Source organism: Serinus canaria, chromosome 6 (assembly GCF_022539315.1).
Source record: "Serinus canaria isolate serCan28SL12 chromosome 6, serCan2020, whole genome shotgun sequence".
NCBI classification, from domain to species: Eukaryota; Metazoa; Chordata; class Aves; order Passeriformes; family Fringillidae; genus Serinus; species Serinus canaria.
In genome coordinates, this window is record NC_066320.1 from 30383347 (window position 1) to 30527525 (window position 144179).

The window sequence follows — 144179 nt, forward strand, 5'->3', positions numbered from 1 at the left end:
GTCCTTTGATTCATCATTTTTGTCAGTAGTTGTAAACAACTTTTATTGCAACAGCAAATGAACTAGTATGTCTATGAGAGAGCACTGAACACTAAATATAAAACAATTTATAATTACTTTTCAGTAATTAAAACTTTCTTCTGTCCTTCCACAAAGGTTGAAGGGTGAAAATACCTAGGAATTGTTCCCTGGGCTATAACAGGAGTCAGTCCAAATTCCATTAGCTCTGCTTCAGACCCATACTTTCATTCTGTGAAATGAATGGAATAATTTCCCAAGAAGATGGCACTGATCCAGGAAGATTAATTCTGGAATTATATATGAATAAAGGTATCTTTAAATTATAAAATTATCGTTAAAATTATACCCCAATAAGGCTGGTGATCATTTCTTAATACATTTCTATACTGAAAAAGTTCTATAGTGTCAATGAATGTTTACACCAGCTCTGATCCTAAAAATATTAAGAAAAAAACTCTGCTACATGAAATGCAAGGAAACACTTGGAACATGGATTTATTTGATTTATTAATTAAATTAGGTACATTTAGGAGTTTCAGTGTTAAGGAATGTGTTATTGCTATTGCTGTACTAGGAATAGCAGTTCTGCTCAGAGAGGGATGCTGATAATCTGAAAAGAAATGATCCAAAATCTCTGCAGACGTGTCTGGAGCAGCAAGAGGAAGCAGAGCACCTACAAGTTCAGTTCCTGAGAGGAGGAGGCAACTCAGACAGCTGAACTGGTGTGGGGAGGACTGAGAGTGAGCAAGGGTAAAGGCTGCATGCAGCACACCAGGCAGGAGTCTCTGGGAGTGTTTTTCTCCATTACTCAGAACAGTAGGATTTGAAAGCATTTGAAAGCATTTTTCCATTAAAAATAAGAAAAAATACACAAAATGACAACAGTGAGGCCCAGCTTTCAAGTCTGCATATAAGCATCAGTGCTGGGTTTTGAGACTTGAGGTCCTTAAGACCTCCCATTTTATTTTCAAACAGCATGCCCCCTGCCAAGAAGTTCCATTTTTTCCCTCTTTAAATAAGCAGCTAGGGTAATGGCGTGATGAACAAGTTTCATTTCTTTCTGTTCAGCTTTTTCCATCTTTAATACAGCCTCCAGCAGGCCAGATGGCACCAATGCAATTGCTAGTAAGTCAATACATCTGGCTGCATTCCTGAAATGACAAATCTGATGGATAGAGCCCCAGCTGCTATACAAAGCCTCTTTTCAGAACGCTCTCCCTGGTACTTGTCTGCTTTAAGCAAAACCTAATGTGTGAAAACAAAATAAAATTGAGCTCTTTCAGCACCCCGCGCTAACGTTTCATTTGCAGTGTTTTTATTAAGGCTGCCCTGCTCCTGTACCTCGGCCCTGCTCTGCCCAGAACTCACTTCTTGGCACAAGACAGCCTCTGTTCCTCCTCTGGAGCTGCCAGCAGTTCAAAGCAGGTTACAATAAACACTCTGGGCTTTGCTCATTAGGAGCAGCAAGGTTGTTTAGGAAATTGTCCCCGAAGAGAAAACAATCTGAGAAAAGCAGAAATCGAGCAAATGTTTCTTTCAGCCTCAATAATGTCTCCTTGGGCAAGCTGGGGTTGGAAATAGGTGTGACCTCCTGGCATCAGCAGAGCAGGAGCTGTCAGCGAGGCACCGAGCTGGTGCTGCTGCAATCCCAGCCATGCAAGGTGCAGGGACTCGCCCAGGATCCCTGGGTTACTCACAAATCTGCAGAAAAACCCCTGGGGGAGCTGTTCAGACCGGCAGGAGGGGGTGTGTTGCTCTGATTATTTAAGTTTTTCTAAGCCTTCTGATGTTTATATTCTCATAACAAACTTTCTCACACTCTTTCCGTAAATAACTCACTGTTTTGCCTTCTTTTATGGAAGAAGAGAAATTTGATGGGCTGTTGGTTTGTCCAGTGTCATTGGAGAGGTGGCACTGTCACCCTCCAATCCACTGTCACTTTTGGAAATCTATTAGTATTAAAGTCAGAAATTAAAAATTCTCTTTTTACCTTGAGAAAACTGGGTGTCCATGTCGTGTTATTTCATGTCCTACAGCAACAGGTGTGTAGCAGAAAATCTGCAACAAGAGCAAGCCAGGGGTTACCCATCTCCAGAAAACTGCAGCCACTGCACCCATCAGGTGCTCACCACCTCTTAGACAGCACTAGACCTCATCTTATTTTAGAGGTATGACTTGGGAAAGCAACCAGCACTGGATAAAAAACAAAAACCCAATTTATCCAGTTTTACCCAATTTATTTATCTTTGCAACTCCACCAAAGAACTGCTCTTTCCCCATAGCTGTATTTCTCAAAAATACTATATTAAAAAATAAAATTTAAAACATACTTATTATTAATTTAAAATAACATTCATATATATTTATATATTATTTGAATATGTATTTATATATTACATAAAGATATATTTAGTATATTAAAATATTTTAAATATATTTCACCTCTCTCTGTGAGGTGTGATGCTCATAATTTGTGTTTATTTGTCACTGACAGACTTGTGGAAAAGGAGAATTTATTTCTGTGGTAACTGCAGTCCCTGCCATGATAAATATCAAACAACTGACCATTTTAAGTCATGTTACTTACACAAGAAGTGGCTCAGTCCTTGAAACACCCTTAAAAAAAACTACTTTGTCTCTTGGCTATACCTGCTGAAGGCACTGAGATGGGAGTAACAAACCTATAAAGAATACTCAGGGAGTAACAAATCCATAAAGAAACCCAGATACAGAAATCAAGACACTCATTTTATAACCACTCCCTGCAGTAGGTGACAGGGAGTGAGTGAAATGCTGTGTCCAGTGGGTGCAAGATCCATCAGCCCATCACAAATACCAGCCAAGATTTTGGGTCTGAGCACCCCCATGGTGAACATTTCTGCCTGCAACCTGAGCTGAAGAGTCTCAGCCCAGAACATTAAGAGTGCAACAGGCAAGAAATGTCTGATTTATTGGGTACAGTCTTTCATTGGGCATGGAAACAAAAATGACGACAGCGAAGCTCTCCCCACGTCTGTGCTCTGCAGCAGGGCTTGGATTCCCTCAGAACTCAGGGTTTTCTTCTTAAAGGGGCAAAGCAGCTCAGGGGGAGCATTTCAGAGGCACCTCCTGCAGCTCAGAGCTCATCCCTGTGCTCAGGGGCAGATCCCCTCCAAGACCCCTGCCCTGTTCTTCTTAAGGCTTTTAGGATTCATTCCTGTCTCAGCTATACCCCATAAGGAGAATTAAGTTGCTTGCAGAGGGGCCTTTTGCATAGCTCAGTAATATCAAAGTTTAACCTCTATTTAAGCTGATTTCATTGTTTTAACTTTATTTTTTTATGAAACAATGAAATCAAAGTTATTTAAGCTGCAGCAGGACTCAGGGTGTACAGCTCAGGTGAGGACCCATCTGTCCATTCCTCTGTACCACAGCATCCTTGGCCTGTTTCTCATGTCTGTTTGGGGAGGAAAGGAGAGGAGTTGTGGTTTTTTTAGTCTCTTGCTAGATGATGTGGGTCACCCTAAAAATCAGATTCACATTTTTTACATTTTTCAGTGAGCAGTGAAAATAAAATCCTCGGCCTTATCAGTAATTTATGTGTAAATAATTTCAGCATTATTTTAAAAACAGCACTGAAAAAAAAAAAAAAAACTTCACATACCTCAAATATCAGCAGTCAGCCATAAAAAAAAAAAAAAAAAAAAAAGAACTTTTTCCTCACCATATAAATTAGAATGCAAATATCTGTACACAAACTTACACATGGAAAAACCCAGCCAATGGATTATTAAAAGTTATCACTAAATTTATGATACAAAACTGAGTCTTTACAGCATTGGTGAAGACATTGAGATTTCAGACCTGAGGGTTCAGATACTGAGCTACTATTATTTCAAATATCACCAAACTTCAGAGAGATCTGCAGAATTATTCTCTAAACATTTTACCCAGGAGTTAAAGAAACCTAAACCTGACAGCTATCATTATAGGGAGTGTTTAGAAGAGGAAAATTGAGAACAAGGGGTTCCAGGATTGGGAGAGAGTGAAGGACCCTATTCTCCACAGCTTTCCATCATGTTTCCCTCTCTGTCTTACTGTTTGCAGTTCTCACTTCTTAACCATTATTTCACCTCTCAATCTGCTGCAGCCTTTAATTATTTGACTTTTAGATTCCTTTAATCTCTCCAGTTTGCTTGTCTAGCTGTCCTTTGACAAGATACTATATGTGGGTGAATATTTTCTATTTTCTCCATTCGTTTTTATCAAATGACACATTTTAAATTGCCTCATTTTTCCATGCAATTTTTGCCTGGGAGTGTAATTGCTGCAAGGACTTCAATCATGTAACATTAGAACATTCTGAAATAGCAGTAATGATCTAAAAATAGAGAACGCTTTTGAAACAGCTTTCAGTTAGGGAGAATCCAAATTATTCTAATTTGGAAATGCATTTAAGCAAATTTGGATATGCTGTGCAGCCAGTGATTTTTCAGCACTTTCATTTTGCACAGCCACATTCCACGCTGATCACCTGAAATCAAAACTTCCCTGGCCTTGTCACCCTCCCTAACTTGCTCAGTGAAACAGCACTGAGAAATTGCCCTGTTTTTGAATATTTATCCTCTGAGTCATGTTCTGAAGCCTGGAACACAGTGATTGAGGGGGAGTCTGCACACATTAAGTCACCTTTCAGGATTTGGCCAGGGAGAAAAGGAGAACACACTGCTATGTTTGGAAAGACCCTGGGGAGAGAAGGGGAATCAAAGAAACCACTTTGAATGTGCTGATAGCAAGATGAGCATGAAAATCTGTGTTTTACAGGCACTTATGTCCCATTGGAGCTCTTTCTATATTTTAAATCTGCCCTTAGATATTCAGGTGATAGGAACTGTGGAAAACAGATGGTACCCAGCCCTGGGGGTACTAATTACTAGAAAAATTAGAATAGTTGAAAATGACATAATCCAAGTGAGCAGGGATTGTATGTTAAAGCTTGTGCATTATACAAAATAATAAACAATACACTTGTCTGCTGGTTGAGTGACTGGACAGAGGCCCTGGAGGTGCTGACTGCTCTCTCCAGATTTGACACAGGGCCTGATGAACTTTTCCAGTCTTTTCCCACTCCTGAGAGTGGTGCAGCCCCAGCCTCCACCAGAACTTCCAGCCATTACTGCAACATTATTGTTAATAGAAGAGAAATAAGTCCCAGCCACATTAGCAATGCAAACATATCTGAACTTTGGCTGGTTGTATTGGATCTGATGCCATTATGGAGAAAGCCAGTGATCCCACTGTAATCTATTCCTAGGAAATTTAATTAGGCAGTTGGAGGTGGGCACTGCTGCTCCATGATTAGCACATCACAGGGATTCACCATCATTAGCAAAGGTAATGACTGTTTATCTCATCCCTCAGGACCTTCTACCAGCTCTGAGAGCTTCATTTTCTAGTCTGGGTGGAGTCAGGAAGGTCTGGGAAAGGCTGTGGCACTTGGAGATTGCTCCTTGGGTGCTCAGTGAGGAGAGGCTCAGGCATAACTGGCATGGTTTTGAGCTGGAGTCTGACCCACAAGGTTTTATTCAACCCAAGAAATGATGCTGCAATCACAGTTTGGGTCCTTGCCTGCTTGGGTTGATTTTCTTAAAGCACTGGGTGCCTTTATCCCTGTTTTTCAGCAAATAACACAGGGCTGATTATCAGTTTTGTGGGATTCTGAGGGGTTTTTGTGCAGCAAAATGCAGTGGGTGGGAGAGTCCTATCTCTGGCTCTCACTGCAGCTCCTCAGATGCAGAATAAACGTCCTGGACTCAGATGTCCTCCTCCATGGAAAGAGCCCCTTGGCACCTGATACCCTGGTGTATCTGTGTAAGAGATATCATGCTATCAGAACAAACAGCCCATTGTTTTGGGTTCACAAGAAGTGATAGGGATTAAATCATTCACCAAAGACTGTGCTTCTGGGAAAAAATTACAAAAAAAAAAAAAAAAAGTAGCATATATGAACATAATAACCATGTGTCCCACCATTTTGGGTTTTGTTTCAAGAGAAAACAGAAAATTGGAGATCATATCTGAGCAAGAGCAACCTGTGGCCATTATAAACAGAGGTGCTTTTCAAGGTCCATTAAGCACTAATCATACCTGAGGTTAAGGGGAGAAGGGGGAACCACGGCTCTGAGGTTGTTTGAAGGGAACATTTCAGACCACTAAGAAATTTAAGACAGAGACAGGTCAGGCTGAGTTCTGTTTAATTTAAAAGATACTCATCTCAAGCGTTAGTCAGAGGTCTCGGGATACTGGATGTCTGTCTTGTTACAGTGCTCAAGGAAAAAGTGAGCAGAAAGAATTCCAGGAGAAGAAAGAATAATACAGTCCTGATTCAGGCCTGGTTTCCTCCCTTTCCCCCAGAAAAACACAGTTTAGGAGCCAGCTCTAGAATTATTCTCACAAATTTTCAAGTTGCTTGTCTAAAACACAGATTTTAAACACCTTTATCCTCCCCTAACTTGCTGCACTGTGAAACATCCTTCTGGGCAAGTTCAGCTGCTCTGCAGGAATGGTTTTCTCTCAGTGCTTCAGCATTTGCTCCTCTCACCAGGCAGTGACTGTCTGAAAACTGCACCCCTGCCCACACACTGCTGGGACCCAGGCAGGCACCAGGCACAGGCTCCTATCAGATAAATCAGAAAAATCAGATAAACCAGGAAAATCAGAGAAATCAGGTAAATCAGAGAAATCAGAGAAATCCCTCTGCTGCCAAACAGAAGCACTGCTTCCCACTGCAAATGGTCTTTCCAACCACTGTGCACAGTTTGTAGTTACTAAAATCTGAAATGCAAGCACAGCCATGAAGTTCTTTCAGCTGGAGAGGGACTTTTGACAAGGGTGTGTGTGTAGGACAAGGTGGGATGGCTTTAAGCTGCCTGAGGGCAGGGTTGGGTGGGATATTGGGAAGGAATTCTTCCCTGGAAGGGTGGCAGGCCCTGGCACAGGTGCCCAGAGCAGCTCTGGCTGCTCCTGGATCCCTGGCAGTGCCCAAGGCCAGGCTGGACAGGGCTTGGAGCACCCTGGGACAGTGGGAAGTGTGGTGGCAATAAGATGATTTTGAAGATCCCTTCCAACCCAAAATACTCCCTGATTTTATGATTCTGACTAAACCCTTTTCTGACCCAGAGGTGGGCCAATAGAGAGGTGTTTTAAAACCTTCTATTCCATTTTCATTCTCGTGGGAAGGGTGAGGCAATACAGATGTTCTAATTCATGCCATCACAATCAGAAGCTAATTATTTCATAATTACAATACATTAGAAGCTTTTCTTGGCCTATCAGCTTTTGCCACACCATGCTGTAAATGCCTTTAAGCCAATCATCTAAAATTACCCCTTGTGGGTCCTACTCCAATGCATCATTCAAAATTCTAGTTCTCCAAAATATCTAGTCTTTTATGCCAAGCCACCCTTTGAGACTTGTTTCTAGCTCCATTTCTCTCTCCCCAGTGTCTGCCCCACTCCATGGCATTTCTAAGTCAGCACTGCTCATCTCAGGGTTTGCACACAGATGCACTCACTGTGTGAGCCTCCTGTCAGGCTTGGAGAACTTTCTACAAATTCTTTTCCCACAGAGATGGGCAATGAATATTTTAAGCTGAGCCTAATGGTGAGGATCTGGTGATTGAACCCCAGCTCTGGCAGCCTGCTCTGAGCACAGCTGGATTATCTGGGAGCCAGCAGCCACCCAAGGCACTCATCTCCCTTCCAACCTCAACCCATCCCAACCACTGGATCCATCCCCAGTTTGGATAAGGGACCAGGGCACTCCCTTGGAGGACCTGAGCCAAACCCACTCAGCTCCAGCCCAGCCCAGCCTGGCTCTGCACCCCCTCCCCAAATTCCCTGCAAGGGCCACCCCAGGCCAAGGCAATGCCAGACCCTGCTCCACTGGCTGGGCAAACAACCCCAACACAAGGTCAGGCACCAAAACAGCCCCTCTGAAAGAGAAGGAGGTTTCTGTAGCACATTATCGAGTAATGTAAACAGCAGTGACACCAGAGACAGCAGAAGTTTGCAGCTGGATTATAAACTTTCTTCCATCCCCCATGCCTAGGAATAAGTCATCCAAACAAGCCCTGGCAGTTTTGACTGCTCAAGAAACTTTATGGCTGAGAGCTGCACAGATGATTTACTGCCACGTCCCCCTTTCCCCCTCAAGCTTGCACTAAACTAGAACTTCACAATTGTTTAATGGGGGACAGCACACCCACCTTCTTCTTTGCTTTTTTTCATTTTCCTTCTCATGAGGGAACTTGTTTTACAGTTCTTGTGAAAGAATCTGTGACGTCTGGTTACAACGTGGAGCTGTAAATCCAAGTCTTAAACACAGTGCTTGTCTTTTTGGTTTTGGGTTTTTTTTGGTTTTTTTTTTGTTGTTCTTCTTTTGTTTTTTGGTGGTTTTGGGGGGCTTTTGGCAGGTTCTTTTTGGTTTTAAGGGTTTTTTTTTCTATTTTGTGCTCAGCAGTAGCACACTTGTTTTAGTGAGCCAGCTGTCTAGGTATGAGAGCACACAACTGGGGAGGGAGAGGAGATAAGACAAAGCTCCTGCTGCATCCCTGTGATGGATGCTGCTCTAGCAAAGCCCAGAGCTGCTGCTTAAAGCTGTTTATAAACTTCAGACCAGCTCATTTGTGCTTGTGAAAGAGCCTGGAAAATGAAGCCCCAGGCCCAGCCCTGATGCACAGGGGCACTGCAGAGCAGGTACCATTTTAACCACATTGCCTTCACCAGTCTGACATTTAATGATGGAAATACTACAAGAGTCTTCACTTAGTCCATGAAAATTAATGCATGAAAAGTAATTGGTTTTGTTCTAACTCGAGTACAACACAACATCCAAGGCAATGCAACCACCACTTTTATAGGAACAGGTGTTTCTCTGAATAAAATGCTTCAAATTCAGCACAAAATATTTCATCTCGGGTTCTGAAAAATCTCAATTCTCCTTTCTCCAGTTTCAGGTTTTTTCCTCTCCCTTCTGCTCTTCCTTTCTCTCTCCAGAAAGGATGAAGCAGTATCAGGTACTAGAAATACAAGGGAGTCCAACTGTTTTATTTCACTAAGACTTTTTGGTTAGAAAAAATTCCAAGCATTAAGACATTATTAGCCACAATAAAAGTGGGATTGAAACATGATTGAAATCACGTTTTCCCAAGGAAAACATGACTGAATGCTTTACCTCCAATTTGGAGTAATTTTAAAAGTTAAGTATTTCATGTGCAGATTTTTCAGTAAGATATAATCTCTCAAATAATCACAGAACAATCAAAAAATAATCAAGCTGATTATTTTATTCAATGAAATTTTCATTCATCTCTAAATAGCACTGAGGTCTTGGGGGAATAACTTGTTTATTTTTTCATTCATTGTGACCAATGCTTGACTACACCATGAGTTTTGCTGTTGGTACTAATAATTTATGTTTCAGAAACAATGGGGCTGACCTCTTCTGTTAAGAGCCATCAATGAAACAACAGTGTTTATTTATTTAAAAGGAAAACAGCCTGGTCTCTAACTTGCTTTGCTCAAGATGGAGCAAGATATCAGCACTGATCCACAAACTGCATTTGATATTAAAAACCTCAGAATTACAATTTAAATCTAAACCAAGGTTTAGATTTTATTCAGAGAAAGAGAAAAACTCCTTAATATTTTTCTGTTAAAGAGCTTTTCCAAGATCATCTTTTAAACCAAGTTTTTAGCACCTTGCAAATAGGACTCCAATGGCATTTATATTTATATATAAATATATTTACCTGTCACTCTGACCCAAATCCCAAATGACTTTTCAGTTTCCCCATTTAAGATTGAGTCCCTGTGAAATTTAAAGGAACTCTAAAATGAGGCTGATACTGGTGTCTGTATATGGTTTTGTCTTAGTGGGATTTTTTTTTTTAAAAAAAGAAGGGAAGGGGACAAGGTTTTAGTTTTTTGGTTTTTTTTTTTTTTTGCATTCAGTCATTTTTTATAATCTTTTCTTTGATGCCTTGGAACTATATTCAGCAGAAAATGAAAAGTCATTTGGCAAAACCCAGTAGAGGCTGAGAGTGCCCACAGAGCTTTGGAGAGCAGGGGGATGTTCAGATCAAAATTCACTATCTCAAATAAAGAACACCTCTAGTAAGTAACAGAGCAGTGGACTGCCCCTCTGTCCCAGATGAGCCATTAGAGGGGACAGGGACACACATGTGAGGTTAGATCCACACCCACATCAGGATTTTAGCTGCAATACCATTGTCCATAAACAGGAGAGGGTAGCAAATATGGATTATGCTGCTTTCTGCAAATTCAGAATCCTTAAACACTGTATTGTGCTCTTATGTCCTCCCTACTCCCCATAAAAATATAAATATAAATAATGCACATACACATCAGATCTGGACTATCCAGGCAGCCTCCCAGGGCAGCCACGTGTATTTAAAATTTCTACATTAATGGATTAATCATGAGCTAAAATAAAATCTAGGACTTTTCACATAGACTTATTATTATTTAAAAAGAAAAATAATTTGCAAAGAGATCAGAATTAGATAGATGTAAGGATTAGATTTACATTAGAATTAGATCAGAATTAGATTAGATGTAAGGACCCAGGGACACTGTCACTTTTGGAAATGCTAAGGAGAGGAGAAACATTTCAGGCTGGGAAAACACTGCCTGCCTCTTAGGAAGGGAAAACGTTAAAGTAAACAAGATTCTCTCATTTCAGAAGTATTTGAACAATGGTTAGTTTCAGTTTAGCTGCTGAACTTTCCAGAGCCTGGGTGTGCTCTCAGCACAAGGTGTACCAGCCCTGGAAAACCATCCATCAAGCTGGAACGGCTCTGCATCTGCTGCTGGAGCTTTCTGACTCTGGCTGCACACTTTGAGACCAGAAAGTGCCAGAGCTCTGGTTTTAGCCTGGATCTGCACCTTTTAAAGCCCAGCACAATTTCCTGCCCCCCAGCACCACCATCCCCCTCACCTTTCACAGCACACACTCCACTTCTGCTCACCACTGCCCCAAAAAACGCTGCACACACACTTCTGGCTCCCAAGGAAAACAGCAGGGAGTGGGTGTACTTCCTTCAGATTGCTTTGTGCTCAAAGATAAGCCAAGCACAAAACAAAGAGCACATTATGAGCAACTGGAATAGCTGCTCCTGCGGTTTCCAGTGCTTCAGTAAGTTTAGAGTGAAGTGGATATTAAGGACAAACAGACACTTTCTTGATTGCCAGCCCTGGCATGGCTTTTTTCCCTGGGTGAATCAGGAGAGGACAGAGCTGGCTGATAATGCTGAGTTGGTGGTGGTGTCAGCGAGGGGAAGGTCAGAGATGCTGTGGTGCACATCTGCTGGGGCAAATACCACCTAGGAGAGGGACAGAGAGGTAAATTTACCCAGGTTTGTTACTTTTCAGTCCATATCAGAGCTCCACAAAGCCTCCCAAGAGCCTGGCTCGCTGGGGTGGAGTATCCTGGGTGAGGTGTGCTAGGCAGGACGAGCTCCAAGTGGAACTTACCTATGTTGCATAAAATCTTTCATCACAGAGGGATCTAGCAAGCTTTTCTCCAAGAAATCCTCTCCCACTTTTGATATTTGCAAAAAGCTTCTGGTACTTGGCAAGTTGAGCTTCTTTGAGTTAGGAAAAAGACCTTTTATTTGTCTCATCAAATTCTTTTTGGTTTGTGTTGATATGAAATTGTTAAAAATCTCCATTTCCCTTCTCCAGCCTGCCAAAATAGCAATTAACCGCAAAAGGTGGCTGATTAAATTCTCAAAGCAACACAGAGCTTGGAATGATTTTAGCTCTAAGTGATAGTCTCTGCAAGTGAAACCATTTGTTTTACATTCTCTTATCTGGAATGTACTACCTAAAAGCAGCTTGTAACACACAGAGATTAACAGCAGTGGCTTAGAAAAGAGCTCTGAAGGCTGCCTTCAAACCTTGGCCCTTTTTTTTAAAGGAAGAAGAAAGTACCACAGAGAAGTTCTAGAACTGAACTTTACTATGAAGTAGTGTAGAATAACTTGCCACATAATTGCTGAATAACTAAAGCAGGGCAGAAAATCAGGGTAGTTTGCTTTTAGGGGTGTTTGTAAGTATTACAGTGAATATACCAGCCCTAACAGGGAGGGTAAGGGTTCCCCACATTGGTTTTTCCCCCAGTATAAAATTTGGACAGTGCTGGGATTGCCCCTCTGAAGGACCTGGCTGCTTTAAGAAGGCAAGAATACACCAGAATTAATTAACCTGTGGAGAGATTCTGCCAAAGCTGTCCCCAAGTCAGTGCTGGCACTGCACATGATGCAGTGTTTTCCTAGTGACAACAGCAAATCCAGAAATGACAGATGGAGAGACTTCTGAAATTACTACAGAAATACTTCCCCTGGAGCATCATCAAGCCAGAAATACCTCCAGAGTTTTAGGGTAACACCAGGTACAAGAAATTACATGGAAGTCACAAAAGTCCTTCATTGGCCATTGTTTTTTTTTTGAAATATCCCATCTATTAGCAGGCTCAAGATATGAAAAATTAACAGTCATGTGGTCCAGAGCAACTGGGCTGCCCTGAGTTTAAACAGAATGTGGGAAAGGGTGGAAGCCTTCAAATGGGCTCTCATATTTACATCATGTGTTACCATAATCCAAACCAGTGCAGAAACATCAATCATGTGTTTTGGGTTTTTTTCTATTTTTTTAAGTGGTAGTTCAGAAATGCAAACCACTAAAAGGAGCAAAGTAGGGGAGAATACAAAAGTGGTCAAATATTTTGGTTATATGTCCTATGATTGCACATATTACATTTGATATCTAAGTAATTAAGATAATTAAGCATCAGATAATCCACACAGGCTCTGCTTTGGCCATTTTACAGGGATAACATTGTCACAAGGATGATTGAGAACAACTGGCATGGTCTAATATGTGGCTCTTTAGAGCCTGCCAATACCCCAAAGTGGGGAAAAGACCCACAAATGCATATTTAAAATTAATGGCATAGGAAATCTAAAATGACATGCATTTAACTGCTTAAGAAGGAACAACATTTCTAATAACCTCTGTCTGAAAGGTCTGCGAGGCTGAGACAAAACCTGACTTTGAGAAGCAAGGTACCACAGAGAAAACAGGAAGGAAAGTACTGGGAGTGGAAGGAAACCACTTTTTCCTAACTGCAAAACCTGGTTTGTGTCCAAACATTCATCATGGGCAATCTAGGAAGACTTTCTTGCCACCACACTCCAGCTCTCCTAGAAAGCCAAAAATCACCAACATGATAAAAGATGTTGGATCTATCATTCTTAGCAGGAAATCCTAAAGAAAATAACTTTATTATAAAGCACTTAAATATTTAAAGCTACAGTACTGGGATTGTTAAGGAGTTGGGTTTGCATTAATAAGAATTTCTTTGAGAATTGAGAAATTCTTTGAGAATTTGCTGGAAAATCTGGATTAGAGAGAGGATGTGGAAGAAAATTCTGCTTGACAAACATAAGCCACACTTGAAACCAGCTCAGAAAAATGTCCAAAATTTACCTTGAAAGCCAATGGATGGCTGACTGTCACAGAACAAGGCTGAGAGCTGTTGGCTGGCTTGCTGAATGCAGCTCATTCCAACTCTTGGTGTATTCATGCAGGACAAACATCAGCCTTGGCTCCTGAATCCCTGCTCTGAGCCTTCCCAGTTCCCCCTGGAGGGACAGACAGAGCCCCACCGACCGCAGGACACACGGACAAGTTCCAGTCTGTCCCCTTGATGCCTTAAGGAGCTGGAACAGAGGCTAGATGGAGTTCAGAGGAATAAAGTGAATATTTAATGAAGTGCCTTCATAGGCAGTCCTGGTTCTGCCCAGATGGCTCCAAGATGGAAGCAAAAGAGCTTGGTCACAAGGTCTCACATTTTTATAAGCTTTATTCCATTTAGATATATATATATATATATATAAACTGCCCAATTAATAGCCTCAAATTAAAGTTTCATCCTCTTTGTTTGCCTGCCTCCCCTCCTCCTTTCAGTTGTTTGTGCTTTGGGCCTGAAGTTTGAAGAGGTTGGCCTTGAGTCTCCAGCTGGAACAGGATTGTTTTGTCTTCAGCAGCCTGTGAAAAGATCCCAGAACACTTCATATAAAGCTATAGCTGCACACCAAAACAGAGCAGAAAACCCTAAAACCTGAGCTATCACCCTGAGCAGCCTGGTCAGAGCTGGCAGAGGTTTTTGAAGGCACAGCCCATGTGCACATCTCCTGGGCAGAAAAGATTCTTTGTTCAAAGCTCACTGCCTCTTCTTCCCCTCTCCAATTATCTGCACCCAGCTCTAACTTATGGGGTGTGTGCTCTTTGCACATTTCCTCTGCTTAGAGAAAAAAGGAACCAACTCCCCCCCCCCCCCAAAAAAAACCTCCCACACCCAACAAAACCACCACTTTTTTGGCCAAAAGCCAGGTCTTACATGAAAAATGAGATTTGTATTAAAACCAGCAGTTGGGTACCTGGATTCCTGTTTGCTAGTGTCCTGTGATGCACAGAGCAGCCATGAGCTGGGCTACATTTGGGGTGCAATATTGTCTAATTTCACAGGACAAAGGCTGAATGTACCCTCTGTGCCTTGGTACAGGAGGGGTCATTTTGCTATTATTTATTTCAAGTCCCAGTGTAGCAGAGAAATGGGGAAAAGCAGAAGCAAGGACTAAACTCTCAGTCTGGAAGGGGAGGTTTCAAGCAGGATCAGCCCAGGAGAGACTTTCAGAAAGCATTAAGGAATGATCAAAGCATGGAACTTCCTCAGGACTTGGTTTGTTAACGTTACCACGGGTTGGTGAATGTGAGGTATGAAAAACAAACAGATCCTTTAGCCATGTGGACAGATTCCAGGAAAAATCACCCAGACTGAGCCTCTGCACATGGCAGAGACCTCACAGCTCCACATTGCTGCTTCTCCCTTGTGGACAGCTCCAGTTTGCATAAGAAAATATTCATCTCTATAACCCCCTCCTTCATCATCATTCCAAAAGTTTGATGGCTTTATGTGAGTGTGGTGGCATCCCTCATTTTAACTGCCTCAACAGCAAGAATCAGACTTTTGGACATGGAAAACAGAAAGTTTTTAGGCTTTAGAAGCTTAAAGGAAAGGGACTTTGGGGAAAAGCCTCTGGGAATGGGATGTAGGTAGACAGTGGTGGTGGTTGCTGTACCTAAACCTCAGCAGGTTCTCCTGTCTCTTCTCAGGTGCCCTTCCCTGGAAGCCTGCAGGAGTCCTCAGCCCCAGGCTCAGTTTTCCAAGGAGTGATGAGGACAGGAGAGGAGAGACAATTACAACTCCTTTGTGGAAGAATTTCAAGAATTTAAGGCAAATATTCATCAGAAACAAGGCAGAGAGCTTATTTCTCCTCAACCGTTTGGAAGAGGGAATGAGAAAGGTCCCAAACACTTCTGAGGTCTCAACAGTTCCTGAAATTTCCAGAAAAATGAAAAAGAAAGAAGAAAAAGGACCTGAAAAATGCAGGTTTCAAAAATAGCTGACATACTTTTCTCTTTTCCTTTAGTAAGCACAAGCCACAGGAGCAAGTTGAAACCCTGCCTTTTCTCTGCCCAATTATTCAAGTGAGGCAAAAAATTTTCTCCCTCCAAGGTGAATAAACTTCAGCCATAAGTAAAGTCCTGCTTAAATATTGACACAGACCAGTATATTCTCCACTAGCCAGTGTTTTGTTAGCAATTAAAGTATTAGATAACAAGGCACATGTACACAGCTGGATGGAGAAACCTCAAATTTCTGAACAGCGTCCCAGTTTCAAGAGTCGGCATGGAGTCCAAATGACCTTTATCTTGCCAGTGTTAACAAATTTAGATTAAGTACACAGATACCAAATTCCTTGCATGATTTATCGACTGTGTAATGCTAATTTTTGCACCCACACCATTTGTGCAGGCTCATTTTACTCAGTGCTGTATGAAGTATCACGTCGAGCACGTGGCGGTGCCGAAGATGAATGGGGAGGTCGGGTTTTTTTCTTGGACTGTTTCCCCCACTAAAATAACCTGTGAGCACCCTGATAACTGGAAAATCACAGAGCACACCTTGCAGGTCAGGTGGGCAGAGGAGTCACCAAGATGCTGCAGAGCAAGGCCCCTGCTCTGAGTGGGATGGAGCAAGGACCTGCTTGGATGCTGCCTGGAGGCTGAGGCCAAGGTCCTTCTGTGTTCTCAGGAGAGAGGAAGAGAGATGACAGATGGAAACAGCAACTTTCATTCTGTAAATCAGAAAGGAATGAGAAGGCTGACAGTGGAAACACAGATCTGTCCTGCTTCATTTAAAGCAATGCAAAGTACCAAATGACTGGCTTTGACATGTAGGTAAAAGTGAAACTCAGAATATTGCTCTACTCCCCAAGGTTTAAAGCTCTTGTTGGAAGCCTTGTTAGGACATCAAATTCCAAAACAAATGTGTCTATTTTCAGATGTCCACCAGTAGTACTTCAATTAAATCTGTGTTTGTCTATGTATATCTACATCTTTCTATTCCATGTTCTGAAATCATCACATTTTCATTTGTAGGTCAAGTTTGGCTATTGGGATGTAGGAACATCAACCTTCCTCCAAAAATAAAACCAATTTTAAAGGTTTCACACCCTCCACACATGATCATCCCAACATCACTGTTCACTGCCCACCACTTGCACCAGCACAGCATTTTGCAGGGGTCTACTAGAAATTGCATTGGTGAAGTCATAAAACTGATAAAACTGAAAGCAGAATTGTGGGTGCAGTTATTGTGCAGACCTGTGACTGTAGAGCAGGGTTCTCAAAGAGCCCTTGCTGTGGCTGGGTGATCTCACACCACTCATTGCAGAGGGAACTCTCTGCCTGCTGATCTGATTCCTCACCAAGGCATGGAACAGCTCCTTGTATTTCAGAATAATTCATTATTGACCCTCTCAGCCCCACAGCATTTGACACTCCATACCACTCCAGCTCTGTTCCATGGGGTATTACTCTTAAGGAACAGCAGAGCAGCCCTGTAGTTAAAAGTGGAATATTTATCCATACTCACATTGATAAGGAGAGGCAGTTGCAAATAACACTTCAATCCTGGTAAAAGTAAGGCTTTTAAGCATGGTGCTTTAGTAGCTGTGTCTTTTAGGCTGGAACATGCTGTGTCTCTGACTCTCCTTCCTATGAAAACTCAGAATAATTATTTTTAAAATTAACCAAACACAGGTCTGTATAAAAAGAAATCATTGAGGTATACAATTCCCTGAATACAGCTGTGAGGTCAGGAGGTCAGACCCATGCTGTGTACCGACAGCAAAAGGTTAGAGTGGATTTTTAAATCCATTATGCTCAAGAGTATGTTCAAAATAGTGAAGAAAAGGTTTGCTTCTTACTTGATAGCCTCACAGCACATGAAAATCCTGAACACTAAACATGGATTTATATTAGAAGACAGCTTCTTTCTTTATGACAGAGTTATTTTGTAATCAAATGCCACAACCAGATACCACAAGAACAACTTAATGATGTAGGAACACAGAGCTGGCACAAAATAAAGTACAGCTCACAACCTCAGGCTGTGTAAACTGATGCAACTTCCTTGCTTATCCATTTATACCCTTTTATTCATTTACTTTGGTAATTCAGAAACCCAATTTAAGATTTAATATGATCTCAGGAAAGAATCCATAACCCTCAAACATCTGCAGTGATAGTCAACTGATCAATACAATGATGGCATTCACATGAATTTCAGCAGAGCACAATTGAGGGCCTGTGCTGAGCTCTGGGATATGTGTGATAAAATATTTTGGTTTAAATCACTCTCCTCTGAAAGCCAAACCTAATCTAGCAGCTCAGGATTCTGGCTTCTCCAGAAGGATAAAGGAAAGCAGACTTACCAGGCTGCAGTTGGGAATCTCAGCTTTCTGCCTCCTGACAGTCAGTTATTCTAAAAACTCAAGTTTATCTGTCGGGTTTTGTGCTTATTTAGGAGCTGAATGAACAACCTGATTTCTCAAATGAATGTTAGAGACAATCAAGTGTTTGACAGGTTTCACTTCCTTGACTGCAGAGACTCCATGGACAGATTACAACCTGGATTTGGATGCTCTCCTTAGGAAAACCACTGCAGGAATATTTTCTTGTATTTCTTGATACCCATCTTTCACCAGCTGTCCATGGAGCTGCTGGAGCCATTTTCTGTGACACTGATCCACCCCTGTCCCCCCAGATTTATTTTTCAGCCCCTTGTTGAGCCCCACTCACCCTATGTGGGACAGCCTGGGGACAAACCCTGAGCACAGCTTGCACAGCAGCACACAAACATCACCTAAAAAGACAGAAACTTTCACCAGGGGCAGCAGAAACCCTGCTGTAGGGCCACAAGTGCCCTTTTCCACTCCCATACCACCACTTGAGATCTGCCCCTCTTTTGGCACCCCATGCTGATTTCAGGATTGGTGTGAGCACCCTCTGGATGAAATGCAACCTTCAGCAAAAGGCAGGAACAAATAAATTTTCTATGCTTTTTCTTTTTCCTCCCAGAATTATTCTCCTGCTATGCTTACAAGGCAAAACTGGCAGCATTATTCCCTTCCTCATTGCCACTGTTGTGATCTGACAGAAGTGCTGCACTCTCTTTTTTCTCCTTTCTTTTTGAAGTGTTGGGCAAATATCCGTAATACAAAAGTGGCAAATACAAAATTCAATTTCTGCTGATGCGAATTATTTTAAAGGTTGCTTTTATACATGGTCAGGGATGGCAGGACTGCAATGCTCTTGGTGTGTGAGGTCCAAAGTAGGAAGAGAAAGTGAATTCACTTCAAAACCCAAGCAAAGACTCATGGAATATTTTGGCAACTGTTCACCAGGTCTAGTCTGCATCACATTTTTAATCCGTGTCCATTTCTCATTGCCAAACCAGTGAGACAATCCTGCTGTCTGCAGTGCTGTCCAGAAAGGACAACATCTTTATAATGCAAAATTTGGAAGGGGATTAAAAAACAAGAACCCCTCCAGAATTAGCTGCCAATGGTTAGAATTGATTTGTTTATATTTGTTTTCTCCTCCTTGGGACGTGTTTGGCTTGAGCACTGTCTGCATCAGCAAGGTGGCCCCAGTCAGGTAACCCAGACCCATCCTGCTGATGTAAAATTAGTTTTGTGTGAAATTCATGATGATGTAAAATTAGTTTTGTGTTAAATTCATTCAAGTAATAATGCTGAGAAAGAATAAGCAAAATATGGAAATGGAGCACACTTAACTCCAGCAAATAATTTACAGCATGATCAGGAGTGACTGAGAGTTAACAGGAGATAATAACTGCCCTTCTGCACCAAAGCATGCTTGCTCCCTCTCCTCATCCTCATGGTTTTGATTACCTTAGGATAAACAGATTGTTCAGTAGGAGATAAACTAAGGACAACACCTTCGAGTTGGGAGTCTGGTTTATATCCTTAACCAGTGAGTTTGGCAACTACACTTTGTTATTTATGTCCCCTGATCCCAGTTTGCATGCCAGGTTATAAAAAATCCCACCCAAAAAAACACATCTCAAAAAGCTTGTCAGTGCTGTGGTGGCAGCAGACATGGTTAAATGACTTTGGATGCCTCTTTAAACCCCCAAAGTCCTCCCTGGAGTTCCTTAATGCTGCTGGCAGAGCAGGGTTCTTCATCCACTGGATCCTCTCAGACTTCTGAGGTTGCTGACATTCTCACTGCATTCTGTGCCAAGTTTGTGTTACTATATCTGTAACTTTAAAAAAAAAATGGTTTTAGGCATCCAGATATCCTGCTGGTCATATGTGCAATTTGGAAGTAAACATCCAATGAGAATAGTTTCTCTAAAGGCAGCTCCAGTAAGTCTGCATTAATTTAGGGGTACTTTGCATGTACCTCCTAGATCCTCAATGTCAAAACTACATTTTTTTATACATCCATTTTCATCTTTATCTAAAACAAAATACAAATTGAAGAGACAGTATTTTCTGATGCAAACAAGAAGCTGCTGGGCTGTGTGTGGAGATTACTTCTACCCCAAGAAGGCAATTACTCCAGGCACTTAATTCCACCCTTATCAATTAACTCCTTTGATGGAAGGAATTTTATCTAGTGGAAACTGCACAGAGATCTGGTCTGAAAACTTCCAGCATTTTGCCAGTGAACTCATTGCAGGGACATTACTGTGCATATCCAAGGTCTCCAACTATTTAAAACTGAACAACTCCTCCAACCAAGTATAAATAAAACACAACAAAAACTGTCCAGAAAGTTCACAAATGACATTGAAGGAGTAACCTCTCCATTGAACAACTCACCCAAAATCTTTTTTTACCACACATTCTTCTTTAAGTCTAATTAGGGGATCTGAGAAGAAACCAAATTTCTCTTCCAGAGCAAGTCATTGCTCAGACATGCCAGTAATGACAAGGATGCTGTGGTAGTACATGGAGCTCATCAAAACCCTTGATAAAATTGGAAAAAAAAAGGAAAACCAGGAGGTTTTTGTGCTCTGTCTGCAAAGCTCAGATGTGCCAGCAGCAGATGATATTGGTCAGAGAAGGCTGAGCACGAGTGGGTTCTTTTCATTGCCTGCCAAAGCAGAGCAGCCTTGGAATGTTCCTGTAGGAAGGGGAAGAATTAGAAGTGTCTCTCTGACTCCTGCTGCTCCAGCTGCTTCTCAGACTTTTGACTTCAAACTACAATCCAGCTGCTGGTATTTTCATTCCAATTAAGTTCTGAGTGTTTTTTAAACAAAATATTTTCATAGACCGACTATTAAACGATTTCATCATGATCTGATTTCAAACAACAAATGCTTACTGAGCTGCAGAGACCGAGTCTGAGAGATGAAGAAACGTGTTTTTGGAGATTATAAAAATGCTAAAAGGATTTAACTTGGCAAGCAGAGGCCTGAGAGCTCAATTTGACTCAAGGGATGCCAAAGTATTGAGGGCTGTGGTAAACAGTAACCCAGACCTCCTCCATAAGCTGTCCATTAATGAGGGGCCTGAGGGACACATTATAAAATTAACAATTGGAAAATTCAAAACAAATCCAAGATCCAGCTGAGAGTGTGCAATGTCCAGGTTATATGGTCAATGCAGTAGCTGTCTTTAGAAGATCATCTTGCAGAGAACTTAGAAGTGAGGTTTTTTGTTCTAAAATAAAAGTGAAATGAATTTTTTAGGAGGCAAAGTATTAACCAGCAACACCGTGAGATGAGAGCTGCTTGCTGCTGAAGCCAGTAGGGCTGATGTGGGTCTGGCACACCTGTCTTGGGGGTGCCAGGATGGGGGTCCCTTTTGGGGGAAAAACAAATGAGGGAGAGCAGATATTCCCCCATCAGATGCTTCTTCCCCTGGCGCAGCTCTGCTGGGTGGTTCTGCAACAAGAAGCAGAAAAGGTGTTCAGAGAGAGAAGAAAAATCTTACAAGCAATGATCCTGTCAAGGAGTTGGATTTGGAGATGAAGGGCCTTTCTCCAAAGCCTCCCAGGAGCCCTTCTGGAGACAGCAAACTGCTCTGGGCATGGAGCACCAGGAGCAGCAGCTGTTGGACTCCATGGTCCAAGACTCTGGTCCAGAATTGGATCTCAACCAGCAAACCAGCTGGCACAAGGTGAGCACTCACCATCTCACAGGGTCACTGCAGGATTCCAGAGAGTCCAACACTTCTCCATCAGTTATGGGGAAAACACCACAGTCTGGATTCTGGAGCCATTCCATCCCCAGGAGAACTCTGCTGGTTTTCTCCAGTGTGCTTGAAGTCGAGCACTGCCCCCTCCTCACCTCTCTAAGAACAGCCTAAAGTGGGGATTGAGAGATGGAGAAACCCTCTCCACCCCTTCACCCTGAAACCACAAGGAGCTCAATCACATGGCTCCTAGCTAAAGGCTGCTTTTGATGGCAGCAAATGTCCTTGGCCTCTGCTGAGAGAGACCCTTGTTCCTTTTTTAATGGTGTGGCTGGAGTACTGCCTCCACAGCAGAATCAGAGAAGTAGCTCAGATAAAGAGGAGCTGGTAAGGAAAAATAAATATACAAAAATGGGAACTGGCCTTTGTTGACTATCAAACACAGAAGTAGGTGCCAGAAACACCAACAGATTTATGAAGTGACCTAACATATAGATCAAGTAGAAGGACAAAAACTTATTTTTTTTTAAAAAAATGTTTGCTTCTTGCTGTGGAAGTTGATTCTCTTTTTTTCCCCCATTGTCAGAAAACTGTCAGGATTTTCTGCACTGTGTAAAGAAGTTCTTGGGACATTGCAGCTTCCCAAGTGTGTAGGAATATATTCTTTTCTTTTTTGCAAGAATCAGCCCAATATGAGAACTGCATAGAAGCACAGGCACCAATACTTCAGTCTTTCTCTTTTATATTGTATGAATAATATATTATATTATTTATAATATATTATATTCTTTATAATTATATTATATTATATTATATGAAGAGCATATAGTAATTTACATGTTTATAGTGGTAGCACTCATAACAAAAATAATGGCACTTGTTAATGTGTGCAAGCTCAAGGAATACCAAGAATTTCTCCTCAAAAGATATACAGTGGATGGAAGAATAAAAAATTTACCTTTTTTTGTTTCATTTCCTGTACATCACAGCTGCTTTGAAGAAAAAGGATAGCTACAAAGAACAAATAAATAAATGAATGAGTGAAATCAAGCTGCTTCTGGTTGGTGGTAGTTTCCTGGAAGTCAGCTGATGGACTAAGGCTGTACAGAGCAGCACAGTGGAAACCAAGAACTCCAGAGCTGATTAAGAAAGGGTTTACAAATCCAGCAGGCAGCTCTGTCGTGTTTGCATGGTATCTTTGTTGTTAATTAATGAAGTGGGAATGTTCCCCCTGAAAAGAAGCATGCTGTTCATGTCTGCTGTGCCTCCCAGAGCAAAAGCAGACACTGGGACTGCAGGAACCACTCAGATTTAGTGACTTACCACTCAGTCATCTGATGCTCCTTTTACCCCCACTTCTACCCCAGGGCTGAAAGTAAACCCCTACAAGCTTCTTTTCCCCTTGGCCCTTTTCTTAAAAAAAAAAATCCATTTAGAACCTTTGAGGGAATATTTTGAGAGGCTGAAAACACCCAGGACAAACCTGGAAAAACCTGGGAAAACCTGGGAAAACCTGGGAAAACCTGGGAAAACAAGCATCTTTCCTTTGTTTTCACTCCAGGCCTCTCAAAGCCCCAGCTCTAATGATGTCTGAAAAGGATTTTGTGAGCAGAATCTGGAAGCTTCAGGCCAGCTGATTGATTGTGTTTAATTGCCTTTTGGTTTCATCAACCCAGAGCCATAAATCTGCTGCGTGTCAAACAGAGGGAGTCAATCAATGGGGCAGGGGCTGTCTAGTCAGGTTACAAAGAAATCTCAATACAAATACAATTTTTTTTCTTTTTTTACAAGAAATCTCAATCTCAAATACAAAATACGGGTGTTTGAGGATGTGTGGTTTTTAAATTACTGATGTGGTGGGTACCTTGATGAGGGCAGGGTGTGCTGGGGGCTCCAGCAGCACAGGCAACAAATGTGGCACCAGGAAAAGCAAGGGGCTGCTGCCTCTTCCCTGCTCATCTGCCTGCAGGGAGGGAAACAAAGCCAAAGGAAAACCACAGCAGATTCCTCCTCCTGTTTTATTGCCCAGAATGGAGGGAGCTCAGCACACAGGCAGAGGAAGGGGTGACAGCATTCCAGGCTGCATCCAAGGGACATCCCTCATGTCTAGGGCTGTGCAAAAGAGGCCAGGCATCAAACCCTGGGGGGATCTCAAAGCTTGCTGGAACCATCCTGAACCTGTTGTTTCCCAAATATTAAACCAGATGAGGATCCAGAGTAATTGTCAACAATTGAAGCAAAAAGTCAAATGAGGGGCAAAGAAGCACTGCCAGACACTAAGGGAAAAAACCCAATTCCTCCACTACTTTTAACTCACAATAATAACACTTTTCCTCTTTTTACCATTTTACCCTGGTTAGTAACATTTTTATTGACCCTCTCAGAACCCTGTCATGAATATGTTCATTATGTGATCAATTATAGAGCATTAGCCTCCTGATTTAAAAACCTGCAAACAGGTTTTTTAATTTCTTTTCAGAATTTCTTGTACAGGCCTAGTGTGCATACATAATTAGAAATATAGTATTTTTAGTAAAAATTATGACCAAAGAGCTACTTAACTCTAAAGAACAAATCAACAGATTATGTTTTATTGACCAGTTGATAAATAAATATTACAACTCCACTGACATGACTGAAGTCTTGGATTACATCAACTGAAGAAGCCCCACCATTTGTTATAGCAGCTGTCAGGGAACAGCTGGAAATTTTAAGGGAGAGAGAAAATACCAATTTGAAAAAATATATAGGCAAAATTTTATTACTTACAATTCCCAGCAGAAACCCAAATGTTTGGGGTTTTTTTCTCTCAATTCTCTGACCTGAAAAATGCAAACACTTTTTAAAAAGAAACTAACTGAAAATAGCTGAAATAGACTCAAGAAAATTGGTAAGAATGGGAAGTATTCATGAAAGAAAAAGCTTCAGCTCTGTCACTGCAGGCCAGGATTTCCTCAAGAGGTTTTGTGGTGGTGGAAAACTATTCTCAAGGGCTTTTGGCACCCAGGGTTTGGCACAGGACCCTTGAAACTCTGGGCCCACGTGAGAGATAAAGCCCAATTCCCCCAGCAGTGTCACACCTGCTCCTCTGGACACCCAAAGCCTCCCCCCCATGGCAGACCCCTCACTTACTGAATTTGGAATTCAGCAGGCAATTTGTGCACCTCTGTGCCAAGAAACCTTTGGAATTAGAAGTCCTGCATGCTGCTGAGAAACCCTCAAATAAATTAAGAGTTGTGCCAGGGAAACACATCTAGAGAAAATATTGCACCTTGGCTACCTCCTCTCAGGTGTCTTGAAAACAGTTTTGTGGATTTTTTCCCCCCATGAATTGTGTTTTCCATTGGTTCCATGGATTTCCAGCAGGGACACCAGGGCTGTTTGCTGGCCTCTTTCTCCACCCTCTCAGGCAATTCAGAGATGCCCCAGCAGAAGAGATGAGCTGCTCCCCTGCCACAGAGAATTATTAGTCCTCCCTGGAAATGAGGACTCTGGAAAAGCTTTCCCAGTAATTCACTATTTCAAGGAAAAGAACCTGGTCCCAGCACCCAGGGCTGGGCAAGGGAAATGGGACCAGGTCCCTCATAAACCATCCCAAAATCCACCCTGGCCTCCCTCACAGCCTCTGGTTCCAGGGCACAAATGCTGGAGAATCAGGAAAAAAAATCAATCAAAACATTGGTTGATAGTCTGAGCAATATGGAAATCTTTGATCTTTCAAAGTGTATTCTTCAAGGACACCTCATCTTCAGCCTGAACTGGAAATAAAGCATCTGAAAAGCAAAATTATTTATGGTAACTGGATGTCACTTGGAGCTAGTGTGTTCTGGTTTGACAAAATCTAAATTCTCCATTTCCTACTTTGACTTTTTATGCCATTGTCTGTTATTAAATAACTGCAACATAAAATGGCTTCATTTCCTTCTGGCTCTTTATCATTCTGATAAAAGTCAAAACACTCCATCTTCTGCAGGGCACTCTTGCTCTAGAAAGCTTCTGACAAAACACTGCACAGGAATCCAATCTCAACATTTTTGGCCAGCTGGGATAATCCCAAGCAAGCCAGGACCTGACATTTAACATCCTTAATAGAGGGGGATCTCTCTTGTTAAATGCATCACTAAATTGAATTTACTGAACAATACATCCCACTGACAGCCTCCACATGTGCCAGCACAGCTTTCCAGGACTCTGCTGCAGATCTGGGTTACCTTTGGCCAACAGCACAGATTTGCAAAATCACAAAGTTTCAGCTGGAAAGGACCCTGGAGATCATCTTGGCCAACCTTGTGTTGAAAGCAGGGCCATAGATGAGGTTATCCACGGCCCTGGCAAGCCAAGTTCCTGAATTTCTACAGCCAGGAATATTCCACAGCTTCTCCAGGCAGTTCATCCCAGTGTCCAAGTGGTCCCAAAGGGAAAAAATTGCTCCTAAAATTCAGATAGAAACACCCTGAAGGAAGTGGTACCTCTTCCCCTTGTTCTCTCAGCACTGTCTCCATCTTCCCTCTCCTCTAGGAGCCCTACAGAAAAGCTGGTAAATCCAATAAAAGGGGATAAAAAAGAAGATAAAAAGGGATAAAAGATTCTTGCTCCACAGAATCTGTTGCATTTAAGCTGCTTGTAACATGCAAGGAAAGCTCAGGAGCAGAGACATTTTCACAGGCACTCTTTCCAAGAACAAACTGTTGGAGGCACCTTATGCTTCATCCCAACAACCTTATTACATTTACTGTGGAAAAATCAATGTTTTTTTCTAATTATTAGATCAAATTACACAAGTACAGAACTTCCTGATTAGGGAATGGACAGATGACCTTTCAAAACCAGGTGTTGGTTGGATTTTTTCCCCTTTCTATGGCTGGGGGGATTTTTTTTTAATAGCAACTATTTACTACTTTTTTATTCTTTTTCCCTCAAGTATGCTTGGCCACTTAAAAAACATAAATAAAACTAAAATTAAAGTTCCTAGGACTTGTCTTCTTGCAATATTTTGCTTTTCCTAAACAGACATACACTTAAAATTTCCTGGACTACAGAAAAATCTCCAAAACTCATCACTGGTATTAACCTTCTCTTGGTTTAATTTATCACTTGGAGATCATTGAACCTTTCACTAAAATGATGCTCTCTACACCTCAGGGTTCTGTGGTGCTTTTTCCCCAAGGGCTAGACATGAAAATTGCTGCACTGTGCACACAGCTTTGCTCATCTTGCTTCCAGAAATAAACCAGTCAATTTATTTCTCTTTAGACAAATTTGAAACTCATAACACAGCTGAACTCTTACTTTTGTAAAGGCAGAATGAACCAGATATTGGATGGTGTAGCATCAACAGAAAAAAGAACAAGCTATATTCTTATCTGATGCATACAGCCTGTGCTACTTGGGATATTATAGCCAAAAATTGCAGTCTTGTCTGATATATATCACCCAATTACAGTAAAAAAAGTGGAAACCCTCCAGAACAGGCAATCTCAACTTGTTTATGGATTTGAGCTGTAACAAACCTCATTGCTACATTATTTTTCCATATATTACACAGAGTTGATTCAAATCAACACCTGAAGGAGGGACAAAAACCAAGGAGATGCTGAAGGGAACTGACCACACACAGAACACACCTCCCATTACCCACATCAATGTAAATCCACAAAATGCACTCTCCATCACTGCCCCCATTAATGGCAACTTTACCTTCAGGTGAGCAATCCCAACTCCTCAAGCCTTCTTCTCATGAACCATCCAAAGGCAGGATTTCCCCTCTGAACAAATTGCAGGGCCAGATTTTATTTTCTGGTGCCTACTCTCCTCTTGCAACTCCACACACTGAGGATATTCTGTTTCTCCCCCCAAAAACTGAGGCTTCTGTGCCCTGCCCTAGAGCCAGGGTTTCCACAGAAGGAAATCAGTCAGCAGGCAGAGGAGAAGAAAGTCTTCAGCTAGCAGGAAAGAATAAAAACTTAATCCATGGATTACAGTAGAAAATTAGGAAAATGGCATAACAGACTTCAGATAACATTTGTGGAACTGTGGAATACCTCCAAGGTGCAAATTTAACTCTCTGAGAGCTAAAAAATGAACACAGAAAAACCAAATCACCTGCTTGAAACAAAATCAGGGCAACAAATAAATTTATATTAACAGCACCTGTCCACCACATTTCTGCATGTTTTCATCCTGTTATTTTAAAAAGGTACCAAAGTAGAAGAGATGCACTTAAATCCATTTCAATACAAGCAGAGCAAGATTCAAGATCTTCTGAAAGGCTATAAAAAAATGTTAAACCCAGACATGTGTCATTACAACCACTGTGGTTTGTCACAGTAGCCACTGTTGCTGCTGATTGGAATAGAGGTTGTGGGGAAAGGGAATTATGGCTTCCAGTGAAGGCAGTGGGAATCTTCCAATCAGATAATTTTTAATTGAAAACCACCAGTTTTAAAGAGGAACTTTTTTAGGGAGTTTCTTGGGGTTGGCATGGGGTTTCCAGTCAGAGTAGAAAGAGGCAGAAAGGAAGCAAAGAACAGTTTGGTGTCTGGAGCACTTCCAGAGCACATGGTGAAGAGCACATCCATCATCCCTCTCCAGGCTGACCTGCAGCCATGTGACCATAAAGCTCTGCCTGGAGCACAGGCTGTTTTGGGGTGTCTTCCTTCTGCTTCCAAGTTAAAAATAAAAAGGAAAAAATACAACAGAAAACTTTTAAACTCTTGCCATGATGCCAAACCTTTTCCCTCTTTCCATCTGTTATGATTTTTTTAAAAATCTCCCATGCAAATGGTCCTCCAGCCTCCCCAGAATGCATCAGAAACCTCACTAATTAAAGGATACAGCCTCAATAAAAAGAGAACATATTTTGGGTCTACATTATGAACACTTCAAGCCATTTTCCATCAAAGACTGTACATTTGTTTACTCAAATAACCCATGCTATTCATGAGTAGACACTTTACAAGACAGAGGCAAAGGCATTATTCCTGAAAGGATTGCTTTGTAATGTAGGATCTATGACAAGGTCCAAAGGAAGCTTCTCTGGACGTGTTCCATCACTTGATGTTCAGGAAACCATTTTGTATGACACAAAGGATTAGGAAAAATAAGCTGCATGACATTTATTTTGTAATTTTAACATTAATATCTGTAGAAACGTTTTATTGTCAGTACAAAAGTTAACAGATTTTAATACTTATTTTACCCAATTAAAAAATTATTAAAAAAAAAAAAAACCAAACCAAACACACCACCACATAAAACAGTGAAATTTGCATTCATATTCCATGGCCATATCAATGTGAATGTTCTGAAAGTAAAAATACAAGGTTCTGTAAAAAAGATGCAAACAACAGTGATATTCTAGCAGAGGCCAGTGCTACACCTACTGTTATGGAATGGTTCAGAAGGAAATACTGGAGTCAGCATGAATTAATCCCCTAAAAGATGCTGATATTCCTATGGCAAGCTGTCATTATAAACAACTTCTCTCTTTTTAACTTAAGTTACAACAGAGGGATAAAGGCAAAAGATCCAGGCCAAAAGGTCTGGAACCTATTATCCAACTGAGGCAAGAGAATTGTAGATAATTTGATGCATGTGCAACTCAGGGTAGAAGCTCAGCTCCTTTTAGAGCAGTCTGTTCTGCTGTGGTCATAGATCAACTCATGTCTCTCCTTACTTTAAGAACCTTCTTCAAAATGTTCTTTATTTTCTTTTCTTTTTTTTTTTTTTTTTTTTTTGAGTGGAACGACTCTGCTTTTCTTGTCAAAGGATTTGGTTGTGATAAGAATAATCATCTGACACTGCAGTTTTTAAACACAAATAAATCAAAAGTTTAATTTCCCCAAATTAGTTATATACTGTAAATATTTATTTTCTTAAAGATCTGAAAACTAGTAAAGTCTGAGCAATATACCTACTAGTCCTCTGTGCTGCCTGCATAGAAATGCCATTTAAATTACAAAAACACAACAACCCTATAAACGATTAACTGTTTTGTACATTACCAATTAGTTAATAAATTAATGATATACCATTTTCCCTGAAAGCAAAGTATTTTCCACCTTTGGATGGTGAAAATTAAGAAATTCTGTGTAAGAACAGCATAGCAAATAGCTGTTAAAAAAGAGACTAATTTGCTAGGTGGATTGGGACATCCATTTTTTAAATCAATACAAAAAATAATTCATTGTAAATATATATAATATATATTTATACATATTTTTGAATATATTTACATACATCCAGCACCTATATACTGCATTTGTGCTCTGTAAGTGTGTGCCAACATATATTTTCTCCAAATATTACAAAATAAACAAGGAAGGCAGACCCAGAGTTTGCCTCAAGTCCGACTGGTCCATTGTACAAACAAAGTCTGTTGCAGCTCACAGGAAGCCAGAAAATTGATAGCAATGGGTATCTAGACACAGCTCATAAACATTCTTCTTTCTTGGGAACATCTGAAAGCTGCAAGTGATGAGAATCTTTATGTAGGTTCTGACTGCTTTCCTCCAAATTTGGGGTTTTTTTTCCTTTTTCCATCTCTCTTTTTTTTCCGCATTTCCTATGTACAAGCAGAAACATGAAGGTCCTGGAGGAAAGCTTTTGCTTTGCATACTGTAGGTAGCTTGATGTTCTTGCCTCTTTGCTCCTGTTTTCATGTTTTCACACTCCCGTTCATGTGCTGGTACTTGGGGAGACAAGGTTCGTAAGGCATCGGGTCGGGGGAGAACACGGAGTCGTCCCCCGAGGAACACGAGCTCCTCGTGTCAGGGTAGCTGGGTGAATACTGTTCCAGAGGCCCACTGAGGTCCAGATACTCCTGTGGCAAGAGGAATAAAACCAGTTTTTAGTCAGTGAAGAGAGCTGACAATAAAATGTCACCACTGGGCGGATTTTGGAAGAGAGCGGTTGGAGAATGACGCTCGCTTACTGCGAATCGGCTGCGTTCAAAACTGCCTCCTTGCCTAAATACCTCATAAAACAAGGAGCTCGACCAGGGAAAGAAAAAACAAGCCAATAACACGGTATTTTCTGAAGTCCAACATCACCAGCATTAGCTGTGTCAGTGGGAATAAACATGGCAACCACATCAAAAGAGGGCTTTTCACTTGCAATGATAAAAATGAAATTTCATCCTAAATAGAACCATTTTTCTTTAGCACATGGTAGTGATTTGGAGAGGGAAAGACGCTTCCAACTTTGTATGCCTTTGGTCACTTTGAATCTCTGTTTTATATTCTGTGATATTAAATTTGTGTTTCAACATGCAGTGGCATACGTGCAAAAAAGATCTGAAGGAAAAACAAAATCAAATTCACACGATTTGGGTTTTTGACACCACATATTTGTGTCTTGTGCGTCCCAGAGTAGCCATGACCAAAGCAGTCATTAAAAAAGGAAATATCATCTGCTGAATCCAAGTTTTGGGTTAAGGCTCTTTTGCTAGAAACAACAGTTTTGGCAAGAGAATAAAGTTATTTTTCCCCTTGAAATGTTCCTTCTCTTTCAACTTCTAAAGGCAGCTGCATTCATTTAAATTCAATCTCTTCATTTGCTAAACCACAAGTCATGATCGGACTGACGAGTCGAGTCTTCCACCTCAGTCAGTATTTTATGCTGCTGTGCTTAGGTTTGGGCTAATTTAGTCCTTTGGCTAACATTCCTTTTTTAAGTCAGAGATTCAGTCATTACCATCTTAGAGTTTAAAAATGGTCAAGGAGGGTGTGGTATATTTTAAAATGCCGGAAAATTTAATAGGGATCAAAAGGAGGGAGTTTGGATCTATTGATTACTGACTATGTGGCTGCCATGGGTCTTGAAAAATCCACGAGGGCAATCCTGTTACATATTTGTGGATTAGCAAATCAGCCCTACGTGAGCAGAAACAATCAGACATTTTCTAAAGAGATAGAAAAAGAAAGGATCCCAGTCTTTGAAGAAACAGGACTTTCCCAGGGGCTATCAGACATGGCTCATCCTGTCAGAAGACTTGATGTAATTCAGATATGAATTCACTATTGATGATAGGATCCTTATCCAGTGTCAAGAGCCAGAGTCACACCAAGGGGCACAAGAATCCAGGTTGGTTTCTGGCGCTGACAAAGCACCACAGCCACGAGGCTGACTCCTGGTGACTTCTGCTCATGTGGGTCACAGAAAAATGGGAATGAGAGCCTTTTGGGGAAAAAAACCCAGCAAGAAAACACATTAAAAACCCAACAAGTGATGACTCAACATGGAAAAGAGCAAGGCATTACTATTTAAGCAGAAATCATTACTTGCACAAAGGCAGAAGAAATTATTGGCTGCCCCAGCAAAACGAGTTGTTGGGTGAAGCAGACCGAGCCAGGGTTATTCTGGGGGGAAAGGGAGAGTGGGGAGAGGATAAGCAGAAGTGAGCCTGGAGGACCTGCACTTCAGGAAGACCACGCAGATTGCACAGAATCCGAGCTCTCCAAAGCTGTGGAGGAAAATGGGACACGTTGGAGTTCTCAGGAGACACCGGGATGACGACAAGCGCTCGGGAACATGAAACGTGCTTTGAAGACAAGTGGAACCATTTGCTTTCTATGTCCAGGGTAAATAGGACAAAGGCAATATCTGATGTTGAAAGATTAGAGATTAGGAAAACAAAGCAACAGGCTGTCCAGAGGCGATGCCGAAATACAGCAGTGGAGATCTGTGAGGACAAGTTACATAAACATCTGTCAGGAATGACAAACGTATAGTGGGCCCTGCCATAGGCCCATCAGATGGACTGGATGTGTTCCTGAGCTTTTTCCAGACGTTTTTCCTATGATTCTAGTCTAAAGTAATTTACATAACCCTAAAGGCCTTTTCAGGTTAACTTTGAGATCATTCCAGGTCTATGAGCAGTACGGGGTTGGGAAGGCTCGACGGTCAAACACACGCAAGAAAGAAAGCAATATCCTTTCCCAGGCTTGGAATTGCAGCCCAGAACCTCCCTCTTGAATTTGCAAACACGTATCCAGTCCAAGCCACCCAGCACTCTGCAATGGCAGCCAGCCCACCTCCAACTGGTCTTGTGAAATCATGTATGAATGAGGCAGGAAAAGATGCAGGGAGTGCTGGAAGATGTGAAAATGGTAACAGGACACAGGGCTACATCCATGGCTCCAGAGAGAGAGAGCATATTCCTTCCATATCTCTCAGCCAGCCCTGAAGGTGCCACTTTGTAGAGTAAGCCTTAAAACCAGAACCCAGATAAATTTACAGCTGCTACTAAAGCCAAAGAATCCTTTTCAACCAGATCCACTGGGCAAATGACGATCATAAAAAAAACGCCACCTCTTTACTCAGGCTCTCCTGTCATCTCCATTGTGAAAAGGCTTTCCCAAAGCTGCTCCACAATCCATTTTTTATTTCTCTGACAATTCAAAAAAATTAGAAAATAATGTTGAGGAGTCACATAGAGTGATTCAAATCTATTTTTTTTCTACAAAGAGGCAATAACAAATACCAAAATCTTGTTTTGAAATGGTCAAATCCAGTTGTTGCAACTTCCCTGTGTAACTGCTTTGTTCTTTTTTTGCTCCTATTAAACATTTCATTTCTCAGAAGTAATAGGAGTTTGTAGAATATTTCTGGGACACCAAGTATTGTCTCTCAAAAGAAATTTCCACCAAAAGAATCAACATTTCCATCACTTGTGATTTTTCCTCAAAGGTGCACGTGGTTCAGTGATAAGAGGACTGATTCCTGTGTGAATACCCTAATCAGTGTGTTCCTTGCTAAAACTAATAATATCTCAGACCTCTGAAAGAAAGCTCTTCAAATAAAGCCTTCCTGCATTCACATACCCCAACCTGAAGCAGTGCTAGGCAGGACCTTTGGATAATTGGATGGCTGTTTGCACATCCCCCGTGGGTCCTCATTCCCTCCACAGAGAGCTATTGCAGTGAACCTAATTCACTCTCAGACACATCATCTGAAATCTGCCATTGACAGCTTCTCCTCTCCTGACCTACATAGCATGGCTGGGAATCAAACTGAGCCAGCAAATGAGAACCACCAGGAACTCCACACCCCTCCCTGACGTGCAATTCCTGCTGAAACACGAACACTGCCCCTCAACCTGCCACGTGCTGTCCCTCAACACTAAAAACATCCAGAGATGCAGGAGAAATAAACAAGAACTCCTCAAAGATGTGGTTCTTTTTAGTTACATAATTCCAGGCACAATGGCAGGAGAGCCAGGATTTCATAGGATACATAGATTAGCTGTGTGTAACCTCAGAGGACAATGACAAACAGAATAAGAAGTGAACTTGAGCAGGATTTCATAATTGAATAAATTCCATCTGTCCCCTGGACCATTTTTCCTGATCAGCAGCTTGTGGGGGGAAGACAATTTACCTACCTCATTAGTTGTGAGAGTGAGAATCCGATCCAAGTCCTCCACCAACTGTTTGAAAGTGGGTCTGTGAGAAGGCACAGCATGCCAGCAATCTCTCATCATCATATAGCTGGAAGAAACACACATTTGCTTGGCTTAATTAAAATCACACATCCTCCTCACAAACCTCTCCATGCACAGTCAGTGCTGCCCTTCACAAGGCAAGCAGTGAGCACACACAGCTCTGCTCATGGACAGCTGAAAATCCCCAAACCTGGCCAACACTCCCTGCCCTCAGAGGGGCTTCCTACTCCTGTCTCTCCCTTGCTCAGTGTCTAAATTACCTTTTTGTGGGCCCAGTTCTGTGGCCCAGCAACTTCAAAGGTATTAAATTGCAATATTTTTTACATTGCAATATTTTTTACATGCCAGGGATTGCAGTCTTTGTGAAGAAATTAAAATGCAAAAAAAAAATTAACTATAGTTAATTGGAACACCTGAAATCACACTCCTCACACAACCAGGGGATAATGCTGTGTTAACACAGGGACTCCCAGATGTATTTTGTTATGTATAAAAGCAGCCTGATGTACCTCCCCTTTGATTAGTGGTATGTGCAACATTTATCAATTTCCATGTTGGTAAGACTAAAATCAAACAAATATGGGTGTAAAAACACAGACAGAGACTGGCTTGTAGATGATTTCTTCTTTCTGCAATAGGATCACAGCAGGGTGTGCATCCTCTGCCAAACATTTCCTGAAATCCTTCCTCTACCTTTTCCTTACACATCTATACCCTCACAAACATGCTGAATTTTAGAGTCAAATAGTTCTGAAAGTGTTTGATTCTTCTGGGGGTAGCAGTGAGCACATGAACTCAGCACAGCTGTGCCCTTCAGCCCTGGCACAGCAATCCAGGGTCCTTACAGCTCGTTGGTGCAGTTGGCAGGTTTATCCATCCGGTGCCCTTCTTTAAGCAGCTTAAAAAGTTCCTCCACTGGGATTCCTGGGTAGGGTGACCCTCCTAAGGTGAAGATCTCCCACATCAACACACCAAATGACCAACTGCAAATCAAAGAGAAAACTGCATCAGTAGATCTGCCTGGAAGCAGGGAATCCCATCCCTCCTAGAGATGTTTAAACCAGGCTCTGCAGGTCTGCCTGCCCAGAGCAGGACAGGGATCTGGGAAGTGCATCAGATGCATGGACAGCATTTAGGATGGGGACTGACCCCAGCATGTTCCCAAATACTCTTTTCCTCTCTCTGGTGTGCTCTGAGCACCCAGGGGCTACTGCCCAGCACTGCATCTTCACAGATTAATGACTTACAGAGCCCTCACAGCTCAGCTGGGGTGCAATTATGTGGCAGGATATTTTGGAAAAAGCAGACTGTTCAAAACAAAAATATTTTGCGTCACCCTGACTGCCTTTTATTTTTTTCTCTCTCTTTTGTTGTTAACTTCTGCTAGGAAATGAAGGGGGATAATTTTTAAGCCAGTTTTCCTGCCTGATCCTGCCTGGCTGGCAAGCTGGGGCTCTGTGGCAGGCAGCTCTGCCAGGTGAGCACCAGCACAGAGCCTGCACTGGCTCCCCAGCTCCTCTGCAGCTCCCCCAGCTCTGCAGCACTGCATTTCAGTAAACTGTTTGCACAAACTTACAATAATATTATCTTTAGCCATCTTCAAAGCCACCATGGGGCCAAGAGTCTCCAAGCCCCAGCACTGAAATCCTCGTGCTCCCTGGCTGCTGAGGAGCTCAGGCTGACTCTCAGTCCCGAGCCAGTGAAGTGGTTTACTTCAGGTTCACTTAAATATTTTGCCAAGATGTTATTTTAAAACTCAAGTTTGATCCACCCTTAACCTGTGTATATAGTTTCCTTTGTAAATGATGTAGAGATTGCAGGAAACGCCTCAGCAAATGATTTTCTTTAGGAGAGAGCAGCTTGGAAACTGCACCCAGGTTAAAGAAAGAGGAGATGCTTCTCATTTTCTCCATCCTGCCTTTTTCCTTTTTAACCCTGCACTGACTTGCATAACCTTTTGCTCCTCTGCTGGGAAGCATCCAACCCTTTACAGTTAATAGCTTTTCTTGGAGAAATAAAAAACAGAATCTTCATCTGTATTGCATAAGAAATAAATGTCCACTTCAAGCACATAGAACTGTAATAGGAAGCAGAATAAACCCTGAGCAGTTGCATCAGCCAGTGGCTCTGTGCACACATTAAAAGAGTTTTGAAGTGTCAGAGTCCAATGATTTCCTATTACATGTGAAGTACTGCTGGGAAGCAACACCACTTCTGAAAATCAGAGAAAACTTTTCCAGCGTACCCAGCCTACGTTTTACTGCAGCAAATCTTAGCACAGATTTTTATAAGAAGTTTTCAGGAACTTTCTTTTTTTTTTTTTTTTGTTGCTCTTTTCTCTCTCTCCCCTTTTATTTTTTTAAACCTGAAGGAAGTCCAGAGCATGTCAAAAGGCAAGCAAATTAGATAGACTCTTTGTAGCTGCACATCCGTAAATAAGTTCAAGGGGGGAAACTTCCGCAGTGACAGAAGGAGGTTAGCATTTTCCACCTTTCATGTGCTTTGAAGCTGGGCAGATTAGTAACAGAGCACTGGTTAGCAGTCTACCATAAAATCCTCACTTTCTAAGGGCAAGTCCTGTTCCATCTATTAATATGTGAAACAGAATGAAAACTCTTAAAGGTAAAGGAAAACAGCGAAACACATATGAAATATCCCAAATTTTAACAAACACAAAGCAAAACAAGCCCACCCCCTTCCCATCCCCAAAACCCCACTGAAATCAGGCCACTTACACATCACTTTGATGTGTGTAAACTCTGTCAAACAGAGCTTCTGGAGCCATCCACTTTACTGGAAGCCGTCCCTGTGAGTTTGGAGAGGAAGAGGAATTAAAATGGCAGCAATTTCCAGGATGATTTCTCTAAGAGCTGTCTGCTAAAGCAAACCAGCACATAATTTACCTTGAACATTTTCAGTGAGAGAACAGCAAGATGGGCTAAAGTACAGAGACTGTTATAAAAATGGATACAGGCATTGAAGATAAAATTAAAAGCAATGAGAGTTCCCAAAACTTTCCCAGACTGCTTGCTAGGAGAATGATGGGATAAGGAGATCAAAATCAAAAGTATCATTCTGCTATGGCTCTTTAAAGACAAAAAAACCCCACAATTAATAAACTTCTGAAAAACAAGCCTGCCTGCAGAAATAAATTGATTACTAAACCAAATAATTTTGGTTTCCTGTCCCTTTTGCAAGGACCCAAAGCTCACAGTCAGAGGTGCTGTTGCTTTGCACACACAGAACTGGGAATTGCACTGGGTCTGAAATGAAGAAGGTTCAATGCCCTCCAATGCTGCTGTACATGGTGGTTCTGGCAGATGTTACCATTAAAATGCCACTGATCACTTAGTGATTTTCACAAATAAGCCACTTAACATGATTGTTAATAACAAGTGATATTTATACAAATAAAATGTGTAGAACTCAACGAGTTCTGCAGAGTTCCCATCAAAACCCAAGTGCAGCTCAGCAGGACCTTAAGAGATCCCCTGAGGAGGTGTCAGGAGCTCAAACCAGGTACCAATGCTACAGCCCAAATGTTTTATCTTCCTGATTTGGTACAGGCTAAGCAGCAAAACAGTGACAGTGTGGGGAATAAAGTTAATTTTCTCTATCTCTAGCCCCACTTTGAGATCACCAAAACAACCTGTCCCCAACAAGCTAAGCACAGGCACAGGCAGAAGGCTGAATGTGACATCACCACAGGTAAACAGGATTTTTATTGTGGTTGTTGCTGGTTTGTATTGCAAGATCCTAGGCTGGGTGCTAAACCAGCTGGGATCAGCAGGAATATTTCCACTTACTACAACTGACTGGAGTCAGGGACACAATAAAAAAAAATTATTGTATTTTAGCATTTCTAATCCTCCAAAATGCAGCCTCTTTGCTTGTCTTTTTAACCAACTATCCCTGTAAGAGGAGACAGAAATGCTCATGTCCTTGATCCCTGCTTTTTTGTCTGGGATGAAAAGTGAGTCTGCTCTAAAAGAAGCCCATTAACTTTACAACCATAGCTCTGAAATGAATCACTGAAAGAAACACTTGTTTCCAGAGATTAGAAAACCATCCACTTACATTAGTAGTCTTTTTATAATAATCTATATTGTTGATGTCTCTGGCTAAACCAAAGTCTGCTATTTTCATGACATTGTTTTCTGTTACCAAAACATTTCTTGCCGCCAAGTCTCGATGGATGCACTGGAAAGAAAAAAAAGAAGAAAAAAAAAAGCCCACTGAAATAAACTGCAGCAAAAGTGGAAGTGCTTCAACACCACAATTAAATCTCCTTTATAGATTTTAACCTAAATGACCAGGTGGGAAAGCCACACATTCACTACAAGCCTGTGAAATATGATTTTTCTTAATCATTGCAATCCATCCCCCCTCAGCTAGTGTCTCCAAGCTGAACAATGGCCCTAAGAAGTGTGTTAGAAAGTCCTGCTCTGCTTAAATCTTATATTTTTGCTAAGGCTGAAAGCTGGGTGGTGACCCAGGCTGTGCCCAGCATTTTTTGATGTACTGTCCTTTACATGTGCCCAGGTACAGGTAAAGCAGTTTCATCAGAAATACTGCTAATGAACATTTTTATTGTGTGGCTTCTCTTAAATTATTTTATCTCACCAGAGATAAAAGCTGGCATCCAGTCTGAACCAGTGCAACTGTTTTTAATATTAAAGATATTAATATAATAGTCAGCAGGATGTCTAGGGTGTGTATAATTATTTTGACCACAAGACTATAAAAATGTAATTATGAAAAGGAAAAGAAAAAAAAACCCAAAACAATCAGGGTTTGACTGTTTGTTTTTAAGATAGTTTTGATACTGAAACTAAACCTATTGCCTCCTGAGAGATGTTTCCTTCTTGTCAGCATTATTCTGGCACTGAGGGGACTCTGAGACTGCTCTGGGTGTTATTCCTGAGTTCAGGTAGCTTTATTAGGGTTGATACAAGGTGGCAGTGAGGGCATGGTAAGAAACACTGCACTTTAAATCCCAGCAGGACATTTTATTTATTTTCAACTTAAATATATTTTTTCCCTCCTCAGTTTTTGATAACTCTTGACATTGTATGTGTTATTTCAGTATGTGCATAGACACACTACAAAAAGCTATATAACAACCAGTCTTTTTTCTTGCTCTTTTCTTGCTCCAGCAAACTGCTGAGATCTCTTATCCCACATGGGTAAAATGAAGTTTCTGCTCCTCACTGGGTTAGCCATGGGGAACTGCCAGGAAAAACCTGCTCCAGCAATGCCTTAGGAGCACAGGACCAGCCCACAGTGCATGATTTCAGCATCCCATCAGTCCTCTAACTCAGCATCAGCAATGCTGGGGTGGCAGAAAAAGCATGGGCCAAGCTTCCTACTTTTAAAATCATCCATCCAACCTTGGAAATGGGATACTGGTTCTCAGTACAACTGTTTGTAAGGCAAAAACTTCTTATGAGGCAAAGGGTAGGGGAACAAACATCACCTTCACCATTTTCCTTACTGAAGTCTCAGTGAGCCCCTTCATTGGGCTGAAATAACAAGAACCCTGCCCTTCTCACAGCTGATGCATGATGGCAATCCCATGAGAAGAGCTGCTCTCTTATTATTCCAGCTCAGTAAATGGATCCCTGAGGGGAGAGGAACGGGTGAAATACAAACAGAAGTGGTGGGATATCTGGAGCACAGGAATGAACAGCTCTACTCTGGGCTGCCCCTCTGCCTTGGGCAATGCCTCTCAATCTGTCCAGCTCAGCACAGCACCAACCAAGAGCTTTTGCACACAGAAAAGGCTGCAGTGGCTCCTGAGAGCATCCTACAGCAGCACTTCAGAGCTCCTCAGGAGGACACTTGCTCTCAAGATGGCTGATGAAAAGATTTATGTTTTCCTTTCACATCAGCTCTGTTTTCTTGGGACCTGGCTCACTGCCAGGCAGGAGCTGCAATAATTTCAGAAAGAGATATCCTGAGGTGTGTCACCTAATCAATAGCCCTGCTTTTCTCCATCAGGAGAGCTGTGCCTTGCTGTCACGCACGTCACCCTGCTGGGCTAAGATTTACTGTTTCAAAACAAAAAGAATAAAAGCAAATTTAAACCTGGATTCCCTTTCTTCCCCAACCTCTACAAGTGCAGAAAAAATAACAAAATCATGACTCCACACAACAGGAATGGAAGGCTACACTCAGCCCTGGTTTTTGGTTGAAAATATGGGAGTGGACATGACTGGAAATCTGTATAAATCCCACTAACCACCCCACACCCTGCAGGAAGTACTTATCATCGCAATCTGCTGCTGGGATTTAGCCTTTGGGTCCAAACATCACCCAGGGTATCCAGGATGGCACGTCCACTAAGCCACAGTGTGTTTACAGAGTTAGTTATACAGGGCTATTTAAGGTTTTATAACTATGATTTAATCAAAGTGCTGGTTAAAAAGAAATGCTTGAAGACAGGTTTTAGAAATAAGTGTCTGGGGACATGACAAGATAAATAAATTCTTTCAATCAGCTCACTTTCCTGAAACACCAGTTTACAGTAAAGTGTATCATTGAAGTGACTAACACCCTCCACTTATTCTTGCCTCCTCTGCCCACTCTTTTTGCCCTGCTGTCTTGGGTCTTCTCAACCCTGCCTGTTGTTATTCTGGAAGTCCTTTCAGCCACTGAAATAATTTGTTTTACACCACAATGTGAAAGGATTTGGTTGGTTTGACTGGAAACAGAAGGCAAACAGAGGCTGCTGCCTCCTGGCTGGAGTGATGTGACTCGTGTAACCAAGTGACCACCTGGGCTCCTGCATTCAAACTGCAGATACATGCACAGCATTTACTTCAAATGATCCACCCCAGGCCTCATTTCAGCAACACTGCTAAACAAAGATGAAAAACCTTTTAAGTGCATGAATTCTCCCACTGATCTGCAGGGCTGTGGACTCAACAGCCTCTTTGAGGCAGCTCCTACTCCCAGCAAACTCCCGAACGCGAACGAGCACAAAATCAAACTGAGAAAAAAAGCTCCGTATTTGCTGAACTCCACCTACTTTTTGGGAAGCCAGGTACTCCATGCCTCGTGCCAGCTGGTAGGTGCAGGACACCAGGTCCTTGAATGTCATCTGCTCCTCGGGCACCCTGTTGATGTCAAAGGAGTACTCCATGCCGGGCGGGCGGCGCGCTCGCAGGTACTCCCGCAGGTTCCCCTTGGAAGCATATTCCACTATCACATACAAAGGACCTTGGCATGGAAAGAACCATGGCAAAAGCAGGGTTAGGTACCAGGGTAAAGTGGTTTTTATGTAAAAAACAGCTTTTAGTGTGCTATAATTGATTAAATGAATCAATGAAACGGGAAAATGGCAAGCACTGCTTTAAAAAAATAAAAGGTTTGAATATCACTTCCCCAAGTGATTGCCCAAAGCTCCACAGCAGGAGAGGCAGAGCCACAATTAGTGCCTTAAAGTACCTAAACCCTGCCCCAGTGCTTGCTCCTTTCAGACTATGCCATGTATTGAAAACCAAACATTTTCAATCAAAAAATAGCCTGAGATCTCCAACAAAGGGAAAGCACTTCTTGAATTATTTTTTTTTAATTTCCAGAGTGTTATGCCATTCTGCATCACTATATGTAGCATAATTAGCTCTTCCAGGAGTGAAAGTACTCATTTCAAATTTGTGGGCTGCAAGTTCTCCTAAAGCAGGGCTGACAATTCAGAACAGCAGACATGGGTAAAGGCCCTGCAAAAGGTCATTTGTTCCTTACAGCAAGGGATTAGAGAGTTTTCATTTGATACAGGACCCTTTCTCATATTAAGGCTGCGACTATAATGAGAAACAGAAGTTAAAATATTGCTGTTAAGCTAAAGAAATACCTAAAAATCCTATCACGGCATGACTGTTTCCTTAAAACCTCTTGAAAAATTATGATTAATGAGACTTTCACAGACCTGTTGGAAAGTCCTGGTTTGCTTTTTCTTTTCTCTACTCACCATCCTGGGTACAAGCTCCAAGAAGATTGATGATATTTTTATGCTTCCCAATCATCTTCATCATCTCCATCTCTGACACCAGGTCAGACAGGTCTTTTTCTGTGGCATCATCTGCAGAAGGCACAGGTTCAGTTCATAAATTTTAGTGTGCCAGCCTCAGCTTCAGTAAGGCTCATCAGCTGGAGTAAAATATGTTGGCTCAAAATGCAAAAAATGGGATTTGTTTTCCGGTTTACACTGCACATCATATATTATGGCCTGCCAAAAAATCATCTCAGCCTCTTTGGTGGACTGTCCAACTCTTCAGTGTTCTTATGTAAAGTGGCAGCACAGCAAGATCAGATATAAAAAAGCACAGCAAGACCAGACATAAAAAAGCTGTCCTTAGCTATCAAACCTCCAATAACACTGCCTTTCCTGCACACTAACCTTACAATTAAATTCAAAATAAATTGGTACCAACCACCTGGACTCAATGGGCTCAGATCTACACAAGGACAGCCTCTGACATGAAATAAACCGAAAGCAGAGAGACCCACACGACGCTAATACATCTCCTGGCTCCCAAATCCTCGCTGCTCAAGATAAACAGGCTGTCAAGGGTGCAGATTTACACCCCAAACTGCTGAAGGCTGAGGTCAGCTATGTGCTCTTTGACCCACCCCGCAACGATGACAGAGTTCAGATGCCACAAAAGAAAATTCTCTGGCTGAGAGCCGCCCCACTGCCCGTTCTGATCCCTAATCACCCAATTTTCTTACCTTTCAACATCTTCACTGCCACGGTCACTGCTTCTTTTGGCCTGTCTTTGTCAATCCCCACCGCTTCGGCCATGACCACTTGCCCAAAGCAGCCTTCTCCCAAGGGCTTGCCCAGCGTCAGCCTGGAGGTGCAAACAGCAGATTAACACACAGCATCTGCTGGAGGGGTGCAGCCAGTGAAATTCCAGGGCTAAATATAAAAACCTTTCAACTAAAAACCTTTCAACAACTTGCTGCAGCGAGAGGCGTTTATCATATGGAAGCAATAAGGGCCGGGGTGCGCGTCGGTTTCCGCGCGCCGGGCTGTGTTTTCTTAGGGGTGGTGGAGTGAGCAGCTCAGAAAGGCACAGCAGTCACCAAACTCAGCTCCTGAGCTCTCCTCATGGCTTGTGGGGAGATGCAGTGTGGAGGGACAGAGCTTTGGAAGAACATCAGAGCGTGGCTGGAGTTGGGGAGCAGCCAGCAGCAGGCGAGCGTCTGCTGTCACTGTGACAGGGCTGGGGTCACCTTTGTGTCCACGCTGGCTGCAAGGAGGTGGCAGTCAGGTTTCAGCCACAGAGGGTCCAGCATGTGGCTCTTTCTTGGCTGCAGGCTCTTTGCAGCCACAAGAGTCTTGGCTGGAGGGACCAGAAGGTGCCTCCTGCCTGCAGAGCCCAGGCTCTGCTCAGAGAGGGGAGGCAGAGGCTGGGAAAAATAAACTCGGTTGTAATCACCAACATCAAACCTTCCTAAAAGGAGCAGTCACTGAATGGGCTCTGCAGAATGCATTTTGTGGAGCATATTTCTGGTTGCAAAACCTGCTTAGATCTAACAGACAGAAAGAGGGACGCCGATCTCAGTTTCATGAGGAGAAAGAGATGAAATAAAACAGAAACTTGAAAGCCTCTGGGTAAAATCTTTTTGAGTCCAGCCTAAGTGCTTAAGGGCTAGAGCCAGGCTCCTTTACTTACAGAGAATACTTTGTGACATCCAGCAGCAGTGCTGTGGCAGGAATCAGGGAGGATGCTCAGTGAGTGTGATGCTGATAATGTTATCCAACATTGGGGCCAGATTCAAGCATTTTTGTAAACAAATTCTTAAGGACCTTCCATGGTCAACAGGAGGAGTTCACAGATATCACAGATGTTGGGACTCATTCTTAAAAGCATGGACACCTGTCTTCCACCATGAAGTACAGGGAGAGGCTGTCATGCCATCAGCAGCAAAGCTAGATGAGGGATAAGTGATTTGAAACCCTGCTTATCTGCTTGGGCACGGGACAGAAGGGAGGTGGCTCCTCCCGAGGGCAGCCAGCTCACTCTGTGACATGTGGGCTCTGGCTTGGTGAGAACTCCTCGAGCTGTTTTGGGCTGGTTTCTAAAGCAAACTCAAGTTTTAAAAAGGTGCAAAGACTGAAGGGCAGCATATGCTATGCTGAGGTCACCCTGCCTTTTCTCCAGAGCTAAAACTGAATTTAGGGTCTTGGCAGAGAACAAACATTTGCATTGGAAACTGGTTAATTTATGTGCTATTGCCCTGCTAGGACCAAAGTTACAAACCCCTCATTGTGTGCCTGCTGCCCCCCAGCCTAATAAACTGCCTCTAAATAGCCTCCTTTCATTGCAGATCTGCTCCACCTACATTTGTGCTGAGCACTGGGTTTAAATGTTTAGCAACTCTAAAATTTTCCGCATTTAGTGGATCCCCCCAGGGCACGGGCTGACAGGAGCACATATACAGACCCCACTGTTGACCAGAATGCTGCAGGTGGCAATTACAGCCTTTTACTCTTGTTTGCAGCTAAACTAATCAAATAATTTCCAGAAGAGTTATCAGAAAGCTCAAAATTACAGTTCATCCATTCAAAAGTTACAACCTTGAACTTCCAAAGAGAACTGTCCAGGATAAAAGGTGTTATTTTCTCAAAGTACCCTAAAAACTTCTTAAAGCTAGCATTAATTCTGATAAATAATCATCTTCATAAAGGTTCTACCTTTGTTAACATTATCTCTCTTTTACATGTCTTTTTCTATATTAAGCAATTACAGTTTTAATTAGATTATCCAAAGCTCATTTTGCATGTTAGTCAACAGACTTTGAAGAAAATATTATGTAGCCATGTGAATTTGAATAATTCAAAATTCAGCATGCTCTGCTTGAAACCCAACACTTTTAAGCCACAGAAATTGCACATACATGCACCCAACATGCAAAATGTTCCCCTAAATTAAAAATAATAATCTCTATTAATACATGGTATAAGCTGCCCAGAGATAGAAACATTGTCCAATAGCATAATTTAGACTTTCTCTATTTCCTACATATTCTATTAGCTGTTTTTTTAAATATTAGCCAATTAAGTAGTCAACTAAGAAACATGGTTTAATGTTCAGAGGTATTTCTTGGGGAAATCACCATTGTTTTTCAACAGTGCTTGCATGTGGATATTTTTCCCAGTCTAGATCACACCGAGTTTTCCTAACTCACTTCATTTCAGCAGATCATCTGAAAACCTGCAATAAATCTGAAAATATAATCGGGGCTGCAGGCAGAAGAAGAAATTTCATTTCTATTTAACCAAACTGATCTCAGACAACTGAATTGAATCTTGATCTTCAGAGCAGCTTCAGGTAACTGAGATTTTTCTTTAAGCCAGAGGAACCCTGGGAGACATGAGGAGAGATGATTCCTCCATGCTGTTTAGGGTTATTCAGACATGCAGAAGGGGTGTCAGAGGAAGCAAGCCACCTACTTATCTCTTGGGAACTCCCACTTTGGGTCTTCAGGCAGTTCATACTCCGAGACCCCTGCCAGCATGGGGGCATCAGCAGTGGAGGAGAGGCGGGTGGTGATCCTCACCAGGGGCGTGTTGGAGTTCATGGAGGAGCTCGAGTCGGCCGACACCTGTGGTTGCAATGCAAGATGCAACAAGGAGAAAAAGAGATGGAGATGTAATCTGGGCCCAAAATCTGAAAATCACCAGCACCTGATACCAAGCCAGCTCAGAACCATGGTGTTAGGAAGGGGCTGAATCTACAGTCTTGATTCTAGTGCTCTGTTCTCACATTTAGCCTCCCCTGTAAGCACAATACTGGTTCTACTGTCCCATAATTCAAAAACCACGTAAGTTTCAAATTTATTCCCACAGAAGGTGTTTTTGTTTATCATATTAATATATTTTTAAATAAACTGGCAGTATTTACATCACTACCCTCAGATATCCAAGTGAGCAGCTTATACCGTGAGCAGGTGACCAATAAATTCTCTTTTTCCACTCCTAGTTGTCCATGTCACCACGTCTTTTCCCAAATCAGCACACCCAAGTGGGCTCCATCTCTTCTCCCATGGAAAAGCAACAGCACAAGAGCAAATGGCCTCCAGGGGAGGTTTGGATTGGATGTTAAGAACAGCTCCTTCAATGCCTGGACTGTCAGGCTGCCCAGGGCAGCAGTGGAGTCACCAGCCTCAGAGGGATTTAAAATATGTGTAGATGTGACATGGGACGTGGTTTAGAGGTGGTCTTGGCAGGGCTTACATTTGGACTCAATGATCTTAAAGGTCTTTTCCAGGCTATATGATTCTGTTACTTTCTATTTTCCAAGTACTCAATACTGAAAGCATCAAAAAGCTATCACAACACTTCAGTTTTTAATTAACTACATTCTTAGCTAAAGACTCTACAGGAAATGTGGGGAAGAGGTCCTAAAAATAACTCAGTTTTGAAACTCTGGAGTGTGATTTCTTATCAGCTCCAATATCTGCTTTAGAGTATCAAAGGCACTTATTGATAATATTCTGAATAAAGAGGCTGCTGCTCCATCCATGTAATTTGTTTTGGTGTGAATCTTCTGTAAGGCTCTTTGCTCAAGCCTGCAAGCAGCAGCCTGACATCTGCTGCCCTCAGAGCTTCAAGTGAATACTAACACAAAATAGAAATGCTTGTATTGTCAGTCTTGCCCTTCCCAGTGTGAATCCTCCTTCTCTCTTCACGCCACGATCGCATCTTGGCCAAGCCCAGATCTGGCAGCCAGGCTGGGATGAAGATGTCACAAAGCCATCACTGGCACCCATCCTCACACCAGGCAGCAGGAGGTTCTTCTCTTGGACCCAGCTGGAAGCCTGGAGCACCACAGTACCCACACCCTCATCACCTGGACGAGGATCAACTTGGCCACCAGGTTTGCTTATGTAAAATGTCACCAGGCTACAGCTTTGTTCCACAAAATTAGATTTAAAAAGGCATCTTTGTAAAGCCAGAGGTTAGGAGTGGAAAGAGGTTTCATAAGGAGGAAAATGTTACGGGTTGCTATCAAAAAATTAATCTTGGTAACCAGATTTGCAGCTGAAAGACCTTTCCTGATATCAGAAACAGCTCCTGCACACAAGATGTGGCTGTGGAAAGAGAGAGTGAAACTGCACAAACACAAGGCCACCACTCAAAAAAGAAAGGTGGACTGCTTCTGCCCCATTCATCCCACCACCATGAATGCTAATATTTACTTCCAGAAAATATAAGTACCTGGCACATTCCTCTAGGAAAATAAATCCAGTGACCACTTGGGACACAAAGAGAAAAGCACTATTAAGGCAGAGGATGGAGATGTAAATAAATCGGTGAGTGAATACTGAATGGAGTCCTGAGAGAGAGATGCTGCCATGTCCAGCCTGCAGAAGGGAATTCACCTGCTGGACCAGTCAGCTGGAGAACCCAGGCTGGAATCTGATCTGCCTTTTTTTTTCCCTTTCCTTCTCATTTTCATTATTTCACTACAGTTTGAAAATGATGCTTCATGAAATGAACCAGCTCAGCACCAAGAAATGTGCCAATCTCCAGTGTGGCAGCTCCTCTGCACCCAACCCTACTTTCCTGAATTCCACTTTTCTGCTATTTCTGGCTTCCACTTTTTCATCTCTCACCACAAACCTATCAATACTCTAAGACCACTTCCTCCATATTTCCAATATTTCCAAAATCTACTTACATTCTACCAAGATCATTATTCAAGTTTTGATTCTTATATTCTTTATTCGTTAACATTCCCTTTTCTTCTGCACCTGTCTTTTCCATTACAGCCATTGTTTTCAAGGGACAGAAGTGAAGCTACAAAATTTAGATACCTTATGGCATCAGAAACAGTCCAGAATTCTGGGTTCTGGGGTCTTGTTTTTTGGTTTTGTTTTGTGGTGGTTTTTTTTTTTTTCCCCACGATTACTATCATTGTACTAGACACTGTCTGGATCTCTTCCAGAGTTTCATCTCTTCACTGGTTTTCACAGTCACCATTCAGCAGCCTTAGCCTGGTTAAAGCCTATAAATATAAACTTGCAATAAACTGCAATACTCTGGTGATACATTTTAAACACAGAGCTTAAATAGCAATAATGTATAGAAAAAAGCAGATTAAAGGCTCTGCCAGTTTCCCTTTTAACACAACCCCACGTGTTTACTTCACAGCAGAACTGTGTGATGGGCCAGAGATACTGGAGGTAACCAAAGTGCATTGATGTGGGCAGGAGTGATGAGAAATCCAGAGGAACTACTCCGTGCCTGGGAGAAGACAAATGGACTGCACTCCCAGGGAATATTCTCCTGATTGATTAACTGGAGCAGTACCAGGAGTTACAGCAGCTCAAGGGCTATAAAAATCTGCTCCAGAAAAGATGAAGCCAACCCAGCCTGGCCTGTGGCTGGGGGAGATTTTCTGGTTTGAAATGGCCTCTCACCTTTCCTGCAATAAGAAAGAATTAACCTTTGATCTCCTCCCTCCAGCATTTTTTTTTTCACTGCCTTAGAGCCCACTATAAAAGACTGAGGAAAATCCTACCAATTCCAAGGTCAGCAGACATGGTCAGCTTTAATCTACATTTAAGTGGCAGCTTTCTATTTGCTTTTTCTCTTTTTTCCAGCTTGCCACGTGCAGCTCTGCTCTCCAACCCCTCACCATGCAGGTTCACCTGAGACAGGTGAATTAAACATTGTGGGGGCCCACTCAGGGCTGACACCCTGTTCTAGGTGGTGTCAGCTAGGGAGCTATTTCATTTCTTAATTCAAGCAAGAAAGGTGAAAATCAGTTTGAGTTGAGCAGGGCACTGACAGAACCATTGTGGTAGATGTTAACCTCAACAGGAAGGCAGAACTCCACCAGAAAATATTCCTTGTGTGCTTCTTCCTTTCTGCTTTTAGCAGGCCAGAAGTGAGAACAGCACCAGCCTCAGACAGACCTTTAGCTCCAAATCTGCACTGGAGAAGGAGAAAAGCCCCCAAACCTCACCCATCAATGCATGATTATATCCCCACTTTAACTACATCTTCTCCCCCTGACCAACACACTGTGGTTCATCAGCTCTCAGTTAATGCTCTACAAGCATTTCTAAGCAGCAGAGCATTTAAAACAAACAAATCTTTGCTGGAATCTTTAAATGCCATGTGGCAAAATCAGCTGCAGAGCAGCGTGTAATTGTCTGTAATTGATTATGAAGGGAGTTTTCCTCCACTGATAATTCATACCATGTCCTGGAGCCTAGATCTGTCAGTTCTGGCACTCATGCTGGGACATTTTAGCAGGCCTGCAGTGATTTCCTATAACTGTCAGCCTTTTTGAAGGCTCTGCAGTAAAAGTTAATTTGAAATCATATGCATATTTGTACATTATAATTAGTAAATAATGCTGTTAGCTGCTGGTAGGAACAGCCCACCTGAGTGACCAGATGCAGGAAAACACAAGGTTAAATGCACTACACAAAATTGAGTAATCCTAATGTTAAGTACTGACATTTAAAACACATGCACCACCCCTCCATGAAAAGCACTCATTTGGAAACACTTATACACAAAATCATATCCAATGAGTACCACTAGGCAAGACAGTGGTTTCCAAGCACAAAAAAAATCCAAGCATCAAGAAAAAATAAAATAAATATTTAAGGTAAATTCCATTCAACAATATCTTATTGACAGTTGTGTATTAATCTTTGTACCCTAGTCTATTCCACTAAAAAAATATCATTTTACTGCTCAATATTATATGAAATACTATATTACTTCCCTTTCTCCTGATCACTTTTCTTTCTTTTTTTACATTTCTGCTGCCATCATCATTTTGAATTATTGAAGAACCATTCTGAACTGTTCTGCTGGGTGAGCTCAAGCTTTGCTTTAAATTGATCAGTCTTTGTTCATCACAAATACACCCAATATATCTTTATGAAGGATTAGACTCCACAGCAACAATAGACATAAATTAATGGGAGTGTTTTTTAAATACAAAGCATTAAAAAGATCACTGCTTCCTGTTTAAGATCCATGCATGTTGAGGGGGTCCAAATTTGACAGATTGACTGTGACAGCCCTAACAAAAACCTTTAGTGATGACAAACATTTGTACTTGACTCTGAGCGAGTCACAAGAGATGGGATTGTCTTTTTGTCTGCTTCAATTACAAATTATTTGTTAAAACAAAGGTTCTACAAAACAGATGTACATCCTATTGAAGGCTACTCTGTACCCTTTTGGTTCAAGGGCCCTGTCACTTAAAGCCTGTCCCTGCAAATCAGCTTGTGAGGCTCAACCCCACAGATTCTTCATCCCCTCCCTCTCAAGCTGGTACCTGCACACAGACCATGGGTAACACTTGAACTGCTCTGATGAAAAGAGGAGCTGCCTGCTGGATTTCCCTGGAAAAAACTGAAAATTGAGTACCAGATCCTGGTGAGGATGAGGATTGAAGGGGATGGGAGCTGCTAATTCCTGATTTCATCCTGACCCTTCCTAGGAAGGCAAAAGAACTGTATTCTGGCAGGGAGAAAATGCCTGCATGTGGGGAATGATAAAATCCTGTGGTAGCTGAGGCTGAACAGTGCAGGAGGATCCAAACCAGACCATATGTTACTCAGCAAGACTCTGCTCCTGCTCAGACAAGATGGCATCAGAGCTGTGCAAACGTCTCTCTGTGAACCAGGATTATTTTCCAGCCCAGATCCTCAGGGACCCTGACCCAGCAGCAGAAGAGCTTTGAAAACAATATCAAGAATTTCCCAGTCTGTGGCCTCATTTCTCTGGAATTCCAACAAATCCCATCACCCAGGCCTGGATCCCTGCCCCAGTCTCACAGCCTACCTGCCACGAGCATCTCCTTCCCTCCCATCCTCCCACACACAGCACAAAGGGAAACCTTCTGTGATCCACAGATAAATAAAGGTTTAGTGACAAAACCCCACCAAGTTTAAATACAGCCCTCTGAAATACAAATAAACTGGAACAAAGTGAGCTTGGTGGCACAATAAAACAGGGTTGAATGATCCAGAAACACACACCCTTTAAATAAAACATCTGGATTATTTTTCAGTTCTTCACTTGTGACAACAGCCCTGAAATCCAAAACCAGATTTAAAAGATGCAGAAACTGAAGAGCTGCTGCAGCCTCAGCACCAAGGAGAAATGAAGGAATATTCCCAATCAAATCTTCAGGGACTGCTTGTCTCATCCTGCCTTTGCAAACTGACCAGTGAAATCATCAAACCAGAAATACAGATTGCAGACAATGCTTACAGTAGTTACATTTTCTTCCATGCAGACACAAAAGCAGGGAGACCTTCAATGAGCAACTGCTGCTAACAAAACAGTACCAGGAACAATTGGGAGCAGTGGGATTTTTGCTTAGGGGTTGAAATAGCATTTGCACTTTCAAACAGAAATATTTTTTTCTAAAGTATTCCAAATTTTAAAAGCAAAATGCCATTTCGGTTAAAAAAAAATGTAAAAACACTGAAATAAACTGATAAACCCCAACGTGACAAACATGTTGTAAGACAGTTTCTTTCCCCTGTGAAAACAATGGCTTTGGAGAAGGTCCATATTGCATCATTTAAGGATAAATAGCTAAACTGAGGGCAGTGGTTGGCACTGCTGTCACATGAAATGAAATAACACTCTGCTCCCCGAGGAACCATTTCCAGCTGACACAACTGAGCTCACACCAAACCCTAGGTATTTTTTATACCATCAACTTGTCTCTGAGTCATTAGGCTTTTATATTCAGGCAGAATCTAATAAATGTCTCCTATCTAAGCAGTTGATATGTATCTCTCTCTGGCTAAGCACACAGCATCTGAAAGGCCTCCTTTGTCCAGAAAGCTACACAGATTTCTAGCCAGGGAGATGTGTGAATATTGAGCTGAGGGCTTCTCATCACTCTTTCTGACACACTCAGGGTGAAAACTCTCTCTTTATCCCAGTGATACTCAAGCAAATTAGTAAAATCATAAAATTACCAAAAAAAACCACCAAAGAACCCACAAAAATACCCCAGTAAACCAACCTAAAGTGGCAAAGAAAGTCAGAAAAAAATAAGAATTAACATTTTTTTGTTCATAAGACATAAGACAAACCAAGTATCTTTCAGAAAAACATTCAGGTGCCCCACCTCAAGATTCAGTAAAATACTGAGTTCAGAGGAAGGTAGCTAATGCATTCCACTCCCTGGTATTTTTAACCAAGGAAATTCAGACACCATGAAACAAGGGTCCAGAAAAATGCAATGCTGTTCAGAGTCTCCCACTCTGTGTGCCATGCATCTCATTTCACAGAGAAATGAGATTTCAAATGATGATTTCAAACACTTACCCACGCTGCAGAACCCTTTTTAAGGTACATGCATTACTCTGCCAGTGACAATATTCTGGACAGGCTGCAAAAACAAATCTGCAGAAATCCTGCACCACTTCCTCATGGAGCAGATGGACACAAAGTGAACCCTCACATCCCAATTCCCTGGGCAGAGCCTGGATCCAACCCCCCCAGAGAGAGTTTTTTTGGCTGCTGAGGTGACCCACAGCCTCAGATTCCAACATGACCCCAGTCCTGCAGGGCTGAAACCTGGGGGTGCAGAGGTCTGGCCTCAAGACCTATTTCAAGAAAATCAAAACCTATTAAACTCCAGCTTCTAAAAACACCACAAATCCTTCAGGAGAGGACAGTGTGTGAGAATGGAGGCTGTTTTGGCAAGTGGTGGCCTGTGATAAAGCCAAAGTCCTGTTACTTGTTCAACTGGTTTGTTGCTCGTGGCATCATCCTCTCCAGAACTGCTCATTGCCAGCCACAAACAATTGTAAAATGTATTTCATGTGATGCTGTTGTGTGCATTTTAAATCTGGCACTTGCTTTTGTTTCTTGCTCAAAAGCATCATTATCTTAATCAAGCTGTCCAAGATCTGATATAGTATCTCCCCTATTTTTACTTTATTGCAGTCTTTTTTCTATTTTGGGGTGTTTTCTGGATGCCTGGCTATGAAAGTCCCTCCCTTCAGTCTCCAAAAGTCTTCCTGAAAAATACCTCTCTGTATCTGGTACCTAGTTACCACAATAATAATCACCTTGGAAACATCATAAATATACAATTAAATAGGATTCTGTTCCAAAGCCCATTAAGGCAGTGACATTTTTTCCATTGACTCCAACAAGCTGTGGGATCAGGCCCCAAAATACTTGAAATACATTTTTTTCCCCCTCATCTTCAGACTGCTAATACAGAACATATTTCAGTTTTTACATTTCTCCCTTCCCTAACAGCCCTACCCTGATTTCCTTGATCGCTGTGCTAAGACCTCTCCATCCCACCCATAATCTGCTATAATTTATTAACTCCCTTCTTCACTTCCCTTTCCTCAGCAGGAGGATGTGCTGGCTTAGTTGTTGGGGTAAAAAGAAAAGCTTTTTGAAACTCTTTATCTACTTTCTGTTACCTGTCTGCGCAGGGGGATTCGCTTGGTCAGCTTGTGGACGGCGGGCTGGCTGCTGAAATCCGGCTTCTTGGTGGTGTTCTTCATGCGGCACATGATCACTGTCAGCACCATGCAGGCTATCAGGAACACCCCTATGCAGTAAATTGCTATTTCCAGGTAGTCTGGAGAGGTTGGGTATTCCTTTTCTTTCTCAGGAGCTGGATGGGAAGGTTTTGGGAGGGAACAATCAGGCCACAGGGTTAGCAAACAGGGCAGCGCTTGGAGCAAGTAATGGTAAAATATAAAGTACAACCAATTCTTGTGGGATATTCAGAGCACTGGATGTTTAGGCCATCTTGTAATCTGAGAGTAATTCTTTTTTCCTGATTACTGCTTTGATTTTTATCTGAGAGTAATTCTTTTTTGTTTTTTCAGTTTGCACTGGGTGTGAGCTTGTGCATCTATGTATGCATACACAAACACGCACACGTGTCTGCCTAGGTAGGTACGTACATATACACTGAAATATTGCATGATCAAGGATAATTTTAGAGGGAAGAAAAAACTGTTCAAACTCGGCTCAGGTTCATTTTGTTACTCGAGTCAAAATGCAAAAGCACTGCAATTCTTGTGAACCACACAAAACCACATCCAAAGATAAAACTGTGAATTAGCTAGCCTGAATGAAAAGTGTCTAAATTTGAAAATAAACGTTTAAGTTTGAGCCTGCTTGAGTCTGCCTGTTTATTCAAAATTTGCAGTAGGATCTCAAAATACAGAGGGAAAGGAGGATGAATCAGTCCCCCATCATGTCTATAAACTCAGCTTAGGGGTTTCAAAAGGGTTTCAAGGAGCTGGCTGTCCAGCTGCTCAACCAGCTGTGCTTCATGCTGGGTGTCTAACTCCCCTGAGGTCCTTTGAGGAGCCCAGTGCTGGATTAAAAAGCATAATTGAAGTGAAGAACGAATTGGCAGCAAGACGTTAATTAACGAGCCCTCTTCTGCGAGGACTGCGGGCTTTCAAGTAACCTCATCAGTGGTTACTGGCCTATGAGATTAGATTTGGGAGGGAGTGGCTCTCCAGAGCTGTTACTCTGATTGAAACCATTTTGAAGCTATCTTCAAGACAGTTATATGTGCAAACAGTGTCCCTAATCCCTTATCTGGGATTCAAGCCCCGGATTAACAGCATTCCACAGCCATCAGCGGTCACTCCGCAAGCAATGCACGTTTCAAGCTGAAATTTTCTTGTGCCTTTCCAGGCTTAGAAAAATACTTTGTTCAAGAAAATTGGTTAAAAAAAAAAAAAAAATTGCTGTTCAAGCACTTGCAAAATGCAAACACTGCCAGCAGAAGCAAGCTCTACACAAGCACTGCTCTGCCTGCTTGGTGACACCTCACAGGCTCAGGGTTCAGTTCAGAGTGAGATGGAATAAAGCTGCCTTGTTCAATCTTTCAATAAAAGGCAAGAATTTATCTGCAGACAGTGGGAATGTTTAACTCCCACACTGTGAGCCTTAGCAATGTGCACATGCAGGTTTTGTACCTCTTACTTAGGATCAACAATTAATAAACGTTAAGCACAAGATGACCCAGCAAACCTCAGGTGGTTCACGTTTTTTTCCAAAGGAACTCCTGAGGCAGCTGCCAACAATTATAAATGAGAAAATTTGACTAATGTCAAAACCAACTCCGGTTACATCTTCTAACAGCTGATAATAATTTTCAGGCAATAAAGCACATTGATGTTTGTTTCTTCTAAGGACAGAAACATCATCAACCCCAGAACAGCAAGACATGCTTTGCAGTAAAAGCAAATGACTACTTGTTTCCTCAGAGCATGCAATGTTTAAAGATGCACGGAGCCGATTCCCAAGATATGGAAGGCACTGCTTCTGTACATGGATCCTCTGGCATTGAAATGGGAATTTGCATGATAGGTAAAAATGAATTGAAGTACACTGAACAGCTCAGGCATTTTAATGAGCCAGTACATAACTATGGCCAAATTAGTTCCAAACTTTGTAACAAACTGAATTTCATCCTCTTGACAAAGTTTACAATGATTTACAGGCTGATTTTCAGTTGTCTCATTGAAGTGCTAAGGAAATGCAGCTCCTTAGCATTTCTGATGATGTAAAAACATTTCAACGAAGTGCAATAGCCACACCCCCCACAACATTTTTTGTTGTTGTTGCTGTTTGGTTTTTGGAGTTGCAAACACGTGACAGAACAACTCACTGGCTTGAGACAACTGCACTTAAAAAAACCAAAATCATTGTAAAAGTCCTTTTTTTTTTTTTTTTTTTTTTGAGACAGAAGCCGTGCTAATTCTGCAGCAATCAACAAGGGGAAGGGGGGGGAAAAAAAAGAGGAAAAACCACAGAAAGAGAGCAGTGTATACCTGGCAGAACTGTCAACCATGCAGTGTGAAAGGATATCCCAATAGAATTACCCGCCAAGCATGTATACTCCCCAGCATCCTCAAAAGTTACATTCCGTATATAGAGAACCTCAATTTCTTTGTCCGTGGTGTTAACACCGGCAGCCTAAAAAAAAACAAGAGGGAAGCAAGAGAAAAAGCTAGACACTGAGAGAATTTTTGTGGATAGGGAGATGGAGCCACAGGGCTTTGCACTTGGTAAAGGCAGAGGTGGAGAGATGCAAAGCTCCTTCCCCATCCACAATCCCTCATCCAAAAGGCGCTTACCAACAGGTCCCAGCTCACCTCAGAAAGTAATCAACACCCTTCACCAGACCTAAACTCACCACCTAAACATGCATGCAATCAAAAGACATGGAAAAATTCACCCACAAATCCTTTTTTTATTTTTCCTTCTTCTTTTATGACAAGAGAAAGTTGAAAGAAAAACAAAGGGAAAACAAAGTAGGACAGAATGTGGGATCCTTCACGTGTAGAGACCTGTTTCAGAGGAAAGAATTTACCATAAAAGCACACCCTAAAATGATAAAGAAGGGGTGAATTCTGCTCCAAAAGACAACTCAGTAGCTGTCTTAGATTTTATGATCCTTGCGTCACCCACTGCACTGCACTTTTGAGTAGTAACTACTACTGTATATTGTTTAAATCTCAAATCTGGAAATATTTGATGGTTTGCCTAGAAGCACAGTGGAAAGTATCCCAATTCTTGCTCAAAAATCAGAGATCTTGTTGAGTTGTGGCTCTCACAGGTAGAACAGAAAATACTTCAAAGGTGTGAAAACCAGGAGATGAAAAAAACCCCATATTTTTCTACATTTTAAAGATTTTGGGGGAAAAAAAAACCTCTGCACGTTTTGTAGTTTTTACTGGTCATCTTCCAGACTTGTTGCTTGACATTGTGCACCAATCCAAGTGTCAGTGATAATCCAAACTCACACAAATGGAGTAAATCTTAGGTCTGGAACTTCCCAGCTGCCCCGAGATGGGCACATCAGGGCATCGGCAAGATGCCCTGATCAACAAGATCTCAGTGATGGAGGTTTAGAGAAATTAATGTTTGCTACTTTTGATCTCTGAACCATTCAAAAATGTTACTTTGAAATTCACAATCAGGAAATAAATACCTTTTTATTGGACAATTTGGAGGTAAATTTAATTGTGGGCTGCAGTCACATGGTTGCCTGTCTTCATTGTTACTGCTGAGTAAAACCCAGTTAGTAACGGGTGAGTAAGACCTGGAAAAATCCTCCCACCTGCACAGTCACAGTGACTAAACTGACTTATGCTCCAGGGGGTTTTTATGTGAACAGGTCATATTATACACACCTATGTGTATATATAAATACACACTGCTAGGCTGTAATTACATTATTCTAGGAGTACCCTCTGTGTGAACTGTAGAGTATGCAGAGTTAGCAACAAAACTGTCCAACACACACAGACACAAAGACACCAAAGAGAGAATAAAGATCAGCAAACAGAAACCAAAGCAGTGCTTCTGGTACAGAGAATATTGTGGGAATTTTTCCATGGCTGCTGGTGCAACACCAGCTGCATCACCAAAGGAGGATTACACATATACCACCAAGGCCAGAGAGTATCCTACAAGCTGCCTGCAGTCTCCCAAAGCACCATTTTTTCCAGCTTGCTTTAAAAAACATTGTTACCTGGTACACTTGGCAGAACAGAGAGCCAGGCAGACTGGTTGGCCTCCCCTATATAATTGGAGACCTTACAAATATATTCTCCAGCGTCCGCCTCTGTCACATTGTACAGTGTCAGCACCTCAGCATTGGAACTATTTATCCCCGAGTGCTAGAACAGACCAATAACACAGGAGAACAAGGTCACTGCTGCCCAGAATGGACACCAATCTGTCTATGGTCCCACCACCAACACGTCACCAGAATATTCCACACCAGCCTCTAAACATTGAAGGGTTTGGGGTTTTGTTATTGTTGGGTTTTTTTCCTTTTGGCTGTTGCTGTTCGGTTTTCTTACATCCGCAGCATCACACGAGGAGTTAGAAAACAGCAGCGTGGGGGATAAAGGAATCCACCTGGGCAGGTCCTGCATGGGACAGGCAGGTACAGAGCTGGCTGTCCTGCCTGTCAGAGTTTTGGCAATGCCACCCAGCTTGGAAAGCTTCAGTTTCCCTGGTCAGGCTTGCTCCAAACTGGCAGGAATGACAGTACCAATACACTGCTCCAAACCAGACATCTCTGCAGGCTCAGCATCCAGACAGCCCAGTCCTCCAGCAAGCTTTTGGCAGCAGCTGCCATGTTCCTTTGAAATCAAGAGGCTGAAGAAACATGAAAGAAATGGAGTAGATTGTCCCAGGTATGTTTTGGATGCTTTCTACCCATACAAATATGTCAATGATGTTCTTTAGAAGGATTTTTAATTTTTTCTGAGCAATTCATGCCTGAAACATTCAGATATAAAGGACTTTTCATGGAAGTAAAAAGGAGCAAAACAGTGTCTATAAGCTGCACAGTTAGCATTCAGACAAGCAAATGTTTATCTAACTCATCATTTCACTTCTAACATAAACATCTCCACTTTCAAAAGAAGCTCAGAACTCGAAATCCTGGATTTACACCACGCTCTAAAGAAGGCATCACCGCTGCCGGCATCTGCGAAGCCTCACCTTTAAAACCTGGAGATAAGGCAGCCCATCTGGCCCGTATTTACTGCCGTTCTTCTCCACGTGCTTTATCCACTGGATGTGGGGCTGGGCATCGCTGTAGACCTTGCAGACAAACTCCACATCCCCCCCGACCACAGCGGAGGCGTTGGCGGGGAGCCCCGCCTGCAGGATGGGCCGGTGCGGGGAGCGCTCTGCTCCAGCAGGGAACGGCGGGGAGAGAGAGAGAGAGAGAGAGAGAAATAAAGATGCATAAATAAGCAGGGCTGCCAAGAAAACTGTAAGTGAACCCCAGCCAAAAAGCCCTGTAAGCCTGTTGGCTGACTCCTCCGAAATAACACCACAGCCAAAGCGTGTAACAAAACCTGCAGTTCAAAGGAGATGGCTTGAGCGCTACACTTGTAATTTAAAGAATAGCCATTTGTGGGGAGGGGGGGGGAAAACCCTGCTTAAACACTTTGCTCATTTTTCATGGTTTAGCTCAGCCCTAATTAGGTAAAATACCTCCTTTTGGGTTTTTTTAAGCTACTGTAATTAAGTTACCCCTGAGTTCTAAAATGTCTTGACTTGACTAGACCTCCACACATTAAGCAGAAATATTCTTGTTTAATCTTGATTAATTAATTGATTATTGATTAAGAAGAAATATTATTGACACACATGAAGAATAAATATTATTGATTAATTTTGGATAATTATTGATTTAAAACGTGTTAAAATAAACCAAAAGGAATTTCTCAAAAATAGCAGCAGAAGGCTCAGTGTGCAAGATGCACATAGGAGGCAGCTCAACTTCCTAAAATGCTCTAATCAATGCCACCACTACCACTGCTCTCTGCTTCACCCAGACACAGCAGCAGAAACACTGCTTCATTCTTATTCTCACCAAGACACAGGCAAATACAGAGTTCTCTGGAAAACTGAAGTGTATTTCATGTGAGCCAATTCAGCTTCTAATCTATGCCCATGCATAAGCATTCCTCACACATTTTCAGGCAACCTCTCATGGGGAGCAGCTGAGGGAATTGGGGTTCTTAGCCTGGAGAAAAGGAGGTTCTTCTTCCTCTCTACAGCTCCCCAGCAGGAGGTTTTAGCCAGGTGGGAGTCAGGCTCTTCTCACAGGTGACAGGTGACAAGTGACAGGATGAGAGGAAATGGCCTCAGGTTGTGCCAGGGGAGGTTTGGATTGGCTATCAGAGAAAATTCCCCCACCAAAAGGATTGCCCAGCTTTGGAACAGGCTGCCCAAGGAGGGCATCTAAAAGTCATCTGTGTAGATGTGACACCTGGGGACGTGGTTTAGTGGTGGCCTTGGCAGTGCTGGGTGAATGGTTGGACTCAATGATTTCAGAGGGCTTTTCCAACCTAAACAATGCTGTGAATCAGAAGTGAAATGCTCACTGGCCATCCCCAGCCTCAGCTCCCCGTTCTCCACTGCTCCAGGAATTCTTTCAAAGATAAGTAAAAAACAGCAGACCTAAATATTTATTTTTAGAAGCTATATCCTGTAAAAGCTCTGACATTACAAGCCAAATCAGCTGAATTTCAAACCAAGCATTCCTCCTTAAACATACTTGTCTCCAATAAATTGTTTCACAAGCAAACATTGTGAGTATAATAGCAAATAATGATGCCATTGAACAATGGGATCTTTTATACAGTCCAATATATTTGGCATGCAGCAAACATCTACTGGGAATTTATTCACTGAGGCTATGCTGGCAGCACACTACAAAGCAGCAGTCTTATTTTACTTGTGGCAAAAGTGCATTTGCATTGCAGTTACTAAATTATTCCATGGCTATGTGTGTCATTTTCGAAGATCTAGGAACAGTTTCATATTTTTTAATTTGTAAATTGCAGTAGAACATATAAATTATTATTTTACAGTTCTGGAGAGAACTTTTAGTTTCTCACCTTATACTAAATAAGCTCTAATTCCATCTCCCTCATTCCTTCATTTGGGTACAAAACCAGCAAGCAAAAATCTCTCTTTAATAGAAACCTTACACCATCTTCCAAAACTTATTACAGCTGCCTTTGGTATAAAATGAAACCTTAGAGAATGTTATTTAAAATGTTTTTTAGAAGTCAGTAGGCCTCATGTTTCATTTCTCCACATCAGGGTTTGATTTCCTTTGTGACCTTATTCTCTGCCCTTTAACAAACCAGAGAATGAGGCCTGAAACATCTTGGAAAAGTTCCTACTATGCCAGCATCCACACACGAGATGTGTTTAGTTTATCCTGATAGCCATCAATGATTTAATCTTTTATTGATGACTGTCAAGCAGTTCCTCTACCAAAAAAGAGGAGGCAAAGCAAAGGAGTTAAAGCAGAGTTCTCACACTCTTGGCCCCCAGTTTCATTTAAAAAAACTAAAGTGTGTGCATATGGATGAGTATATATGTTTGTGAAATTTCTTCTCTAAAGGCAAATGTGTTAAAAATAAACTTTTGTTGCCCTCCCACACGTGGATCAGTGCTCACCAACTCCTCCACTTCAGCAGAGGGGAGCAGTCCTGTGTCCACACAGGCAAACAGCACAGGAGAACAAAACCATCACCATGTAAATCCAGCAGGGCTCCATGGCAAACCTGGGGTCCAAAGAGCCCCCAAAGTACACTCAGGACTGGGGAAAACAGCTACAAAGAAACTTCCACTAATTACCAATGACCAAGCTTAATTTTGGACAGCACCTTTTCCTGGACATACTCATTTCAGGATGTCACCCAAACACATCCTGAAGTTATCCTACCTCTCTGCAAACCCACACACATCTAAGGACTCTGTTAAGCACAGGTACTGTCAAAGCCAAATTCATAAATCTCACATCACTATTCAGCATTTAAAATACAAGCTGTACATTTGTAAGCAGATATCATCACTCAAACAGCTAGCTGCACTAATATTAGATGGAAACAGTGTGTTCCTTTTTACTGAGCACCAGCAAAAGAGTCAAAGTTGCCTTTTAAAAAATCTAAAGGTTTATGAAAGTGATATTATCATTACCTAATAATTATAAGCAGGATCATCACTAAAACATTGTGACCATATACATCTCTAGTTATTTAAACAATATTTGCATACAAAACAAGCTGGCAACAAATCTCATAGCTCTGGAGCCTGATTTCACTATTCCTCTTGTTCATTAATATTGAAGAAACACCTTGAGAAATAACTATATGCTGCCTGAACACTGACATTTCAGTGTTACAATCTCACTGATGACACAATTTGTTGTAAAATCAAGTCAAAGACATATGCTGTAATACAGAAAATCACCCCCAACATGCTTCATGCTGGTTCCCACCATAAGAGACAGACACCAGCTTGCAGGTTAGATACAAAACCAACATCATCCCCATCTGGGGAATTAGTTATCTCCAAAATACAGAGTCAAAATGATGGCTCACATGAGATATATCAGATTCAAGGCCACAAGTATCTAAATTTTACACCACCATAAAAGTGCCCAGGGCTTGAGCACTTCTGCTCACTTATCTGTAGACAAACAGAGTTGCTATCTGAAGGGTTGACTGACAAAGAGACCTTGCCCAAAAGGCTTAGAGGAAACTGTCATTCAGCCTGTTAATGTTAAAACTTCAAAATACCTCCCTCCAAGAGATAAAACTACAAAGAATCCAGGAAAGCTGGAAAATTCCAAGTTTAAAAAAAGGAAAAAAAAAAAAAAGCTGGCACAATGGAAGGAGCTCCCCAGGAAGTTCCCAGCACTGCAGGAGCCCTAGAGATGGTGGGAGCCTGCCCTGCTACTGGAAATGACTGTTGGAGCCTACACACTTCACAAGGAATCCTGAGAACTGGCTCCTTAAGGAACTTAAGCCCCTGAAGAGAGGATTCCTACAAAAGGGAAAGTCTCTTCCCCATCTTGGCTTTATTTCCAGGTTTTTATTGCTGGCTGGGGGAAAGGAGAGAGGAGAGAAAGAGGAAAGTGATGCAGCTGTAGGAGGTGAAGAGGCTGGGCTGTGGAGGGGGGTGGCAGGGGCCAAAGCCCAACTCTCAGAGCCGAGGGAGAGCAGCAGACACGAGCCCATCCATCACTGCAGGATGCAGCAGCCATGGGAAGGGAGGCTGCTCGCCAAGCACCAGGCACAGGGGAGATGCAGGGCAGGAATTGCTGCTGTCAGAGGCCACTGGAGAGGGATTGTGGCTGAGAGAGTGGCACTGCTGCCACCAGAGAGCCTTGGCAGGGACAGCAGACAATAACCCCGGAAGGGGGGAGCTCCAGGACTTGGCCAGGCCAAGTCTCCTTAGCAACCTGGCTGTGCCAGGGGCTGAGAAGAGCTCTGGGAATTGTCTCTCCAAGCCTCCTTGTCACCCCAGCACAGATAGTTCAGGACCTTTCACGGGAGCTAAAAGCCTGAACCAAAGCCCATTGAAGTCAGGGGGAAAACTCACAGGGAACTCAATGGGCTTTGCATAAGGCATCCCATTCATTGAAAAAAAAGAAAATGAAAACTACTCTTATTTTCTGCCTTTGAATGTGCTTGTTTCCTCTCCTTGCAAATGTGTGATCCAAGTGTGGGCTAGAAAAATAAAAGCTTAATAGCAAATGCAAGACCAAGCATGAGTTCTGGGGACAATGGAGAGATCCTCAATTAAGGGGGGAAGTGAGGGAGAAAAAGATTACCTAATTTTTAGCTAGACACATTTATCAGAGCCTTCAATCACAGCTTTTAAATGTTACTGACTTCTAAGGGCTCATCTTGATGGCTGCCACTGAGCAACTACAGAGGGATCCCTCAAATGATACCTCTGAGCACCAGCTCTGGATCAACAGCCCCTGGGAGAGGTTCTGGGCATTCAGTCATCACCAAATGAGAAATGAAGCAGCTCCAGCTGTCACTGTCCTGCCATTCCCTCTCCTTGCCCTGGTCAGCACAGCACCCTCAGCTCTAGTTGCTTATTTTGCCTGACTGCAAGCCTGGGAAACATTCAGCAGCAGCCTGGACCCTGTTTGGAGAAAACACTACCCACTCCCAGCCACCTTCCCTCAGAAGCTGCAACATCTGTTGCTTTGGAAGATGCTAATTATGCTGTAAATTACGGGTCTCAAAAGCATCCTCCAGCATTTCAGGCCAGACTGAAATCACCTCTTGCACTGGCTTTGGCTTCACATTGTAAACTTGCAAGATTTGGACTGAAACATTCCTCCCCTGTGTTTCATCTTCACCAACGAGCAGCACCTTCCCACCATTTCCACTGAAGTGTCAACCATCTCTGGGGCATCTCTGGGACACCCAGAGCCCTCTCCAGCAGTGCCATCCATCTCTGGGACACCCAGAGCCCTCTCCAGCAGTGCCATCCCTCCCTGGGACACCCAGAGCCCTCTCCAGCAGTGCCACCCCTCTTTGGGTCACACAGAGCCCTCTCCAGCAGTGCCACCCCTCTCTGGGACACCCAGAGCCCTCTCCAGCAGTGCCACCCCTCCTGGACACACAGAGCCCTCTCCAGCAGTGCCACCCTCTCTGGGACACCCAGAGCCCTCTCCAGCAGTGCCACCCCTCTCTGGGACACCCAGAGCCCTCTCCAGCAGTGCCACCCCTCCCTGGGACACCCAGAGCCCTCTCCAGCAGTGCCACCCCTCTCTGGGACACACAGAGCCCTCTCCAGCAGTGCCACCCCTCTCTGGGTCACCCAGAGCCCTCTCCAGCAGTGCCACCCCTCTTTGGGACACCCAGAGCCCTCTCCAGCAGTGCCACCCCTCCCTGGGACACACAGAGCCCTCTCCAGCAGTGCCACCCCTCCCTGGGACACCCAGAGCCCTCTCCTCATGCCTTCATCCAACCACACCCATGGGATTTCCAAAACTGCTCCATCAGGAAGGGCAGTTCTGTGGTAACTTTTCAGGTGCTTTAACCACTGAAGGCAGGAAGGTGAACCCTCTCAGGTGTAGCTCCAGCTTCACACAGGTCACCCTGCAACACCTCAAAGCTGAAACATGATTTCTTCTCAGAAGTGGCCCTAGTGACCATTTCAGTCACAGTCTGAGGGAACAGCTCCCTCCATCTGTGCAAGCCACTCTGTCTCTGTGCTCCCTTTCTGACATCCCTGTGCAGACTGTGCATGTGGGTACTGCTCCTGCAGGCTCTGATGCTGGTTTTGGTGATGTGGGTACCTGCTACAGGACTGGAGCATTGACTAAAGCCAAGGGGGCAGCCACAGGGTATCAGTGCCTGATCAGCATCTATTTGGGCTAAATACCAACCATTAGAAGAAAGATAAGATTATTAAACCCTTACTGGTTAGTGAGCAGTGAGTTTCAGGTTTCTATCCTGTATCCTGTTCTAGCTGAATGCAAAGGAGCCAGTTTGCCAGGAGAAACACAAGGATCACCACCCTTCAGGAAAGATCCCACCTACACTAACTGCAAATCCATTCACAAGCACTCAGGCTGGATTAATCACTGTTCTCTGGATCAGAGAGCCTTTCTGAGGAACAGCTGCAGAATGAGGAATTGCAGCTTGGGTTTCTCCATAAATCCATTATCCAAGTTCATCCACTGGACCCCGTTTGGAACCAGACTTGCACTCCACACCCCGAGGTGGAGAGGTGCAGGAGGGGTCCAGCCAAAGAGATGCCAGCCCCCACAGGAATTTCCTCCCTCAAGGTAGCTCTCTGCACATGGGCCAAGCCAAACCTTCACTTCTCCTCCCCAGCACAAATCCATTGCTCAGGGGAACCTGTGCTCTCTGAAATCCTGGAAGCAGAACGCTCCTAACTCCACCATTGCTCTGTGGTGTGGAGGAGGAAGGCTGAGTGCTGGCTGCTCTTTCAGAAGATCAGAAAGAACCAAGCAGGTGTAGGCAGAACACCTCTGCTCATTAATGTCCCACACCAGACACCCACGAGGCAGGAGCTGAGCAGGCTCCACCAGCTGCAGGTCACTTTGGGCTCCTCTCTGCACAGAGTGAGGCACTGTGTGCTGTTTACAGCCAGGTCAGAAGTGCTGCTCAGCTGTCATGTTCCATTCAAACAGACACACAGACAAACCCCTCCAGTCATCACTTCCTGGGAAATTTACACATGCCAGGGTAGAGCCCACAGCAAGTTAGGGATGATGGTCTCCTCCTAAACTCTGCAAAATCACAAGATGCTTGAAGGCTGGAAGGATTAACATCACTGTCATGAAACAGCAAGAGATAAAGACCATCCCTGGCAAGAACACTTGATAAAGAACAGGAGCCTCTCAGGCAGACCTGCAGAACAGTTTATGGATCAGACAGCACTACAGGACTGATGATATCACACCTCACAAATTTTGGCATCTTCTAACCAGTAGTTACTAGCCAACAAATGGTTCATGCTACTCCACATTCCAGTACAGCAGGAGTCTCCATGGGCAGCATTTCCTACTGGCCCAACACTACTTGAAGAAATTCTTTTGGGGGCCAAAGCTCAAAGGGGCATCATTGCAACTGGAGGTCCAGTCAGCCTCAGTGACCTGGGGCCAGCCTCCATCACCATTATCTAAGCTCCCTTTGTCTTTTAATTTAGAAGCCCTTTACACAAATTTGAGGCACTTCTTGCTGCTTTGTGCCTCACTCTGGGCCCCACCACCCAGCTCTGCTCTGGTTTTTGGGCAGTACCAGCAGTCAGCAGAGATTGAGACAGCAGGGAAGCAGACTCCTCATATCCCTGCTGTCACTGAATACTTTCACAAGTTAAACATTTGAACATTTTTAAAGAATTCTAATGCTAAATATTAAAGTCCTGTCACATATTTGAAAGCAGAGCCCATAGCAAAGCCTCTGCCACCCCATCCAACCTCCTTGAGACACTCAAGCCCTTCTACTCACCAAGGCCAGCCAAGTTAAAGGCAGTGCCTTTTAAAAATCTTCACAGAAGTTAAACAGGTGTGTTCAAACTCTTTGTCCTTGGCTTCACCACCTTCACCTCTAATTTTAAGTAATGGCACTGTTTCCCAAGCAGGCAAAGCTCCCACTGATGTTACCCATCTGTCTCCTTGGATAGAGCTCTACAGCAGAGCTTCAGTTCTCTGTCCTAACTGCATTTTAGCTGAAAATCCATCTCTGCACACCTTTACACCTCTTTCTCACAGGGCAGCAAGATGGGGAAGAGACAGCAAGCAAGACTGACCTATTTGGCTTGATACAAAGCCCAGTTGTTGTCAATGAAAACAGTAGCAAAAAAACTAAAAAATCAGAATCAGAACTAGTTAAAAGCTGTCCTTTCAAATGACACATGTATCTGAGGGTTAAAAGAGACCGGGACATCCAGCAAGCCTGAGGCTTCGGCAGGAAACATGAATGCTCTTGCTTTAAAACATGAAATTATCAACAGGGTTTTAAGACCAGTTTGCCCTTAAAAGCAAAGCCCTATTGTCAGGCTGACAGCGTGGGCTTCACCAGCCCCAAGGAGCAGAAAAAGTCATAGCAGCAAGAGTTATCCAACACTAATGCTGGAGCTCCCTTGCAGGGTCCCTCACACAGTGCATGCATAAGCAAATGCTTCATACATGTCTGAACAAAGGGTGGAGGAGAGGCCTTATTTTAGTGTGAAAAAATTATGGCAAACAGAACAATGAGAGGCTACAGTTTTCATTGATATTCTTTTCAGGGTATCCTAAAAGAAAAAGGCTACAAGAGAATATGAAAAACAGCTTGTGACTTCTCACAGACAAGTGGTAAAATTTTATTGTTCTGGCTGTTCCCAGAGACTGCATTAATTTTTACACCCAGAGATATCATCCTTTGTACTGTGCACAGCTCCCAGCACTCAGCTGCTGTATAATAACCAGAGACAATGCTGGGTCCAGCATCACTGGAATGGGCTCTCCAGCAGGCTCTGCCAAAGGTTTACTGCATGCCTGGCAAACAGCATCCCTCCCACAGGGATGATGTCCTCTCCCAGCTGCAGTGGCTTTAGCTCACCAGTGCACCCAGTGATGCCATAAAGCACACAGGGGGAGTTATTATTTCTGCTGGTATTGTGACCCAGCTACAGAGTTCTCATCTGCCAAATTTCCTTGCCTGAAAACAGCTCTGCCTTTAAAGTAAAATGGAAAAGATTATGTAAAGCTTTAAAAGCACTCCTTACGTTTCTACACTTCTCCCCCCTTTTCTTGCACAGCACATTTGCTCTATTGAGCAATGCAGGTGTGAAATTATTGGAAGCACTGTGGAATTCACCCTTCCCCAGCTCCCTGCCTGACACAGCCAACCAGGAGCTGACTGACCATACTGACTGGGCAGGTCTCAGGGCAGAACAGGAGCTCCAGCAGCCAGAATTTCAGTGCTGGACAGTCCTGGCTCAGCCTCACGACACGTCTGTGTCAGCCCTCACTGAGCCCTTTGGGCTTCCCTTCCCTGGTGGTGAAGTTTGGAGGCATCCCTCCATCAGCACCACATTCCCCTCTGCAACACACATCCACTGTTCTGAAAGCTGGGCCAGATGCTGAAGACTGCACATGGGAAGACCCTGATTATACATATTTGTCATTTTATTTCCAGTAATTTGGGTAAATCCAAGTAAATTTCACAAGACGCAGCAGCGTTCACAGGCTGGCCACACTTGGACACAAACTTGGTGCTCCAGAACTACAAAGCTGATTTATTGACTTTCCACAGCTCTTGTCTGGTCCTGGCTGGGGTAGGTAATTTTCCTCTTAGCACTGGTACAGTGCCCTGTCTGGGTTAAGGATGAGAATCATGTTGAGATGGTTTGGTGGTTGCTGAGCAGCTCTCACACTCAGTCAAGGACCTGTCAGCTCCTCCTGCTGCCCTGCCAGGGGGGATAACTGGGGGGCACAAGGAGCTGGGGTGGGACACAGCCAGGACAGCTGACCAAAGAGATATTCCAGACCAAATACTCAGTGCATAAATTGTGGGAAAGCTGGCCAGGAGCCACTCAGGAACTGGCTGAGCACTGGTCTGTCAGTGGTGAGCAATTGTTTTTCATTTGCATCACTTGATTTTCTTGAGCTTTATTTATCTCTCTTTTCCTTATTTTCTTTTTCATTATTGTCATTATATTTAAATTATTAAACTGTTCTTATCTCAGCCCACTAGTCCTCAGTTCTGCCCTTCTGATTCTCTCCCCCATCCCATGGCAGGAGTTGTGTGGGGCTTGGTTGCCTGTTGGGGATAATCCACACCATTCCTGCACCATCATTTTCCTGCCTTTCAGCAAAAATGGACAGCTTCCTAGGAAGCAGGGACAGGAGCACCACCACCAACCTCTGGCTGAGCAGCAGGTGCCAGAGCTGCTTTCTGAGAAAATGTCACTGAAGAGCACTTGGGGCAGTAAAACCCATCTGCTGGAATATTCACTCAAATGTAGACACAGGTATGCTCATAAATACCCTAGGTGCACAAATATCAAAGGAAAGCAACTGCTGCAATGAAATTATGTTGCTTGGTAATGCACATAATCCATCTGAATAGCAGAAACAGTGCTGCAGGTATGAACACTAAGGAATGCATGGAGATTCACTTATAAATGCAGAATACAAAACAACTGATGCTTTGATCACCTTATTTGTGATGGTGGTTAAAAACCCCCTAAAATTATATGTCATTTTAGACTTTTATAAGCATCTTGTAAAAAAGATAAATTATTCCAACTAATACACTGTCATGCTGGGTTCTTTCCTTTGCTTAAGTTTGACAGCATCAGTGTTTTACTTAAATGAAAAGTCAAAAATTTCAGCATACTCATGCTACCTTTCAAAGAGCAATCTGAAAAAAATAAACTCAGTATCTTAAATGTACAGAGCAGCTCAATATTCAACCTGTTTACCAAACTCTGATTTTTAATGTGCCTTTTTATGTCTAAATGGAACAACAGCTGTGGAAGCTGCACCGCAGGAACAGCAGCAATCCAAAGATGACATAATGGCTTAAAACCCTCAAAAGCTGTAAATCACAGCCACCTCTGGATGTCAGGTCACACAGAGTGGTCTGCAGAGCAAAGAGAGGAGAGGAGACCAACACTAAGTGAGACCTTTTTCTTCATTAGACACAGAATTTTACATTTTACTGATTTGTCCATGCTTTCCTACTGCCTGATTCCTCTCACCTTGGTAACAACCTTTATCTTTTATTTCTCCTGGATTGTAAACCTTGTGTTTGTCTTTAATATGTCATCAGCCAACTTGTATCACAGTTCATTTACAGCTTTTCTATATTTATAATCATTTTTTTAGCTTGGGTTTTTTTCTATTTTTTTAAGACATAGTTTTACCAATGTACTGCCAATTACACTTCCATTTTTTCACTGATAAAGCTGTGAGAAAAGCCTGGATCAGGTCAGAAAGCCCCTCCTATGAGGCACAGGTATGGCTTTTGACACGTGCCAACTGCACATTAACAAGGCAACGGTCCCGTGTTTGCATCTTCAGACAACTCCTGCAAATTCCTACTTGCACTTCCACAAGTAGGATACAACACAAATTAGAAGGCATGATTAAAAATTATAATAACAGAGCTGAAACAATATCCTGTTCATCACTCATCAAAAGAAAGAGAAATAACTGCCTTGGGGCTGTAATAAGACAGAAAGTGGGACAGGGAGACCAGTCCTCCCCAGCAGACTCTGCAGGAAGCATTCCAAACATGACAAATTCACTGTTCACCCAGCAGATGAAGTAATGACACCAGTATTTGTCCATAAAATGTAATTTAGCCAGACTACTCCAATGAAATCAGAAGCTTTAATGCTATAAAACTACAGGGTTGGAATATTTGTACCTTATTAAGGAAGTGGAGGGGGGAGCCCATAAGCTTTCATTTTGCCTGAGCTGAACCATCACAGTGTGGGCTTTGTTTTCAGGAGCAAACCACACAGCCCCCAGCGCTAAACAATTTGCGTAATTCCTCCCGAGATGCACACACCTTGCCAAAAGCCTGGTGCCAGGTGTAAAGTCCACACTCTGGGCTTATCAGCACATTAAAATAAAAGCATCTTCCCTCTCAGCTTAACCAGATACCTGAGGGCAGGCATCAGCCTGGATTCCTTCGTGCTTTCTGCCCCTGCCTCGTCTTGTCCCGCTCGGGGTGAAGACATCAAGCCAAAGCTTGTCCTTGTAAAGAGCCAGTCAACAACTACAAGAACATCTGCCAGAAATGCAAGTTTAGGCTTGGTTGTAATACCTGCCCTTACCTCCTGCCAGACATTAATGATGCAACACCCAAGGCATGTTATTGAGTTGGTGTCAGTTCCTTTTTTCGTATGTAACCCGAATCCTAAAAACAATTCTTTGGAAGTTAAGGGGAGAACCGTACTTGAGTCAAACTAATTCTGAGCTTTATTTCAACAAGCCTCAGCAAAAGCAAACAACAATCCATATGTTTCTATGAATTTGGGAATGACAAAATGGAAACATGTCTTTAAAAAAAAAAAAAAAGTATGTGCTCGTGCCATGTTCGCAGCTAGAGACTGGGAGAGCACATGAAAGTCCAAAAATAAAACTTGACTAGAAGCAAAAGCAGAAGTTTTTCCTTCTGTCTAAACGAAGGGAAACATAAACAGTCAAGAACCAACAGCAAAATGTCGATTCCATTTTAGCAAGATTTTTAATGGCGTGCCGTAAAAAAACAAGAACAAAATTTATCCTATAGCAAATAGGATATCTTATAATATCCTAAAATATATCCTCTAAAACCACCAAGAATTCAGAATAAAACTGTTTTTCTGCACAGCCATCAGTAAAATCACTCATGTATGAGATTTCTGAGGCACAAGCTATAAACTGAGAGTCATTTAAAATGCTTTCTGGGTGAGAAGTTACTCTCACACTGGTTTTATATGAAAATATGAGTTACTGTTAAGGGACAGCTGCGTGGTGCTCTGCCACCCCTGGAGCTCACTCCTCAGCAAAGAGAGCCAAAGGCATGGCTATTAGGCAAATTAGGAACTGTTTAAAGTACTGCTAACCTGGCTGAAAAAGGGCTTCTTTTGGAAAAAAACAACTATTTGCAACATATTCATTTTTATAGCAAATAGCAGGGTCAGCATATATTCTTTGTGGAGGTGTTGTGCTATAGCAGCTGCTTATAAATCCCACTAAATGAGGCAATGTGGCAAACTTCACCTGAAACCAAACCATCTTTTGTCTCCCAGGATGACAGCATTAAATAGGGCAGAAATGGCTACCTGGAGCAGGACTGCTCAAAGAGTAACCTTCTTTTCCTTCTGCCGTTAAAACCCAAATTCAATTAGCTCCTCCATGCTCAAACAGAACTGCTGCTGCTGAAATTGTACTCCAGCAATAATTGCCATCCAAGAGTGATCTAATTATACACAAGTCTCAGTGGCTGCATTCCCACGTTGCTTCCTCCAACCCGGATTCACTACAATACAACTCGTGAGTGAAAACCACATCGTTTTCAGTCCTCCTCCCTCCAGACTGCACGACTTTAAATACGTGTACTGAGAGTGGAGCTAGTCTATTAGCAAGCTTGCCATAAAAACCCAAGTTTCTACCTACTGTTAAATACAAAGGAGGAGAAAAGGCACTTCAGCTGCATGTAAAAAACCAGCTAATGGGCTAAGCTATACAAGGGAAAGAAAGTTCTTTTAATTAAGGTACTGGATTAGGATTCAAAGACCAGCTTTGCTTCTTGGCTCTGTCACCGGCTTCCTGTGTGACCCAGGGCAAGAAATTTCATCACTCCACAGAGCTTGGGTTTTCATCTCTAAAATGGACAGTGACATTTCCCTCTCCTGGGCTTGCTGTATTTCTGTTGTAAGCAATTCCTGTGTGCTGGCATGTTGCCCTGGACAATAAGTATCCAATATTAATTGAAGCCTCTGCGTGCTACTCTAATAAAAAGCTAAAATCGACTAGTCTCCCTTTCACAGCATCCTGGTGGAGTTTTGTATCACCACCATTTGCCACTACTGCAAACACATCTGAGTCCCTGAGCAAAGCCCTGCTTCAATCCCCACTTGGAAATGGAGAAGGAAGGAAAAAGCCATTGATTGGGGTATCCCAAACATTCAAAGAATAACTTTGTCCAGCACACAACATCCTGGCCAACTTGAATGGGCCATTCCCTGCTTACACAGTCACTGTGCACAAGTATCCTGTGCAGTAGAGAGGCTGCCAATGACTTGCTGCTTTCTTTTTCTTCTTTATTTTCTACTCTCACTGTAAAAAAAAAATCAGTGCAAGGGTTCTGCCAGGTCTGTAAATTTGAACAAGACCATCTGAGCTGACTCTTAAGAGTTCTTGCAAGTAATTACAAGGTAAAAATGAGAATACTTCACACCTACATTCTGACTGAAAACTTCTCAGCCCTGCTGGCTCCAGGCTTTTAATTGTCAAAAGAGTTCAAGGTTTGGAAAGTTATTGGCATATTCCTAACTAGCATTGTGTCACCATTTGGCATGATTTTTGCTGGGATACCTCCCAACTCTGTGACATAATCAGAGGGTTCTCTACATTACACCATATAGTCAGATGCTCATGTTAGTGTAATATGTTACCATGTTTAATACCATTTGCTATTACTTACACTTAATCAGCTCTGGAACCAGTTAAACCATATAGGAAAAGTAATTTCAGAGGCTTTCAACTGACAGTTTTCTACACAGAACTTGACCTAAAATTACGACCTGAAGTTTGTAAGATGCAGTCTACGTAGGCAATTGCCTCTAAACAAACATTCATAACTCTCCACAACCCTGTGGGAACTGTACATTCATATGAAAACAGAAAAAGGGAACTGAAAATTCAAATGAAAACAGAAAAAAGGGCATGAAGTTAATTCTGTAGAACTGTCTCAACTAGAAAAACTGTCAGAGTTTCCCCTTCTGGCCAGCCTTAATTTACTGCTTCAGCAATTTTATGCTCCAAATTACTGCAAACCTCCAGCCACAGAGGAATGGCTGAGCGCTCCAACATCAATCCCCCTGTAGGTTAAAATCCCAATCTCTTGAGAGATTCACACTAAACTCAACCCAAGCTGCACATTCCCATGCACAGGATTTCAAACAGACTCACAATTATACCCTTGAACTCATCAAATGAAATTTTTAAAAAAGAGTGGTGAAATTACTAAGTATGCAGGACTCCAAAACGCAGGTTGTGACTTGCAAAAATATTTGCAAAATATTTTTTGCAAATTTTTTGAATTATTTGCAAAAATAATTCTGGTTTCATTTCTTACAGGACACAAGCAGGGTCCTCTGGGTGCCATCAGATGGGTACCCCAAACCTCTCATCACTTTTGAAAACCTCATTATTTACTTTCCTGCCTCTCTATAGGAAAGGACTAGACATTTAAATAAATGACATAATCCTTACTACCATTCCATTCATTCATGCAGGTCACTATAATTTACTGCCAGGAAAAATAAACTTCTGCAAAATATTCCTCAATGCAAGACATTCAAAAGGCTCAAAGCAGGAGAGGAGGTGAGAGGGCTTCTAACAAATATTTGCTCAAGTGACTGCATCATCCATGAACACATTTGCTAGGAAAAAAAAAATGGGTGAAGAAATTTATGGTCAACACAAAACACGCCAGGCTGGGACAGGAAAACGAAGAGGGGGTAGAGAAGGGGAATTTTTAACCAGTTTCATTTCAGCAAGGAAAGGTTTTTAGAGCCTGGCAAGCCCCTGCAGGCAGCCTGAGCCCTGGGTGAGGTGGCCAGCAGAGGACCACACCATGCAGAACACAGCTCACTACACCACTGACACCCATCCCCAGCAGCCGTTGCTGCTGCACCCTCCATAAATTCTGTTTAAACAAGTGTTCAAACAAAAATGGCTTTGCCAGCTCACCTCAACCATCCCCAGAGCTCAGCCTGTGACAAAATATTGCCAAGGCCATGAAAATCCTCACTGCTCTCAGTGCTGACTGCCCACACTCAAGTCCAGGTGAGCTGGGTGGTTCAGGGGCTCTGGTCTGATGGCATCCTCAGCCCAAAGTGATCTTTCTCCTCCCCTGCTCCACAAGGGCTAGCTCTCCTTGGCATTTTCACAGGGAATGTTTTCCTTTTGTGCCACCCAAGAAGTTGGCACTTTGTTTTCTCTTGGATTTGGGTGTTTATGCAGATTTAGGTGGTCTCAGATGAAACAAGACACTACTTTTAAAGGCCATCCAAAACAAGGGATATATTTTTACTCATGTAAAACCAATCAAGAACTAGGGAAATTACCATTTTGTCACCATTTAAGTCACTCTTATAGTAAGATATAACACTTACAGTAAGATATTCCACAAAGAATCTGTGGAGTTGGGCTGACTGTCACCAGCCAAAATAGCATACAATAATCAAATTAATTTTTGCTTTCAGTAGTGATTGACCAAAATTCCTATTCACAGAGGTTGTAATGCTCAGATCACCTCACAAAAGGTGGAAAGAGCAAGCCCATTCAAGACATCCTTCAGAAACCATGGCTCAGATCCCTAAAGGTCCTACAAGAAAAGCCACACTGGTTATTTTGGACAGCAATGCCTTCAGAGTCAATAAAATTGCTCACACTCATCCAGGCTAATCAGCAAGACTAGAGGTGAACAGAAATTATTCCTGAGATTTCAAGCTCTAATTTAGCAAACCACTTAAATAAATATCTGTAAGCCTTATTAAAGTCAACAGGATTTAGGTACTAATAAGGTAATATTATTAAGCCAGTGTTTAATAGTCCTGCGTAATCACAGCTTTGCTACTACTTAAAAATTCACACAGCTGTTTAGAATTTGTCCTCAGGTAAAACACTTCTGAATTTTTATCATCTGTGTTCTGGGGACTGCTCAGAGCCCACCCAAAAGGCTCCAGTCAGATTTCTGTCAGACTGCTGTGAATGCAAACTGCCTTTCCTGAAGCTCCAGATCTGCTCTAGCTGCAAAGTCAGTATCTAGCTTTCCATTAAAAAAAAATCATTTCAGCTATAATACTATAATAACAGGACTCTTAAGGATTGCTTGACAGTTTTCATAACTGCAGCTATTAAAGTCTGTGTCAGTACAATTGTACAAGTAATAATTAAATTGTAATAGTAATGATTAAAGTTGCATCAGCATGTATTATTTGGTCGTCATGGCAAACTTGTGGGTGGATATTGCACATGGCTATTACACTTTTTGCCAAGGCAGGGGTAGATTAATCCTACAGGCACGAGTGAGACAGATGAATCTATAAAGTTATGAAGCAATTGGCTGTGCAGTGAAATCTTATCTTTGGAGTACTGTGAAATCATCTCCAAAGTAAACGCAGAAGGTATCAGCTCAGATCCAAATGCTTTCACAGAGAAAGTCATTAGTGAAAAACAGTGTCCTGCCCATGGGATCTTCACTTACCAACCACGTCCAGGTGGTAGGTGTGGTTGATGGAGCCGTACTGGTTCTCCACTATGCACGTGTAGTTCCCCTTGTCCGACGGCACCACGCTCTCCATGATGAGGCTCCAGTGCTGGTTACGGACCTGGGGGATGCAACCAGACAGGTTGGGATCTTCTCAAGCAGAGTTTTATCCTCTCCCCTTCCCAAAAGAACTGTCCCTGAATGATTATCCTTGTGTAATTCACAGCTGGAAGCCTTCCTGGGCTTGTCAGACAGTTCTGGACGCTGAAATGATTTATGCTTGATTCAGGACAGCACGGCTGCAGAGTGAAAGCTTTCACACCCTCTGCTATAAATCTACCTGGCCCCTGCTCCAAGCACAGTCCTCCCAGCACATCTCAGTCCTCCGAGGCTGAGCAGGAGGGCACCAATTAGCAGCAGTTGTCTTGCTGGGCTTTACCTTTCAATCCACTCCAAAGTGAATGCACACCCTCAGGCTATTCCCCTTCTGTCTCCAAACAGCCACCTGGGAATAACTACCCATCAGCAAGACAGGATGGATATGATCCCCTAAACATCCAGCTCTTCATCCCTCCTAAAAGCTCAGTGACACAGCTCACATTTTAAAGAAACTGAGGGGTGATGTTTGGGATTCCTCCCAAACACCTCCTGCTGCTCTGGGGTACCCCAAGAAAAAATGAATCCTAGAATCATGCCTGAAAAAAATCCTCATGGAAAGAGAGCATATGGATATACATTTATCTCACAGAATCCCCCTCAGACAGAATTTATTAAAGGTACTGATTCTGCTCCCATTTGAACTCCAAAGGAGCACTGGCTTTGGTCTCACAGAAAATAGGATCCAGCCCAGGACTGGAAGGATACAGAGCCATCCTGTACACACATTTATTTCCTGCATCAGAAGTTGGCTCCCAAAATGACCTTTTGCTGGCTATGGACTAATTCCTTGTTTTAGCATTACATTTTTGACAAAGTGCTCAAAAAGATTAACATTCTCTGTAGCTGCAATGTACAATTCTTCAACTGCAAAGTACATATTTCAGCAAATGGAATAAAACACAATCTGCTACAGTCATTTTAATCAGCCAAATGGAAAGCAGCAATTCAGTGCTGTACAACAGAGAAATTTATGGACCATTCAGTGACACTTCCAGTAACCATACATTCTTAAAACACTATTACAACTCTAGCTATGAAATCTTGCATTGTGCCTGACTATTTTGTAGGTCCTTATGCAGCAGAAAAAGCTGCACAGGGCCACATCCCAGTGCCAAGAGCACTTGCTGGAGGTAAAAATGCCTTCAGTTCAAAGCTTGGAAGAGAAGTTGTCTCCATAGGCAGCTCCTGGCTTTCCTAGTTTCCCCAGCTAGTAATTATCTCAATAGCTGGATTTGTCTCTTATTGCTCAGTTGTGGACTAATAATATTAGCTAATGACTGGCCATGTGCGCTTTGAAAAGCAAAGAAAGTGTGGGCAAGACTCCAGCAGGAGAAGGTGCTAAGCTGATGTCAGAGAAATGTGTGACACAGCCTCAAAATCTCCAGCCCAAACTTCAGGCTTCTCTCCTCAGCCTCTCGTGTTGATGGTCAAACAATTATAGTGCTCTCATCAAAATGATACCTTGATTTTTCCTGACACTGTGAAGAGCTAAGGGTAAGTTTATAGAACTAGAAAGACTTTATCTTGTTGTTCTGCTAAGCAACTCTGAAAGTCAAAGTTTGGGTCAGGAAGAGCTGCTGTCATAAACTGCTGGTAAATAACAAATAGAACAACTAAATATTTTGAGTATTAAATGCTTTGTGATTTATTTTGAAGGACACTTGGTCAAAGTGACCTGAACTTTCTGCCATTGCAAGTTAAAACACTTCTCGGAATCAGAGCAAGAGTTTTTAACCAGTCTGACTGTAAAACAGGAAGAACAGATCACAGTTCCACAAAAGTTAAAACAAATAAAAATTGCAAACAAGCTGCAGGTAATTAATTTGACAGGAAAACACAAGAAATTGTTTATGTTCAATAAGAAAACATAACTTACAGCCACAAGTGGATATACTGGATGGGAATATTAAAAAGTATTTGTGCAATTTCCCTTCTTGTAACTCCATGGACAGAGATAATATCTTTATAACAAAACAACAGCTTAAGCCACTTTGGGTTAAGCTAAACAACTGCTGCAGAGGTCCAAAGCAGATATGACACATTGTCAGACCACTGGATTTATGGCAGGGATCTGGATCCAACCAGATTGTTGGCTTAGTGCTTTGTGCAAGCAAGTGCAGCATTGCAAAGTCCAGGAAAATCCCCCTTTGCTGGGGATGAGCAGCCTCTTCTCTCACTGAAGATTTCCAAATTCAACATTTCATTCTCAGATGTGCAACAGTCCAGGCACATCCCTGCACCCACACAGCTTGAAACACAGGCTTTGATAATGTGGCCTTTTTATGTGACATGCCACATCCCTTAGTCCAGGTGTTTTCCTGACTAGTTATGGGCACTTTAGCACTTTATTGGGGGGGAAATCTTCTCCATCAAGGTTTCAACCATTTGCCCAAACAACCTCTCCAAAAGATTCCATTTTTAAACTGAATTATCAGTATCAAATGCATACAAACTGCACTCTTAACTCATAGCTTGGAGGTGGGAAATAAACTGGAATCAAAATGCCAAGGAATATTGGTCAGAGAACTGGGAAAGGGCAAGGAATTTTTCATACAAACTTTCTGCTTTTGGAGTATCCCATAAAGAACAGTGGAGAGTTCTGTTCAGTCTTAAAATGTGTGTCTGCACTAGAGAGATAATGCCATGAAAAGTTGTTGTCCCTTACCTAAAAATGGATTAATTTTAAACTCATTTCAAAGGAAAGAAGGACTAGAAATGAAAATACAGCTCTCCACAAAAGCAGCACAGTTCAGACTGTGAGAGGTGCTGCTCAGACAGAGAGAACAAGTACAGAACACCCCTGGCAAAGGCCATAGGTCTGTGCAGTTGTTCCTGAAATGACAAATTTTCTTACTCTGTATTTACCTGGCTGAATTTCAATGTGTTTAAGACAACTGCAGTGATGAAGCTTATCCAAATGCATAGGTGCAAACACACATGAGTTAATGCTTTAACAGTACCAGCTGATAGAAGTGCATTTGCTTTCTGGGTGGTGTACAGGAAAGAAAAGGCTCCTGTGGTCTCAGAGAGGATTTAGATTATCAACTCAAAGAAAACACAAAATGCCTCTAAAGGCACAAACATGAGTTAGCATCAGCTCAAAAAATCAGAGTAAAAAGGATTTAGATATTCAATAACTGGTCCTGTTCTCTTTATTTTAAGTAAGTTGGGTATATCTTGAAAGATCATAAAAGGATCAATTTTGAAATTCACCACCCAGAATTAGTCACAGGGCAGGAATTCCGCCCTGGAAGCTATCTTGGCCAGAACATACACCCTCCTGCTAGCCTGCCTGAGTGCAAATTGACTCAAGACATTCCCCAGTCCCAGGGACAAAGTGCTACAGGCCACTATCTGATTTTGATAAAAACAATACACCAAGGGATTTCTCAGCTCTTAGCAGGAAAGAGGTGGCTGAAGGATTACTGGGAAGCTTCACGTTTTCTTTCCCTTCCCTTTGTCCCTTAAGGCTTCAAGGGATGATTGCCTCTTCTGTCAGATATGGCCAGGTTTGGATCCAGCTATTCCATTCCAAATATTGGGAATATCTCCAGCAAAAAATGCCTTGCAGAAAGCAACAGCCAGACAAGTTAATGTGCAAGATTTACCACGAGCTGCTGTGATACCTGGTTAAACACAGACCAACACTGACAGACTCAGTCCTTCCTGAGGACTCCTTCATTAGAAGTTCATTGGCATAGTGATGTCAAGAAATACAATTCTCTCTATTCTACTATCATTTTGCATGAGCCCACAGTGACTTCATCCTGCCCCTCAAACAGGATGAGGACACAGCTCAGAAAAAAAAAAAGATCTGGAGTCCTCACTCTTTAACACCCAATCACTGGGAACAAGCTTCCATCTTCAAAGATGATGATTCAAAATGACAGAATACAGAATATACATGGATTTGGTTGATTTGACAATGGTAAGTAAATCCTACAAGATAATTTAAAACTTTATCTCTTTATGAGCAACAAGAAAGTCTGAAATCCTCAGCTGTGTGCCCTTGTTTTTTTTTCCTTTGGACTAAAGAGATAGAAAAAGTTATGATTTAGAATTAGAGGTACAGACTTCATGTATCCAGCTGGCTTTAGGAGCAGGCATCTCTGCTTCCTTCCCAGAGTACATACATACCTAGGAAACTGTATAGATTTAATACACATGACCAAAAGTTTAATTTGTGCCCCTTAATGGGCACAACTCTAAATGATCTCACTCAGCTCCCTAACACTAGCAGTGCCAGCGCAGAGCACTGTGAAATCTTCTCCATCAAGTTTTCAACCATTTCTCCAAACAATCTCTCCAAAAGATTCCATTTTTAAACTGAATTATCAGTATCAAATGCATACAAATTGCACTCTTAACTCATAGCTTGGAGGTGGGAAATAAACTGGAATCAAAATGCCAAGCTGATTTACCCCACCAAAGATCCCCCTCCCAAAGCAGACACCAGGTATCTCCATCCTGCCTCTCTGGACACACATTTTCCTTCATGGTCTTCAAGAGTGATATCTTCATTTCCCCTTCATCAGATGCAAAATGTTCAAAATAACAGCCTGGTTACTACCAGAACAGTTACTATTATTTTCCAAGACAGGATTGGTTTGGTTGGGGATTTTTTTTTCCTTAATTGGTGCCTTTTTTTTTGTTTTTAAAAAAGCACTGAGAAGGGCAAAAATCACTGAATGGGAGCCAATTCATTAACACTCCACAGCGTTATGAAAGGCAGAAGGTGTTGCCAGGTGTACACTCATAAGCAACAGAAATTTATGGTGTAAGCAAACATAGATGGAAAAGTCTACTTAGATAATTAGTGCTCATGCAGGGAGACTTTCTGGGCTCTGCTGTCTGCTAACACAAATGTTGGAAAAATTGACACTTTCTACAGTAAATCTAGCTAGAGAGGAAAGGAGACTGAGGCTTGTCCTCCTCTGCACTGGAAAACAGATTTTTTTGCACCAGGCAGGACCTGAATCAACAGCTCAGAAAGCAATGGCTCAATCAAGGCAGCCCCCAAAATCACTGCACCCATGGGGACAACGCAGTGGTGCAGGACTGGGGGGCAGCCTCAGGACTCAGAACTCAGCTCTGTCTAGCAAAGACAGTTAACCTGTGTCTAACAACCATTGCAAACTGCTGGGAGCAGCTCAGCACAAGCTCCAGGATGGGGATTCCAACCCTGACACAAGGGAACTGCCTCAGAAACTTCTCCTCCCGGGGGCGGAGCTGCCGAGGTGTCGGGGACATGAGGAAACTGCTGAGAGAGGAGCCAGACAGGAGGTGAAGGGGGGAGTCAGAAATGGCCATGCTTGAACAGCAATTCGCCACCAAAGTCACGCATTCCCAGTTCCTTGGAGGAGAGGGATCAGATGACCGAATCCTGACTTCTGACCTGACCTAGGCAGATACCACAAGGTTAAAGGTCTGTGCACTAACACACAGAGCAAGCTGGCCTCCCTAAAACTCTCTCTTAATCAGTAACCACCAACTCAGAATAAGACATCTAATCTGAAGCTATTTAAAATTCAAACAAACCCTTCCAAGTAATTGCTGTTACTTTCCCCTCAAATTCTTCTTCCCATTTCAGTTTCACAGGCCATAAACTCTATAGAAAATAATAACTTTTGACTTCCAAGGCTTCCTTTATTTAACTGCCTTACACTCACCAGAGCGGATGGCCATGTTTTTAACAATGTAGCCAAAAATGAATAGAGCAAAACAGTCTTAATGTGCTTTGCTAAGTCTTTAGTTTTCCAAATACGTCTCTATAAATAATCCTTAGCTGCACTGCTAGGCTAGACGCTTAAATTTCAGAAAAAAAATAAATAATTAGTGCTCAGTAACCGCCAAAGAAACCACCCACCCTTCCCCAGAAGAAAACAACCACCTCTTTTTGCTTCCACGTTTGATCCAAGGCCATTAAAATATTTTCTGTTGACTTCAGCAAGTTTTTGGTAAGTTTTTGGGTTTTTTGGAGAGGGAAGAGGGCTGGTTTTGGGTTGTTTGGTTGGGGTTTCTTTTTTAACAGCTTTTGTCAAGAAGAGAAATCACCAAATGCCATGGTGAGCCCTCACCTTGTAGCCACCAATGCGATGCTCCTGCTTGAACTCCTTCCCGTTCTTCAGCCAGCGCATGGTCGGCGTTGGGTTGCCCATGGCTGGGCAGCGGAACTTGACGGTGTTGGCAGCCGGCACGGCGTGGAGCCTCTTCTCCATCTTGTCCGTGTGTGTCCAGTAAGGAGCCCCTGTTCCAAAGGGACACATCCAGAAACATCAGCACTTGGAAACTGAGCTCCCCCTCCAGCCCCTTCCACCGGCGTAGAGAGCCGCAGGAACCCGCTTCAAGCACAGTTTGGATGGAGCACACGAGTGGGCATCAGCTGCTGCAAGAGTCAGCCAGGGTTCTGCAAACAGCTCTGTCTGCTGCTCTGGGTGTTTCATGTGTGACAAAATTCCAATAATTAACCACAGACAACTTTTGTTTTGCGTGCTTCAAGTAAGACAGAGGGACCGGGTTTCATCAGAAACTTTGGACCTCGAGCTGAGTTACTGCGATGGTTCAAACTCAGAATTTTTGGCCCTCAGCTGAGTTACTGCGATGGTTCAAACTCAGAATTTTTGGCCCTCAGCTGAGTTACTGCGATGGTTCAAACCCAGAATTTTTGGCTCTTAGCTGTGAAGCCAGACAGACCAAGACAGAAGATGCTTGGAAGCATCAGCTCCTTCCACTTCTGTGAGAAGGGGGATAAAACCACCCACCAGTGTGACAGCAGTAAAGCCTGCAGTGTGTGATGCCAAGGTGAACTGTGCTGCTACTGCCATAGAAACCACAGAAATTTACAAATGGAACATATTTGTGAAATCTTAACCTCCTCTCTTGGAGGAAACCAAACAAGTAAATGTGGATCAGCAAAAAACATTTATCATTTTGGAGGGGTTTCCCACACTAATGAGCCTCCTGAAGTCCAAAGGGTCAGTGACATCCAAAAACATGGCATAAAATGAGAGTGCCTCTTTCTCAACACACATTTTCTGAGGTGATCATTTTCCCAGACCCTGACATGGCTCTCCTGGCTCTCGCTCACTCCTTGCCATGTCCTGGCCCAGCCTGTGCCTACATGAACATCATGAGAAGCACATTTGTCATGTACCAGCAGAGGAAACACAGCAGAACAAAATTTACAACTGCCCATATGCTTTTACCCTCACAGAAGTAAACTTGGACACACAGACCCAAAGACAAAGTTATCCCATGCTCTGGATCCTTGCAGCATTTCATCTACATTTCTCAACAACTTCATGGCATTGCTTCAGTCATCTCACCATAACAGTTGGGTTTTTTTAAGTTAAAGATTCAAGATCTATTTAATAGTAGGAAACATTAATTTCTTTTACAATGGAGTTTTCCTGAAGCAAATCAGATTAGCGTGGAATTTTTAGGACTAGAGGGGTCCAGAAAAATAACTCCATTTCTCTCAGCCCTGTTTCATTTCCTTCATTAGCAGGCCAACACTCCACTATAAATAAATTCTTCCGTTCCTCAAATATTTATAGCAGTTCTTACAATCAGTGCAAACTCAGAATTCCTGCTCCCCCCACCCCTCTAAATAAAAATACAGCTGGACAGAAAATACAGGAATAAATCCTTTAACAAAGTCTCTCTCAGTATAAAGAAAACATTCTAAAAGCAAGTCCTATAATGATGCCATGAACGATAAGTGTTTGGGTTTTTTTTTTTTGCCCGAAGTGGCAATTAGTGTTAAAATTAATGAAGTAGAAAAGCAAAGCAAATTTATGCATGTAATCAAAATAGAAAATCAAGTAACTATTGAAAATTTAACTGCAACACTGAGAAATTGTTACACAGACTAAAGTGAATTAGAGATGCAAGGAAAATCACTGTTAACATTATTTGCTAAAAGCAGGATCACATTAAAACAACAGAAGACTTTAAACAAAGCCAACCAGAGGAATTAACTGCTACACACAAAGGCCAAATTACATTACAATGCACCAGGCAAAGGCAGAATTACATGCTGGTACTGAGGGATTAAAAAGCTGTTTTCCCTGGACTGCTCAGAAGTCTTGCACAAGGCAACAACTGCCGGGCCCAACTCACAGCTCCCACAAAGTCAAAGCAAACTGGGGCTGGTCAAAGACAATCAACCATCCAAACCAGTCATATCAGCACCCCAGGCAGAGCAGAGGGTTTGCTTTAGCCCCAGGTGGGCACTGCCAACCCAGCAGCTCTGCAGCCAGCAGGGTCACTTCTCACCACATCCATCACACCAACCTGTCTCACAGTACAGAGCACCAAGAGCTCACAGGCAGCCACTGGCCAGCACAGCCCCTGAACCACGAGCTCCACAGCTCACCCATGGCAAAGCTGCCCTGCAGCCCAGGGGCTGGAAGGGCCAAGCTCTGGGAAGCTCCCAGCAGGCTGCAGAGTGGGACCAGGGCACTGGAGTCAGTCAGGATGCAGCAGCAGCAGCTCCCCAAACAAAGCTCTTCACACAGCCAAGTTTGTACTGTTATGGTCCAGCCCATCCTCTGGTCTTCTTGAAAATAACTATCCTTTCCATCAACAACCTGCTCCTGGAAGTGCTCCAATACAACAAACGAACAGAGGGAAATCTCTGACAGAGATGGGTGCAGAAATGAGGCCAGGCAGATGCAGGCAGGATTGAAGAGAAGCAGCTCCATTTTCTCCCACAGGAGGGGAAAGGAAACACCCCAGAATGGGAGAAAGGTCTGTTGGAAAGCTTCTCCTCACACAACCCTCAGCATAACCTGCAATGCTCCTAAATTACAGGTCAGCTTGCAGAAAAAATGTGCAGACATCACATATGGAAAGCACCATCTGAAAATGCTTCAAGACATCCTACATTTGGCAGCTCCTCAGCATGTTCAAGGAAAAGAGGAAAAGGCAGGAACGTCCACAAACCATCACACTTGCCCTCAAATTGTGCTTTCATCCAGTGATTGATCTGATTAACACACAGCATTCTTCTTTATAGATTAAATCATCATAACCTAAAACACCTTTTAGTGCTTCTATTTGTCCTGAGAGGAAAAACACTGAGCTTCACTGAAACTGATAATGAACACAGGTAATGAGCAGACACCACCAGGTGAGACTGCTCTCATGGGCCACGTCCATCACATCCCATCACTGCCACCAGGACAGGTGAATTAGGTGGTGGCACCACTGCTAAAAGTTCACAGGGCAGACTCCAGCATGGATCAGCAAGGAGCAGCAGGGGAATGGGTGGGAATTCCTGATTGCTCAGAGTTCTCATTAGTGAAGAAAATATCCTGCTGACCCACACTGCACAGACATTACATCTATTCAGCCAAATCTCCTGCATGTGAAATTGAAATTAGGAAGCCCAGGGGACCACTTCACTTCAGGACTCCTCAGTTTTTATTTGGACTTATCTAATACAAAGAAACACAAAGGTAGTCAACTCCAAGCCTGCCTGACAAGCACCTCAAGCAGGCAACAGAGCGCCATAAACCACATCAAACCCCTTCAAGGTTTTCAGTACTATTGTATTTGACCTTTAATTAAAAAACACTTCTAGGCAACATCCAATTTTTGCTGCTCCCCTGAGTGGGTTTCCACTCTACAGGATTTGATGAATTTGAACCTTGTTTCATCCTTTCTGAAACTCTTCAAGGCATGAAAGGAACAGCATGTGGATTACATTTAGATACTTTTTGTTCTTGGTGCCAATTTACCATTGCTTGGCCCAGAAGAAATTGTTTAAAGGGTGATAAGAAAAAAAAAAAGTCATAAAGCCTCCAGTTGCCTGACCAGAATTCAAGGCAGAGCAGCAGCATCTTCAGGGCTACCTAGAGGTCTACACAATAAATTAGTTTCTGGGCTTGATTGCACCACCATGACAGCTGCTGCCTTGCCAGCATCAGATCAGGATTATAGAAATCCTTCAAATTAGGGCTACCTCTCAAAATCACAACAAGGACACGGCAGTAAGTGCCTGCAATGTCTTTTCCACTGAATGATGATCAGCACTTAAGCTTGTAAAGAAAGTCCTTGGAGATGACCCTCCAAGAACCAAGCTAAGGCCCATTTTTAGGGTAACAAGGGGGAAAACTGGAGTTGCCAACAAAGCCATTTTGTAGAGAAAGGGGACCGTTTTGCAGTGGCACCAATCCTGCACCTTCCCCACCAGCACTAATCCCTTCAACAAAAGCTGGAAGTAATAAAAAGCTATTCAGGATGCAGTCTGGAACAAATCTACCACAGTGGTTTTTTCAGACAGTTAAAGTATCTGTCAAGCTGAAGGGACAGCAAACACAGAGTGAAATCTGCTCTGTGTGCCTCTTACTGAAAAATACACATGTAGCCAGTGGTCAAATGGCACGTGGGTACACACCAGTGCCCTCCTTTCCCAAGGACGAGCTGCTCCTCACACCTACAGAGTCACCTACAGCCTCCACTGCCTTCAAGAGCAGTTGTATTTTCTGGGCAGCCTTGAAAATTACACTAGATTTCCTCAACAGCCTCTCCACCTGCATTAGGAAACCCTGGCCTCTGAAATGTGTATTTGCAACAGAGGCAAAGAAAATAAAACAGCTTAAAAGAATACTTAGCAGTGTAAATTATACAGCTCTAAAAGGTTTGTTTTAGTTTTAAGTATGCAGGAATGAGAATGCCAAGGTTCAGCTTCCTGTTGAAGGCACTACAGCCATTTCCTGCCTCATCTCATCATAATTAACATGCCAAGACAGCTGGACTTTATCAGAATTGTTTCATCAAAAAGCAACAACCTTTGAAGACTATGGCCTTTTGTTTCCATCAGTAAAGGCATAACCAGGCCAATTTCCATTGCTTATCCTTAATGGTCACAGCTATAATTTGTATGTAAAGTATCAGTTAAATCATTTGAGATCTGCAAAGCTCAAACCATGACTGAGGAAACACTTAAAAGACTTCTGTAGAAGAGCAGCAGCCAGGGACTATTGTGAGGTCCTGGACTTTGCCAGGCTCAACACCCCACAGGCAGGGAAGTAAAGGGCATTTGGCCATTGTGTACACTGCCTTCCCCACAGCACACCCAGGGAAGACAGCTCCTGGCTCACTCCTCCATCTGCCTTCTAACACAGTACCTTCAATTACATGTGGCCTCTTGGATGTGATAGAAAATTTGGAAGAGGAAAAGAAGGCTTACAAGGCACACCATACCAAGTCCCACCCCTGACTTTCACATATAATTTGCCAAATCACAACGCTCCTTCAGCAGCCCTGTATTAACCAAGGGAGTTACTGTGATGCAACTTTTCATTGAACACAGAGTGCTTGGAGGGACACGGTGACCCTTCAGGCATCCTCCTGCTTCCAGCTCAGACCCTGGGAGGCTGTGCTGCTTCCTCAGCAGACAGTGGGCACCTTTTAAAGAGCAATCCAACAAGGAGTTGCCTGTGGAATGCTCTGCTCAGGCCCAAATCTGTCTTTTGCAGTTTCCTCCCTTCCATCTCCACGGCTGCGCTTTCCCCGCCGTCCGCGATGTTTGAACGTTCACGCCTGAGAGGAATCTTTCACTCAGAGCAGGGAAAGTGTGCTGGCCCCTGCTGCAGCACACACCCCTGTCCCAGCAGATGGACACTATCAAGGGCCTTTCACCAGCTCCCCAATCAAGATTGATTAACAGCAGCTTAAAATGATAGCTCGTTTTACAAGAACGTCATTAGCGCAACCGCTGGGCACTGCTCCCTGGGGCTGGAAGGGCAGGAATCCTTCTGAGGCCATCACAGAGCACAGCTGCCTTGAGAGCAGGTCCTTCACTTCTCCCAAAAGCCATTTATGCTCACCATGGATCACCAAAGCCACCACTGCAGATCAGAAGCACAATTGGCACCGAAAATATCACAAGCCCTTTTCTGACCAACAGCAGTAAAGCTTTAAAGAGCAGCAAACATCAGAAATGTTTCCTAACAGGAATTTCTAACGATGGCTCCATTCAGGGCAGAGCTAACACTGCCTGGATTGGTGGGTTTTGCCAGGACAACCTCTTTTAAAAGCAGTGTCCCTTTTCCAAGCTCTCCAATTCTCTTTGCCATCGCATTCCTCTGTCAGGGCAGCCTCCAGCTGCCTGATCTCAGCCCCTTCCAGAGGCACCTGTGCATCAGCCCGGGGTTAATCACACTAACAGATGGCAGAGGCCAAACAGGCAGCTAGGAACTTATATCACTTTAAATAGCATCTAAAGTTTCACAGCTTCAGGCCGGGGGCAGCCGCACACAAAAGGCACAAAATGGGGCAGCCAAAATCAGGCCGGTGCTTTCTCACCTGAACAAGTGCTCTGAGCTGCAGGGCAGCTGCCAGCTCCTGACCAGGCAGAGCAGCACCCTGCCCTCTGTGGGTGCTGCTCACTGACATCTCTCCCAAAGGATTTCTGTGCTCTCTCTCTCTGTTAGGGACTTTACCAGGCACCAGTGACAGCAAACCACCAGTCACCGAGGGGGTTTTGCAGCACTGCACAGTGGCATCAGGAGCCAATATCAATTTTACATACTTTTTTTTTCCCCTCTTAGAGAGTGCTCTATTTAGAGCTTATTAATAGCTTTATGAATTCTCTAAAGGGACAAAGTTTAGCGCATTCAGATAGGTCTAAGACTCTTTCAGCCCATTTTCATCACACATCAGTAACATAAAATGTGGGTTTAGCACTGAATCGCCTTCTTTGCAACAAACCTTAAGGTCCTTTGCAGACAAAAGAACCTCATTGTCTCCAAATTCATTCTCCTTGACGAGATTTCTGGTGAGATTAGGGATTGAAGGATTTTCCTCATCACAACTTAATTTTTTTTTAATTTTTCATACCACCTTTCAACAAAATGAGCTGGATCTTTGTTTCTTCTGTTGAATTTCTGCTCAGGTTCAGGAAAAGTTAGTTCATCTGTCAAGAGTCTAAACCAGACACAGACCAAACTTTGATTCAGAAAGAAAGGAAACTGCAGAAATGCCAGGAAGAAGGGAAAAAAGAAAGTACAGACCAGAAAAGCACGTTCAAAAGAATATTAGTTTATTTTTCTTTTTCTTTTCCAAGTTACGAGCTACATGAAACAGAAAACAGAGGAGGACAAAGATTTGACAGTACATGCAGTTAACAATCAAGAAGCTCTGAGGACAGGAGTGCAAGAGATGGGACATAATTTTCCACGTGGATCTTGCTAGTGACTTCTGGCAGTTTGCTGTTACTTACTCATCTGGTTGCTGTCATTCACAAAGTCCTCGGACCCATCATTGTCATCTTCATCATCCCCAGAGGAAAGAGCATCTGCACATTAAAAACAACCAAGTCTTTAAACCAGCTATTTTTTTTTTTAAACAGAAAAACAAATTGATAAGCTACATCTTAAGACTGTATTTTAAGAAGAACAAGTGTTTAGGTTAGTGGTGCAGAAGCTAGAGAAAAAGAAAATCCAGCCACAAAATGTGCAATTTCCATGTAAAATTGTAACAAAACTTGCTAATAGTCTTGAAGTGCTACAGTTTCCCAAGGGAGTTTGCTAATTGCAAAAATCTCTTTTTCTTTAATATTTTAACTTCTTTTACAGAAATGCAGTTGAATAGAACTGAGCATCTCCAGTACAATTTATCTCTAAACTTGAAGGATATAAGAACACATTTTCCTCTTCTGATGCAGGGGGCAAAAATCTGTATTCATTCTATTGGCTTTATCATCATCACAGCAACTCTAATTTAATCCTGTCAGAGTGGCATAAATCAGAGAGCTCTACAGCAACTGTTAAACTCTGCAGAGCTCATGGAGCAAAAAGGAGTAGATACAAACAGCCCATTTCAGGGTCAGGACAAGGAGAAAAATCCCAAAAAATTTGGGGATACAATTTAAATTTTGGAGATAACATTTACAGCTACAGAACTCAACTCACTGTGCCCTAGTGGACTGTTTCATGTTAGGTCATTACTTGTCTTAACATCACATCTTACAGCTTCTGCATGCAAAACCCTGTGTTTGACTCACTCACCTGTAACATTTACAATGAAGTACAGAGTATCACTGTCTAGGGTCCTAACAGCAGTGCAAGCATAGAGGCCCGAATCTCTGGCTGTGGCATCCTTAATTTGTAAGTACTCCCCAATAATCACTGTCCTATTGTCAGGCCCCAAAGGGAGCCCATCCTTAGTCCAACTGATCATGACGGCGTCTCTCAATTGACAGCGCAACTCAAGCGTCTCTCCTGGAAGTGCTGAGTAAACATCTGGCTGAGAGATTTGGTATTTGGTTGGCGGCTCTGCGAAGGTGGAAGGAAAGGAGGAAAAAATAGAAGAAAGAGAAGGGAAAGGAGAGAATTTCCAACACAGGTCAGTGAAGGCCCTTTTCATCCACGGAAATCAAGTTACGTTAAATTTTAAAAAAAGTTTCGTCCAGATTAGCCCAGTGTTCTGTGTTATTAAACTGAAGTTATTTTCAAGAAGTTATTTTCAAGAAGTTATTTTCAAGAAGTTCACCACGAGTAAAGCTCAGGCACTTTTGATCAGTGTCTTGGCATGTCCCTTGTCCCCAGCACCACACCAACACATGACACTTCTCATCAGTCACAGAGAGCACGGGACAACGAGGTTTGCAGAACCTGGAGGCTTCAAAGATCTTGTAGGAGCAGGAGGGGTTCAAAAGGCAAATTCCATTTTCTGTCTTAGCATTTGGGTCCACAATTCAAATGAATAATTATCTTTCCCCACCTGATTTTTTTTGGGGTTGCTTTTTAATTCTTAAAACCTGGGAAGGGCTGTTTTGAAAGAAAAGGATGCCCAAAACCCCCTTCACTCACTAAGCTAATACCCATGGGCTCCTATACACACTGTATACGATGCCTTTTATGTTTCTCCCTGTGCCCGTCACAAAGTCTCCACATTTGCCTTCTGCACTACCAGCACTTCTCTCCATGGCAGTAACTTTTCCCTTTAAATTCTTTTTTGCTTCATTACTTATTTCACAACCTCTCCCAAGTGAATCCAGCAGGAACCCAGGAGCACAAGCAAAGCTTTCAAAGTGGAAGTATGCGCAGAAGTTCCGAAGGCAATGGCTCATCCCTCAGCTCCCTTTGGTAACGAGAAGAATGTCAAACCACAGTCTTTTTCCAAAAAAACATCCTTGGAAAACTACATCTGCCTATAGTTACTAGAGCTTCACCACCCCCTTGCAGGGCCAGCTCTCAGCAGGGGGAAGAACCAGCAGCCCCGGGCACTCCAGACTGTCTCCACAGTGCAGTGGGAAGGCTCCGCACACCTACGATGAGCTCAGGCTGTCCCACAGACAGGCACTGCTTCTGGAACTGGTTTGTCCCTACCACCACACTATCCCTCTCCCAAAGGCCTCACCAAAGGTGGCAGGAATGGTAAATAAAGGAAAGAAGCACAGAGGCATCTTCTGTTTGTTCATGGGGAGGGTTAGAGCACACAGACAGCTGCTCCCCGCACACCCCGGACACGTCCTGCCCTGCACAGGCACCAACTGTGTGCCTAGCAATAAATAAAACACCTCTCTGTCTGCTTGGGACTCTGAGGGAGTACTGAAACGTGGCTCTTTGATGTCCACACTTCTCTCTAAGAATGCCAAACCCCTGAAACCAGTGTTCCTCCTCCTTGGGTTGTCATCTTTTGTATCACACTTTCAACAGGGAAGCCTGAAACAAGCACCACATCCAAGGAGGCATGGAGATGGGAGTCTGGAAATCCTGAAGTTGTGTCAGTAGTTGAGGTTTGTGCAACCCTAAAAGGAACAGAGAGTTGGACCCCATGGGTCCCTTCCAACTCAAAATATGATTCCATGAGCACCAGAAGGGTCCAGCATGGTGGGGCACTCATGCATTTAGGTATCAGGTTCTACTGATGGACTTGGAGACTTAATTTCTCTCCCACTCATTCTGCAATCCTGTCATTACAGGAATGTGCCTTATCAAAGCTTCTCCTGCCTTTTTCATTAGGGCAAACATGTTTTCTCAAAGAACAGATTTGACACACACATCACACCAAGGTGGCACATGAAATCCATCCCAACACGACCAGTTAGAGAGACTGTAAACTTCTTGGATTTAGATTTTATAACAAGGTCTCTAAACTTCCTAGCATGCAAAGTTCCATCTCAAGAGTCTAGGACAGGCTCCAGTCCGGATTTATACCTCTTATAAACTAATTCAATCTTGCTGATACAGTCACGAACCCACAGGTCTGCAATGCAGGTGTTTCACTGAGTGCTACATTATGCTCTTAGAAATTGAATTTCCAGAAGGAGCATGGACTCCTTTCTACATATATTTCATCCCAGTAATGAGTGTGTTTGAGTCTACTTGAGAATTTTTTTAAATTAGATTTTATTGTCAAATAAAAAAGGTACCTGATGCCAGGCACCTAACTTACTTTGAAGTTAGTAAGACTTCTTTGTAATGCTCTACCTGCAAAAAAAATTCTTTTACAGAGTTTACACTGTGCCAGCAATGTACTGGAGTCTAAAAATGTCTGTTTAAACTTCTTTAAAAGCCACCTTGGATTATGATACCTCAAACCTCCTTTAGTGCATTAGAGCCTTCTGCTGAACAGTGCCAGGAAACTCACAGGATGAGCCCACACACAATTATAAGGAAATTAAAAGGAAAATAATTTTTTAACATCACATCCCTGATTTCATCTCTTTTAAACTACTAACTCCAAACTTGCACTGAGTCTTTAAACACAAATCCAAATCCAAACTTGAGAACAGTAATTTATTTCAAAGTTACAATTAAAAAAAAATCCCTTTGCAAAGAAAATCACTGGTACACTAAAGAAAAACAAGTTTCAAACAGGTATTAGCATTTGGTATACATTATCCTCCTCCACTTCTTTCTCTTTAGAGTATCAAGGAAGATGCAGCAAAGTGTTGCCATGATATAATGAAGTCATATTTGGAAAATGGGAGTTTTTTCAGGTAAGCCTTTGTGTTGCCAAACTAGAATGTAGCAGCACTTAAGACTGTCACTTTTTATAATGTTTGCCTATAAACTTTTTTCCAGTGTGGGTTTGAAATGGTGCCCAAAAGCAAACAGAGAACAGGTGGGATTCTGAGGCATGAATCCACCCAACAAGCTCACTGCAAAAATCAACCAGTTCAAACTGTTCAGAAATTCCCAGCAGCACATAAACAACCTATGCTGCAAAGTTAATTCTCCCTGGGACACTACACAGGGATTTTTGCACTGCTCTGAAATTTAGGGACAAATTTTGAGCTCATGTCATGCTGTACCCAGTGGCTCCCCTGTGGCTGGCAGCAGGATTCTGTCCCTGTTCCACAGGCAAGGCTTGATGACCTGCTATCACATCCAGCTCCTCCAGCCCTCTTGGAAGCTCTGCCTTGGAACCAGGCCCTCAGTCATCACCAGAGGCCTGTGAACCAGCCTTTTGCTGGGTTTGTCAGGTTAGATATAAAGAATTTTCTACAATGAGGGTGGCACTGGAACAAATTGCCCAGAGAGGCTGTGGATGCTCCATCCCTGGAAACTGAAAATTTAAGGCCAGGCTGGACAGGGCTCTGAGCAGACTGCTCTGGCTGAACATGTCCCAGCTCACTGCAGAGAGGTCCAAACCACCTAAGGAGGCACAGGATTCCTTTTTAACAAATCCTGCAAATCCTGTAACTGTGGCATCAGTTCCTCCTGCAGAGGTGCACTACCTGACATGTATCACACCTGTCTGCCACCCCTCAGAACACCAAATACCAACAAAGGCACATGCAGAATGACTCTGGGGGTTCTTAAACACTGCAGGACAGGGGGACACTGCTTCTGCTACTTTCTGCTCTCAGCCACATCCTTATTTGTAACAGTGGTGCACACAATGTATTTAAACTTTATAGGTGGAGCTGTTGAACAATACTGCCCTGGAAAACCAAGCTGCTGTTAAATAAACAGCTGTGAACTTTTTCTCTGCCTGCTCATACAGCCTCACAGCACGGTTTATGCCATCCAGCCATCAAGGGGAGTAAAGACTGTTTGTATAAAAGCCATGACCACAATAGAGGACTGGGGACACTCTGACTGCTCTATTTCAGATTATTAAGATATGCAATTGTATTCCAAATCACGTTTCTGTTCCAAAATGTGTCACTGAGAGGTTTATACTTCCTTAGGTTTTAAATTATTTATTATCATTATTATTAGTCTCCATTTAATAAAATGTTAACAAAGAGCTGCTTATCTTAAGTCTCAAGTCATTTAGTTACTTAGTTACAGAGCCAAATAATGAAACGATCAGCTAATAGCTAACCCCAGCAAAGATTCTCACACAACTCTCCAGAACACAAAAGCCTCAGACCCCATCAAGCCACTTTCACTTCAAAAGGCTTTAGTAAATAACTAAACACTCACCACAGTGGGCCCAGAAGGGTCAACAGACCTGACCTGTCAAGAATCCAAGAGGTTCATTGCAAAACTGAACGTCCCCACAGGGAACATCAGGCTGCCAACTACCACCACCACTGCTGCTTCTCCTGCCCCTCCTCATGGTTCTCCTGCCATTGAGGGAAGTCCAGCAAGACCACAGTGGATGAACAACGTGGAATGTGGATGTCAAATAGGTCTCATGACTTTGCAGGTCAAGCCCAAGGCTTTAGGCTCTCTGCAGGAGGCAGCCCAGGTACCACCAGTCAGGTGTGCAGCATTCCTTCCCACCTCCCAGGGACAAGGTGATGTGACTCTCCCTTAATTTAGGCTGGCAGACCAATATCAAGGGGATCTCCATGCCCTCTTCTGACAATAGGTGATAAAATCAGCCTGCAAAAGACTCAGAGAGTCATTCCTGGCCATGGTGACCATCTCCCATTAGCCAACAGCAAAACAAAGGCTCCTTAGACAAAAGGACACAAAACAGTGTTTGCAATTCATCCATCAGCTGCTCCAAAGCCACTGGATTCCTGCTGTCCCATTTGTACTGTTACTAGCAGCCAGCTGCCAGCTCTGCCCAGCTCTGCCTCTGCCAGGCACCATCAGGAAGTCTCTGTTCTGATAAAACACTTTCCTTTCCAAATTGCTACAGTTCCTCCCATGATTTTAAAACACTAACAGTTTATTATTTTTTAAATCCCTTGTCCGTGAACAAGACTCCAAAGAGCACGAATCATTTCCCCCCATATAGCGTATAAAAACATTGGCTGCTCAAATCTGAAGAAAAAGATCTGGGCCTTGTAGAAAAGCTTCAAACACAAAACTTAAAAGAGCTATCCATGATAGTTACAACATAAATACATAGCAGGTTCTTCATCTTTACTTGTTCCTTTAACAGAAACTCCTGGGCTGCTCTATGTGACAGACTTTCACAAAACAAAGGGCCAGATTCTCCAAAATAACTTTTTCCTGGCATGTTCATTAGTATTGTTATCCTTATAGAATAAGGACATAATCATCTGATGGGTAAAGAGATGAAACCAGACCAAAATAAATTACGTAAGGAACAGGAATAATCCTCTTGCCCTGGAAATGAACATTTGCAAAATAAAGTTGCCACGTCATACGTGGCTGGTGCTCCAGCAAGTGTCGAGCTTCCAGCCACTCTGACCTGGACCATGTCAGCTCCTACTGAGTGCTACAAGTACTAAAACCATCTAAAAAAAAGTGAGTCTCCTCCAATTGCAATAACTTGCCAATGTCATCATGGGTAAGGGAAAATATTACACTGCACTATATCTTGTTTTCCTAAGCTTTGAAGGCTTAGAAAAATAAAAAATTCTGGTAGGCAACAAAGCGTTTTGCCACTCATGCACTCCTTGGACAAGAAAAAAAATTCCCTGCTAAAACCAAAACTTATCCCCATGTGATTATATCTGTCTTGGGTCATCCTCCTTGGCAGCAGGTAACAGTCCCCAAGCAGCATTTGGCCGTGGCTACAGCCACCCAGACCTCCTCACACCCAGCAGAGGAGGGCAGTGGGACCAAACCTCACGAGGATGTTGGTTGACACAGGGTGAGGGACATGAAAATTTTCATCAGGGCTTTGACCAAGCCAAGCAGTTGGGTGAATGTGTCTCACTCACCCCGTGGTTAAGGAAAGATTCATTCCCAAAGAGAAAGAAATTATACTTGTCTAGGCTTTGTGCAGAGATTAAAAATTCCTACAACTGGTAGCCTGCTTGCTCCTACCTGTCTTTATAGACATGGTTGTTGAGTTACGGCTGCACAACCGCGCAACCTGCGTCAAAAACGCCAAGTATCACATGGTCCTGGGCTTGGCCCTGTGCTCTGTGCTGCTGGAAGCCAGGCCAGGGAAGACTCAGAGCATGCCAAGTTCAGAGTAAACAGCAGAGAGACCAGCGAGGCCACCTCCTGCTGCTGGGAACTGCCCTGCCACTTCTTCCTGTTTGTCCCCATTCCCCAGGCCTGCTCCTTGCAGGATGAAGAGTTCTCCACACAGCAGCACCACAGGACTGGTCTGCAGACAGGGCAAGAAACAGGAAAGCACCAGGAAGGCTTCTGCACAAAGACTTGGCAACCATGGAGGGAAAGAGTACCCCCAACTTTGAGAAGCCACACCAAACCCCCTAAAATTACTGTGCTGCCTTCTCTAATTTCATCAGTTGGATGAGAAACTAAAGGCCATCTTCAGGATGTGAATGCTTTGTTCCAGGCACTAAACCTTGACCATTTCTGTTCCAGTCATAAACTCCACCATCTGCCTAAAGTAATAGAGTGGGAGTCTCTCTGCTAAGTGAACTGAGGAGTACAACAAACCTAAGACACATGTAACACAATCTCAAAAATAATTAACTGCTCTTCAAACTCATTACAGAAGAGTCTTCTCATGTAATCTATTATACAATACAAAGGGGAAATGAATCACGTTTTGCCAGAACCTCAAATGAAAAGCTGAAAAAAAAAATTAATCTTCTCTTTCTAAAAAAGCAGAATTTGAAACTAGGAACATTTTCTTATTGTTTCTTCTTTCAGCAAGAGCAGAACTTCAAATCTCCCTGACTGAACTCTGCACGTAACCAAGTGGCAGAGCAATTAAACCAGCTCCTGTTGTTCAACCCAGCCTTAAAGTCTGCTTGGGAAAGGCTCCATAATAAAATATACAGCCTTGGGAAAGCACACGAGCACGTATATTTGGTTGCAAAAGGTTTTTCTTGGGCTTAGTATTTTCTTCCATCTATTCCAATCCGTAGCTCTTTTTCAGGTTCTTTATTTGCATTTCAAGAGCAACATAAAATCTGAACAAATCATAGCGTAGATCCAAACATAAAAACAGAACCTTTTTCTTCCAGGTTTGCCAAAGTCCATGCTCAAGACTATTACTGCTCAATGTGCAGAAGAAATAAATTACAACTGGGAGGATAAAAATTGCACAATTCAATGTTGCAGTGTTAGTTCTGGATGCAGAGAACATCTATTCAGATTCCCTACAAGCAAGTCAGCAGTTGTTTCTTTTGTACACGGTCCCATTTTTACTTGACTATACAAATCCTCTTAATTTTAGCAGCTCGTCTGGAAGTCTCATCTTGCCTGTTCCCCTGAAATTCATCTCCCCCCACTTCCTAAAGCGGGATTTGAAAATAGGCACTGGAAACAATATCCCCAAAACATCCTCTCAGCATTTTTGAGAGCCCCATCCACAACACACACGAGTATAAACCACGGGATATTCTCCAAACACTTCAAAGCCTCAAGGCATACCAGGCTCCCTTTCAACCCAGAGCAATGTTTAGGCAAGAGGCATCATAGCTTGTTTAATTCCAGCTCCACACAGTCTCCAGTGAGGACAAAGAAAGAGCAGCACAAGCCCAGAAGTGAAAAGCCAGGCTGGCTACCTGCCCTTCCAGGTGGCACACAAGCTCTCACACAATGCTTCACCTGAAATTCCAGACACCTCCATCACTCCTGATGGTACCAGTGGCTCCTGGGCACTTTGCCATGCTAATGGAAGAGTGCTCAAACCTTCTGAACTGCCAGAAGAGCTCTTACTGAGCTGTGGTTCACTGCAGATTTGTTAGAGAGTCTCCATGTTAATCCTGCACGGCTGAAATACCTGGGCTACCCTGCTGAGTAAACAATATCAGGGAAATCTGGGTACTGTATGTATAAACACTGTAGTATCTCAACAACACTAATTTTCATAAATAAACAATGTTTAACAGAACCATGCTCAAGAAGTACTCAAAATCTGAACTGGGTGTTTAAAATTATTTTCAAGAACTGTCAGGTGGCATTCAGGATTAGAAGTCGTATTACTTTCCTTGAAACAAATTAAATATTGCAACACTGAGCCACTGAGCAGGGCGCTTTCCAAACTTGCAAAGCCAGTCTCCCAGAGCAGGTTCTGCTCCTGCCCAGCAGCAGCTCCTGCCAGCAGCTCACCTCTCCACACAGCCCATCCTAAAGGAAGCATAGCATGACTTTTTCTACTCCACAACTTTTTATTACAGTTTAAAAACCAAGTCGTTGCATGGTGTTCTGATCAATTTCTGTCCGTCCAACCACAATGGAACCTCCTCCAGCCTTGTTCTGGTGGGTGCAGCCCACCAAGGCATCCCCAGCCACAGCATCCCACTCAGAACCAGACACAGGTCCCCTGGGAGAAAGCCTGAGGTGTCACAAAACTCTTTTCCTACCTTTTCCTTCCATGTAACAAAACTCTATTCAAAAAAGAACAGCTAAGAGGGGGGAAAAAAAAATCAAATACAACCAAACTATGATTTTCTTGTCCTCAATCAGCCTCTCATGCTCATTTTTCTCCCTTCCCGTCCTCCAACACATTTCCCTTTCCAGTAAACCCTCACAAATGCAAGCCATTTCTTTGGTACAAAGGAATTTTCCCCTCTTCCCAGTTCTTGTGGCTTTGCTTGACAGGGTCAATGTCCCAAACTGATGAGCCAGTTCTTTTGTGGGGGAGGAAAAGCAATAATTACACACAACCTGCAACGTGTGAGGAGGGGAATGAAAGTAGGTCAGGTCTCAACTCCTCAGCTTCACTGGGGTTCACCAAATGCTTTCACTTACAGTCACTTTAAAAATACAATTAAAATAATAATAGCACAGCAAGTGAACAAAGCAGCACTGTAGAATTCAGCTTTCTGTCCCCTTCTTTGATATGGATAATTGCATTTGTGTGGTGACAAGAGGCACAAAAACCTGAACCAGCAGAAAATGTAGCCCACAAGACACATCCCAGTATCAGGTGCTCTGATATTCAGAAGCCAAGAAAAACAAAAACATTAAAAAAGGGTTTTTTGGAAAAAAAAAAACCCACCAAAGAAACCACCAGTGATTATTAAGAGATGGGAAAGGATAATCTGGAGAAATACATAATCGGTTTATAAATTATAAGGTGGTTTTGAAAGTTAAAAAAAAAATCCACAATAAAAAAAAAAATCCACTCCTCTTACAGAATCTCTTGTTTTGCAACTGTCCTGGTTGGGAAGCACAGTCCCCAAGGAGCAAATGCCAAGGCAGTTCTGCTGACGCTCCCAGCCCCGACTGAAACCCGAAGGGCCAAACTTCCAGAACAGCTCTGGCACTCCCAGCGCACGTTTCGTAATTATAACAGGAGCTGCTGGCTGCTGAACTCCTGCAAATCTGGTCCTTATTTAAGATCTGACTCTTACAAAGTCGCTCCAAAGTTGCTCAGTTGCTCCAACTTCTCTTTCAATCAGCTGAAAAGTCAGTTTAGTCCCTGGTACTGCAAGACGGCGTCTGTGATTTGGGGAGCATGCTGTGCCAAATCTCCCCAAAAAAACCCACTGCAAACACACCCTGCAACGTGCTGAACCTCAACTCAAAGGTCTCTGCCCCAAATCAGTCCCCAAATTGCTCAGAGGATGATTTTACACTGGAAGGCTCCATGCCAAACCAAATACTGCCCTGTTTCCCACCACTAACACATACAGTGTCCTCTGCAGAAGGTGCTCCCACTTGTCCAGCTGGGATTCATGGTCCCTTTTCAGCCTGAATTTTGCACTTCTTTAACTACACTGAAATAAATTTTCTCTTCTAGTCAAACCAGGTGTGCTATTACACACAGACAAGACATAACTTGCTAAAGTGGGTGATGGTTCTTTTAAAAACACAAGATTTAAACTGTTCAGGAGCACTGCTTCGAAGAAAGTCTCTTCCACTCTAAAGATTCAATTTTGAAGAGTCTCAAAATGTTTAACAGTTGAAAATCTGACACTTCCAATAAGGAATTTTTCTCTAGAAATGATAGAAAAAGACATAGTTCAGTATTTTGCTAGCATTCCCATCCGATCCAAAACGAAATACTCACTTTAAGAAAACACTAATCTCTGAATGTTTTTGTTTAAAGCCATTTAAAGATCATTTCTTGTGAAGCTGGGAAGCTGGATATAGAAATAAGCTCATTAAGGGCTACGCTATGGTTATTATTAAAACACCACAATAGTCCATCTTCTCATGCATACACAACCTTGCATAACTGGAGATGTCAGCATTTTCATTGTAAATTCTGCTTTCAGAGGTTTCAAATTTGCCTGTAAAAAAGTTGCCATGGGCTGAAATTTGTTGCTATTTCCCTGCCAAGGAAGAACTATTTTAATATTAGGAAACTATGCATTCATTGGAGTCGGCCATGGTTTGGGGTTTTATCTATACAAGTGGTTTAGAAAAAAAAAATAAAAAGATAAAAAAACCTCACAACTCAGCATCTTTGAAAATCTTCTGGCTCAAAAAAAAACCCCAAAGAAACAAACCCTCACTAAAGGAATCAAATTCCCAAAAGTTAATAACTATTATACTCCTTCAAAAAGCTTCAGCTGGATGGCAGATAAGCCTAAAACATGCAATTATTTCTGCTACTTTGCAAAATAGTAGCCACACTGAGAGACTACCAACTCCCAGTGTCTCATCAACACTGACTGTAAATAACAACCCTACCCATGTCCAATTAGTTTGAAGCTCAAGACCATGCCCCTGCTAAAGGGCTGCAGATTTTAAACACAGAATGGACACATTAAGACTGATTTAATCTGGCTGCTTGTACAATTCCCCAGAATCTCAGCTAGCAAATCCTGTACTGGGCCAAATAACTTACTGAACCAGATCCCTGAAAGGGCAGCCAGCCCTCACCCGAAGCTGTGGGGATGTCACATTCCTCCATAATGGGCTTTAATAATTGCCCTTCCATGAAATAAAATTAAAAGGAAAAGAAATTAAAAAGATAAAGCCTACTCTGATTTAACTAATAGGTTTGAATTCTTAATTTAACTCACAGATATCAAAGCCTCTGTTCTCATTTAAAAAAGAAAAAGCCAAAATAAAACAGCCAGAAGAGAACCCTGGGTGAACCATTTGCTTTATTTTTTTCCTACCAAACTAAAAGCAGCATTCTGGTGCTTCTACTTTGGTAGGAAACACCAAACTACACCACCTCTGTCCCAGGAAAATGATGGATGTGCCGGGTCCCCCCAGCCCTGTGACCTCTCAGCAGGGTGGCACTGGCTGGAGACAACCCATGGGGACACCCCAGGATGGGGAGTGGGACAGGGGACATCCCACCACCACAGCCTCCCTCCTCCACACACTGGAGCACCTCACAAAATCCCACATCCTGACCCAGGCAGGTCACAGCAGCTAAAGAAGGATCTCCGAGTGGACAGTGCTGACCACTGTGACCACAGGTGACATCAATCTTTAAGCACTGCCAACATTTGGACAAAAATGAAGGTACATTGCTCATATGATTCAACATTTTTGCAGAAAGGAAGGAGCTGTGCTGAACATACTTATTTTTGGATGTTGTTTAGTGTCAGCAAATGGCTATGACTGAGTAAATCCCAAAGGAAAACTCTTTATTCACTTCCACCATAAGCACACGTCACCCCTTAAAGGGGATCTCTCCCCTTCCCTGCTGCCCTGGGAACCTCCCAAATTTAGGACCATTCTCATCTACTGTGTTTTCCACAGGACACAGAAATAGGCTGTCCCTTGTGGAAAGCTTAAATTAATCCTTTGAAATTTGACCTAAATTAAAAGAATTGAAACGCGTTGTCACCACACCGGGCAGGGGCTCCGAGTGGGTGCTCCAAGGACAGTGTCAAGGCATTGCATGAGGGTAAGAGACCAAATTAGCTCCCCAGCAGGATGATAACACACAGCCTGGCCAAGGGGAGGTCAAGGGAGAGCTCACTATTTATCAAATATATGTCTAAACTAATTATTCAGTTCACAAAGTAAGCCTTCAACCCATGTGTGCGGTCAGAGCCCTTGTGAAACGCTGGCTATCATCAAAGGCCTGGGCACACACAGGCTGAGAGAATGGTGCCTTTGTACACGCTGGGGGAGACTTGTTTCTAAATATTTAAAAGCAGAAAAAGTCTCTCTGCTCCCCTAGGACAAAAAACATGTATGTAAACACTTGATGTGAGATATAATCTGAGAGCTGACAGTCCCCACAGAAGTCCTACAGGTCCTGTTTCTGCTCACACAGCTCAACAGCCCCAGGTTTTGCCATCACTGCTTGGGAATAAAGCACCACAGCTGAGATCCACCACGCTCAGGATCCCACAACATCAGCACCAACATTACCACTCACAATGGATCAAGATGCCATTTTCAGTGTAAACACTTCCACACGGAGCAGAGTAATACCCAGTGGTCACAGAGGGATATTTATTTACTCAAGACTGACTGAGAAGAGCCAAAAAGCACAGCACCCCCTTAATGCATGACATCTTGCACATATCCATCAGCTGATCACCCTGCTAGATAAATACTGCTCGAACTAAAGCACATACTTTAGTATTTTTTATACACAGCCAGACACCCTGAAGAAAATGATTTCAAATGCCCCTAAAGTTACACATAGCTGAGAGAAGGTATTTTTCTCTGTTACACCCAAAGGAAGAAATCTCAATTCCTGTTAAGGTTGTGTACAGCTTTTCCAATAGTCTGAGTCACTAAGACGATAAACAATAACAATCCAAGCACCTTGTATTAAAAATAAATAAATAAATGCAGACAATTCAGGGCATGTCCGTGAAGGAAGACTCAGGAGCAGATCAGCAAATGTCACCAAAGGTCATGGCCCTGCCGAGCTCCTCAGCTGGCATGAAATGTCATAGCTCTAATGACTGCAGTCAGCTCCCCCACTGAAAATTTACATTATTGAGCACCTGACCCCCAAATTAGCTGTGTCCAAAACATTTTGGCATTTGCTAAATCAAAAAAGAAGCCTGCTCAGTCTTTGAAGAGATCTTTTGAAGGGTTTTTTTGGTTTGGGCTTGGAGAGCTTGTGGGTGGCAGTGAGAGAACCCAGAGAAGGTGATTGTGTAAAAACTTGGTTGTGTTTTGGTTTGTTGTTTCTTATCAAAGGGTTTAATGAAATACATAAAGGAGGTTTTATTTCCCAAATCTCAGATATAAATCCCACACAATTCCCTGTATTCTGCAGCATAAAAGCTCTTATTATGCTATTAACTTAGAAGCACTTTCTGATTTTTTTTTCTTGTTTCTGGTAATGATTTGGGTTCTCACGTCTAAAAAATTGTTTCACATCAGTAACATTCCTGCCCAGAAAAGAAGTTTTAAATCTTTTTTCAACAATTTACTCTTTGATAAAACCCAGATTCCACCCCCAACACATTCAGCGTGTAAGAGACACATATTCTCAAACTGTGCATTCCAAAATAATAAGAGCTATTCTTTCCCTGAAAAGTTGCAAAATTATCAGTCATCATTCAAAAAGTATTACTCTTCTTCCTGTAAAACACTTCACCAGTCTTCAATTACATTATTTCTGACTTAACCCAAAAAATTAGGGGACCTCACTACAAAGCTAATCTAAAACCAGAATTATTCATGATTTTGTCATTCTCCTGAAAAGCCAAAAAGGCACCAGATGTTCAATTAACAAATCATACAGTAAGTGGCAACAAGAGTTGGGCTTTTTTTATTTTTTTTAAGTCTCAGGTTACCTTAAAAAAAAAAAAAAAAAAAAAAAAAAAACCAAGCATTTTTGCTATCAACAGTCTCTGTGGCTGACAGATGACAATATTGCTATTCTTTGAGAATTATTTTCAGGAATGTTTGCTAGGGAAGAGGGCTCATCATCTTTAAATAGTTCATCCCCTGCCATCAATAAAAATGTACTTGGAGTGGAGTCTAAAATGCATTAGCTGGTGACGTCTATTTTTAGAGGCAGTGGATAGAAACAAATAAGTTTTGCATGAAGAATTATTAAATAAAAACGAAGCTGTGTCCATGGACATGAGGAGCAGAATGTGTAAAGGCCAAACTCTCTGCAGCAAGCTTGCCAGGTCAGAAATGCTCTGTGGACCATTAGATCAGCTTGACAGCTGAGTTATTGGAACTGTGAACACTCCTCCAAAGACAGATACAACCTTATGAAAGAAGCCTCACTTCCTCCCCCAGATACTCAGAGAGCAGAAATGATCCAGCACAACACAGTAAAATCATTCTTCAACACAATCAGCCCACAACAATAAAAAAGCAGCCCCTCCTGAGCTCTCCAGAGAAGAAAACCACTTTGCAAAGCTTGAGGAACAGACAAACCTAGAAGAACATACCAACAAGTGCAGGCTTAAAACAGATTTTATCAAAACACTTCTTTCAATGTGAAGGTCTAGATTGGCCTTTGCTCTCACAGCAATAAACTCCAGCCCTTCTACTGAGATCTCAGCATTCACACCTTCAGAACTTGTGATCCAGACACTGGAAGTTTGTCCTGAGTACAAACACCAACAAAGCTGCAATACCATTTTTGCAGAGTGCCTGGCAAAACTGAACATTCACAAATGAAAACTACTGAGATTCATTTTTCTCTGGAATCCTCAGGTTAAGACAATCCCAAAGAGCAGCAGCCACTTCGTTCCTTGAGACGGCAACACACAACAGCACAAAAGTGCCACGGACTGGTTTCCTTAAAGACCCGTTCCTGAAAACTTTCATCTGTACACTTGGATTATACAACGTGATGACAGTCCCAAGTGAAATCACTGACACCACTGGCTTGCACAAGAATAAACAAACTCACGCTTGTACAAACACAGCCCGGGCGAGAGCAGGGAAAGTCAGAAACCGTAACTCTCCAGGGCTGCTCTGTTACTTGCCTTGGATTTACCAGAGCACATGGAAAGATCTTGACTTCTATTTCAGATGTCTAAGCATTTAAAATTAACTTCTTTTAAGGAATTAAGTATTTGAGAGTGATTTACCTTCGGGTTCCACCGTGGTGTCTTCAACAACTAAATTAAATGAAGGTCGAGCCAGGGAAAGTCCAGCCATGGTGAACACCACCAGGCAGATAAGGCAACCCGAATCCCAGCTGACCATCTTTTTAGAGTAAATTCCTGGTCCATTTCCATATCTCCATGTGGACTTTAATCCCATCTGAGCACCTCTAGAGAAGCATGGAGAGAAAGCTGTGCCTTCGGCCAGGGTACTGCCTCTTCCCTTGGAACGACGGCTGCTGCTGCAGGGAGGAGAGAGATTTAACACTGTCAGCAAAAACATCTCCAAACACAAACCAAAAACCTTCATAAAGCCTCAAACAGAGCTGAGGTTTGAGGGAGGGGAGCAGGAGGATGGGAAAAATAGTTTTCCAGCTTCAAGAATATGTGAAAAGTGAGTGACTTTTCATCTTCTGTTAGCAGTTTCCATCATCACCTGAGGCGTAACCAAGTCCTCCTTGTTTTCACAAAATCACTTCTCAGCACATATTGAGAGCTATTTTACTGACAGAAAAACATACAGGTTTTCAAAAATGAGAGGCACACACATGTGCAGGCACATAACCTGTAATGCTACAAAATTACCACAATTATACAAATTATATTCTTGTTATTGTTTGAAGGTTTATGTAAGTTTCCCTTGTTTTTCATTCCTTCACCTAGGCAGTTCTGTAGCCAGACGAATTTGCAGTAATTTTCCATAAGAAAAACAGTTGAAATAACATACTGCTTAGACTTGGAAAAATCTGTAAGACTATTTCAACTCAGGACTTCCAGCTCCCCCATGGATGTACCTTCTTCTGACTCAGTTTAGTGTCCTTTGGAAGCCCCTGAGTCCTGGTCGGGTGAAAGGCTCAAGTCTTTGCAGTGATATTGGTTTGCTACACTGCATTAATTAAAATCTGGTATAAAATATGGTACAGATTGCTGTTTCACAGGAGACCTGCCCAGCACCACTTTCCATCCATACATGCCAAGCTATGTGCACAAAACTTTCTTTGCTTAGTCTCTCAATGATGCTTATTGAGATAGACTTTTCCCCCCCCCCATCTCTGAAAAATATATCTTATTCACAATAAAACGAATTTAAATGGATGGAGTTAAGTGGCATCTAACCATGGTCTGACAGAGAAGTGGCAGCAAAGGAACTGGCACTCCCTTCAGGGGACCCTGTTGCTTCCATACAGATGCCAGGTGAGGGTCAGAAGAGCATCCTCCTCACAGGGTGATTTAACAGCTCAAGCAGAAAATTAGACCTGATTTTCCGCTTCAGAAATAAAAGTAAAACCTCAGTAAATGGATAAAACAAGTAACTGCAGCAATTGTTCTGATCTGGTCAATGATTCATCTTAGATGTGATGAAACTCAGCTGAAATTAGGAGAGTGCTTGTCTGGAAGGGGAAAAAATAACACAAAACCTTTTTCCCTCCTGCCCTCAACACTTGAAAATTAAAAAACAAAAACAAAAAAGTCAGGGAGTGTGGAGATAAAGTAAACCTTCTCCAAACTCCTTGTCATTGGGATTAGGTGTGGTACCTCAGCAAGCTGAAACAGGGACACAGATTCTCCCTTTATAAAGCCAACCATTTAAAAAGTTGATTCTGATTTTTATTAGCCCTGTGCTAGCTGCCAGGAAGCTCACAAATGCTGTTGAGGTATCTTTTATCTTGGGTACTATACACAGTAACTTCTGGAGTCAGTAGAAACAGGTTTTGGATGGCATAAAGAAGTCACTTGAGGAAAACAATACAAGATGAATCCCTGCCACTTCAGGGCAAGCTTTTTCCAGCTCCATTGGTATCACCTCAAAGCCCTGTCACTCCTGTAAAGATTTCAGCCTGGCTCCAGCACCCCAGACCACAAGCTAGCAACTACCATTAAATTTCCAGTGAAAACACCACCAGACCACTGCACAAACATTTGCCAAGAGCTTGCCCAGCCCTTCTCTAAATAAGCACAGAGCAGGTGTAGAGCTGAAGAGAGCTCTGTCTTTGGGACCAGTTTGTGTGTGGAGCAGGAGTGGAGCAAACCCCCCTGGATGCCACCACCCAGCTCCACTGCCCACCTCGCTGTCTGGCAGCCACAGCCCCGCAGCTCAGTTTATCCAGCTGTAAAGTGAGTAGAAACCCCTAATTAACAGCCTGGGTGTAATGCTGATTTAATTTCCATAAATCATCCTGTAAACTCCGATTAAAGTCTATGTTGATAAATGCAAAATCCCATCATGGTTTTGCAGAAAGAAAACATACCAGAACGACAGCCTGTATTTCAGACTCCAAGAGCATTAATTCCACTGACATTCCTGCAGTTTCAGATTTTCAGACTACACTAAACCCCACCGAAAGCACATTTGAGGTTCCTATCCTTATCCTAAATCCTGAAGTGCAGCACAAGGCTACTTGGCCACGCATCTCCTCACCTGAAGATTTTTGTTGCCTCCTGCACCTCAACATCTGCCGGCAGAAAGAAGGGATTCTTCACCCACAGGGCAGCAGCAAACCCAAAATCCTGGCTTGTGAAGGTGCATCAACACACAAAGCAGAGCTCTGCACCCATCCATGGAGCCAAAGCACTCAACCACCAGGACAGCAAACAGGCTTCAAGGCTTGCCCTCTCCCAAATGAAGTGGAGTCCAGCGAAGATGAAACGAAACCAAATTCTTTTCATAGTTTAATTGCCACAGTTGCTGGGGGACGAGTCCCTGGAAAGACCTCCTGTGCTCGATAATTATGTACCTCTATCTCAATGTTTGGAACACAGCCCCAGCATGCTTTTTGGCCTCCACAATTCTGGCTTCCTGACTACAATACCATAATCCCTCCTGGAGTCTCAGACTCAGTGAAAGCCACACGTAGTGTTTATTTTTCCCCTTGAAAGGGAATTCTGTCTCTCTTCTCAGCCTACACTTTGGGGAGGAGTTGTCAGCCCCCAATGATTGATGGCTCTCCTTGCCACTCGCTCATCAAGTCAATTTTCACCTCGTCACATACCTGCCCAAATTTTCTTTGCCAAACTGACAAGCATGGGAAAGCAGACTGGTTTGGGAGCCCAACCAAATTCCTCCAAGCTGTACTTCAGTTTAAACACACTCGCACACACAAACAAGTAGTACTTGTTCAGCAGTGGCATTAATTAAATTCAATGCTCAGTGTTCTTTTTAATCTACTTGCATTGTTGTTTATAAGATGTTTATCACTCCCCAGGGACAGGACGATTTGTAGAGTATGTTAACCAAATCAATACATTGCTCACTGTATAACTTTTCAGCATCTTTCTCAATTAGGCGGGGAATAGCAAAATCTGAGTGAAATATGGATCTTCCCTCCACAAAGAAACCTCAAGCGCTCTAAAAGCTCAGTAGGTTCGTCAGAAAAATCCAGGTAGATGAAGCTTTGAAGCTAACAGCTTTATATACACAATTCCACTGACAGAGGAACTGTGTATGGACAGAAAATGTAGAAATATACATCCGTCAATAAAAATACATACACACATATATATCTAACAAGACTCTTCAGCAGAGTTCAACCTCCAAGCAAATCTGAGCATCACAGCTATTAAACATTAATTCTGAAGGACTAATGGGAACCGGCTGGCAGCTTCAGTACTTTTTCATTGTTTGAACTTCTTTCATTTGCTTTCCAGGACTATCCTGTTTTTCTCAAGTCTTTTGCCACCAAGAGATCGGGGAGGGGGAGAAAAAAATCTGCATTTTAATTGACATTCCAGTGAGCGGGAGAAGTCCAGAGGCTGCTGATTGCTGTCTATTCAGCCCAAACAGGCTTTTCAGATGAAAATGAGAAAAGGCTAGTGGAAGATTTACAGGGATTTGGTACAAAGGAGACAATAAAGTTTTAAATGTTGATAGCGTTTCACACCAAACGCATAATGGGTCCCAGTTAGAAGGGGCCGTTTTGCATTTAAATATATATTTCGTTGACGATTTCTCTCCCCCCTTATCTCAGACGGGGCGGTTGTGCCCCTCGGCCCCGCTCCCGCAGCACGGGGCTCCGAGCCGGGGCCGGTACCGAGGCGGGGCTGCTCCTCCGGGACCGAGCCCCCCGTCCTCAGCCCGTGCTGCCCGTCCTGCTGTCACCGCTGGAACCGTCCCCAAAGACACCCGCGGGGATGCGGGGAAGGCAGGGGAACAGCGCTGCTGCTCGGACTTCCCGCACCGCAGCGGCGACTGAGTGACCACAACCCGACCCGCAGCTCCACCGGGGAGCAGAACGCAGCCCCGCACCGGCACATCCCGCCCCGAGCCCCGCACCGGGGGATCCCCGAGCCCCGCGGAGCGCTGGAGCGCGCACACAGCGCCGTGAGCGCGCCGGGACCCCCAGCCCGGCCCCAGGGCCGCCCCTTCCCCGGCCCGCCCGCTGCCTTTACCTGCGGCGAGAGCGCCGGGCGGGCTCCGCTCCGCGGCGGCTCCCGGGCTGGGGCGCGGTGCCGAGCGGCGGCTCCCGGGACGGGGCGAAACTCCCGTCGCTGCGGCCGCGGTCACTGCGCGGGCGGCCCCGGCTGGCGAGCCCGCAGCGGCGCAGCGCCGCGCATCCCCCGCGGGACGCGCCCGGGGCAGGCAGGAGGGCGGCGAGGCGAGGCAGGAGCCGGCCCGGCGCCCCGTCCCGTGCCGTGCCCTGGCTCGGCCGCAGCGGCTACCGACTCAGAGGGGCGAGCCCGCCGTGCCCGGCGCCAGCTGCCTCCTCCCCCGCGCGGGCATCGCCGAGCAGCGCGCCGCGGGTCCCGCTCCGCTCCATCCAGCCGCCCGCCCCGAGCCGCCGCAGCTTTGTCACGCCGACAGCCCCCTCGGGTGGGAGGTGGGTTTTCTCTCCCCCCTTTCCCCCTCTCGGCGCACTCCTCCGGCTCCTTCCTCCTCCCCCGGTCACTCCCCCCGCTGCAACCCGAGCCGTTTCCTGGACGGCGCTGCCGGGCTCTGCCAATCGCCGCCGAGCCCCTTCCCCCGCCCGGCCCTCGGAGGTGCGGAGCAGGGAGCCCCCACCCCGCCCGAGGGTCGCGGATGCCCCCGCGGCGCGGACCTGGAACACTCGGCGGCACCGGAGAGGAGCAGGAGGGGAGCGGGGACCCCCCGCTCTGGCCGCTGCCTGCCCGGGGGAGCGGGACAGCTCATCCCGGTGCTACCGCAGGGCTGAAGGGGAGGAACTCCGCGCAGCTCCCGGACGGTTGCTCCGCTGAAAGTTTTCCAGCGGGTTGGAAAGGAAAGGAGAGGAAAGGTGGGGAGCGCGCAAAGCGCCACCGCTGAGGGTGAGCCTGGGCTGTGGCACCGGCACCCCGGCACTGGGCAGCATCTGCATCCTCACGCGAAAATGGTAACAGCTCAGCAGCGGTCCCCGAAACCTCTCCTGAAGTGTTTCTGGCTCAGAAGCCATGGCTGGCCTGTGGCCAGTTCCATCTAGAGAGGGTGGTCGGATAACACCCTCTCCAAAAATCACTCTCATGAGCTTCTCCGTCCAAAGCTTGATTGCAGCTGCCCCGTGAATTGGTCTGACAGTGCACTTTTAATACCTGTGTGGTGCCCACATGGGGAAAATTGTCAAAAAGTTATGCAAACATCATTTATTTGGACACACAGATTTAAAACTGCATAATATGGGTATTTAGAATTCAATACAGCTTAGCCTGATCCTTGCTTAATAAAACATTTGCTTTAGATACCATCAACTAAAAGGTTTTGAATATGGAGTCTGTGTAATGCTTGCTTGTGTAGAGTAAGCTTGACAACAAAATCAATAAGTGGTGGTTGCCTCAAATTTAATCAGTGTTGATCAATTTAATGCTACTTTATTTAAGCTCTACTGTACATTTTATATGTTGTGTGTGGCATTGTTCAAGGGGATTTTCAAGGACTGAGGCCACACGTTGTAGTGTAAGACTATTTACACACACCTAGACACCAAAAACTTGAAAAGAAGTTTTCTGTAGAGTATGTACTTACCTCCCAGCATGTATTTCCCCACCACTACTGCAGTCTTTATGAGGGATGGCAGACAAATTTGTAATTGATTGGAAACATAGGTTTAGTTTTTTGTTTTTGTGGAGTGGTTTTTTTTTTGTTGTTGTTGTTCCTAAAGCAACAGACATCTGAATGTTCTAATTGAGAAGCTGAGATGTCACAGTCAAGATCCAATTTTCCCAGCACCAAGCATGTCCATGGCCCATTGAAAACATTGTTAACACATTCTCACATAAATTATTGTCTGGCACAGGAAGCTGCAATACCTTTCCCTATTCATCAATATCTTTGCATACTCTGAAAGAAAAGGAAGCATTCCACTAAAAATGACAAATCAGAACACCTATTTCCAAGGTCTGGAAGCACTTGTCAGAATTTATTCTTTTGGAGGATGAAAAGATAGCAGTCTATCAATAGCAGCCTTTTCTCTTAAATGAGCCACATTCTCCTAAAGTAGCCCACAACAGCCCAGCTCCTCAATCTGAGAAAAGCAGAAGCATGTTTGGAATTAAAGGGGTGGGGGGGGAGATCAATTCTGTCATCATATTTAGGCTTCAAGAGATCTCTGTGGGCCCAGGGAGCCTTTCATAGCAGTTAGGCTGCTGAATGAGAGCATAATCTCTTTACAGTTTTTTCCTCCTCCTCTCAAAGTGGCTGGGATCCTTTCTGTGAGCCCTCCTGCACGTGAATGGTGTGGCTAATAAGCCTATTAATGAGGTTCCACAGCAGAGTGTGAATAGGTAAATAAGCCCCAATCTGTTGAGGTTCAGGAGCAAGGGCAGTAAAGCCATCATGAACTAAAGGTGACAGTTTGAACTGAAATAGGAACAACAGCTCCAGGTTTCAAGCGAAAGAATAGACAGACAAGGCACACATTCAGGCTCCTTCTACCCCCTACCGAGTCCTATTTTCTCTCCCATTCTTCCTCCTTTATAAAATGTCTTGAGTAGTCACCCATTTTTTCAAAAGCTCTTGAGACGTCCTTTTTCATCCTGGCAATGATACATCAATAGGGAGGAAGGAAAATGAGGACACCAATGCTCCTTTGCCCCGCAAGTTTCAAAAGCAGGAACAGCGCTGTGTGCCCTCGCATATGGAAGAGGGGGAGGAGAAAGAAAGTTAAATTGAATCTTTCAGCCCTGCCAGCTCTTTGTCGCTGCTGTCAGCCGAGCTCCGGTCCTCCCTCTGCACGCAGGCAGGGATACAGTTAATGTTCAACAGGGGCAGGGTCCGAGCCCTGCTCCAGCTGCAGCGAGGGCACAGCTGGGCTCGGCCAAATCCCCAGCGAGGGGCACGCAGAGGGGAGGGATGGATTCACTGCTGCCCAACAGCTCTTTTACCTGGCGGGGTAAGGTAGATGTGCCTGACTTGAGGCTGCTCCTGGGCTGGACCCAGCAGAGCCCAGCTCATCCATAAAAGCCCAGCTGGAAGGGATGAAGACAGAAGGTTCAGCAGGTGACAAACAGCTCGAGAGATGGGGTGAGATGGGCAACCAGCCCCTCCGAGTACTGTCGGAAAAGTCACCTCGGAAAAAAGCACAGCACAAAGCTGCTGAGAGCTCTCAGTTCTGCTCCTCGCAGACTGTCTGACATTTCTTTTAAGTGCTGGAGATATCAGGGCAGCCAGAGCTCCACGGGACCCGGCTCCTCCGTGGAATTCCAGCCCCGGCTCCTGGCGCGGTGCAGACAGATGGCAGGGGAGGCCATGGGTACCCCGGGGAAGGAAGTTCTGCAGCACTCGAATATTCTCCAGGTGCAGGACCTGCTAACATGCCACAGTTCCATCTGATGAAAACAGGAATAAAATACAGGAAGTTAAATTAGGAATAAAATGAAAGAAAATGAAAGCCCACGTATTCAAGTCTTAGAGGTCAAAGGGGAGAAACTCTCTAGATCCAAATTCAACCACACATATCACCAAGGGTTTTCTCCATGAAAGACAATGGGAATCAACAATTCTTCCCTGTTATTCCAACTGTCCTATCCAAAAAAATTTCTCCTGCCCATGCTAGATATTATTAAATGCTTGTCTAAGGTTTCTTTTTATTTTTTAAATTTTTCTTTTCTTTGAAGTTCTTCCAAAGCTAAGTGTCTAAACCCAAACTTTGGCAGCTAAAATGTTTACCTGGTTTCCAAAGTGCTTATGGCTCTCTTTCCAGGCATCTTCAAACTTTTTTTTAGGGTACCAAAGAGCTAATCATAGGAACCCACTTCTGAAAATATTATTTTTTCAAAGACAGGCAAAATTGCTTTATAGATTTTTCAGTGTCTTAGGGAAAAGGAATTTCATAAAAGACCCATCCTGTTCTAAAATAAAAGCTACTATTAAAAGAGAGGCTTCCATAGTAGTTCTCACCAGGTATTACTTCAAGAGGCTGCTAAACTGAAAAATTGAGATAACAATTAATTATTTTAGTGCAAATAAATCCAGTAATTATCCATGAAAGTGTGAAGTAGATGGGCTACCAAGTTCTCTTGCAGTAAAATGTGTGTGGGAAGTGGGGGCTGCAGTTCCTGGCCCATCAAAGGACAGTTTTACTGGGTGTTTATCAAATATGGAAACCTCCTTTTGGTTAAGCTAGAGAAAGGGGCAAATTAATTGCTTTTGTCTACCAATTTTTGATCTTCCTCTGCATTATGAACAATTGAATATTCTAGGAAATACTTCTTCAGGCAGTAAGACTAAGTAGTTGAGAAAAAAATTCTTATTTTGACTGCTGCTGTGTCAATGTCTTGTAATGGCACTTGAATATCTACACTCCCCTTGGATTGTTATGCCTTGTAGCCATGTAACCTTTCTGCTGCTCCTCTCATTTTGTGTGTCTTAAGGAAAATATTCCAAACAAATATTTGTTGTTTTCATTACAGTGTTGCAAGATATATTTAAACAGGAAATGTGCTGTGTTTTGAGCAGGGTTTTACAGTGGGATCCTGAACATTCTATGATTTCTGCCCTTCACCACTGGCTTTCCTGGGAAAGGCACTTAATTTGTCTGTGTCCAAACTCTCCAGCTATGAAATGAGAATAATAGATGCTTCCTGTCTCCCACCCTTTATCCAGTTCATCTATTTAGATGGTAAGCTCCTCATCTCTGACCATGTTTTTATGCATGGCTTAGAACAATAGGGCACTGATCTCAGCTGGAACCTCCAGGCGCTTCCATAATGCAAATATTGAATACTAAATAATCAAAATAAAAGAAAATCCTCAATTTATTATGTATTCCCTCATAAAGAATTTGTCACACACTGTCCTGGTAGAGCACCCCTAGCTCCTGGGGAACAGTGTCATTTCTAAACAGTGGAAAGCAGCATCCATTGGGGAAGATCTTTTAGCAGTGAGCTCCTTTAAAGCAGACTGCAGAGAAACCCTGTGAATAAACTTCTGAGTGCTGAGCAGGGCACAGCAAGACAGAGCCAGACTTGTAAAAACGAGAAAACAAAGGCTGCAAAGAAAATTTCTCCCTCTGTTACAGAACTTGGGTATATTTTGCTTGTTGGCTTGAACACTTCTCATTTCTGTTCCCAGCTGATCAATACCCACTGGTTTGTTTTACTGGAGCCCTGTGTCTCACTGGACCAGCTGGTGGTTGTGGCAGCTTCCCCTGCAGTGTTACATCAGATCAGATTCCTCTCTGGTGACACCACAGGGTTCAGCAGAGGTGCTCCAACTTCCAGGCACAGCCTCGGAGCAGGAGGTGTGAAATCAGGGCTCGTGTTACAGTTTAAACCCTGGAAGGAGCAGGAAACTGGAAGGCAGGAACCCACAGTATGGGCACTCTGTTCTTTCTGGGCAGGGTGCTGTGACCCAGCTGTCACATGGCACCAAACCCCAACAGATCCCTCCTGCTTCCCAAATCCTGTGCTGCAGTGCCAAGCTCTGCATTCCCAGTTCACTCTCCCACAGCCCAGGTGCAGACACAAGCAGGCACAGTCCCTCTGTAGCAGTTAAAAATATAAAATAAAAGTAATTCTTCTACTTCCCACCTTGGGTAGTAAAGCACTAAATGCCTACAACTATTTCCCTGCCTCATTCTTCTTAACCCTCAAACATCTTTCAAGTCAGCATTCTCCAGGCAGTTAATATTCTTTCTCCTCTCCCCATCCTTTGCACATAATTTCCTTTCCCTATCTCCTACCATAGTTTTCAGAGGAATTTGCTTTTTCCTCTATGTGTCTCTCTCAGTGAAAGCCATGCCTTTCATCAGCTCCAGTCCCCACTGGAAGATGGCCTCCTCCTCCACTTTGCCAGGTGATTGTGGTACCCACAATTTCACTGGATTGCCTTGGAGAGCAGCCAGTGATCTGCCCAAGAAAGTCTCCACATAAACAGAGATGCATGGAGGTTTAACAGCCCTCATTTGTTAACTGTGTAACCACTTTCACAAGCTGCAGTCCCCAAAAATGGGATGGCAAGGTGATGGTCAAGCAGATAAAGTCCAAAGACAATTTGATACAGGCATGGGGAGTTTCTTAAGGCAAAGTCACAGAAAGGTTTCCCACACACAGACCCAAAGTGTCCTTTTCCCTGCTCCCACAGACCCAGAAACACCCTTTTCTCCTTCATTCATTTCTGTTTTAAATAAAGGGTTGCAGGGAAGCTTGCTTTGCATGAAATCCAGACTTGTATTATTGAATACTCATATGCATATGGATGAATATTCATATATGTATAAACACACAGCCATATTTCAGGGCATGAAGAGAAGGCCTGCTTTTGATTTAGATAGCCAAGCTGAGGTCAGATTCCATTTCTTAAAGGACAGCAAAGGTCGTGTTGGTGATTGCTGGATGAGAAAAACCCAAAACCCCTCATGCTGCTCTCCTGATGCCAACTGAGCAGAGATCCTGCTGGAGATTCCCAGGGCTGCTGAACTCAATGGGTCAGGAAATGTTTTGCACTGTGGGTACAAGTAAAGAGGCCAGCAACTTGATTACAGGGGAGACTTAGTTAAATATTCACTGGGATTCATTATGTGAAAACCACTAGAAAGGAACAAGTTTCTACAGGAAGGGTAGGGCTGTTTTATTCTTGTTTCTGCTGTGAAATGCTCCTGGTGGCTGCTGAGCCCAGCTGCTGTCCTCTAGTGGGAGGAATACAGCAGGTCCGTGAGGATGTGCAGCGATGCTTTTGCTGGTTTTTAATCCTGGTGCTCCTTTAATTTCCCAAAGAGAGCCTTGTAGACCCAGCCCCGTCCCACGGGTGTTCTCCACGGGGGGTTTCATGACAAATAGCCTCTCCCTACCTTTCCCAGCTGGATAGATCCCAAAATTTTGCAGGTCCTTTAAAAAGGGCCATGATGCTGATTGGTAAGAAATGATAAATCTCAAAAATCTCTTAAGAAAGGGAGATTTTATACAGGGCTCCAAATTTTTGCAGGAATATTCAGCCTCCTTATCTGCAAATTAGAGTAGCAACACATCTGAAAGCAACAAATTCAATTTTGGCCAAGAAAAGGGTAGTAAGGAGTGAGGAACTAGAGAAACACTGATCTCAGATTTATAGAAAGCACTAGCTCTAAAAAAAGTTTTTCATGGTATGCAAAGGGTGAAATCCTGTCTTGGCCAGCAATGTAGCTCTGCCTTAAAAACATACAAGGCAATTTCTCTCCTGTAAATTTTATTCCCTGAAGCCTTACATTCAGCAATCTACTTTCTGAGGGGAAAAAAAAAGAAAAGAAAAAAAAAAAAGGCATCAGCAGTCCCGCCCTGCTCCACATGTAGCAACAAGCTCCTGGTTAATTCTAGAAAACAGATAAACTGAAACATTTTAAACAGAAACTGCTGTGATCGCCAGAGTACAACCAAGGGGGGTAGGGGGGGAGGAACAAGCAATGAAAAATTGAGCTAAAAGCAAAGGAGCTGCATTTGTATTTGTGTTCAACAGGAAAAACATCATTTGCAGATAAGAAATAATGCGGGTTTAACCCTGTCCCTGCAAACAAACAGGCAGGAGCAACTACAAGCAATGGGTCTCTTTCCATGCCACAGGGGTGCCCAGGGGTCAAGAGGAGGGACAAAAGGGAAAAGAAGCTGAAGGAGAAAAGGAGGGTGCTCATGTGGTGCTCTCACTAAAATTGTCATGGAGCCAGGACATGATGGGGAAATGAAAGGTTTCTTTGGGGAATACAAAGTTTCTTTTCTTTCTTCATTGCTGCCTTGAATTACCAGGTTTCTGATTGTTTAAGGGGTAAGGAGCAGACCAGGAGTGTTTTCCAGAGGCATGTGAAAAATGGGGTTAACCATTTAACAGCAGCTTGCAAAGATCCCAGAGGAAAATCGTGCTGTGATCCCGTGTGCTTAGGGACAGCCAGCTGCTTTGTACTCCAGGAAAATCTGTCTGGTCATTGGATATGTTGAATGCTGGGTTTAGTACTGAGACTTCCTTTTCTTGGATGCTGAGAAGATCACCAAACTGGCCCAGCAGAAAAAACTTCCTAATGCCATTGCATCCAAAACTCTGACCAATTTGCCACCCGTTTGGAGCCCTTCTGTTAATAGAGCGAATGGTGGGAGAAGGGAATTAACTACACTAGAGGGAAAAACTCTTCCAAGTCCTCATATCCATGTTAGAATCATGGAATGGTTTGAGTTGGAAGAACCTTTAAAGGTCAGCTAGTCCAGCTTCCCCTGACATGGGCACCATCCACTGTCCCAGGTTGCTCCAAACCCTGTCCAGCCTGGCCTTGGACACTTCAGGGATGGGGCAGCCACAGATTTTGTGGGTGCCCTGTGAGTGCTGGGTCATGTCCAGTTTTCCTCCCCCTTTCCAGCCTGCAGCACAGAGCTCCAGCTGCAGGAAGGGATAAGCCCACTGGCCTGATGCTGGAGGAGAGGCAGAAGCCTCCAGGCACTGCAGACCCCACTCCTGGGGGGCTGTGCTGCCTCTCCCCATGGGATCTGTGGGCTGGGAGCTGAATCTCATCACCAGAGCAGTGAGGAGAAGCAGTGCACAGCTGTTTGCATGATACATATCTTGGGAATAAATAAACCTCATCTCCAGTGCTGCTGCTTTCTAAACATCTATAGAGACGTGCATTCACTCCAAACATTCAGAAAATAAACAGAAAGGGAGCTGCTCAGTAAACCCTCCTCCAGCCAAAAGCCAGCCCTGCAAAAGTGTCATCTCTCAACAGAATCCAAAATCTCTTCACACACTGAAATTTGTCTTTTTAAGAAACGCTTTGTCTCCATTTTCTGATGCAGAGACACCTCAGAGGCTCTAGGCTTAGGTTTCCTAAGCCTGATGAATGTTTTTTCACAAATACTGGGAGGCAGAAGGAGGTAAAGAATAGTTAAATGCAGCACAATTGAAAATTAGCTCAAAATGCCTCAAGCTGCAATTCAGATGGATTACAAGATAACCTCAGTAGTTTCAAGAAATTAACAAGAACAGCCCTAAATCAACATAAATACTTGCTCAACCATTTTCATCTCAGGATTAATGTCAGATTTTTTTTTTGTTGTTGCAGTTCTTGTCTCTTGTGACATTAAAACCATTTTCCAGGTTTTATTTTTTGGCAAAGTATTTGTGGTTACTTGGAAAGGGGGGTGAGAATGTTGATGAGGCAGGGGCAGTGGGGTCTCTACCTCCTCTGGAGAGTGGGAATGGAGCTGGGAAGGTGAAGTCTGGTGCTGGTGGGTGCACCTGGGGGATTTGCTGGAGTTTGGAGGGGAGACAGGCAGATGCCTCCTGCCAACCCCTCTTTGGTTTTGCCTGCTGAGTTTTGTCACAAGGCAGCTGTGACCATTTTCACTGCTCTTGAAGGTTTAAGTCCTGGTGGGCCATGCCCACACGACATTCCCACTCACACTCAGCAGCACTGACGGCCTCAGAAGCCCTTTATTCTGGGGTAACTTCTGGAGATCTCTTTATACTCAGAGAAAAGAAAAATCCCCAGAGAGCCACCTGTGGCCTCTGAGATAAATTTCTGCTTTATGGTCGCCCGCAAGCTGGCCTGGAGACACACCCTTGCTTGCTGGAGTACAGATAAGCTTCCAAGGACTTCAAAGGGATTGCTGAAGCAGACTGCAGTGGATTTCTGCAGAAATGTAATGCACAGCATGTGTCTGAGGGGATGGAGAAGAGCTGGGGTGGTTTAGATTAGATAGCACTATTTGGCTTTCGAGGGACTTGAGGAAGTGAAAGACACGTAATTGTCTTTTAGAGTGGAATATTTGACTTCAGCTCACCCAACATTGCAGAAGAGCTTGTAGATAAGCAGGAGAAATTATTTCCTTGTGAGTACTGGGTACCACTTCCATATGCAAATATCCCTTAGAGCAGTTTTCCATCCAGGGTGTCATTGTGCTGGGGTAAGGCTCAGTTATAAACCTGTCCAGTCCTAGAAATTTATAATTGAATTTATTATTGTTACAGAGCACCCCAGGGCCACATCTTCTTTTATTCTTTCTAGAATTACAGAGTCCTAAAATATTTGGGTTGGAAGGGACATTAAAGATAATTTCATTCCAACCCCCAGCCATGGGAAGGGACAGCTTCCACCAGACCAGGTTGCTCCAACCCCAACCAACCTGGCCTTGAACACTTCCAGGGATGGGGCAGCTTCTCTGGGCTACCTGGGCCAGTGTTTCACACACTCATTGAAAAAAAAAAATCCTTATATCAACCTTCTTTTAGTTTGAAACCACCCCCTCTTATTTGATCACAACCAGCCCTGCTAAAAAGCTCATTCCCAACCATTCTGGGCCATTGCACATTGCCTCATCTACTGCAAGGTTTCTGATGGTATTTATTCATTGTTTGGTTCCAGCTCTGCTCTGTGAATACACATAGGCAGGATTTTACATATCTGTCAGGAGATTGAGGTCTGCTCTCAATGTTTTTTCTTTCTATTTAGAGTCAATAATATCTTTCAAGAGTTAAACAGTAGGATGAGTTTCTTCTCAAGGTACGCCCAAATAACCGATAGCCAACTTTACTCAGCTCCTCCTTAGGTGAATATTCCCTATTTGATATCCAGATTTATTTTCCTTGAAGAAATGTGCCAGACCATGCCAACAACATGAAAAATCGCTGTGAATTTGTCAGCAAGAACATTTGCTCTGGAGTGAGTATGAGCTGGAAGAGCAGAGCCAGAGTCAAGGCTGAAACTGAAGATTAACTGTTTGTTCCATTAAATAATTTACTGGCCAAACACAAAGCAGTGTAAAGTGTGTGTGTCTCAGTCCAATAAAGAAACACCTGCCCAGGAAAATTTACCTGCATGCAGTCCTCAATTGCAGGCTTTGAAATTCCTTGTATAAATCTCACCTCCTTGCCTATCCTGAGGGTTTTATTCCCACTCTCCTGGTGAGCTACAATCTTCAAATGCTACCCTGTGCATCTCTGCTGAGGAAAGCCACAAAGGCAGAGGAACTTAAGAACTTTCACAGCTGCCAGCTCACAACCCACCAGGGCTTTTCAGGTCTCTGCCTCACCATTAGTAAAGAGAACCTCTGTAAGGAAGATTTTTCTGCCTATTTTCAGTAAACACAGGGAGATAAACATATGCAGTTTTTGCCAAAACACTCTCCAGCAAAGTACTGGTTTTGCTTCAAAAAGTAAAATTCTTGCTGGTAAATAAATTTGTTTCTCCAAAGTGAGCAACTTTCTAAATGAAAGCATGAGTTTTTCTGTTCATTTCAATAACTACTGGGCAGTAAGGTTGAAAAAGCAATAATTTGTGAAGCTGTGTTGTACACAATGAAGAATAATTTAGCACTGGCAAAAGGATGGATCCTGGCTTTAGCATGCTGACAAATGAAAGAATAATTTTCCAGTATTTAATCCCTTGGATATTGCCTGCTTTTCACATGAGGCAAATTGGTATTTCAGTTCTCCTCTAACCCTGCTTTGCTCACAGGTTAAAAAAATAACATTTATTAGAGTGAGCTCCTAAAGCACAAGAGAGGGAGTCTGACTGATGTCATTTTGGGGACATGGTCCGAAGGTTCATCAAACCCACTGACTTAATAAATCTAAGTGTAAAATCATGGCAAATACTGGAGTCACTACGTCTGTGTCCCCCAAAACACTTTCTTGTTTACCTACTAATTCCAGAGTATTAAGAGAAGACTCATTATTCACAGACAACGTAATTATGTTTGGCATTCCCTGTAGACATTCATTCACCACCATTACAGAGACAGAGAAAAGTCAAGCAGACCTCACATACAGGCCTTTATCTTCATTTTCCTTCAAGGTCCTTGTACAGGAACAGCTGAAACCAGTACAAAGGTTCATCTAGATCATGGGCACTGGAACAATTTAATAGATTTATGCAATGCTGGAAGAGTTTGTAGGGTACTCTTGGGTTGTAGGGATGGTTTCTATAAGATTGTTTCAAAGGTCCTCTTCTTACTTGCCTTTTTTTCCCCTTCTCATCACAAGCCTGTTGCTGATGTTCAGCACTGCTGTGGTGACAGCCCTGGCAACTCCTGCCAGCCCAGGTATTCCCAGTGATGTAGAAATTTTCCATGCCCATACCCTCCCCAGCTCATCTGCAGAGGCTCAGGAGCCTCTTGGGCAGGTAGCAGTGGCTTGGATGTCACTGCAGTTCAGCCACAGCTCCTCCACAAGAGGCCAGGAGGAGGAGGAGAAATCCTGCTCCAGCCAGGGAGGTCTGTGCCCTGCCCACCATAGGGGCTTTTGTAAAATTCCCTTCTATGCTAAGAGAAGAGAAGAAAAATATACTTAGCAACTCCAAAAGTCACTACTACCACTGTATTTTGCATTCCTTAAATATCTAAGCACACAAGGTTTGTTTTTGCAGGAAAATGAGTAGAAAGAGGGCTGCTGTGCAGTTCATTGCTTGGCCTGGGGTATTTTCTGATGAATTATCCCTTAGCACTGGTGTTCCATCAGGCAAGCAATAACCCATTCCCCAGGACAAGAAAAGTATCAGGAGGCTCTCTAAAGGTGAGACAATTCCCTTTAAGCCAAGTCATATTTAATGTCAGGGAGAAGTTATTGGAGGAATAGATACAGAAGTAAAAGCACATCACAGAAAAATTCAGAAAATGCCATTTGTTCTCACTTTTCCCCCACTTCTTCATGCAGGAAAGATTGAGTTAAGACTTAAAGCATGAAGGTAAGCAATGCTTTAGTACAGTATTTAAAACATTTTATTTCACTCAAGTGGAGACTTGCAGCATCTCGACTGAACTCCTGCATTGCCTGGGTCAGGCACTTGCTACCAGAACCTCCAGCATTAAGACCATAACTTCTGGTTGAACCAGATTGTTTAGAAAAAAAAATAACCCCATCTTAATTTAAGTTTTCAAAGAGAGAATTCGTCATATCCCTAGGCAAATTGTTTCAGATATTAAATTCTCCAGTGGCCAAGAATGCACACCTTATTATTGGTCTGAATTCTTCAGCTTCAGCTTTCAGCCACAAAACCTCATTATAATTTTGCTTCATTAAAGAGCCCATTCCCCACACCAGAACCCTTTGGCACTAATGGTTTGTCACACAGAGAAGCATGGGGTGATGCACATTCTGTCAGGGAGAGACTGCACTCAATAGCCAGTAAACTCTGCAAATTTGCTACATTTACAGGAATTTCCTGAGTAACCTAAATCAATGCCAGTTATCCAGTCTTTTATTTAGGCCAATTAAACATTTGAAAAAAAAATAAATAAAGCATGGTCGGTTGTGCTTTCAGCATGCACCGACAGCAGGGACAGCACTGCATCAAACATCATTAAAATTAGATATTCATGGAAAAGTTTACGTGGGGTATCGATATTTTTCACCCAGAGGATGGTTGAGCCCTGGAACAGGAGCAGTGGTTGGAGCACCAAGCCTGACAGAGCTCAGGAAGTGTTTGGACAATACTCTTGGGCACAGGACGGGATAGCTGGGCTGTCCTGCACAGCACCAGGAGTTGACGGTCCTGATGGATCCCTTCCAACTCAGCCCACTCTGTGACTCCACAAAACAACAATATCAACACAAACCTGAAGCACCACAGCTGTGCTGTCCCCACAACCCCAAAGTACAAAAAGCCCTGAGCTGCAGCGTCACAAACCAGCAGGAGCACGCAGCGCCAGTGGGCCGCTCCTGTGCCTGCCTGCACCTCACAGCTCAGGGAATTTCTGTTGTGTTTGGCTCGGGAGGTTTGAAGGCAAACAATGCAGCACCTGATTGTTATTTTCCACTGGCCTTTGGGAGGCTGCAGAAGGAGCAGCGGGGTGAGGCCAAGCCGCGCCGGGAGCGCCGCCATGGCTGCAGCGTGCTGCAGCTTGACGGCTCCGGCGCGTGGGCCCCGCTCCTCCTCACAGGCTGGCTGGCAGCTCCAAGCCATGGCAGAGCACAAAGTTAACTCCCTGCCTGCCTCCCAGAGCACCACACGGGCTGGAAGGATGGCCTGCACCACAATGGTGCTGCTGCCTCGCTCCTTCCCCTAACGAGGCTCAAACAGGCCTCAGAGGGCTGTGGGGGCTGACGGTCGCTTCACCAGGTGAAGGAGGACACAGGTGAAAGAGAAAAGCCCCTGGGAACAGCAATAGCTCTGGGTTTCCACATGGTGTTTGTTCCACATGAACGTGTTTGGAGGCGATGGTTTCTGCTGTGGTCAGTGGTGGTGGCGTTGCAGCTGCCATCGGTGTTCCCAGAGGAAGCTCTGCTCCAAAGCAGGCCCTCCTCCGTGCTGAGGGCACATCTTCAAGGAATTAAACTGTGCTGGCAAACAGCAGCTGCGTGACAACACACCCAATCTGCACCTTCATGGATGGCTCAGTCAATGAGGTACTGGGGGCTCTTGGTGATAAACATCCCATTAGCTATGAGTCTTATAAGCCCAGCGATTTTGCAGAAGGCACAATCTATTTTCTCACTCAACTTTTTATTATTAAGATGTGTTTTGGCTCAGAGACATTCCCAGCTTCAAGAATTCTGCTGGTTTTGGGTATTTTTTTCATTTTACAAAGGCATGTAGTGACAAGACGAGGGAATGGCTTCAAATTGACAGAGGGCAGGTTTAGATGAGATATTAGGAAGAAATTATTTACTGTGAAGTTGGCGAGGCCCTGGTACAGGGTGCCCAGAGAAGCTGTGGCTGCCCCATCCCTGAGTTCCAGGCCAGGCTGCACAGGGCTTGGAGTAACCTGGGACAGTAGAAGGTGTCCCTGCCCCAGGCAGGGGGTGGAATGGGATGAGCTTTAAGGTCCATTCCAACCCAAACCATTCTGTGATTCTATGACCAGTAGATTTTAAAGAAATCTGGTTTTTGGTCTTCACCCAACTTTTGAGCAGAGGAATGGGCATTTCCAGCAACTCTTTCAGCAGAGAGCCAGAAAGGAATTCTTAGGGAAGCTGGAAGTGTATCTCAAACTGACAGGACATCAACATAGAGTTGAACAAGAGAGTTCCCAGACACTGAGAGTTGGGTTATTAGATAATTAGCTTAAATAGTAATATTAGATAGTAGATCAATATTAGATATTTTCATTAATATTCTTGGCTCAGGAAACAGAAGCACGTTGAGTTTTGTTGATAGCATAAGACTGGAAAGGACTGTCAAACACAGGGAGATGGGAATGTCTATTCAGGGAGAATGGGATCAGATCAGACAATAATACAAAGACTGAATTCACTGGCACAATGAATAGAGTTGTGCTGGTCAGGATTAACAGTGACAGTTATGCCAAACTTTACCAGCTGGCAATGACAAGAAAATGTAGAACCCATGGAAGTTAGAAAGTTTTGAGCTATTGAGAGGGATTCTAGAATAACTTTCTAGATAGTAGTGAGGGCAAATTCCTGCCTAACCTTAGGCTGACAGTGATACACAGAGGACTACATAAGGTTATGATGAGCTGATGATGGGGTTCAACATCCCAGGTAGGAGCAGGAACTTCAAACTGAAGCTGTTCCTGTCTGCTCTACAAATCAGTGGGTGCTTTGCTAATTAAACCCTTTTTGTGATTACTATCTCCACTTCCATTTACACTTTTTAGGGTCACACTATAATCAAGCTGAACACCATGTCTCCATATATACATTTCTTTGCAAAATATTCATTCAGAAATGTTCAAAGCAGGCCTGGCTCCAGACTGTGGCCTTTTCTTACCTGACAGCAAAGATCTTCCTCACCCTCAGCAACTGACTGAGGAAACATTTGTCTACAAACAGGTAATTTGGGGTGATGATAGCCTTTGTGTATACAAAACACTGCTGCATTAAACACATCACACACTTCAGAGGGAAAAGGCAAAGGACATCAGGTCAGCAGCTTCTGAAGTTTCTGCAGCACAGCTGGATGAAAGTAAGAGCCACACTTAGCAAGGGGGGTGATACTGAGTCAACCCAATAACACTAAGAGTAGAGCTGGGGTGTAGGTAAAGACAGGAATATATTCAATTCTCAGCAATTTGCACTCACTACATGAAGGCTCTATTTCTCCTCTGAGCAGTAAGATGTTTCCAGCAAAACCTGGGTTAGAAATAGAGATATTTGCAATGCTTTTATTACCATTATAGTTCATCCAAGATGATGTGTCTGGTTTGAAAGTCGCAAAAAAACATATTCTTGTTAAAAATGCTGCCAAGAGGCTAAATGAAAACAGCCCACTGCTGAATCCCATGTTTGCAGCATTACCAGTGGGTTTTTTCAAGGGTGTTTATATAGACAAAGTTTCATTTAACAAGGCAAAAGCCGGAGCTCTCACATACTCCATTATTTCTCTGCAGGTCCTTCTCACCAGGGTTAAGTCTTTACACTACTTCCAAGCAAAGCAGCCAAGAAAAAGAAGAAACAAACGCTACTACTACTGAGCACAGAGGCCTCCTTTGCAAGAAATGTGATTTATGGAATGAAGTTCCTGGCATGTCTGCCGCCGGCTGTCACAACGTGTGCCTAAAATCCAGGGCTGAAATACGATCCCCGCTCCTTCCAAGATGCATTGTGGCTTCTAGCAAGTTCTTCTGGAAGCACAGGCAGCTCTTTGCTCAGGAGCTGGGCTCCTCCTGTATGTTGTTTCTCTGAGAGCTCTTTGGGGGTGAAGACCCTCCTAATTTGCTATGAAGCTGGTGTTGGTGAGCCCTGCTTTGCTGAAAGTTCTGGAAACTTTTCCGTGTAGTTTGGAGAACTGATGGACTTGGAGAGACACAGGGCAAACCCAATCTCTGTGAACTGAACCATGGTGGAGACCTCTTTCCTCATGTTCACAAAATGGCAAGGAAGCAACAGCAGCTTGGGATCTCTCTGGCCTTTGCTGGCCCTGTTAAGGTTGAAAGTATTTTCATTCTCTTTCTTTGGGTTTTCCTTTTCTTCTACATGAAGGAAATGCCTTTTCACCATTAAGCCTTTCCTCAGCTGCTTTTCAAACCCAGAAAATATTTTACCTCTAGCAAATTTTACCCCTTCATCATTTTTCTGCTGTCTTCAAAGCCAGTGAGACAGCAGCATTTTTACCACCACGATCTGCCTCAACTTGCAGCAACAGAAACTCCACCACTGTGAGACCCCTTTTTGCCAGCCTTTTCACAGCCCTTGCTCACAGGTGATCCCATGGGAGACATCCCCCTCTGGGAGTGGAACTGCTGAGAGTGGAGGTCACCAGCTCCTGCTGGACTTCATTAGTGAAAACATTGTAGTTTTGGATAAAACCGTGATTTTGGAGAAATCCCAGCGCGTCAGTCGCACAGTGGAGTTGCTAACATGCATTATCTGCTGATGAACAGGTATTTTCTAGGAGCAGGAACAAACAAACCCACAAAAACTTTCTGCAAAACAAAAGAGCCAACAGAACGAGACAAACCAAGCCTGCCTGACCGTTGACTCTGTGCTTGCTTCAGCAGGTTCTGGCTCTGGCCCCACTTGAGCCACAGAGTTTTGAAATCCATGCGTTTCTTCGTTCTCATCTTTCAGCTTTGCAGTAGACTTTTTTCCCCCCACAAACGTCTCTGAGGCCGTGTGGGATGTGGTCCAGCTCCCATTAAGGTCAGTGGGAGAGCTGCCACTGCTTCCCTGTGGGTCTCAGCCCTATCCCATTGTATTACATTTCTAACTGCAATTGGATACAGATTATTTCAATTTTTTTTTCCTCTCCTAGTGCCCACAATGGGCAAAGTATTTTCCAAACAGAAAAGGTCCCACTGCATGTCCCTAAATCTCTAGAGGTACTGGAAAAATTCTCCTAATTAAATACATTTGACATGCGAGATCATAACTGTTCTCTAATAATTTTTTTAAAGACCTCTCTCATGGAACTTTTCTTAACTCTACAATAGCAGCGATTAAATCCTGATTCTGCTGAAGTTCATGGGAGTTTTTCCTATTAGCTTTCTTGGAGCCATATTGTCTTGCTTCATCTCCATCTTTAACACTACTGGGCCACTACTGAAAATGTTCTGACAGGAACCACCACAGAAATGTCTGGTTTGGGTGACTGAGTTAATCTTCAGAAAAAAGAAAAAAAATCAAGTTTTTCCCAGAGAGCAAAATAATAAATAGTAGATGTTAGTTACACTGTCTGATGTGAAGTGTTAAGGAAAACAACAACTACCAAGTGCCAACCTTGACCTTTTTATGAAGATTTGGAGACAGAAAGTTTAAAGACATCATGGACATCCCAAAGTAGGGATTTCATGAAGGAAACACAAATTTACAGAGTTTGTGAATGAAGAATTCACTCTTTTTTCTATAACAAGCTGACCAGGGGGAAGTTTGGAACTCAGTCTAGTTAGGAAGATCCAAGTGGTACCTGCTAGCAACCAAGAAAAAAACTGACAGTGATTAATATGGGGAAAGATATGGATTTGTTGTTACTGTGCACACATTGCAGTGCCACAGATGAATTTCCTCACACAGCAGTTCTGCTTTGTCACCAGTCAGCTCCTCCTCATCTGGAGTTTTTACTGACTGACAGAGCCTGCTCTGCTTGCAAGGGCTGACCCTAAGAGCAGGTTGTGATTGATGGCAGGTCCCTGCTGCCAGAGCAGCCTCTCCAAGTCACCAACGGCACGCTGGCCTCAAGTTTGCACACAGGCTCATCAGTATTTACTGAGGTCAAGCAGGCTGCATGCATGCTGTATTTACCAAAAAAATATCCATGTTTGGGTGGCATGAACCCAAAGGAGGAACTCTGAAACCGCTTCCTGCTGCTGCTGCTGGAAAAGGGCAGAGCCTGGATGCCTCCTGCTTGGACACATCTTGTGGGAAGGAGCCCTAGCAGGGTTCCAGCAGAACCAGCATGAAGGTGTGTGGGAGAGGCTGCTTTTGCACACTGATTTCTGGTCATACTCACTGCCATTTAGATCAGCCTTTAGGTTAATTAATTGCTGTAGCAAAAGGAGAAAAAAAAATGGTTTGGGCATACTTAGAGAGACATAAAGAATGCAATTAATTAAAAGAGATGCCTGGAGCTGGCACAGCAATATCTAAAGTGATGAACATCACTGGGGATAAGTCTCTTCTCCCAAGTAACAACAACAGGACAAGAAAAAATTGTCTCAAGTTGTGCCAGAGAAGTTTAAATATCAGGAAAAGTTTCTTATCTAAAAGGTGGTCAAACATTGGCACAGGCTGCCCAGGGCAGTGGTGGAGTCATTGTCCCTGGAAGATTTAAATATCTGGACGTGGCACTTGGGGACGTGGGTTAGTGGTGGCCTTGGCCAGGCTCAGTTAATATGGGGCTCACTGGAGGCTTTTTCCAGCCTTAATGATGTTTTCATTCTGGGATTGTCTGATGATGATATTGATGGCAAACAATCAGCCAAATCAGACATCTCCAGAGAATCTGAGAGGGAGAAACACACTTTGTCTTTTTCTTTAACATTTTTAAACCTGGAGAACACTACTTTGAACATCCACAGTGTTTTATCTGTAGCTCTTAGGACAAATACCATTGTTCTTGACCTAAAAAGCAAACCTGGATCCTGAACTCAGTAAAGCTTTCATTGTACATAGTTATTGAACACACGTGTAAGCCCCACTGAAACTAATAACCTCAAAGATATACTCAGTTTATTTGTTCAACAGGGATCAGGGATGTACTTGAAATATTTCCAGAGTTCAAGGAACTGAGCTAAAATCACAGATCTATCTTTTATTCTCATGATTAATACACTCATTAAGAAAATTCTTCATTCTTTCTGTGTCATCTTTTATAACAAAGGCTCCCCACAACAGCTGTAGACAAAATTCCTCTCCTGTTTAAGGGCATCTGAGCCTCAGCATGGGCAATATAAACAGGTTCAGCCACATAAAATAAATAGGGATTTTGCTGGTACTTTTCTCATATCTAAGAAAACCTACGCTAGTTTTTTTTTTTTTTTTGTCGTTGTTGTTTCTTTTAAACATCAAAAACATTTGGCTGCATAAGCAGCCAAGAGTGGTTATATACTTTGTAAATATATTAAAAGTCAGAATAGTTGCTCATGAACATACTGCATGGATTTTACTCGTTTCTCATAATGGAGCCCAGGCTGGCATTGCTTTAGACATTTTAGTGCAGAAGAAATGTCAAGCATGCACTCATCCCCTGACTGAAGTTCAAATCAAACAAACCAGGCTAGACAAGCTAATAACAAGCTTTGTTCACTCCAGAATGGCAGCTATGGAAATATGCCTCATTTTATATATTATTACATGCACAAGCTGAAGAGGCCACTGAAAAAGCAACCAGCATAGTTTTTCTTCTTTAAATAACCAGTTCCAAGCTAGTTATCTAATCAAGAATAATAATTAAAAAGAAAAATCATGTTGTATTTTCAGCATGGATATATTCATAATTCACTTTTCCCTCTCATAAATTATGTAAGGAGATTCATGTAAGGAGACTTTTTTACTGCTAGAAACTGGGAACATACATTGAAACCAGTATTACCAAAATTTGAAAGTCAATTAGAGCCACTTTTGGGGGGTTAATTTATAAAGGCAGTATGACATGCCTTGTTGTTTGCAACTCTAGTGTCAAAATAAAGAGCAAGAACAACTTATAGTTTTCTTCTCATATAAAAATTAACATTCAAACTTGAATTATTTTACAGCTATATTTAAGAGATGGTCTGGAGATGGGAGAACACAGAGAATGCTGCTGCTCAGTCTTCAGGGATGGTTTGCAATTTCCCTTTCCAGGAAGCAAAAGCCCCTTTTTAGCTGGTGTCTGACAGCTTTGCAGGGCTCCTGACTGAAGATGGGAGGAAGGCACATTCTCCACCATGTGCATCCCTCTGCTGTAGAGGAAATAAACTGGAAGCAGCCCTGGCATAACTGGAGATGCCTCCAGAACTGCTCTCTCAAAACCAGCAACCCAGTGCCTTGAAGAAGTATATGCATCAACCTCTTTCCTTCTAAATTCCTACGCCTACATTCCAAATATTTACCCTAGCAAACATTGCCCAGCCTATGGATTCCAGCTGCAATCAGCATCCTGCCTCCCTCTGCCTGGATGGTTTGGAGGCCTTTCCAAAGGCCCCTGGATGCCCAAAGCATCAGACCTGCTTTCCTCCAAAACAGCTTCTTATCACAGCAACACAAAAGGTCACAGTAACAAGTCTGCAGCCTCTCTCAGCAAAGGGAATAAATGTGCAAACAAAGCCATTAGCAGTTTCCAAAATAAACCCCTTTTCTCAGTCACCAGGAGCACAGAGTGCCACATAGGCACTGCACAGAAATGCCTGCTCACGTGGCAGCTGAGCAGCTGTGGGGAGCTGGGAGCCAAAGCAAAGCTCTCCCTTTGACCGCAGAAATGCCGCCCTAATTAATTATTTTGATTCTCTGAGCTTAAAAGCATTAAAGATAAGCACAGGGAGATCAAGAGGAGGGCTTTCACCTGCCAGGCCACTTTGTTGCCCTCTCCAGTTAATACCCACATACGACAGGTGTCACTTTAAAAAAAATGTGAAATTTAAATAGCTGTCCTGGAGGACATACAGAGAAATTACCAGGGAGCCATCTGTGCCACAAAACTTTCAGCAGAGACACAGCAGCCAGACAAAAAGAGAATCAACAGCAATAATAGCAAACATTCCGAGGTAAGAAATGGCAAAAATGTTTGGGTCAGCACTAATAAAGATTTTTCCAGGTTATTATTTTCCTTATCAGCCTGGCAGGAACAATTCACCCCTCTTACACTCCCCCAGTGATCCAGGGCAGGGGACCTTCTCTCCCCTCTGGCATCCCTGAGGAACTCACTGCCCAGGAATGTCTCGTTTATCTGTCCTCTGTCCCAAAGTTTGTTTTCCTGCTGCTATGGTTCTCGTGTTGCTGAAATAAACACGAGCTGAAGTCTCCTGCATGACTCAGGCTCCATTTGCTTTGGTGGGAACTCCTTGGCACATCTGGGAGACTCAAACCAGGTCCTCCAAACCCCAATCTTCTCAAACATGGGCTTGCCCTCTGCCTAGAAATTTCCCATGGATTTTGCAGCATGAAACCAAAACTCACCATCCTCATTGTCTCCCACTTAATCTCTTACCTTCAGATTACAAGGCTCATGGAGCAGAAAACACATCTTCTGGTTTAAAAAGCTCCTGCTATCTTCTGGTCAGAAACAAACAAACAAATCCATGTAAGGCTCAGTTTGAAAGGAGCATTCAAACAGCTGAGGAGGAATTAAATAATTGATAATGGCAGGTATTAATGGGGCAAACAAATTTAGAGAGGCTGCAATTATACCCAGGTTGTACTTGTTTGAAATGTTAACTGTTTGATGAGACTTAACACCCAGCTAATGAGCTTTTAAAAGTAATTCCCACATGCAGCCACCTTCCTTTGCTCACAGAAGGGAAGCAGAGTGTCTGGCAATTGCCAGAGCCATCAATCCAGGGCTAGCAGCTAATCCTGTTTTATTACCATCATTAGCCAAATACACGGAGCATCCACAGAGCAGCTGCCTGCTCTTCCTCTTTCTCCCTCTCTTCCACTCCCTGTTCTACAGCCTCTGCATCCTCACATACAGGATAATGCTGCCAGTCCGTACAGGTTGCTTTCTCCAGGTGCTGCTTTTCTCCCTGTTATCCATCCCCCAGGAAATGTGTTCAGGTGACACAGCTGGCCTGAGTGTCTGCCTCCTGTTCCTGCACATACACCTCCTCCACCTGGAGCTCCAGAAGGGGCTTCCTCACAGCTTATTTAGTTCTGAAAACTGAACTCCCTTTCCTAAGGCTGGATGTGGCCACTATTCCCCAAAAACTGTAGCTCGGTATCCAGCAGCTCCAACCTAGGCTCACTCAGCCATGCTCACAACTGCCCTTACACTTTGTCCTCCCACAAATTCTCTGTGATTCCATTAAACTTGCACTAAAAGGGTCTAAAATCAAAAAGTGCTTATAAAGAAAAAATCCTTACAAAGTTTAAAATACAAAAGACTAAGAGAACCAACAAGAGAGCATGTACAGCGTCTGCACTCAGGGGGAGTCCGTGGGGATTTACAACACCTGAGAGGTGAAAATGTGCAAAGATCTAGGCCAGGAAGCAAAAGTGGGGAGAGTAATCCATGAGCATTCAGTTTAGGTTATTTCAGGGGGAGGTGAGGTGAATAAATGAAAACCATCCTTAGAGCCTTGCATGAAACAGTTTGCAGGTTTTATTTATTCAACTTTAGCTGGTCCGTGGACTTCTTTTTTTTCCAAAAGGTATTTGTGCCTTCATTAAAAAGGTGGCTAAAGAATATTCTTTGGTACTGGAGCTATGCTACCTGCATGGCAAGGAGCAGGCAGGCTTCCTTCCAGCCTGCAGCAAGAAACAAAGACCCAGCTCACACCTGCATCTCCTGCCAAAGAAAGTAAACAAATGCACTGTGAGTTATGGGACCTTCATTCTCTCAGCTGCCTTGGCTTGTTTGCTTGCCCAGCTCCATTTCTTCATGGCAACGGGCCATTAAAAATAATAAAAAAAAATCTTTATCTGCTATTTACACTCAGATTTTGGTTTTACAAAGTGTGTCACGGAGAGCACAAACCAACACCTTCATGCCCAAGTGCCAACTGCTGGGTTTCTCATTGTGTGCTGTGCAGAACTATCCAGTTCCTCAGAGTATAAATCCTCATCAGACCATTTTTTGTACAGGTGTGAATTACCTTTCCTCCATTCTGCATGCTTTAAGCCAGGCATTCAGTTTTTGATACTTTCAAAGCCTGCCTAAGATGAGTCACCCTGAAAATTTCTGGGTGTATTGATCCCTGGGCAGTTGTCAACTGGGCCAGCACTGGTGCTGATGTGGCAGGAATTCCACCATCCTGGGGCTGCCTGATAATCAGGAATATCAGCAGATGAAAGGAGCAGAGTGGTCTTCCACCAGACTGCAGGGGACAGAAAAAGGGAGCAGAAAATGCCAGAAAATAATGGCATTACCACAATCAGATGCTAACTTGGCTGGCTAAAAGCACTTTTTTCCTGCATTCTTCACCCAGCTTCAAATGACAGAACCAATAATGTTATCATGTGCCAGCCTGCACAAGCCAAGCCTTGCTAATCTCTCCTCACTGATTCTCTCTGCGCTGTGCCGCTGTCCCAAAGGGCTGAATTGTCCCTTTGTCACCTCAGGTACAGTCACCAGCCCTGGTACAACCCCACTCCCCCTCTCCAGAGTCCCCATTGTCCCTGGTTGTTTACTGTGGGTGCATTTGCTGTGGGACAGCTGGTGGCTTGTGGCACTGGGCATTGTCCTGCTGCCCAGCAGGGCACCAAACAAAGCCCAGCAGTGTCTGTGTGCACCAGCAGCTCAGATGGGGAGGGAAAAGGGAAAGGAGGTGGCTGAAGCCCTGGCTTATCTTGCATTTCCTTCATGATATCATAACCTTAGGGAGGAAGGAGCTGTGTCAGTGTAAGAAATTCAGCTGCCTGCATCCTGCACTCCCCCAGCCACAAGAGATAAAGTGATGCTCAGGCAGCCAGCAGTGCTGGGCTCTGTTTGCAATGTATATTATATATATTCTCACATCACACCGTGTAATGCAGTGATCCCAGGCCAAAACCCAAACTCAAAACAACCAGAGGGTGGGGGGGGTCAAATTAAAACAGAGTGGTGGGAAGAGTTTTCAGACACTCAGAAGTGGCCTTGGTGCTGGTTGAGCCCCAGTTTCACCACGAGGGTCTGTGATAAAGGACCAAGCAGTTTGGGAATGTCCTACCAACCTTTCCTGTTTGGGGGAAAGGTTTTCTGCAGTGCTTATTCTCCTCTATGTAGAGAGGAGGAGACCAAGGGACAAGGAGAGCCAGAGTATTTGGAGTTGTCAGGAATGGGAGAAAGCAAAAGCAAATTAATAAATCCTTTACTTTTAGATGTATGAGACAATTTTACAGACAGAAAGCCACAGGCACAGCCCTGAGGAGCAGCAAAACAAAAGTTCCCATTAACAGAGCAGGAGAAAGATAGTATTAGGCAGAAAGGAAGAAACTGAGAGATGAAAAGGTTGAAGAACTGGGTCATCTCATCAGTAAGGCAAATCCATACCTTGAATTAACTCCGTTTATGCAGTCTGTAGCAGTTTGTAATTATGTTTTGTAATTGTTTTATTCCTGACAGGTGGCTTGATTGAAAAGCATGTAAGAGTGGCTGAGTCAGATCCATCCCACATCCCACAGGACCAGCACTGGATTCCTGGTCCTCCCAGCTCCTAGCAACTGCCTGGGAGCTTTCTCAGCAGCTTTTTTCACCTGAGTCATTGCATTTCACTACAAGTGATGATGAATCTAGCCTTCATTCATTTTCTTTGTTAATTTTAAAAAATAATTTCTATTTCTGCCCTTCACAATATCCTGTGGAAGCGAGTCCCACCATTAATTTTGTGTTAGGCAAAAATATTTTTTTCCTTTACTTGCCTTACGTGCTGCTTGATCTTTGCACTACTTATGTTTGTTTTTATTGTAACAGTCAATAACTGTGCTCTAATTGCATTTGCCTCATGGACCTGATCAGGTTTTCCTCTCTCCTCCAGATCAGTAGGAGTACTGTTCAGCAAACAGCTTTGGAAAGAGGATATTTCCTCAAGGAGTAGGCAGCAAGGAAGAAGGCAGAAAAAAAGAGACATTAAGAGCAACATAACGGAAAGAGCAAGACTCTGGGAATTGAAAAGGTGTGAGGCACGGCTTGGGGTTGAGTGATTGATGTGAGGTCTTAAAGCAAAGCCCAGAATGTGATGAGTTTCATTTTCATAAAAAACACTGCAGTCATTATGTGTGGCCAGGAGGCTGCACAGCACTAAATATTGCTGATGTTTAAGAGCTTCTTTTTAAGAGCTCAGGCCTTAAAATATCACGTGTGGGCAGCAGCAAGCAGTTATTTGTGGTGAGTGGTTACCAATGGACAGAGAGCCCAGCTCATTGCAACTTTATTTTCTTCCTTTGTACTGCTCTTCCCCAAAATGTGCCAAATAAAACACGTCCTCCCAAACAGACCCACTATTATTTTATGGTCTCACCATGCTGGGTTAGAAATTGCAGTGTCATGAAAACATCCTTTAAATAAATAATAAAACAGGATATTCCCAAGACAGGGCCTTGCATCTTGAAGGAGCCTGCAAAGCCTCACAAACCCCCCACCACAGCCACTGCTGGGAGAGGTAACAGCCCTCAGCAACGTTGCTTAGTGGCTCAGGCCAGCAAATGTGGAATAAATATTACATGGTGTTTAACAAGGCATTTTCCAACCTAAATGATTCTGTGGAATACAAATTCCACTCCCTTTCCAAGCTCTGCATTCATCTGCAATAAAGAGCTTTTCCCTGTGAACACCCCAGCAGCCCATGAGAACACACAATGTGCCTTCTGCACTGTGGTTTGCTTATCACCCTGGGTGTGTTTTTGTAGAAAGAAAATTTCTGCCCCACAGGTTTTACAATCTGAATTGCAACAAGGCAAGGTAATGAAAGCAAGAGGATGGAAAGAAGAAAATGAATATCAAGACATAGAAATACAAATGTTATCATACCAAATGTACACATGATGCAGGTTCCAGACTGAAAGGGAAGATGGAGAGGAGAAACAGAAGCCTACCAAGATAGAATCATGAGATTTACTGAGTTTTCCCAGGAGAGGAAAAAGACTCTGATTCCTGACTCATTTGAATACATCAGACAAAAAAACCAAAAAAACCCAAAACAAAACCCAACAAAAAACCCCAAACAAACAAAGAAATAAACAAACAAACAAAAGCAAGCTCAATGCCCAGTTATATATTAAAAAAAAAAAATCTAAATTTGTAGACTGGACACAGCATTATCATGATCTAGTCTGAGAACTGCTGCTGAGAGCACAGCCCCAGAGCAAAATGCATCTCCCCTCCCATGCCTGACTGCAAGTGAGGCTTTCCTGGCATGGGTTGGCTTCTCTGGGGAAGTCTCCTGCCCCCAGCCATGGTTGGTGTGTTTGGGCATTAGGATCACCCCCAGCCAACATTCACTTCCAGCTGGGAATCAGTTAGATCACTGGGATCACAGTCCCACAGGACAGGGGAGAGCACATCCAAAGCCTGATGAAGCATTAGCTGCTTCTGTGCAGAGACTTGATTTTTTCTTAATAAAATAAGACAGCACCTGTGAGAGTCATGTACTTCAGAGTAAGTCCAATCATTTTGCTCCATTGCACTTGGTCCTGTGAGTTAAATCCATCATTCTGTGAATGAAGTAGATCTGATATGATGGGATCCAGCAGTAAACACAAACATCAGTGATTTCTTCAAGGAGTAGCCCAGCAAAAATATACCTTCTCCTTCCATACTTATTACATACATTTAGGAAAGAAATTAAAAAAAAAAAACAACCATATATTTTTTCACTTTACTTCCCTGACTTTTTCTTCAAGATGGGCAGTGACATTTCAGGTGAGGCAGCAGACCAGAGCACCATTTCCCCATCATTATGCAGAGAACAGGAGCTGCAGTTTTAAAATTTATCCTTTTTTTAACCAGTGACAACAAGAGCAAGCAGACCGTGCCATAAAGCTCCTCCATGTCTTCTTCCAAATTCTGCAGCAGCACAAATGCCAGTAAAAATAACCATTTTCTGCTGGGCTGTGTGGAGCAATATTCCCTTGGAAGCAATGTTGAGGCTCTGGCTGCCCACAGGCAAGGCCCTGAGCCATGGATGCTGCATACAAAATTTTCCTGAAGCTTGGATTTGGAAAATAAAATAAATATATTTTAAAGAATCCTCAATAACTTAAGTCTCATTTTTGGAAACTTGGGGATTTAGGGGTTTCATGTAGTGGTAGTAACAACAATAAGAGTAATAATAATTTCATTTGGAGCAGCATATCAGAGCACTTAACTTAGGAAAGCAGCCTGTGATAAATGGGAAAGCTCCAGGGAGCACTTAGAGATCCCAAAGGAACGACCAGGAGATAAGGAGCACAGGAATCTGCTCACCCAGGATGTGTGCAGAGGACCCAAAGCCTTTTAATGCTCTGCCCACAACCAGCGGTGGGAAAAGCTGAACACATCCAGACCTTTAATTACCTAACTGTTCTCTTGGATAAGGCAGAGGTGGTGTTGGTGCAGCAGATGGGATCTGCAGATCCCAGCTCACATCTGATTACAGGCTCAAATCTGTGGGTGCAAAATTAAAGGCTGAATTCCAACCAACTTTTAAAAGTTGCCTTTCAAGTGGTGAAACGAGAGCCTCCACCCATTCCCCAGCTGCCTGTGATTTATCTGGGCTGAAAGCTTGCCCAGCATCATTGGCAGGTAAAGAGGCCCTCAAGCCTGGTATTCGGGGCTAGAGAGAGTTTAGGGTGCTTTTCCATGTAAAGTGGGTTTGGGAAAGGAATGCCTTGAATTTTGATGATATTGGCCCGGTTCTCAGCTCCAGGGCGGTAATGCAAAGCAGCACTACTGCATTCCACTTGCTGTGCAGAGGAGCAAGGATTAACCACAAGTGAGCAGTGAAGGCAAGTGATTAAACAGCAGGGCTGCCCTCCCTGTCCCTCCCCAGCGAGGATGAACAATGATGCAGCAAATAACAGGAAGGTTGCAACAGTCAGGCAGAAGCTGAAACATTTTTTTAAAAAAAGAATTATGAAGTCACTTTTTCTTCCTGGCTTAGGAGACTCAGACAAAAACTGTTTCCTTCACATTGGATGAGCTCTGCGGGGTCATGTCCATAGCAGGTATTTTCAGTGCTGAACTCCTGTTAACCAGCCTTTCCAAAACTGGGCCAGGACAACACCCACCTCTCCTAATCCTAATTCTGAGCTCCTTGCAGTGGGGAGCAGAAATCAGGATGGCTTTGGACAACACTCTGGGAAGGTTGGGCACAGCTGAAGGTTGGCAGAGGAGACAGCTTCTGGGCAGAAAGCTGTGAGGAGCTTTGCTCAGTGCTGTGCAGAGCTCAGTCTTTCCATTCACAGGGCCAGGCCTGAATGCAGTGCCCAAATCCTCTCTCACCCTGCAGAGAGCCACATGCTTGTTTTCGTGGGAGGGGATAACACCAGAGGCTCTGGAATGGCAGTGGTTCCTTAGCTCAGCAGCTCAGATATTGTCTCATGGGCAGGGCTGGAGGTGGAGGAAGGTAGAAGCTCTCTCTAACCAACTCCAAGGCCACATCCAGGTTTTAAAACATAAGTAAGACCTAGAGGGAAGCCTGCCCCAGTCCCACATAATATTTTTGTGACTGTCAGCAGCTCTGCTGCTCCTCTCCCATCCTCTGCTGGCACTCACCAGTGCTGTCAGCTTGTTTACCATGTCAGGGGAAACCAAACCAGATCAAACTATTCATTCTGCCCAAAGGAGAGGAAACATCTCTCATCCCTTTGCCAGCAGCCAGCTGTGCAGTTCCACCAGACTTCTCCCACCAGCAGCCTCCAGTGCAGCAAATCCAGCTGTGTCTCAGCCCTGTAATTCCATGGGAATAGGGCTGCTCCCTGTGTGCTCTCCCAAGGAGATTGGGAGCACCTGGCAGAGGTACCTGCAGCCATGTAGGGGACAAAGTCCTCTTCAAGGTCTGCTCCATTACTGAGGACTGTCTAAGATGCTGCTGAAAATCCCAAGGTAGCATTTGGCTCCCCAGACTTGAAATAGAACAATGAAATCTGGGTGCCATAGACCCAGCACAGGCAGGAAATGCCTAATGTTTGGGGAGCAAAGGACTGGCCCAGTCACTGCCCTCCCTGTGGAGAGATTCAGCTGCTCACTCCATAAATGCTTTCCAACCCTCTGACATCACAAATAAACCTCTCAGGTATTCATAGAACCAGAGTGGTTTGTATTGGGAGGGAAATTAAAGTTCCCACACAGGTCCAGACCCCTGCCATGGGCAGTTATTTTGGTCTCCAAGTGATGAACACCAGCAGGAGAGACTTTTCCCTTTTCTCTTTCTCCTGTTGACATCACCACTTCAGACAAAGGCCAAGGTCTTGTGGGAACTAGCTTCTTTTTAGAATTTTACCCTGGTGACTCTTCAATCCTCAGGAGCTTGAGACAGTCCCTGGAAAGCCTCACCCTCAAATCCTGCATTTTGATAATATTATTCTCTCTTATATCAATGCTCCTTCAGTTTTCCAGGTAGACTCCTGCCAGCAGGCTGGGAATGCATCATCAGAGCTGGAGAGGAGGAGGCGATGACTGAGGCTGTGGGGAGAGAACCACGTCAGGACAGGAATCAGGAGGAGGAGTGGTCCCTCTGAGTCACTGCTTCCCCTGGCAGGATGGATTTATCCCAAACCAGGCTCCAAAGACAACGCTGCAGCCTCTCCTCCTTCTGTGTCCAAGCCCTGTGCCACATCCCTGGGCCATGCCCACGTGGTCACATCACCTTTGCTAGTAGCCCAAAGGGAAGGAGGTGTCCCAGTGGCCACATTGGGGTGGCACTGAGCTGGCCCATGGCTGATGATTTCACTGGCCATTTCCTTGATAGCCATTATGATTTGGATGACAATTCTCATTTCAAATCCCTTATTTTAATTACATTTAATGACAGGCTTCTTCTTTCTCCCTGCTTTCTCCCTGGTTACTCACGGTGAACTGAAGAGCCAAATTTCAAAATTAACTCCGGTTTCCAAATTGCCTTTCACACTTGCAGTTAATACCATTAGTACTTCATGTTATTCCCATAGATACATGACCAGGCAAACACACACAGTCCCTGCCCTGCAGAAATTTTGGTAGAGACTTGAGATGTGACAAGGAACAAGCCCTGACAGCACGGGGGCTGGAGTGAATGAGGTAATGAGTCTGCAGGCACGTGCACAGCACCGTGCCTTTCTGCTGGGAGATTAAACAATTTTTGTTGTTGTTGTTGTTATTTATTTAATTATTAAGCTCAGAAGAATTTCTAGCGGTCTTCACGGGGTCTGGAACCACAGTTTTGATTCAGGTCTATTTTTTGTGTCTAAACTAAAAATGGAAAACAGATGGTGGGTTATTAGATGGCTGCAGCAGAAGCTGACAATCTGCTCTGTCCCTGCATCGGCAGGGGAGTGAGTGCTGCAAGATGTGGAATCCACCCCTAGCTGTGTGTCACAGGTGTGGATCCAGTGTCTCTGCACAGAAAGGAAGGAGCCAGACTTATGTCCTCCAGCCAGACTGGCTCTGAAGGTTACTTACAAAGGAAAAGAAGATTAAAGGGCTCAGTTCGTGTCCATCCCCAATGTTCACCAAACCTAAAACCCCTCAGCACAGCCAGAATCAAAACCTGCTCTGTCTGCAGGAAATGGAAGCTGGAGTATTTAATGTTTAAAAACTCAATATATTAAAATATTATCAAATCCTCTGTTTTGCTGTAACTGTGTTATCAACAGAGCCAAGGAGAAGGTGATAAAAGACGTAAGCTGAATGAAGAAACCAGTCTTTCAAGGAGCAACAAATAAATCAGGTTAACACCCAGGGAAGGGCAGTATTGGACAATGCTTGTGAGAGGAGGTGCTTACAGCTCAGGTGTGCTTCTGCAGTGAAGGACAAGGAGAGGCTGAGCTACAAGGCTTTTTACATGGATGTGCAGTATCTCCTTAAACAGCTTAGGGAACAAAATATAGTGCCAAAATGATTTGTGAAATCGTGCAGGCCACAAAATAATCAATACTTTTTGCTTCTGTTAAATACATGTTGCACACACAACTCACCTTGGCAGCATCCCTGCCTTGGGGTCCCTTTCAGACCAATCACTCCTCTTGAAATCTCCAAATCCCAAGTCCTCATGGTGAGAATTTCCCAAGTGCTTTGGATGTGACATAAATCCCTACCCAGCACTGCATGGGCAGTGCTGGGAAACCTTCCCCAACCAGGCAGGAGCATTTCTTGGGCCAAGCAGCAGCAACTGCACATTCTCAGGGTGATGCTGCCCATTTGGGCTTATTTAGCTGAAACCTTTGGAACAAGGGAAAGGAATTGTGATGCTGGTGAGGGTCTGGTAAGACCACAGTTCAGAATTCATCTCTGCCCCATTGAGACACTGCACAAGGCATTTAATTCTGCTTTTCAGGTCTTCTCTGTAAAGGAGGAGCAGTGGGATTCTTCCTCTCAAATGGAGATGCAGCAGCCAGGTCATCACCACATGGCAGATGCTGCACAAATGGGGACAATGATTGCTACAGAGAAGTGCTTTAAGTTGAGGTCCTTTAAAACTTTCTTACCAAATGAAGGCTGAGATACACTTAAGACTTGAGGAAATTTAATGCAATATCCTCTAGAACTGTCTGTAGAGAGGGGTAGGACAGTTTCTCACCCATTGCCCTCATCAGGGTAGAGCCTGCACCACAGATGCTGCAGAGCAGCAAAAGCTCCACATCCCTGTTCTCTGCAGAGTGGAATTAAAAGACATTTCTTGCACTTCAGGAATTGTGAACTTCAGCAGGCACTCCCTGCACTCCCAGCCTGCTGAACACCTGCCAAAAAAAGAAGCCTATCATTTCTGTAACAGCATGCATCTTTTGTTTGCCATGGTATTTTTCAGGGGGAACATTGAATCTGCTTTAGTAAAAAATTAACATCTGGAGATTCTCAGTTTTGAAGGAGCAGGTGATGTGTTTGGCAAAGGACAAATCCATGACAAAGAATTTAATAAAAGAGGGAGACAGGATCGCTCATGGGACCATTACTTTAAACTTCCAACTGCAGTGTGAAATGGTGCTTACCAATAGCAAATGGTGGAGTACTGCTCAATGTTAATATCCTCTGCATCACACCACTCTCCTCCTATTTACATATATATTAAAATGACCACGACTTCCCTGTTTGTGCTTTCTTGCTGGAAACATTCTGGGGAAACAAGATTATTAATGGAAAATTCATAAAACCAAGGAATCACATGGAAATATCGGAGGGCATTTTTAAAACGTGAATTCCTGGCTCACAAGCATTCCCATTTTCTCAGGAAATCTGCTCCCAAGAGTTGCCTTTGTGACCAGTGTTGGGTGTTCACACAAATACACCATATATCCACAGTGATCCATTGCCTGGCAGCACACAGGAGCCTGCAGGGAAGGGGAGTTTGAAAGGGTAAGATTGCTGTAATAAATAAACAGCCAGCCAATCTAGGGGCTTATCTTCCTTTACATATTCTTGCAAAAGTTATGATATATTTAATTTGCCTGTGGATAACATACATAGCTACTGAAAAATTCAGTTTTTAATTTCTGCTTTGTACTTGCTCTGGACAACTAAGTACCTTGGCCTCTGTAGCCACAGATTGTCTGGGACAACCCAAGAATCAGATCAGCCTCTTCCATCCCAAGGACAGACAACTCCTTGTGCACTACTATACAAAAAAAAAGTATTTTTACCAATCCTTTTGCAGCTTCTTTCTGCTTTCAAAGTTTAGACTGGAGCAAACCTTGTGTATTTAGGAGCCTTGAAAGCACCCAGGAGCTTAGGACATGCAATAAAGATTGTTTATAAACCAAATTAATCTTGGCAGCTCCTCCACAAACAAGGAGATTTCCTTGGTGGATCCATTTGGCTCCAGGTGCCTGCAGTCACTGCCATGTGCTGAAATGTGTCAAACCCACTCTCACTCACCCATTTCCCATGCGCTCTTCCAACAGGACACTGGTCCAGTGGCCACCCTGCAGAGAAGCTGCTCGTTGCCAGGGGCCACCACAGCACAATCACACTCTTGCTGATTGAAGGACAGGTGAAAGTGAAGAAGTCAAGGTCAAGACTTTCCTTGTCAAAGGAAAAGGTGAGAATGACATTTGCTCTCTCCCCTTTAACTGGTTTAAGGGTAGAACAAATTAACTTGGGCTACAAAATAGTTCCTAAGCCTTGGAGACCATAGGGAAGGAGAAGGAACTTGTTCTGTCATCTGAAAAACCAAATGAAGTGAAACGCTAAAACCACAAGATTTGTTTACTACAGGAAGCACTTACATTTCCAGACCTGAGAGCAGTTTCTTCACAGCCCTGATTAAAATTACTCATCAAATTACACAGATTCAACTTCATTTCATATGGTGAGCAATTATGCAGCTTGGGTGGAGTGGAAAATATCCAGCGTGTTTTTAGTTGTGTTCAGCAGAGGCATGTGGTAAAATGTCTCCATTTTCCTGTCTAAGAGCTGAGTGCCAATGTAGACTTTTACCAAGAAAAGCAAAGGTGAGTGGGGATGAATAGGAGCTGGAAAAGCTCAGACTTTAAAACAGCAACACAGGAATGAACAGCACTGAAACAAAGAGTATTTCAAGGACAAGTTTTGCTCCTTGTTGCTCCTATAAACCCATTTCAGAACCAAACCAGACAGAGAAAATAGGTTGTGTGGTGCATGATATGAAGAGTTTCTTACAGAACAAACAGCTTTTTCTTCACAAATTCTTTTGGATGTTAGAGAGCTGGGACAGGGTTTAGATGAACCCTCCTGTCCTCAGCTCCTGCCCATGCCATGATGTGACAACCCCATTCGAAAGAAAAATCATGCATTTTGATTTTGATTAAGCCATTTACGCATCCTCCCCTAGCAAAGTCACAAGATGAGGTTTCTTACAATGCCTTTAAGTGGTGCTAAAGAAAGCTTGACAGGCAGCTCATTTAGAAAGAGAAACACAGA

The 144179-nt window shown here is 43.4% G+C and overlaps 1 protein-coding gene across 3 annotated transcripts; it reads right to left on the reverse strand.

Moving 5' to 3' along the window:
- Positions 1 to 28761: 28761 nt before the first annotated feature.
- Positions 28762 to 110619, reverse strand: FGFR2 (fibroblast growth factor receptor 2). 3 transcript variants are annotated; one of them, XM_030241431.2, is made up of 18 exons: positions 110322 to 110619; positions 105274 to 105530; positions 90092 to 90358; positions 89305 to 89379; positions 82151 to 82320; positions 75912 to 76035; positions 58627 to 58817; positions 55938 to 56082; positions 53556 to 53752; positions 45568 to 45719; positions 42837 to 42958; positions 42076 to 42186; positions 41134 to 41324; positions 38181 to 38303; positions 36839 to 36909; positions 34949 to 35086; positions 34044 to 34149; positions 28762 to 30482 (listed from the first exon to the last, which is right to left on the reverse strand). In XM_030241431.2, the coding sequence occupies exons 1-18, from the start codon at positions 110411 to 110413 to the stop codon at positions 30318 to 30320; spliced, it is 2697 nt and encodes an 898-aa protein (XP_030097291.1). In that variant the 5' UTR covers positions 110414 to 110619; the 3' UTR covers positions 28762 to 30317. The 3 variants fall into 3 exon arrangements, with proteins under 3 accessions (XP_030097291.1, XP_018766107.1, XP_030097297.1); XM_018910562.3 differs by lacking the exons at positions 55938 to 56082; positions 110322 to 110619 and adding an exon at positions 57644 to 57791; XM_030241437.2 differs by lacking the exons at positions 89305 to 89379; positions 90092 to 90358 and having other exon boundaries at positions 110322 to 110602.
- Between the last annotated feature and the right edge of the window lie 33560 nt (positions 110620 to 144179).

Bases quoted from the DNA above. Each gene is read 5' to 3' on its own strand.
- FGFR2 (XM_030241431.2), bottom strand. From the start codon at position 110,413: ATGAGCTGTCCCGCTCCCCCGGGCAGGCAGCGGCCAGAGCGGGGGGTC. The intron at 89,380-90,091 runs GTGAGTGAGTCA...TTTAATGTGCAG, and splicing joins CTTCATTGTAAATGTTACAG to ATGCTCTTTCCTCTGGGGAT. The intron at 56,083-58,626 runs GTGAGGCTTCGC...GTTTTTTTTTAG, and splicing joins CTTATCTCCAGGTTTTAAAG to GCTGCCGGTGTTAACACCAC.